The 117,118-nt window shown below is 40.1% G+C and overlaps 10 protein-coding genes, 2 long non-coding RNA genes and 1 pseudogene across 17 annotated transcripts; 6 read left to right on the forward strand and 7 right to left on the reverse strand.

Moving 5' to 3' along the window:
• Positions 1 to 2,252: 2,252 nt before the first annotated feature.
• Positions 2,253 to 6,027, reverse strand: LOC125314449 (ATP synthase subunit delta', mitochondrial-like). Its single transcript, XM_048276766.1, has 2 exons — positions 5,623 to 6,027; positions 2,253 to 2,774 (listed from the first exon to the last, which is right to left on the reverse strand). The coding sequence occupies exons 1-2, from the start codon at positions 5,893 to 5,895 to the stop codon at positions 2,430 to 2,432; spliced, it is 618 nt and encodes a 205-aa protein (XP_048132723.1). The 5' UTR covers positions 5,896 to 6,027; the 3' UTR covers positions 2,253 to 2,429.
• LOC125314455 lies at positions 5,030 to 5,616 on the reverse strand. The gene is made up of 2 exons (XR_007197939.1): positions 5,421 to 5,616; positions 5,030 to 5,287 (listed from the first exon to the last, which is right to left on the reverse strand). It is a non-coding gene; the product is annotated as an uncharacterized LOC125314455 (long non-coding RNA).
• An 841-nt stretch (positions 6,028 to 6,868) lies between the features above and the next one.
• LOC125314448 lies at positions 6,869 to 10,881 on the reverse strand (annotated as a pseudogene).
• Positions 10,882 to 24,924: 14,043 nt separating this feature from the next.
• On the reverse strand, positions 24,925 to 28,950 carry LOC115732211 (ATP synthase subunit delta', mitochondrial-like). The gene is made up of 2 exons (XM_048276763.1): positions 28,570 to 28,950; positions 24,925 to 25,485 (listed from the first exon to the last, which is right to left on the reverse strand). The coding sequence occupies exons 1-2, from the start codon at positions 28,846 to 28,848 to the stop codon at positions 25,141 to 25,143; spliced, it is 624 nt and encodes a 207-aa protein (XP_048132720.1). The 5' UTR covers positions 28,849 to 28,950; the 3' UTR covers positions 24,925 to 25,140.
• Positions 28,951 to 29,894: 944 nt separating this feature from the next.
• Positions 29,895 to 34,235, forward strand: LOC115732213 (probable dolichyl pyrophosphate Glc1Man9GlcNAc2 alpha-1,3-glucosyltransferase). 2 transcript variants are annotated; one of them, XM_030662870.2, is made up of 4 exons: positions 29,895 to 30,691; positions 31,923 to 32,129; positions 32,498 to 32,735; positions 33,720 to 34,235. In XM_030662870.2, the coding sequence occupies exons 1-4, from the start codon at positions 29,966 to 29,968 to the stop codon at positions 34,124 to 34,126; spliced, it is 1,578 nt and encodes a 525-aa protein (XP_030518730.2). In that variant the 5' UTR covers positions 29,895 to 29,965; the 3' UTR covers positions 34,127 to 34,235. The 2 variants fall into 2 exon arrangements, with proteins under 2 accessions (XP_030518730.2, XP_048132670.1); XM_048276713.1 differs by having other exon boundaries at positions 32,558 to 32,735.
• A 6,019-nt stretch (positions 34,236 to 40,254) lies between these two features.
• Positions 40,255 to 41,876, forward strand: LOC125314446 (E3 ubiquitin-protein ligase ATL4-like). Of its 3 annotated transcripts, none has more exons than XM_048276742.1 (2): positions 40,255 to 40,260; positions 40,587 to 41,876. In XM_048276742.1, exon 2 carries the CDS (start codon positions 40,593 to 40,595, stop codon positions 41,604 to 41,606), a length of 1,014 nt encoding a protein of 337 aa, XP_048132699.1. In that variant the 5' UTR covers positions 40,255 to 40,260; positions 40,587 to 40,592; the 3' UTR covers positions 41,607 to 41,876. The 3 variants fall into 3 exon arrangements, with proteins under 3 accessions (XP_048132699.1, XP_048132697.1, XP_048132698.1); XM_048276740.1 differs by lacking the exon at positions 40,255 to 40,260 and having other exon boundaries at positions 40,547 to 41,610; positions 41,693 to 41,876; XM_048276741.1 differs by lacking the exon at positions 40,255 to 40,260 and having other exon boundaries at positions 40,547 to 41,606; positions 41,689 to 41,876.
• Positions 41,877 to 43,552: 1,676 nt separating this feature from the next.
• LOC115728755 lies at positions 43,553 to 46,621 on the reverse strand. The gene is made up of 2 exons (XM_030659129.2): positions 46,299 to 46,621; positions 43,553 to 44,246 (listed from the first exon to the last, which is right to left on the reverse strand). Exons 1-2 carry the CDS (start codon positions 46,387 to 46,389, stop codon positions 43,663 to 43,665), a joined length of 675 nt encoding a protein of 224 aa, XP_030514989.2. The 5' UTR covers positions 46,390 to 46,621; the 3' UTR covers positions 43,553 to 43,662.
• A 372-nt stretch (positions 46,622 to 46,993) lies between these two features.
• Positions 46,994 to 52,011, forward strand: LOC125314454. Its single transcript, XR_007197938.1, has 3 exons — positions 46,994 to 47,008; positions 49,466 to 49,467; positions 51,873 to 52,011. It is a non-coding gene; the product is annotated as an uncharacterized LOC125314454 (long non-coding RNA).
• Positions 50,396 to 54,698, reverse strand: LOC125314451 (acyl carrier protein 1, mitochondrial-like). The gene is made up of 2 exons (XM_048276771.1): positions 54,425 to 54,698; positions 50,396 to 50,792 (listed from the first exon to the last, which is right to left on the reverse strand). The coding sequence occupies exons 1-2, from the start codon at positions 54,632 to 54,634 to the stop codon at positions 50,616 to 50,618; spliced, it is 387 nt and encodes a 128-aa protein (XP_048132728.1). The 5' UTR covers positions 54,635 to 54,698; the 3' UTR covers positions 50,396 to 50,615.
• A 2,188-nt stretch (positions 54,699 to 56,886) lies between these two features.
• Positions 56,887 to 61,910, forward strand: LOC125312538 (probable purine permease 11). 3 transcript variants are annotated; one of them, XM_048276733.1, is made up of 4 exons: positions 56,898 to 56,997; positions 59,262 to 59,342; positions 60,542 to 61,628; positions 61,677 to 61,910. In XM_048276733.1, exons 2-4 carry the CDS (start codon positions 59,267 to 59,269, stop codon positions 61,681 to 61,683), a joined length of 1,170 nt encoding a protein of 389 aa, XP_048132690.1. In that variant the 5' UTR covers positions 56,898 to 56,997; positions 59,262 to 59,266; the 3' UTR covers positions 61,684 to 61,910. The 3 variants fall into 3 exon arrangements, with proteins under 3 accessions (XP_048132692.1, XP_048132690.1, XP_048132691.1); XM_048276734.1 differs by lacking the exon at positions 56,898 to 56,997 and adding an exon at positions 58,968 to 59,033; XM_048276735.1 differs by lacking the exon at positions 59,262 to 59,342 and having other exon boundaries at positions 56,887 to 56,997.
• Positions 61,911 to 70,287: 8,377 nt separating this feature from the next.
• Positions 70,288 to 87,988, reverse strand: LOC125314445. The gene is made up of 3 exons (XM_048276739.1): positions 87,978 to 87,988; positions 76,291 to 76,295; positions 70,288 to 71,619 (listed from the first exon to the last, which is right to left on the reverse strand). Exon 3 carries the CDS (start codon positions 71,553 to 71,555, stop codon positions 70,530 to 70,532), a length of 1,026 nt encoding a protein of 341 aa, XP_048132696.1. The 5' UTR covers positions 71,556 to 71,619; positions 76,291 to 76,295; positions 87,978 to 87,988; the 3' UTR covers positions 70,288 to 70,529.
• LOC115753572 (T-complex protein 1 subunit alpha) lies at positions 77,792 to 85,722 on the forward strand. The gene is made up of 17 exons (XM_030692232.2): positions 77,792 to 78,022; positions 78,129 to 78,193; positions 78,688 to 78,777; positions 78,865 to 78,951; positions 79,064 to 79,123; positions 79,307 to 79,357; positions 79,644 to 79,739; positions 80,170 to 80,235; positions 80,451 to 80,668; positions 81,663 to 81,759; positions 82,099 to 82,185; positions 83,011 to 83,145; positions 83,408 to 83,512; positions 84,201 to 84,329; positions 84,460 to 84,563; positions 85,266 to 85,356; positions 85,471 to 85,722. Exons 1-17 carry the CDS (start codon positions 77,950 to 77,952, stop codon positions 85,555 to 85,557), a joined length of 1,641 nt encoding a protein of 546 aa, XP_030548092.2. The 5' UTR covers positions 77,792 to 77,949; the 3' UTR covers positions 85,558 to 85,722.
• A 2,023-nt stretch (positions 87,989 to 90,011) lies between the features above and the next one.
• Positions 90,012 to 92,424, forward strand: LOC115753547 (RNA-binding protein 48-like). Its single transcript, XM_030692193.2, has 8 exons — positions 90,012 to 90,199; positions 90,373 to 90,456; positions 90,633 to 90,713; positions 90,845 to 90,984; positions 91,092 to 91,206; positions 91,296 to 91,356; positions 92,043 to 92,105; positions 92,181 to 92,424. Exons 1-8 carry the CDS (start codon positions 90,138 to 90,140, stop codon positions 92,256 to 92,258), a joined length of 684 nt encoding a protein of 227 aa, XP_030548053.1. The 5' UTR covers positions 90,012 to 90,137; the 3' UTR covers positions 92,259 to 92,424.
• The last annotated feature ends 24,694 nt before the right edge of the window (positions 92,425 to 117,118 follow it).

Consider the following 117,118-nt stretch of genomic DNA (forward strand, 5'->3'; position numbering starts at 1 on the left):
AAAAAAATAAAATAAAATAAAAAGAAACATGATGAAAAGGTGTTGCAAATCCTTCCCCTCTCGTGGATGAAATTACAAAATTCCTTACATAGACGGGGCAATTTGAGTACATTGATGTATTTATATACGATTTCTAAATCAATAATTCGAGAAGACAAGACAATGGAAAGGTGGAAAAGAAGCAATGTATTGTTATGTTCAGTGAAAATTAAGAGCTCTAAACACCTTGTTATTGAAACAAAGAATCTAGCTCCTTTGCGTAAATATATGGTATTCAAGTACATGAGATTTTGTGTCGAAACCTTAATTATGCCTTCTATCTTTTATTAAAATAAGTGACTATTTGAAACGACTCAAATTTTCAAAGCATATAAATGTCTGCGTATAAATTGACCGGTAATTTTCATGATTTGGAGCTATTAAAAAAATTAATAAAAATTCAAGTCAAATTTCAAAAGTTTATGAACTTTTTGAATCAATGCTTTTGGAGAGAAGCCATAAGTTGGAAGGGACATAGGCTCCCAAATTTATGTTACATTTGAATTATTCATCAACACAAAAAAGAAAGTATAGGAGAATTAAGTAATTTTGTAATTCTGATATTTATATTTTTCATATCCTTCTTCTGTTATGTTTGCCCAAGAAAATCATAAAGGCGAACCTTCAAGTCACAAGGTCTCTCTCTCTCTCTCTCTCTCTCTCTCTCTCTCTCTCTCTATATATATATATATATATATATATATATATATATATATATATATATATATATATATATATATATATATATATATATATATATATATATATATATATCGACCATTTCAAAGTAAACGGTCAACAACAACAACAACAATGTAATGATGTAAATCAGTAAAATAACCTGTTTAATTTTAGTAAGGTTTCAAGTTAATCACAATTTCACTTGCTTACTTTTTAGTGGATTACATGATCTATCATTCAAATTTGGGACAACTTCGAATTAATTGAACTTTCGTAACTTTCTAATCATTAAGCACAATTTGAAGTGGGAACGTTAACATTTCAATATCTCATACTAACAGTTATGGAATGTTTATATCTTGGGAGCAAATTACCCGCAAAAAGCACCAAGTCTCCCTATAGAAGAAGGGCTGATTACAAATAAGACCACTTATTTTGAGTTCTCAATTCGACCTTAAGTGTTAATTGCACATGAAATGAGGGATAAACATGAACAAGCCTTAGACCCAACGGCGCAAATAGAATTGCTTACCTAACATCTAACTTCTTCGAGGAAGGAAGAAGTCCCGATCTCTACCTCCATCTAGACTCGATGTAGATGGCTACTCTACTATAAACAAAGGCAAGTAATAGACAAAGGCAAGTAATAGATCGAGCAATTCAACCTCTTGATATTATCCGGATATAAAATCTATTAGAAAATCTGATTACATCCCTTTCCATTCCATTTTCAGTCCAAAGGAAGATCCGTCTTTCTTAGGTTAGGAGAGTCGTCATGCAAGGACACACATACATTGAAAAACATTGGCATATTCTAATGATAACATAAATTCGAGATTTTGGATCTTATGTTATAAAGGTTACACGTTTGGATCTTATGGTGCACCGAGATTGAAAGTAGAAATTAAACCCTTCACTTCTGGCCACTTTATATTTTCATGGCTTTTCTTCAAGGGTACAACGATGTTAGGCGAGAATTCATCCGTTGATTTGAGTTCATGCATCAATTCGCCACAATCTATTACTGACTAGATTTCTTTTTGTGGTCGGAGAGTTACTGAAGACTTTGATTTGAACTGTCGCAACCCACGAGAGGTCCGCTTGAACTCTCTTCGTTCAAGTTTCCGCTTGGAGTTGTAAGTTCCGAGACAACAAAGAAGAGCTTGGTATTCATGAACTTGGATAATCTACTCGCTCAATTCACGGATTTGCATGGTGAATTCAAGCCCTAGAGTCGGGTACAACATGAAACGAAGACGACAAAAACAACAGAACCTTACCATACTACTGCTGAAACGGCAAAGGAAAGAGTATCCTCTTACAGCATTTGAGCGTCTGTCTTTATATTCACCATTTCCTAGTTGACATGCTTCAACCATCAGCAACCCATAATAGCCTCACCTCTCATTTATAATGGTGACAGTTCAATTGATAGTCTACATCATTTCCGCGAAACATCCGTGGCGATGTGCGCATGCACACGTCCATAAGTGTGAGAGCCTCAGAAATGCCCTTTTTTAAACTGTGAAAGCTAAAAAAACAATATACTTGAGGATTATTTCATCAAGGAAATTTTCATGCAGGATTAAACAGTCCAAAATGTCAGAAACATCTCTCCTCAAGCCAGATCTAGATGTCAATCAAGCACATAAAACAAAAGGATAAATGCTGAAAATGACCAACCGAGAGCGGCCCTAAGGTTTGAAGCCTTAACCGGTTAGAGCGAAGTTCAGAGCACTATGCACATCCACTCCAATTTGTGCTTCAGCCTTTTCCAAGTCGGTGGAGGCTGAGTTCAACTTCTGGGTGAACTCGGCAAGCCCCTTCTGGACCAGGCTCGCATCAATTCGATCAATCGGCACAGCCTCAACAGCGATAATATCTGCATATGAGTTAGCATGGATGAAAGCAAAGCCACTGCTGACAAAGTACTTTGTCACATCATTTCCATCATGAACCAACATTAGTCCAGGTTTCAGTTCTGCAATAGTTGGCACATGTCCAGGAAGAACACCAAGTTGTCCTGTTGTTGCTGGTACTATGACCATGTCCACCTGAAACAAACAGGCAAGGAAGCTTATTCACAACCACATCCCTGTTAGGAGCGTTTATGCACGTGGAAGTAACAGAAGCTTTGTTGAGTCAACTATTGCTTTGATTTGGCACTTCAAAAATGTATCAACAGCTTGCAGCAGCGCAATATGATGTGTCCAACATTCAACGTTAGTTAAATTTGTCATCCTAGAACCTCACAATAGGAGCTATCCCTCCCCTTTGATACTCCCTACTTGGATTGCCACTCCAAGCTTCACATCTTTATTTTCCTCAGTAAGGTGTCATGGGATTGAACAGGTTAAATGACTATGACCATGACCTCTCAAAGAATGGGCAACAGAGAAGATGGTCCATCTTTGCAGATCATGTTTAGTAGCAGGTGTCATGTAGTCAGTACAAGACAAACAATGGGAAAAAGAATATCAATATCACAGAAAATAAGTTGTTCAAAGGATCCAGACTGACCAAAATAAAAACGGAATCAACTAATGACAGAAACCCATGGAGTCCCTATAACTTTGAAAAATAAGTGCCAATGGCTTGTCCTCAGCCTATAAGTTCGGGGATTATTCAACTTAAGATGAGCAAATAGAATCCAGAGAAGATATATACATAACAGTGCATATGGTGGATTTAATTAGGCAGGAAGAGAGGATATTAAAAGTGATTGGGATTTGATGCAGTGAGCAACATATTCTCATGTAGTTTCTTAAATCCCTCCAACTCCATCCATAAATGGAGGGATTGGGATGGATATAGTGGATAAACAGAACTTTTCTTCTTCTCGCTTATACCCTCATATAATCTCTATTCCTAAATACATACAAGGACATTTAGGTCACGACGAATTTGTTTCTATTCTTTTCCCTTACTAGCCTCCAAACAAATTAATACTTAAATCCATCCATCTCCCCGCTGTACTTTTCTCTAGTAATTATTTCTAATCATCTCTACCAAATACAAGTAAATAAAGAAATAATTCATTGATTGTTCAGGGATAAGTGATAAAGTAAGGGTGAAAATACAGTAGAAGCAGTTTCTAAGCTTCTAGGCAAGGAAGCAGCGCATCTATAAACTGACCTACCACAATGTACTCGCTGAGAAACAATGGAAAGAGTGACATGCAAACAACTCCTGAATTATAAGGCTGAGTTAGAAACCACCAAAGAAGCAACGGCATAGAAAAAGATGGGGGGCAAAGAAGCTATTTCCTCACCACCACCACTAGTTGTGTTGTTTGTGTATTCATATTTATGTTCACAACCTTGTCTCTCACTCACTGGTTTCATTACTTATTTTCATTGGATCATTATAAGCTATTTGAGAATCAATTGATTGGAAAAGGAGATGACATACTTCTACAGAAATGGAGTAAATTAAGGGTTTGTTTTCACAGTGAATTACTTCTGCACAGCTCGATGTTTATTGTCTAATCATGACGCTCACTCACTTCACCCGTGAACTACCTATATTACAAAATTGAAAAACAAAATGCAGCTTACCAGTCACAAAAGCCAAAACTTAGGACAAATTGGACCATAACTATTAAATGTGACATCTAGCTGAATCCTTGGTTAGGGCTAGAGAAACAATTTCACTCTTATTTTCCCTAGAAGGCAATTCGGGAAAAGAAATTTTCCAGCGTAAGTTACTTTCATTGTTTCAAACTGTGTGGGACACATTCTCACTCTGAGCTCCTCCAAGGAAGGGGTAGATTTTTCGGGAAGTGGAGTTCATCGTACATGAAGAGGAAACTGCTACTCATCTCCTTCAATGTTGCCCTTGGATGTGCTGATTCTACAACAACACAAGATTCTGGAATTGATAGGGTCACAGAAGGTTAGGCAAAGCAAGAGAGTGAAATCAGTGTCCCCTCCACCAAAGAGAAAGTCTGTCTTGCTGGACCTTCGAGTATCGTCACCATGTTCAGAAGAAATGAACACATGGGCTTTTGAATGGAAAAGTGCTTCTACTAACATTTTCCAGAGACTTATAGTTTAAAACTTCAACGCTTTTGGTATACTTCAAAAAATTTCCAGGGATGTCAATGCTTTGACCGACATAGGAGATTCTCTCTCTAGTAGATGAGCTTGTTTTCTGGGCTTCATCTCTAGTTTTATATCGGTTACATTCCTTAGCACCTCCATAGTCAAGTTTCCTTTCACTTTGCTCTTAGTGAACAAGAAACAGAATGGAACAAGGATCAACATGGCGAACAGATGCACAAAAAAACAACTATAGAAGAAGAAATCACAACTACAACAAGAGAAAGCACCATTTATATTTATAGTCGTAAGCCAAACAATAGATATTCAATCTTGAAGTATAACTTCAATCTATGACCATATCTCGAGTATGTTTACCCTCGACCACAATGGGAAGTCCTTGAGGAGGGGGGAAAAATTTAACTCGATTACTTACACTAAATCACTCTAATACAAGCTCTCGACATGTAACTCTATGCGTGCCGAATCATGCACTTCTAATTCACAAACCATCCAATCCTATCGCACTGAAAGCAAAGTGAAAGATACAAAAACCTTCCAAAAGCACATGTAAATTGGGGCGGCAATTCAATTCGCCAAACACGAATGCAATAACCCTTAAATCGCCTCAATATACTACAATCAACACAAAGAACGCACTGTAAAAGTATGACCATGGGCATCCTATTCCACTACATAACAAACACCGCCGTAGAACTAACACCAGAAACTCTACTCATCTACAATCCCGCGATCATCCGCACACAACTAATCCACAATCAACCGAGAAAGAGAGCGCGACAAACAGAAATGACAACGGATTCAGCTAAAACGAGCTCCAGAATCGATCGGGAGACGGTACCTCCTTTTGGGACAACTCCGAGGCATATGGGAGGACGAAATTGACCGTGAGCTTGGACGGGATGGAAGACGGAGTGGCAGGCCTTGGTAGCATGAAGGAGAGGGGGGTTTTGGGCGGGTCGATGTTGGGAACCAGCTTCTTCCACGCCTCCACGAACGCAGCGTCCGCCGTCTGCTCCGCCGGGAGATCGGCAGAGAAAGGGCGGGAGGAGGCCCTCATCGCGGAAGGGGTCAGGATGGGCCGGTGGAGGAGCTTCGCGGCCTGCCGGAACATGGCGGAGGAAGGTCGGAGTTCGCTCGGCTCTCGCAAGGTCGGAGAAGCTGAAGCGGAAGCAGCAGAAGACGACGAAGGAGGTGCGATTTGCTAGGGGGAGAGAGACAGGGAGAGCGTGAAAGGTCACAGTGATTTTCTTTTGGGTACAAACATGGATAAATAGTCCTCGTACTCTTGTCAATATTCAATTATGCCCTTAATCTTTTCATTTTGTTCAATTTCATCCTCGTACTCTTTTCAGTGGACACGATTTGGTCCTTCCACTAATCTGATCGATTGGGTTTATGCCGCCACGTCAGCAATTACCCGCTAAGAAAGGTCAGATCGCGCTTGCTTATATGTGCATAATGACGAAATTAATAAAAGTTTAAGGACGAAATGGATCACCAGCAAAAAATTATCTCCTTTGTTTTCCCTATTTCGTCCTGTTTGGGTCATTTTAGTGGTCTCATTTCTGTGCTTTGAATTATCGTAGACACGTTACTAATTAAGTGGCTATTTATCGAGAAACTTGAGGTCATTACACTAACGCAATGGTAGGAAATTAGGAAATGCAAAGATCTCTCCCCAAAGATTAGTGCGATGAGCAAGGTGCAAATGGAGTCATCTCGCATTAAACTAGTCTTGACGAAAGGCTAATAGGCAACAATGACATGGTGCTTAGCTATCCCCATATTCTAAGTAGTGCCGATTGCATGCCAAAGACTTTCCTTTACCGCCGTGGTAGTTGGCAGTCGATCTGTAGCGAAACGGATGTGCCGATTACATTGCGCATTTGAGGTAGCATCATGACGGCATCCTTTGATCTGCCCGGGGTGGCAATTGCTGTCGGAGTACTTGAGGATTATTCTATCCAAGAAAATTCCATGCAACATCAACCAGTACGGAAATGTCACCGACATCTCACCTTAAGTTGGATCAAGATTCGAGCTAATATGTTAAGAACCTAGGACGGCTCTTGAGGACTGAAGCCTTAACCGGTTCGAGCTGAATCGAGAGCACTATGCACATCCACTCCAATCTGTGCATCAGCTTTTTCCAAGACAGTGGAGGCCGAGCTTGGCTTCTGGGTGAACTCGGCAAAGCCCCTTCAGGACCAGGCTTGAATCAATTCGATCGCGGTACAGCCTCAACAGCGACACCATCTGCATATTGAGTTCGCATGAACGAATGCAAAGCCACTGCTAACGAATTACTTTGTCATGTCGTTTCCAACGTGAACCGACAGAACTCCAGGTCCTAGTTCTGCAATAGTCGCCACATGTCCGGGAAGAACACCAAGTTGTCCTGTTGTTGCCCGTACTATGACCAGGTCCACCTGAAAAAAAAGGGGAATGGAGTATTATTATATTACAACAGCTAATGAGACATTGGAGCCTTCACGCGTGCAGCAGCAACAGAAGCTTTCAAAGCAGTCTTTCTGTGATATTGTGTTTCAAACATGCAGTAACAGCTTGCAGCGAGACATTATTAAGCTTGTAGCAATTCAAGATCGGTCAAATTTTTCATCCTAGAACCTATCATACTCCTTCGACAAACCCCCTACTTGGATTGCCACTCCACGCTTCACATCTTTATTTTCCTCATTATGATGTCATGGGATCCAAAGCAGATTAGGTGACCTTGACCTCTCAAAGAATCGGACAGCAGAGAACAGAAGCGGGTTTAAAGGAGTCACTACAATACAAACAATGGGCAAAAACATATTGATATTCACCAGAAAACACATTCTTCTAAAGGATCACCCCTGACCAAAGTAAATATGGAACCAACTATCAAGTTTGTCACAACCATGAGAGAAACCCACGAAGTAGCAGGAACTCAAATATAAAACTGCCAATTGCTTGTCCTAGGACTATAAGTTTGGGCATCATTCCACATAAGGTGAACAAACAGTATGCAGAGGACATAGAATCACATTTCTTTCATACCTCTCTGTGGATCAAGTTGCACGGAGTTCCAGCTAGTAAGTGAAGAAAGAGTCACTGATTTTTAAAAGTGACGCAGTAAACTGTTAAGGTGAAAATACAGTGGAAGCAGGTATCAGCTTCTAGACAAGGCAGCATCCATCCATAAACTGACCTACAGCAATATACCCTGTGACAAACATTTGAATGTGTGACTTGCAAATGAGTGTGGAATTGCAAGTCTAAGTTCAAAACCAACAAAGATCATAAATATGCAACAAATATATGCATCCCCTTAGAAGAAAGAAAAACTAAATTGGAGCTATTTTCCTGACTCCACAACTAGCTGACTCTCTAGTGAACTCTAGGGCCCGTATGGTAACAGTCCCTAGAAAGTGTTTCTGTTTCGAAAGTATTCCCGAAACACTTTCGGAATAGAAACGCATATGGTTGAAAAATGTTCCAAAAGTGTTTCGAGAAACACTTTTGAAACCAAAAAAAAGAAACAAAAAAACTTGTTTTCGAGTTTTGGAACACTTTTTAAAAACAACTCGAGGGCGAGCTCGTGCAAGCTACCACCGCAGACCATCGTTGCCGAGGAGCTGAAGCGGCCGGCGGCGGCCGCTGCCTGTCGCAGGCCCCGCTACCGCCGCCGCCGGCCACCGATTGCGGATCCTTCCTTTTGATGAAAAAAAAAATATATATATATATATTTTTTGTACTTTTACAAACGCGTTTTTGTTCCCAAAAATCGTAGCCGGGAACAGAAACACAAAACAATGTTTTTGTTCCAAATTTGTTTCCAGGAACGGAAACGTTACCATACACAGCCCTAACTTCTGTTCAAAAACTAATCTCTCACTCGCCTTTTCGATCACTTACACAACCACCTTCCAAGTTGCAGCTTTCTGAACTCGCATCTCTTACACAAGCATGCTTGTATCAGCAACACCGGCAGTTAATGGAATCCAAATGAAAATTCTGATAAGAGTTACTTTCGTTTCTCATTTCAAGAAGGGTGAGTGAAACGGGGAAGGTAAAGTTGCGGGGACCCAACTTAACAATATCTCGTGATCCACTTTGAAAGCAATAGGTATTTATGCTACAATTCTGAGAAATCTGACCTTTTAAATTACTTGCTAAGCATTTTACTTGGATTTTTCTTTGGCAATAAAAAAGTGAGTGCCTTCAATGAATTTCAGACAAATCACATAGGTGAAAGATGGTGGCAGCTAAATTCGACTCAGGAGTTGGATGTATCTCAAAAAAAAAAAAAAAAAGAAGATGCCTCATGACCAGGGGGCTTGGAGATGGATTAGAGAAGGCCGAAATGACTTCCCCAATTAAAAATGACACTTAAGTTGTGGGAACGGTTTAAGAAATCAATTCCCTGATTTATTCTGTACAAAAATAAAAATAAAAAGGAGAAGCTTTTTTAGCCGTAATATAACAGCATGTGAGAGTAGGATGTTTTGCTCCATTTATTTTTCCAGACAAGCCATGATCAGGAATTAGAACCACTGACCTATCACTAGACCTTCTCTAAGCTATATGAGAATCAATTAATTGGAAAAGGATGCAACGAACTCCTATCAAAATGGAGTAAATCAAGGTGTTTTCACAGTGAATTACTTTTGTGGAACCTTGATATTCAATGTTGAATCATATGACCCTCACTCACTTCATGCGTGAACTACTTATATTCAAAAAGACAGTACTTAAGGACAATAATATCTAAGTGGATCATCTGTCTGGCCAAAGAAGGAATGTCGCTCGCATTTTCCCTAGAAGCCAACTCGGGGTAGGATGTGCTAATTCTACAAAATTTTCAGATTCTATGCAGATCAGTTGGGTCATAAAAGTTTAGGTAGAGTAAGAGAATTGTAAGAGTGTCCTCTTCAGTTTAAAGGTCTGTAGTTGCTGGACTTCTCTCCGTATTATTGCTAGTTTCAGAAGAAAAGAGTAACAGCCTTTCCACGGGAAAAAATGATTCCATTAGTACCATTGTTTGAAACTTAAAAACTTCGGCATACCCGAAAATTTTTCTGCGTGAAAAGCACTTTTATTAATATATCTAGAAATGGGTTATCTCTGGGCTTGATTTCTACTTGTATGTGTGTTTGCATTCCCTACCACTTTTGGAGAGAAGTTTCCTTTCTCTTTGCTCTTAGTGAACGACCGAGAGAACAAGGATCGGCATGCGGAGACGGCACAAACTCAAACATGAAAGGGAAAACTAGAACTACGAAAAAGCATCACCTATAGCCAAAGCTCATCCAGACAATAGATGTTCAATTTAGAAGTGGAACTCCAATAGTCGAGTCTTTAGCCGAATGATAGAAGTTCAATTCTGAAGTGAACCGTCAATGCAACACTATATATCCAATAAATCGCTTATCCTAGACCAGAACAGCAAGTACTTCAACAGGGAAAAACAATTTCAAGTCGATTACTTGCACAAAATCAGTCTGAAAAACTCTCGGATTTGTGCTACTTGTGCGGGCGAGCACGCATTTCTTATCTTTCTACACTAACAATGCATCGAAAAAGCATAACCACCGTAGAACTAACAGTGGAAACTCAACTCATCTACAACCCCACAATCATCCGCACACAACTAATCTACGATCAACAAGCAAGCAAAGTGCAGCAAACAGAAATGATCAAGAATTCAGCTGATCGAGCTCTATAATCGATGGAGAGACAAACCTCCTTGTGGGACAACTCCGAGGCGCAAGGAAGGACGAAATTAACGGTGAGCTTGGATGGGATCGAGGACGGCGTGGGAGGATTTGTTTGCAGAACTGGGTTTTGGGAGGGTCGATGTTGGGGACCACCTTCTTCCATGCCTCCACGAACGCTGCTGCGCCTGCCGTCTGCGCCACCGGAGATCCGCAGAGAATGGCCGGAACGAGGCCCTGGCGGTGGCGGCGGCGGCTGAGGAGGACGTCAGGATGGACCGGGAGCAGCTTCGTCGTTCGCCGGAGCATGGTGGAGCAAGATCGGAGTTCGCTCGGCTCTCGCTAGGATGGCGGAGAAGAAATGGTATTTAGCGGAGAGAGAGAGAGCCCGAGCGAATCGAAGTTTTGTCTTTGGCCGTCGATATGTTTGTACATTCAACTTTAGAAGATATCATTTATTTATTTATTCGCGAAAAATAAATAATTATTGAAAAACAATTACATTTTGAAAAAATTTTAAATAAAAATCTAAAATCAACCTTATTTCAAATAAAAACTTAAAATGCATTATTCTTCTAAAAAAAACCTAATCGATGGGCATTTTCATCATTTCCTTTTTTATTTTTTTTCTTTCTCTTTTTCTCTCCCCTCGTTTGGCCATCGCCGACCTTCGGCGAGGGCCGCCTCCTCTTGCTTTAAGTGACCCTTGCTAGCATTGAGCAAGGGTGGCCCCAACCTCACTTGGGCTAGGTAGATGAGAGGCGCCCTTGTCGGATCCGGTGAGGATAGCTCTTGCTTGAGTCCGGCAACCTCCGCCGGTGGTCCGAGGAGGGAAGACGGAAAAAAATAAAAATAAAAAATAAAACAAAAAGAAAGAAAGAAATCAAAAAAGTAAATGAGAAGAATGCCCTTGATCGGATCTTTCTTTGAAACAAATTTACACATGTGATAAATTTATCCTAAATTATTTTTTTATCGTAAAAAATCTCGAACTAGTACACTTATAACAAATTTACCCCAAAGTAATATACATATGACAAATTTACCCTCAATTAGTTTTTATTAAATTTTATTATCAAATTGATGAGTTTGATGACGCGTGATAATTAACGAGTGTACCAACTTGGGATTTTTACCATCCATTTGTCACATGTACATCAGTTTGAGTTTTTTCGTGGTGTTAACCCAATTTAACGAAAACTAACATAGAGTTAATTTGTCACAAGTGTACTAGTTTGGGGTAAATTTATCGCATATATATAAGTTTGGGATTTTTTATAGTAAAAAATGCTTTTGGTAAATTTATCACATGTGTATCAATTTGAGATTTTTTGTAGTAAAAAAATAGTTTTTGGTAAATTTGTCACAAGTGCACCCGATTGGGATTTATCGTCATATCATCCTTTGAAATAATGAGAACACTTCGAGCCCTTATTTGAAATAAATTTCACTTTAAGTCTTTATTTGAGAAAATGATGGTACTTCAAGTCCTTATTTGAAATTTTCTCTTATATTTTTTAAAAGAAGGTCGTTGTATTGTTTAAAATAATAAATCAACAAAAAATATTATTAATAAAAATAATTTATACTAACTAATTATTTCAAGCGATATAAATTATTATTTTTAAAAGTATATATTATTTAAATAATTTATTTTTTACGAAATAAATAGAGCTTTTATTTGGTTAGACATGAATGTCTACATGGTTAGATCATATAATATTAAGAAAAGCTGAAGGGAGCTTGAAAGAGACGAAAAGACCATAAAGAACGACACGGGGAAGGGGAGAGATGTAAGCACGGCGGATCTTTAACGGCATCATGATACAAAAATTTGACAAGGTCACATTTGATTGCCGACTGAAAATTGATGCTTTCTTTAGGAGACAAAAGGAAATTCGGGCCATAATTTGGACCCAACCTAAAATTAGTGCCTTTTAAGGAAATTGGACCCATAAAAATAGAAAGCTCTCTTCCATTTTATATAAGTGAATCCCTGTTTATAACTAGATGGAACTTATATTTGCTAGATAGCAAAAAAAATCGTTGCATCCGAATTCTTTAATTTCCGTCGGTCGATTAGTTCCAAACCATTGTTAATTATAACTGACATGATCAGAAAAAATTAAATAGTGTCACATGGTGACTCCAATGACTAATGAGCAACATGTTGTGGGCAACAAAGTACAACTCATTGATTGTATTTATTACTCTAACATAAAACTGAAATTTGAAATTTAAATTGCATGTAGAATATATTCTATGAAGCGAGCAAAGTAGAAGTAACTTTGCCAAGCAAGCACAATATACTCTACAAACAATAATTTTCATGAAAAAAATACTAGCATAGGTACATAACAAGAAATTTTTGAAAAAGACATGCTTTGGAAAAATTCGAAATAGACCATAAAGTGAACATTATTTCAAATAAGGATCTACAGTGCTCTCCTTCTTTCAAAGAAGAGCCTATCTGAGAGCATTTTCTCCATTTGCTTTTTATTTTTATTTTTTTCCTTTTTTACCAAGGGCATATCAAATATTAGGGGAAATTTCCAAAAAAGTGCCCCGAAATCCTTTCATTTTCTCAAATAAGGGTCCCAAATGAACATTGTTTCAAATAAGAGCTTGAAGTGGCATAATATATATTCAAATAACGGCTTGAAATGGCCATAGAGCTTCAAAAAAGGGCCTAACCTAAAGGGCATTTTCATCATTTCTCATTTTGATTATTTATTTATTTTTTCTCTATTTTTTCCTTTCTTCTAGTTTTTAAAAATGAAAAAAAAAAAAATCCACATCGGCGGGAGGGGTGCCCCTCCCGCCTATGGCAGCCGGCCCACCTCCGGTGGTGGGTCAACGGCAACGGCAAAGGCCGACAGGGTTGCCGACTCTTGCTCGAGGAGCGACGACCCCGCCAACCAAAGGCGAGGGCCAGCCTAGCCCTCTCCGGATCCGGGCAAGGGCTAGCGACCCCCACCCAAGTCCGGGTGGGGATCAACGCCCACCGCCCGGGATGGGGTAGAGGTCGATCGCCCTAGCCTTGACCGAGGCGGGCGCTCCTCCCCTTGTCCGAGCGGCGGCGGGCGACCCCGCCGGCGTTCGCCCTCCACCCTCCCCCCGAGTAGTGGGGCCACGACCGAGAGGCTCTGCACTTTTTTTTTATTTATTTTTTGTTAAATTTTAAAGAAACAGAAAAAGAAAAATTTAATAAAAAAGAAAAAAAATCAAATAGAAAGAAAAAGACCGAAATGCCCTTGAAATCAAGCCCTTTTTTGAAATTTCATGGCCGCTTCAGGCTTTTATTTGAAATAACGTTCAATTCAGATCATTATTTGAAAAAATAAGGACACTTTCAGCTCTTATTTGAAATAAAGTTTATTTAGAGTCATTATTTGAGAAAATAAGATAACTTCATGCCATTTTTTGGAATTTTCCCCAAATATTAGCCATGATTTTTATTAAGGTAATATCAATGTAGTTGGATTTCATATTAAAACATTAATTTCTAAGATTAATATATTGGTAGGAAACTGTGCACATTTCTACAAAGAAAACAAGAGAGTGTAGTATTAAAAAGTCTTGTCTTGTCTAATTTTAATTGAAAAAGAAGTTTAAATGTATTGAAAAATCTGAAATTAACATCTTAGCAGGGAGCTCTCTTCATATTGTCCAAAAGATTAGTTTGTTTCTCACAATTAGATTGAAGTTAGGTGAGCAAAATAGAGAAAAAAGCATTGCATTGAATATTTCACTAGCACAACAAATCAAATTTGAGGAATACTATTATGGCATCATGTGCTTAAATAATAAAAATATTTTGCGTTACAAATATAAACGACTCATAAATATTTCATTGCTCTTTAATATAAATAGAATGATTTTGTATCGATCATTTTAAAACTAATGCATTTCAAAGTAAATTAAAATTACTGGATCTTCTTGTTACGGGTAATATTTAATAGTGAAAACAATATTTTCCATTCATATAAGAGTCACATATTTTCTTTGAAAGGTAGTCGTTTAATATGCAAAACGTAATTTTCACGTGCATAATGAGTTTAAACATTGTTGGACATCTTTTCGATCAATGGTAAATGCAAATCTTTCCAATCTATGGTAAATGCAACTACAATATTAACATAGTATATAACTTGTAGCATTTGAATAGTAGATTATCTAATTACTTTAAGATTTGGGAAAACTATCCAAAAAGTCTTAAGGTTATTGTTATTATGCCAATTTAGTCCTAAAACCTTTTTTTTTGCCAACTCAATCCTAAACTATTTCTTTTGTGCCAATTGAGCCCATTTGTCTTGCCAGCACTAACGTAGCGCTGCCGACGCTGACATAACCAATTTTTAAAAAGATTTTAATATTTTTTTACTTTGTTTCTTTTTCTTTTTCTTTTTCTTTTTCTTTTACCTTTTTTCGTTTATTTTTCTTTCTTTCTTTCTTTCTTTTTCTTCCTCCTTCCTCCAACCGGCCAACAAGCCCGACGAGGGTGAGGTGCGACCTTGTGAAATTGCCACTGATGTTCCCATCCATCACAACGAGGTCTAGATTTGAGTTTTCTCAAATAGTTAAGTAGATCATGAGGGGGTGTACATGGTCGCACTTCTAGAGAAAACCAATTTTAACAAAACTTGCCATGGATGATATTCTCTTTGTATGTGAATGTATTAAATGCAAATTATGCGAGTCTATCCACAATAATAATGAGCATGCCTAAGTATTTACCTATTTATAGAGCCTTTCATCTTTGCTGTTCCTCGCCTTAGCCGACGGGATTTCTTCTTTCTTGCTAGTCCTTGTGCTTCAAAGCAAGGCCCTAGTGATGCCTACGAAACACAGCATCAAGCATCATATCTCACTCACGTCTTGGAAAAGCTCTTTTGACGTGCATCCAATGATCATGTCTCGCATATTCAGATCTCGCATGTAAATAAGTTTCGGATCAATGATTTACCAGAAGGAATGCTTCATCCTTGGTAAGATCTCTCTCTCTCTCTCTCTCTCTCAAATGATGATTCTGACATTAGGCATTTCTCTTTATTAAATGACAGCGTGAGGCATTGAGATGGCGGGGGATTGGCAGAGAACTCTTGCAGAAGCGAAATCTGCAACCGCAATGGAAGAGAGTGTGGGAACAATCTAAATGGCTGATAGGTTCAACGATCCATTATCCTATGAAAAATTGCATGAGAGCCAGGTATTTTGGATATTGTGTGTCAGAGGGAGATGTCTCGAGCCCTATCTTAGGTTCCATGGAATACCTTGTCTCATGGTGGCAAGCTACCGTTCTCCCTCCGGAGACAATCACAAGGGAAGAGAACATGGGAACAAGTTAAATGGTCAATAGGTTCGACGATTCATGTATATTATGTAAAACTGTACGAGAGCAGCTCACTTTGAATAGTGTCTTGTGTGGAAGCTTTCCTCGATATTATGCAAAAAGTTAATCTTCAAAAAGACAAGCAATTGTAATTCCAATTAGAGTGACTTCAGTGATATGCAACTCTATCTTCAGCAACTCTAATGAAGTAATTTGAAAAAAAATTCTGACATGATGATGCCTTTACACAAGTTATTTCAACCAAAGACCGCCCAAATTCAAATGATGGTAAACTTTCTCTTAGTTCGACAACTAATCAAAGTTTTGCAATGATCGATGTGATTATATTCGTGTATGAATTCATTTTGATTTCAAACCTTTGGCTCTATGGTACTTAATTTCGTTCCTTCGAATGCAACCTCACGTAAGAAAATATAGGCAGATGCTTGCCATACTTGTAGTTTCTACAGCCACGGTTAGAGCCTCAGGTAGAAAATGCTCTCAATACTCATTATGAATAATGACAATATTCCATTTAAATTTTGAAGACAATGGTTTTCTGTGGTTTCTTATTTTTTTCTACTCTCAAAATTTGGGTGGGTTAACATATCAAACACTCCGTTACAAAATAATGGAAAAGGGGTAAATACAATCTATGCACTGATATGGAGTTACTCTAAGTACATACAATTCTGGTAGACAGAATAAAATATATGAGAAGTAGAACAGATACAACATAATTGATATAATTGTATTTTCTTGTTAAGGGAAATATTTATTTGCGAAACGGTATGTCCATTCATATAGGAGTCGTATCTTTTCTTTAAAAGGCAGTCGTTACATATGCAACACATAATTTTCACGCACGTGCATAATGAGTTTAACCGTTGTTGGAGATCTTTCCGATTAATGGTAAATGCAACTAACGATATTAACGAACTATAACTTCTGGCAATATATAACGGATTGTCCATGTAATTTAAGATTTTATCACACACATGCCATAGGTACTTTCGATACTGTGAAAATTGCCATTGATGTTCCCATCCATTTCAACGATCAACAATCTCATGATCTAGATTTGAGTTTTCTCAAAGAGATAAGTAATCACAAGGGATGCACCTGGTTGCGCTTCTAAAGTAAGTCAATTCTAACAAAACCTATAGGAGAATTGTCAAAAAAGTCCTAAACATTTTACACTTTTGTCAATTTAGTCTTAAGCTTTTTAAGTTTATCGATTTGGTCCTAAACATTTTCACATTTTGTCAATTCAATCCTATTGTCTGGAAATCGCAAACGTCCTAACATGGACAATTTATAATAATATTTTAGTGTTGTACTCTTTCTGAATATTTTTATCTTTTTTTATTTTTTTTTCCTTCTCTCTTTTTTCTATTTTCGTTTTCCTTTTCTTTCCTTTTTTCTTTTCCTTTTTTCCCTCCAGCCTGACCTTCAACTATGTTAGGCGATGATCACCCTCGCCTTTGGCCGGTCACCGGACCTCGATGATTGGCTAGAGGAAGAAAAAAAAGGTAAGAGAAAGAAAAAAATTAAAAAATAAATAAAAATATATTATAAATATTACAAATATCATAAAAATTATCTACGTTAGTACCGGTCGTGCCACGCCAGCAATTTCTAGCCAATTTTGATTGAATGTACTGAATTGATACAAATGCAAAAGGTTTTATATTGAATTGACATAAATGCAAATTTTAATACCGAATTGGTATAATTGTAATAGGTTTAAGACTTTTTCGGTAATTCTTCCTAAGGGAACATGTTAAATGCAAATTGTGCCAGTCTATCCATGACAATAATGAGGATACCTAAGTATTTACCTATTTATAGAGCCCTTCATCTTTGGTGCTCCTCGCCTGAGCCCCATAAATTTCTTCTTCTTTCTTACTAGCCCTTGTTGTGCTTCAAAGCGATACCTCGTGATGCTTACGAAACACAACATCAAGCATCAAAGGCTCACTCGCGTCTTCGAAAAATTCTTTTGATATGCATCCAATGATCATGTCTTACATACTCCGATCTTGCATGTAAATAAGTGTCGGATCAATGATTTACCAAAAAGAATGCTTCATCCTTGGTAAGATCTCTCTCTCTCTCTCTCTCTCTCTCTCTCTCTCTCTCTCTCTCTCTCTCTCTCTCATGATGATTCTAACATCCTAAAATGCATTTTTAAAATAACAGCGTGAGGCACTAAGATGGCGAGGCGATGGCAGAGAACTCTTGCAGAAGCAAAGTCTCCATCAATAAGAAGCGCTGCTTTGTTGCTGGACGATGCAGCAGAGTCTCATCCAGACCCACGTAGTCGCTATACCCACCATCCTCTGCAGCCAACCGCATATGAAGTCGAGGGAGATGTCCTGAGCCCTATCTTAAGTTTCCGTGCTATCGTTTGCACGGAATACCTTGTCTCATGTTTGCAAGCTGTTGATCTCCCTCCTCAGAAAATCACAAAGGAAGAGAGCATGGGAACAATTAAAATGGTCGATAGGTTGAACGTTTTATGTATCTTATGTGAATTGTATGAGAGTCGGTTATTTTGAATATTGTGTGTCTGAGGGAGATGTCTCGAGCTCTGTCCTAGGTTTCCATGCTATTGTCCACTTGGAATACCTTGTCTCATGGTGGCAAGCTACTGTTCTCCCTCCCGTGACAATCGAAAGGGAAGAGAACATGGGAACAAGTTAAATGATCGATAGGTTCGACATTGTACGAGAGCCTCTCACTTTGATTAGTGAGTCACTCTAATTGAAATTACAATTGCTTGTCCTTTTGAAGATTAACTTGTTGCATTTTGTCAAGGAAAGCTTTCACACAAGACACTATTCAAAGTGAGCGGCCCTCGAACAATTTTACAAAAGATACGCAATAAAGTAATTCCAAAAAAAATTCTAACATGATGATGCTTTTACGTAAGTTATTTCGACCAAAGAACACCCAAATTCAAATGACGGTAAATTTTCTCTCAGTTCGACAAGTAAACAAAGTTTTGCAATGATCAATGTGATCTCATATTCGTGTATGTGTTCATTTCAATTTTAACCCTTTGGCTCTACACTAGTTATTTCGTTCCTTCAAGTTCAACCTCAAATAGGAAAATATAAGCAGATGCTTGCCATCCTCGTAGTTCCTACAGCCACGGTTAGAGCCTCAGGCAGAAAATGCTCTCAATATTCCTTGTGAATAGTGTTTATATTCCATTTAATTTTGAAGACAATAATCTTCTGTGGATTCTTACTTATTCGTACTCCCAAAATTTTGGGGGATTAATATATCAAAAACTCCGTTACAAAATCATGGAAAAGAAGTAAGTACAGTCCATGCACTGATGTGGAGTTACTCTCAGTACATAAGAAGTAGAACAGAGATGACATAATTAATCTAATTGTATTATCCTGTTAAGGAAATTATTTAATAGCGAAACCGTATATCCATTCATATAAGAGTCGCATATTTTCTCGAAAAGGCATTCGTTACGTTTGCAAAACGTAATTTTCACGTGCATAATGAGTTTAACCGTTGTTGGAGATCTTTTCGATTAATGATAAATGCAACTAACGATATCAACGAACTATAATCTTTGGCAATAATATAATGAAAAGTCTACATACTTCAAGATCACACTCATGTCGTAAGTACTCTTGATACTGTGCAATTGCCATCACGAGGGGATGTACATGGTTGAGCTTCTAGAGTAAGTCAATTCTAACAAAACCTGCGACAGATGCTATTTCTTTTTGTGGGATGTGTTAAATGTAAATTGTGCGAGTCTATCCATAATAATAATGAGCATGCGTAAGTATTTACCTATATATCGAGCCCTTCATTTATGGTGTGCTCCAAGCCTTAGCCAACGGCAATTCTTCTTCTTTCTAATTAGTCCTTCTTGTGCTTCAAAGCCAGACCCTAATCCCTAGGAAACACAGCATCAAGCACCATATCTCACTCGCATCTTGAACTCTTTTGACATGCATCCATGACCAGGTCTCACATACTCCAAAGATGAGCAATAGCAGTTCCACTTAGAGTGCCTTTAACGATATGCAACTCTATTTTCAACTCTAATGAAGTAATTCACAAAACTTCGTGACATGATGATGCTTTTTCCATAAGTTATTTCAACAAAAGAACACCCAAATTCAAAGGATGGTTGAAAATGGGATAAACATCCAGAAGAGACTATTCGTGCATGTTTTCATTTCGATTTCAAACCTTTGTTCCTTCAAATTCAACTTCATATGTGAAAATATAGGATGCAAAGTTCACGCGATTCGCCAATCGTCTCTGAATTAGTTTATGATTATTTGGTTTAACATGACCCTCTACATGGTTAGACTCATAACACTAAATTATAATATTATTGCAAGATCAATGAGTTTGATGGGTGTTGCAAGCGCGTCTAATTCATTAAGTTGGTCTCATTTATATAATCGAAAAAGGGAATGTGAGTTTAGCGATAACTAAGCGTTTGTGATTTTGGCTGGATGAAGCAACCTTTAGGTGAAGCATGCGCTTTTTAGGCATGATTTCGGTACGTATAATAGATCATTTCGAATACCGTCGAATTTCCACATCCACAGTGATTTCTCGAAATCTTTAGGTTGGTAGTCAAATTTCCTTAAAACCTCAATAATTAATTAATGAATTAATGTGCAACCCTGTTTTTGGACTGAACAATTCTGGCCAGACCTACCATTTGTGATATCTGCTAGTATGGTAATGTGTATTGAATGTAGATATGCAATTGTATCCACAGTAATAATGAGGGGGGCCAACACATTGCCTATTTATACAATCCTTCATCTTTTTATGCACCATGCTTCTTCTTTTTTACTATTGTAATTTATTATATTTACAGTCTCATGAGTAAATTTGGAAAACCCAAAATAAGGACCAAAAAAACAAAAAAAGAGCTTATTATTTCTGCTGTAAAATTCAATCAACACAAAAGTATGTCAGCCACTCAGCTTGAGATGAGAAATCCTTTCACAAACTTTGCCATTGTGAAGGAGTGATCCAATGTTTCATTCATTGTCTCTCCGTATTCGCATATTCTCTTATTCCTTACCCCATTCGATTGGCGGAAAAGGTCGATTTCATCTCCGTTGAAGCTGTGGACTCGGTCGACTAGAGAGTTCTGTAGGCCACTCTAGCCAATCACAATGCCGGGTCGGCGTCACAATTTTGTTCGGCCCCGTCTCTCACCACCCGCTTTCCTGTCGAGCAGACGGTAAGAAAGTGCATCACGAGGGTCGCCACACAAGAACATAACCAGAGCGACGACGATCAATCGAGAGTGAAAGGTTGCAAAATAAGGAAGCAATGTTGCAGGTGACAGATACACCGTGTAAAGAAATGCTGTTCAATACACAGTGATGCATACGCATACGCTTCAAGACTTCAGAATTCTTCAACACATTGGCACTTGCGAACAACTCGAACTCCATTCGATCTCGCGAAATCAGACCGACAAGTCGAGACACTAGTGGGAAAATGATCTAGAAATATCAACATAAAAAGTTTCGTTGATTCCTGTCTCATCCTCGAACTATGCCAGATCAAATTTTCAAATCGGTTTTGTTTTTGAGTTGGCTGCCATCTTTATTGTTGTTTTCCTTCAAAAGCAAGGTTTGACCCTAATGCTTTTATCTATCTGCTGGGACTAGGACCACTTCACCAGCCTCGAGTGCAAAACTAAAATCCTGACGATATATAGAACAGGTGATATTTGCTTTTAGGTTAATTCCTTCTTTTGGCTTAAGAATTTGATCTTTCCTGATACTGATTATACTGATTTTTCCCTTTATGCGTATCGAAATTAAATCAACAATAGAGCACGAGATCGTCGGACAAAGTCTAAGTCCATATAAGTAAATGAACTTGTCCTGTGGCTCTACGCAACTTAATTTCCATAATTCGGATTAGACGTAAGATGCTGAATCGATCGATCGCGATGCAAATAAGGAAAACATCGGGAAAAAAGAAGAAGAAAAAACTTCATTGTAACCTTAAAACCAGTCTGAAAATATTTTGTAGCCCAGAATGGAAAGATTCTGGCTAGAGCTCGCTTTGATCATCTCTCCTCTGTTTCTGTGACTAACCAGTGCCTGTTCATCGCTGCACATTCTCCCTCTCATCTCTCTCAGCCGATTTTCTGTCGTTTTCTTCTCTCTCTCTTAAAGTCTCTGTCTTCTTCCCCCCCCCTCCCCCCTTGCCTAAGGAACGTCCTCCATTCACAGGGATTAAAAAAGAAGTCTTTCTCTCTGTTTTTCACCCTCTTCAAGGTTCTTGCTGTTTGTCATGGCTCCTCAGTTTCCTGTAGCATCAAGAAGCAGAGCTCGAACGAAGAAAGGAGATCCCTATGCCAGATATTTCTCCAAGGCGGAACCTGGAAGAAGGAAAGGCAGTTCAGGAACGGACATCGGTGGCAGCAGAGCTCGGCCAAGAGCCTCCTCTGTTTCGGGTGGCTTGGGAGCCGGAGGCGTGGCTGGGGATGACGGCCATGAGGTCATCATCATTACCGACAATGAAGACGGAAGTGACGAAGCTATTTCGGTGAGTGGGAGTGTTGAGGAGGAAGAAGAGCCCTGCAATTACAGACTTCAGACAGTGCGCAGGTTCGAGCCTAACCAGATTTCACTAAAAGGTAAGGACATTGTTGTTGTTGATGACGTTGGTGGTGATTCTGATAAAGAGGAGAGCACAGACTTTCAGTCTGATGATGACTTGATATGCTGCGGTGAAGGGAGAAGTGTTGGCGAACAGGGTGAGGGAAATGGCAAAAGTTTCGGATCCGAGGGTGACCATTATGCGCAGAATCTGTCCTGGAAGAACACTCCATCAGTGACCAAAGATCCTGAGGCTGTTCTTAGCTCAGGTCATTTGACCTCTTCAACCGAGAGCTCAACTGCAGCTGATGATAGCAGTGATGAGGATTACGTTGCGTACATGTCAGAAAGATTGAGCACAGACGGAGAAACTTCCTTGAGCTCAGAAGAGTATAGCGAGCGTGAGGAAAATATGAAGAGAAGGAAAAAAAGAAAACGTAAGGACAAAGGCGAATCAAGCCGTTTATACAGTGCAAGGAAGAATAATAAGAAGGTTGCTATTGACTGCGTAGATGATCCGATAATTGACGATGTGGGAAGAAAAGAGAATGCGGAACATAGAGTTTCGTGGGTCAATGAATGGTTGCTGGATGATGAGGAGGAGAAAAAAAAGGAAGAAACGATTAATATCAATCGATTGAATGCAGAAATCGACTGTCCTTACAATAACGACAATGGAAAGACTGAGTGGATGGAGGAAGGAGGAAGCTCTAGGGTGTCGGAGCGCAGAAGAGGATCGAGGGAAACAGAAGAAACAGGACGCAGGGGTGAAGATGATGATGAACTGTTGCAGGGGGAAGGCAAAGCAGCAATTGAGTTGGATGGAGTGAATGCTGAAACAGATGTCTCTTTCAGTAATGAGAACGAAAAGACGGGGAAGATGGAAGAAAGAGGAAACTTTAGAGCGCTGGAGGAGGAACAACTGAAGCAGAGCCGAGAGAAGTCAACTTCCCGTAGTAAGGTCTCTGGCATTGACAGAAGAATGGAGGAGAAAAGATGCAGAAAGCATGTACAGTCAGGCTCTGCTCCTGTCATTCGAAATTCGACTTCATCGAAAGTAGAAGGTCGGAAGGAGAGGGATTCAGGCATGTCCTGTAGCAGCCAACATCTGCAAAAGAAGAGGAAGCATGAGGATTGCAGCAGAGAGAAAGCGTCTGCAAATGGAGTTGCCAAGAATGATTGTAGGGCCAATTGGAAATCTAGAACTAGGAGGGAGAGAGCTAGGGAACCATGGTTAAATAAGTTCTTCGTACTCGCCGATTGCCTATGGGGCAAGGATGATCTTCAAGATGATAAAGAGAAAGAAAATGCGGATGAAGACAAACAGTGTGCTGGTGACAGTACCGTGAAGGCGGAGAGAAGAGAAAGCATGGAGTGTGGAATCTTGACTAAGCCGGAAGAGGGTGTTGGGGCGAATCAAGCGGAAGCAAGCAAAGATAGTAGGAGCACCCGAGACTATGGAATCCGCCGGGAGAGATCCAGCAAATCGAAAGAATTCAAATATTTCAAACGTCCTGCTGAGAAGTTCAGCAGCAATTAGGATGATGCTGGTCCAAAGGAAGTTGTACAGGACATAGCCAGTAGGACAGAGCCATGGGCGGATGCGTCTCCGTTTCCTGTGAAGGTCTCCGCTTCCTGTGAAGTTCTCCTGAATAGATGAGGAACCGGAACCGACAGATGGACAAGAAGTGGGGCGACACGGAATTTTATCTTAGGGCTGGTGAAAATTGGATGAACACAAAATGAGGTTGTATCAGGAATTACACACAGTGAATCAAATGTCTATAGTAAGTTGTATCAGGAAGCTGAGTTGTAGTAAAAGTGTACATGGCAACGTACAGAATGAGGTTGAGTAGCATTGTGTTCGAAGAAGTCAATTCACATCAACGGTCCATGATCATGTCAAGTGCATGGCATAAAACTAATCCGGTGAAACCACCAAGATGAATAGTTTAGTGATAAATGATCTTCTATTTTTCACGAGATCACGAGTTCAATTCACTTCTTGGTTCTTCAAGTTGAAGATGTTGCAAGTAACATAACTCGTAGCTTTTATCCGCGGAATGTGACATTCGCGATCATTTAAGCAAAACCAAATGATTCAGAAAAAGGTCAAACAAAGATCTAGGTCCTTTTATTTGTCACTTTAAGGAAAAAGATCAAGGTTACATATCATGTAATCCAGGAAAAAATAATATACTTGAATATAGATCACCCCCAACTCTCATTCACTTGCTTTTCCCTGTTCGCTGACCGCTAAAACGGTGAAACAAGATTATCCTCTTACTAAAATTGGATTACCAATGGTGTATAGAGGTTCTGTTCCATGTCCTAGTTGACATCCTTCAATCATAAGAAACCAGCATCTCCCTTGCTACTGTTTACATCATTCAAGATAAAGTACCCTTCCACTTGCGTGTGTGAGAGAGATATAGAGAGACACAGCCACATAGAGAGAGAGAGAGAGAGAGAGAGAGAGAGAGCTTCAAAGATGTCCATTTTCCCATTCAGAAAGCCAAAAGAATTTCACTTGAGGATTATTTTATCGAAGAAATTACCGTGCAGGATCGACCAGCACAGAATGTCGGAGAAATCTCTTTTCCCGTCAGTTCCAGATGTCAGTCAAGCACATTAAAGGGGGAAAAAAGACGGGTGATGCTGAAAATGACCAACCAAGAACAGGCCCAGGGTTTGAAGACTTAGCCGGTTAGAGCTGAGTTGAGAGCACTATGCACATCCACTCCGATTTGTGCTTCGGCTTTTTCCAAGTCCGTGGAGGCTGAGTTCAGCTTCTGGGTAAAATCAGCAAGCCCCTTCTGGACCAGGCTTGCATCAATTCGATCAAGCGGTACAGCCTCAACAGCAATAATATCCGCATATGAGTTTGCATGGACGAACGCAAAGCCGCTGCTAACAAAGTACTTTGTCACTTCATTTCCATCGTGCACCAACATAATTCCAGGTTTTAGTTCTGCAATTGTGGACACATGCCCAGGAAGAACACCAAGTTGTCCTGTTGTAGCTGGTACTATGACCATGTCCACCTGAAAGAGAGGAAAGGGAGATTATCCACAACAGCAAATGTAAGGATAGCATGATATTCATCCCGCAGCAGCAACAGAAGCTTTATTGATCCAAGCAGTGCTTTAATTTTGTGCTCAAGAAATGCATTAAAAGCTTGTAACGTCATAATACGATATATGTAGCATCAAAAGACCAATTTGTTCCTCCTAGTACTCCAAAATAATAGTAGCTATCACACTCCTTCGATAAATCCCTACTTGTATTGCCACTCCAAGCTTCCAATCTCCATTCTCCTCAGTAGCATTAATATGTCGTGGGAGTGAATCAGATTAAATGAGCATGACCAATCAAACAATGAGACAGGAGAGAATATAAGGTCTATCAGAGCATGAACAATATCAGGTTTAAAGTAGTAACTACTATCAATCAGGAGAAAAATACCAATATCCCAGGGAAAAAAAAAACCATCTTCTAAGGGATTCTACCTGACCAGAGCAAATCTGGAATCAACTACCAAGTCTGCCACAACAGTAAGAAACCCATGAGGTCACTAGAATTCTAGACAACAGAACTGCTAATAGCCCATAGACTTGGGCCATAACTTCAGGGATTATTCTATTCTAGAAAAACAGATCATATAGAGAGGAGATAGAGTTATCTTCTTTTAATAGCTCTCCGTGGACCAAGTTGTACTGAGGTCAAGATACTAATGGAATAAGGGAGGAATTGTATAGCTATTTTGTTGGAATAGAGTAGGAGTGGAATAGTAACTCCAGGACTATTACTTCTTTGGTTCATTAGAATTGCCCGAGATCAAAAAATTAGAGAATCACATCAGAATACCAAAAATTCACTCTAGCCAGTTTTAATCCATAAAAAACTAAAGCCTAATAACCTATAATACTGTTGCAATTTCTTTTGATCACCAATAGCAGCAATCTTTTCTTTCGTAAAGATATTTCTGTCCAAAAGTTAATCTCCCTTTCACCTTTTTCATCACTTATATTTGCACCTTCAAAGCAGCAGTTTCTTGAATTTGCATCTCTTATACAAACATGCTCATATCACCATTACCAGCAATTGATAGAACCGAAATGAAATAGGATATTTTTTATGAGTGACTGGATCAAATCAAACAATACAAATTATATTCCAAAATCTACGCAACACTAAAACTGACTTCTTTTACAGCTTGCAAAGCACTTGACATGGACAACTTCTTTTGCTTTAATAATTTAAATGCTTCCAATGAAATTCATGCAAATCACTTTGGTTACAAGTGGTGGCAGCTAAATTCGGCTCAGGAGTTGGATGCACCCCAAAAATGGAAAGATGTCTAACAACCAGGGGCTTGGAGATGGAAAGAGAAGGCTGGAAGGACTTCCACATTTCCATGGCATGTAAGATGGGGGGAAAGTGGAATGTATTTATATTCCAAGATGGGTGTGGTATTGCACCTCTAAGAAAACAATCCTGATTTATTCGTTTCTACCAAATTACAAGAAGCTTTCCCAAGATAAACCATGCTTGGTAATTATAAACATTAGCTTTTTCCTAAACCTTAAGCTATATCAGAATCATTCAACTGGAAAAAAAAAAAACAACGTATTTCAATGGAAATGCTGTAAATCAAGGGTGTTCACAGTGAAAACTTTTGTTGACCATTGATATTATTGTCTAATCACGATTCTCACTCACTTTGTCCGTGAACTACTTAGATTGGGAAACATAAAAACCAAACATGGTATGCGAGCCACAAAAGCCAAAGTTAACTGTTAAATATGATATCAAATGTATTCCTTGGTTTGGGTCGACGAAGCAATGCCACTCATAGTTCCCAAGAAGACAACTTGGGAAAGGAACTTTCCAGCATAATTTTCTTTCACTGTTTGGAAAAGTGCAGGGCAGATTCTCACCCCCGACTCCTTCAAAAAAGGAGTAGAGTTTCAGAAAGAGGATCTTTCTTACATGGAGACAAAAATGCCTCTATCTAGTTTTACACTACCCTTGAAAGTGCTGATTCTACAACATTTTTAAGATTCTGTGGGGATTAATTGGCTCATGGAATATTGGAAGAGTATTAAAGAGTTAAATCAGTGTACCCTTTGGTTTCGAGCAAGTCTGAATTTGCTGGATTTCTGTTGGCATTATGCTAGTTGAAGAAAAGAGTAGAAAGGCTTTTGACAGGAACAGCGCTTCTATCAATCTTCCCACAGATGGATTATCAGTGCTTTGATGGCCTTTCATATTCTCTCTCTGGTTAATGGTCTCTTTCCAGGGCTTGATCTCTACTTATATATGGGTTTGCATTCCTTAGCACCTCCACAGTGAAGTTTTCTTTCACTTAGTTCTTGATGAACAACAAGCAGACTGAATAAGGATCAGCATGTCAAAGAGATGGCACAAAGGCAAACCTAGAAAATGAAACAGGAACTACAAAAAGCACCACTTATAGTTGAGTCTACAGTCAAACAAATAGGTGTTTAATCTTGAATTGAAACTTCAATGTAGCACTACCTCCCCAGTAGTAAACTATCCTAGAACAGATTAGCAAGTTCTTGAACAGGGGAAAAATAAATTCGCCATTACTTACACTAAATCACTCTACAAACCCTCAGAATTGCGCAACTTGCATGCTTGTCAATGCTTGTCCTTCTAATTCACACACTATCCAATCATATCCCTCCACCATCACCCCTTCCCCACGCCGAGAGCAAAGCACAACACTAGAGAACTATCTGAAACACACGAATAACTAAATAATTGATCTCTTAGACATTGGTCAAGGTGGCAGCTTTCAAGGTATGAGAATTTACACAAAACAGCTATGCCCAAGCCGGCATTAGATCCATGCAACTAGCCCTTAAAACGCCTCAATACCCTACATTCAACACAAAAAACGCATTGCAAAAGCCCGACCTTGGACATCGGAAACACTACATAACCAACTCCACCCTAGAACAAACACCAGAAAACTCAACTCATCCGCCATCCCGCAATCATCCATACACAGCCAATCCAAAATCAACCAAAAAAAAAAAAAAGAAAAGCAATGCATCCAAACAGAAATGACTGATTCAGCCAATCGAGCTCCAGAAACGAACCTCTTTTTGGGACAGCTCCGACGCATAAGGAAGGACGAAATTGACGGTGAGCTTGGAGGGGATCGACGACAGCGTGGGAGGCCTCGGCTGCATGAAGGAGAGAGGGGTTTGGGGAGGGTCGATGTTGGGGATCACCTTCTTCCACCCCTCCACGAAAGCCGCGTCGGCCGTCTGCGCTGCCGTTACATCCGCAGAGAAGGGACGGGAGGGGGCCCACCTCGCAGCGGCGGAGGTCAGGATGGACCGGTGGAGCAGCTTCTTCGTGGCTTGCCGGAACATGGCGGATCGAGGTGGGCAGTTCGCTCGGCTGTCGCGGGGTCGGAGAAGATGAAGAAAAGAGATTTGAGAGAGAGAGAGAGAGAGAGAGAGGTCGCAGTGATTTTGCCTCTCTCACCGGAGATTGACCTTCTTTGACTCAGTATTTACTTTTTTAATCGAGATTATCTTCTAGTAAATGTTTTCGTACGTCGTATATAAATAATTTGTAAAGATTCAAATTTGTTCAAATCAAATGTCAAAAAATTACAATACACAAATTATACATCACATGACATGGTCAAAACGAATTATGTAAGTTACTCACAGAGCACGTAAATTGAGTACGGCAAATTGATTATCCATTTCCCGAACGATTCTAACACCAATACGATGATGGACCCAATATCACTAGTTCCTTATTAATATCTACCGTATTGTACAACGTAAAGATATATAAGCTCGATTGGGCCGATAAACTTCTTTAGTTGTATATTAACGAGTTGGAACTTGACTTGACAAGATATTCAAATAATATCGAACTTAAATTGGATTAGAAATCGAGCGAGTTAGCATGTGATCATCAAGGTAAGCCCGAGTAATTTAATTCGAGTGATCATCGAGCCAAGCCCGAGTTATTTGCGAGTAACTTTGCTCAGCTTTACCCTTACTTTTTTGGTACAAAATAAGTGTCCGTTGGGAATGCCTCCTTCGTTTGCGCAAGGGTTTAATCCTTCTTTTGCATGTTGAATTAAAATTATTATCAACACATATTAAGTATTCAATGGATTTTCGAATTATTAATTGTGCATATAACGAGTACAGTCAGTGCGCTGGAAATTATAATATTTCCTCATTTGATCATGGCAACATTTTTTATAAATTTTTTTTGTCTGATTCTATTATGAAAGTCACATTATGTGCGCTAAGTGTCGTGTCTAGATTGCGAAACCTGTTCCCTCCTCATGCATCCTCATTATATAACTTATAATCTAAAACAAAATCCAATATTATATATATTTTTTTATAAAATTCCAAGTTTTCTTTTGGCCATTTTCCATCTACCTCTCCATGAGCTGCTTCTTCTGTACACCGGACTCGACCTAGACTGTCGCCGGCGATCCACTAGCTCAACACCCCCATGACGAATACCCCGCCGCCGCCCGTCTCGGAGCTCCGGTGGCACGTAGCCGTCGCCACCTGCCTCAAGCTCCTCTTGATCCCCTCCTACCGCAGCACCGACTTCGAGGTCCACCGCCACTGGCTCGCCCTCACCCACTCCCTCCCCCTCTCCCGCTGGTACACCGACGAGACCAGCCCCTGGACCCTCGATTACCCTCCCTTCTTCGCCTTCTTCGAGCTCCTCCTCTCTTACGCCGCCCGCGCCGTCGACCCGGTCATCGTCCACCTCCATCGTGGCCTCAACTGCCGTTCCGACTCCGTCGTCCTCTTCCAGAGGATCACCGTGATCGCCGCCGATTCGTGCCTCTTTTACGCGGTGTACCGCCTGACTAGGAAATGCGAGCCGCGTAAGGGGAGATTGATCTGGGCCTTGGTGATCTGGTCGCCGATGCTGCTGATCGTGGACCACGTGCATTTTCAGTATAATGGGTTCTTGCTGGGGATTTTGCTGCTGTCAATTTCGTACTTGAGCGAAGGGAAGGACTTGGCGGGTGGGTGTTTGTTCGCGATATTGTTGTGCTTTAAGCACTTGTTTGCTGTGGCTGCGCCGGTTTACTTTGTATACCTGTTGAGGCGGTGCTTCCGAGGCACGTTTGTGAGAGGCTTTGGTCGGCTTTCGGCTCTAGGGGTGGCGGTCATTGCGATTTTTGCGGCAGCTTATGGTCCATTCATTTACCATGGCCAGGTTAGTGCCTGCCCTGATTTCCAAAATGCTGAAGTAGTTGTGCAATGCTGCTTTATTTCTGTTTTTTATTTGGGGGCAACTTCTCGTGCAATGTGGAATCACAGAGATCACTAGTTAATTATGTGAACTGTCAGATGGTTTCTTCATTTTATTGGAATGGTACAATTGGTGTAAGATTATAATTTAGAGGTGATGGCTTTTAGGTGATCTTGCTGCTGTGGGCTATTCATTTAGTGGGAAGGACAGGTCCTCTGAGGATTTTTCGGATGAAGGCCATTTTATTTCCGTTTTGAGTGTTATATTGGCTTTTACTTGGTGTTCTGGTCATGAAAGTTCATAATTTCGCCTTTTCTGGCAGTGGAACATGGAGTTCTCTTGAGTTTGAGCGTGAATATTGATGTAGGAAAATGGAGAACTTATCCAGAAAGTCGGGACTATGTTTCGTAGCAACTGCTGTTTTATCTAGAAAAAGGAATACAGGAATGCGGCAATGTTGGGTTCTGAGGGTCATTTGAGCCTGATTGTAGAGCACCTATCATTCTTTTAAGTTTTAACATGTCTATGGGGCTTGAGTTTGGTACTTACTCTTTTTACTTAACTTCCTAGAAGTTACGGTGACAAGATCTACTTGTGTGTTAGGATTTGTAATACACCTTAAAGCGGAACCTTTTCTCTTCCACCTGTGGTTACAGCCATATCTGGTTGCCGATGCAACTATGTTTTCCAGTTCATGATGTTACAAGCACAGTTGCTCCCAAGATTCCATATGGAAAAGCTTGGAAGCTTACTTATGCATAGCTTGCTTATGGTTTAGATTATAGTAAATTATATTGCGGACACTGTGCTGACTAAAGCTTGCTTATGCAGACTTAAAGCTTACTTTTATGTCTGGTAAATATGTTCTTAGAATAGTCAGGATAGAATCATTTATCCATTCAATGTAGGAGCCTCCTCTTTTGTATCAACTTTAACTCCACGGATGATCTCTTGAGCAGACGCTACATGCATTTGGCCTGTGTAATCTGCTTTAAGACAGGCCTGCTATCACATCTTCCTAAAACTTATTTTGTATCATTCGATCCTTCTTGGAGAATCTAGATAGCTTTTATTGACTATATGTGCTTTTCACCATAAGATTTTATGGGTGCCACTCATATTTGACAGCTGATTTTGTGCTTGTGTTTGTTAATGCAGTTGATTAGTGCATAAGTATTGAACTCTATCTGTGCAGATGCAACAAGTCATTCGCCGTATGTTTCCATTTGGCAGGGGGCTTTGTCATGCTTACTGGGCACCAAATATGTGGGTTTTCTACATCGTAATGGACAAGGTGCTGTCTTTTGTGCTAAGAAGATTGGGGTTTGACATTCAAATGCCTGCAGCGTCATTCACTGGTGGGCTCGTGGGAAATTCATCGCCTTTTGCTGTACTTCCACAGGTAATTTCATTAAATTTGCAATTAATCTGGCCTTAAGGCTCTGCCAATCTGATGACTCATGTATAGTCAAGGAGGAGTTGATTAAGTCGCTTTGTTGATTTGTATTTTCCTGGTAATGTTCTTAGCAGTTCAGCTGATTTCTTATTTTCTCCGAAGAAACATATTATGGCAGAGGGTTGCCCAAATTTCATATTCTTAATTCCATGTCTCCCACATTTTTACACTTGGGAAATGCAATTTTTGACAAAAAAAATATGCATTTAGCACACATTGTGGGGACCAGAGTCATTGATCTTTTGAGTTTTCAGATGACCAGTAATTTCCCTGTAGCATTGCCATCTGATGTTGCATATATATTTTAACTACAGATCACCCCCTTGACAACCTTTATCATGGTTCTGCTAGCCCTATCTCCTTGTCTTATCAAGGCCTGGAGAAACCCCCAACCAAAGGACGCTGCAAGATGGATAGCATATGCCTACACAAGCGGATTCCTGTTTGGGTGGCATGTTCATGAAAAAGCATCTCTCCACTTTGTCATCCCCCTAGCACTCACTGCTGTACAAAGTCTGGGAGACGCAAAGCATTATTTCTGGCTATCAATAGGTATGCTCTTCAGCATACTTTTGGCATTGCCTAATCAAGTTATTCAGCTTACATTCAATCTTGTTTATTCTCTTTTGCTACTACGCTCATCGTATAGTGTGCTTGTTGCTCGTTGCTATAATAGCCTTATTTGGTTTGATGAGTTAAATTTCAGCTTTCAATGTGTGTGTGTGTGTGCGAGGAAGGAAGGAAGGAAAATTCCAGATTTTGTCAAAATCCCCTCTTTGGTTGTCTTATTGCCTAAAGGCATGGTGTGAATCAAGTTCTGAGTCAACTACAGATTATGGAGCCAAGTGTGTCTGGTGTGCTATTCCACATTCTGGCCATTTAATTTCTTATTCTCTTGAAGAAGAAGAGGAAAGGCAGTGGAATAATAAAAGGAAAAATTAAATTGAGGGGCATTGAGAGACTTTCCTGGCTAGTGTTCATATGGTCTCTTTAATATTCTTAGATTATGCATAATATCTACATACATTTCTACATACATATACGTACTTTTTCATGTGCATATTTGATCCCCGACCAAACAAAATGTGCATATTTTGATGATTCAGAGCTGGATCATATCATCCCAAGAAAGTTTGTTAGAACACTAACCAGATTGTTGGACAGTAAATCCGTGCACTGTGATACATGTTTCTACTTATTTCCAGTTTAACCTAAATGGGTCAATACTGTTATTATGTCAATTTCGCTTTAATCATGCTCATGCAGTGTTAGTGTTGCCTTCCATTGAATAATTTCTATTAGTCATGACATGTACTATCTGTTTTTTTTTTTGGTCAGATGTACTATCCGGTTGAGTTGTTCTATTGTCTTTGAGTTTGCAAGCCCTTACATATTCGTTTTCTTGATTCTGCATCACTTGTGAATAATCAAATACTTTTTGATGTCGACAAGGGGTAGACGTATCTAATGTCTTTTATGAATTAGCCAAACCTCTCAAATGCCTTGTTCTAACAGTCTTGTGTCTTTGCCATGCAGTATCCTGCTATTCGCTCTTCCCGCTTCTCTATGAAGCCCAAGAGTATCCCATAAAAGTGTTGCTGCTGCTACTGCATTGCATGGCGATGTTCCTTGGCTTCTCTGCGCTATTCAATGAGAGTGCAAGAGCAAAAGCAACTGCTCCTGAGTCTAGAAAAGGAGATCAATCTGGAGAGAAGAGAAGCTCGAGTCTGGCCAAGGGAGGAGGGTTTACCATTGGTTGGATCACAAGGTGTTATTTGTTCGGTATTTTACTCGTCGAGTTATGGGGTCAGTTCTTGCATCCTTACATTCTCGGCAATAAGCTTCCTTTTGTGCCCCTGATGATGATATCCGTATATTGTGCATTCGGCATCATGTACTCATGGATTTGGCAACTGAGATCGATTGTGAGATGTTCTAGTTGATAGCACTAATTCTTCCAAATTTGGTGTTTCTCTATCTTGAGGAACTCTCTGTTGTATTGATCTAATAGTTTGACTCCCAATTGAATGAGAATGGAAAAGCTGTTTTGCCACATCCTTAATGCATTTGACTGGATTAAAAGCTTGGTAGTCCTTCAAGGGATGAATCAGCAAACAAAACCACCACCTTGATTTGTGGTTTCATTGTCTGTTAGAAAGTCAGTAACTTCTCTATGAAGTTGCTTGTGAATGGTGAACATGACATGATGTTATTCTGTTCTAAGAAAATTATTCAAGAAATTGGCTAATCAAAAGAGTGCTGTTTTTTTTTTTTTCATTTGTCTTGTTTCTTCACATTAGTTATAGGAGAAATCCATTAGTCGTAAGTTCGACGATAAATATAAGCAAGTAAGACATCATTATTGGTGATTATGCGGTTGAATAATTGGTAAAATATGTCTTAAGGACAGGCTCCGGAAAACATTGGAATCTTGATGAGCACGACCTGGCGCAATTAACTTGGATTCTCCAATTTGGGACTGTGCATTAACCATTCAACTTGCGAAAAAGATCCGGATCATCTCTTCGCAGATTTCTTCCTTTGCAGAGAAGAGCTTAAGTTTGGAGTGAAGCAGAAGCATGATCAGACCAAATGCTAGCTGCATAGAGTGTGATTCAAATCTCCTCTTTTGAGTCCATTTAAAGACAAACAACCCTAATGGCTGGATTAACTTAATCCGAACTTAACAGAAAAATTTGTGAAAGTTTCTGAAACAGGAGACATGGCCCTGTTTCTGTTCCTTTCTGAGAGAGAGAGGACATGATAGAACTCCAACTCGATCAAAGGAAGAAATGTCAAAAAGCTGATGCACGCTCCAACCCAAGAACACATGTACTTTATCAAGTGACATAAAACATACACGTTCACCAACAAAGAACAGAAACAGAGGTCGTGCATTGCAGGAGCACGCCAAGAGTAAAAAGAAAGGAAGAGAGGACTCTGTGAGAGAGAGACTGCACCGGCCATTCCACCTTGCTATCACCTGATGCCATCTCTCTCCCTCTCTCTCTCTCTCTCTCTGTGGGTGAGTCATTCATGACATTTTGTGCAAGACAGTCTCAGTGTCTGCAAATGTTGTCTTCCTTGGACAGAGAAAGCAATTATGCTTCACCTGTTCCTTGGTACACTGTATTTAATCCCCAAAGGCCCTCTCTGACTCCTTCAAAAGGTTTACAGTTAGCATTTTCTAATTTTTAATTTTCTTTTCTTTTTTGTATTTTCTGAGTATGAACTTCATTTGTTCTTGGTAACCTTTCCAATATCAATTTGCTAGAGCTCTCTGGATGACCCACATAACATGGAGATGAAACTCTCGAGGACCACCGAAGCGATGATATCGAGAACGATTTTCTTCTATTGTCGTGTTTTTGTACGAGTGAAAGAAGTTTTTGTGAATTGATTTTTTCGGACTTTTGCGCGTTTTGTTTGTTGAAAATGATGAGCCGTCGGAAAATCATTTATGATCAAAGAAAATATACATGCTTAAAAATTTTTTAAAAATGAATTACTTAATCTAAAAAAGGGAAAATCATTTTCTCGAAGAATTATTTCTCACAAAGTATTTTCCTTTATCATGCACTTTTCTCCAAAACAAACACATCTTGATTGTACCTTTCCTTCTCGATGATCAACATGTCGACAGGTATTTATTAAATGCATCATCAGAAAAAGTTAGTATCCGGAAAATCGAAAGTTTTTCTTTTTTTGATTTATGAACAAGTGCTCCAAGAATACCCATTAATAAAATCCTTAAATCTTATTTACCCTCGTCTCATCACTTAAAGACAAACACATCACAATTCAAAGTATCTTTCCACAATATATCGTAACGAGTCATTTACACATTATCACGTTCTATCAAAATACTTTTTTAATACCAATTACGACAATCCTGAAACTCCTATTCACCCTTATCCAACCAAATGAAGACAACACATCAAAATTCGATATATCTCGTCGAAATACATCTTCTTCTTTGTGTTATGATCTCTTCGATAACAAGTGCAAACCCCGAGATGCCAAAGTCAAAGCAGCGTTTGGGGTCAACGCAATAATATAGTACCTCGAGCATAGGGCGTGCTCCATATCTGCATGCGATTTGCAACCCTAGAGCTGGAAATCATGTGGGCATGCGATAATAACGCAAATTAAGATTTGTAAAGTAGAGATAATGAGGTTGTCGTGCATATTCCATCTTTATTTTTAAAAAAAATTGCGATTTATCTTTGTGGCTTCGGGAAGATATTATGGTACTTATGTGGGACAAAAATCATTCTCTTTGATCATAAAGAAAGCATAACATTATCCTCATCATTCAGCAAGTACAGCTATGTATCTTTTAAATAAATAAATAAATAAAAGTTTGACTTTTGGAAGCTTTAGGAGGTGGGTTTGACCGTCTTATTCCCTCATATTTGTTTTTGCGCATGTCTGTAACTCTTAAGTAGCCTGGCATTATAAAACTATGCATTATAACCCAATCCTGGACTTCAATTATTCGTTGCATAATTACATGAACATCCAATTCATATTGGGGCACTTTCCTTTTACTAAGTGTATTTTTTTTTCTTTTTTAAATTTTATTCTTGATAGGAGGGTCCATCTGATTGTTTCAAAATCTCTAAAGTTCTAGGTGAAAAATAATAGATTCAAATGATAGAAGCCTGAAATTTGTTGAATCCAATACATCTTTGGTCATATGTAGGAAAGAAGAGTATAGGAGAGGACTTGTGTTTTCTAACTTGAATATTATGTTACAATCTATGTGCGATCCGTTACTTAAAAAAAAATCGGTTGTTAGAGAAGTTGTTGTTGTTGTTAATATGGTGTATCGGAATCCTTCTTTGTAAGAATCGATGAGTTCTTATTGGTATTTTATATGTATAGAGCACTTTGATTCTCGTCTAAAAACCTATATTATCGTCTAAAAATCAGTTGTTAGAGAAGTTGTTGTTGTCGTTGTCATGACCATTCAACGTTTTACCATTGTTGCCTTTGACAAAGGGCAGGAGATGCTACTCAACCTCAGCGACCGCAAGTGTTCTAGAGGGTACGGCGGCAAGTGGCGGCAGCGACAACGAGGTGTTGGTGTGGTTGCTCATGATTTTCTGGGCTAATTCTCTAGAAAAACACCAACTTTAGATTTGATGACGATTCTGGCCAGAACTAATTTTTGTTTCAGAAAAATCAACTTTAACTCAAGTCCTAAATCTAACCCCCTTAATTTGGATAAAATAGTTGTCCAACGTGGCAATTCTAAATTGTCAATAAATCCACGTAACTTGTTGACATGGATTTAAGGCACTATTCATTCTTCTTAGCACGGAATCCCAAGTTGTTCGTCCCTTTCACCTCAGTCACAACTTGAAGGACGATAGTTAAGGATAGGAGGTAATACGCACCCCTTTGGATTTCAGTGAGACAGCGAATCTGCCAAGCTCACGACTAGAGCCTTTATTTATTTATTTATTTATTTATTTTGAACAACCCCCACCCCCCGAAGCTTCGAAATAGTAAGGCAAGGTTTTTTTCAAAGATATTATTTTGAGGAAATTGTTGCTAAGCACCGATGATGATGTGGCCACATCGATGATGAACAGTGACGGAAGTGAAAAAAAAAAAGACAAGGAGAAAACTTGGCTTATTATTTCGAAACTTTAGGGGAGGGCTTGGGCTTGCATCAAAAGAACAAGAAAAAAAAAATTCTAGTCGTGACCTTGGTGGATCTTGTCCTAGCATCTCTCCATGGGTGGTAGTACACAACTTCAAATTCGGAAGACAGCGAAGGCTTGCGGTGACATGAAGGAGACGATGAATAGCTTAACCGCCCGTCCATCAAGCTGTGACCGAGGTAAAGTGAATAAACAACTTTGGATTTCATGCGAAGAAGATGATGAATAGTTGCTTAAACCCACGTCAGCATGCCGCATGAAAAGTTCATATCAGTGAATGAAGGTGGTTAATTTTTATTTTTATTTTTTGTTTTTTGGTCGAAAAAGGGTGGTTGAAAACTTGAAATCTCCATCACGGCAAAAAAGCAAGTGATTGAAAGAAAGAGCAACGAAGGTATTGGAAAAGGAGCTCTCTTTTTTCTTTTTTTTTGACATATTAAATTCCAAAGACAACATAAGAACCCGATATAGTCGAGTATAAGTATAACATATCATTTCTACATGCCATTAAATTGGAATTTCGTCCATTGGCGGCACGATGACAATTCACAAGATAATTCGGTTGATTATCTTTTATAGTCTGGAGAATTTTATAATCGGATAAAGGCGCCGACAATTCTCGAATTTTTTCAATTTTTTCAATCTAATCTTTGAGAGAGAGAGAGAGAACTTTTTTTGTCCGATTCGATCTTGAGTTATGCGATTATTAATTGCAAATTCTTACCTTTGTAAATGTTGTCCCCACCTTCATGGCACACGGAGGGAGAGAAGAGAGACAGTCTGGCCAAAGGTCGGCAAGGATCATTGGACACCGACGAGACCCTTACCGGTGGTTGGGTGGAAAACAACACGGCCCGTAGCCTTTGCCTTCACTTTCCGTCCCCCCCCATCTTGCCGTTCCCTCTCGGAATTTTAATCTTTTTTCTTAGGATTTTCAAACTGATTATTTTCTTAACATCCGCATCAACAATGAGTTAAGCGAGCACGCCGACGACGTCGTATTAACATGATCCATCGCGTCAATACCTTCGTTCTTACATCGAAACCTAAATATAAATTTAAAAAAAAAAAAGGGGGGGATCAATATTTCGAAAAAAAATAAATGATTTTACTCGTTTTATTTATGTCCTAAAAAGATTCAAGTCAAGTCAAGGATACCTCTATCGATCTTCAATTGGTCGTTGTAGGACGGTTCGAAATAATACAACACCTAACCGTCGCAAAAGTAGGGACCCTGCTTTATGTCTTGGAGTTAACAGGACTAAACGTAGGGCACGATTTGAGGCTGGGCAGCATCATTATGCGCAGCTCAAATTACGACATCAGCTAAAAAATAAAATAAAAAAACAGCCGATGTCCTAAGATCAAAAGGAGGAGCTGAAGTTTCACCATCCTAGCACACCGACAGATAGGCCGAATTGGGGTGGAAAGTTTCGGATATAGGTCCCGAGGTGGAGCCGTTTTCTCAAGACTGCACATAATTCCCCGAATGTTTACATCGATGGTTTAGAAAATTCATTATCCAATCGGAGTTTCAGGCGCCGGCATGCCTGTAACTTTATTTATTTTGGCAACTCTACTATATTCCGTCGGTAGTAGACGAGAGTTTCTATTTGAGGATCGTAGGCGTCAAAACTATTTCACACCAAAAGCGTGGGCATAATGTCCTGTCAAAATGACTTCTGACAAGAGAACGTTCCTGCAGAATAGGGGGCGTCGATCAAAATCATTTCGATCGACTCTAGCTAACAGCAAAAGCGCGTGAAGAAAAGTACAGCATCGGAGGCGAGTTACGCTAACGAGTCGGAGCTCGCTCGATTAGAAATCCCGCCTCGGTCTCCAAATCAATCGGTCCCGTGCATCGCCGGGATCATTGATTTCCCGGGGGGAGGGGGGGTGTGTGAATTTTAGTGCCGATTTCCAGTTCGAGAGTTTCGCGGACAAATTGAATCGAAGTGAAGATGTAACGAACTCGAGCGTTCGGAATTTCCTTTTTATGCAATTTTTTTTTCCTTCCTTTTTTTTTTTTGGGGGGCGGGGGAATGTCGATTTTATGAGATGTGATGTGTTGCCTGTTGGTTCGACAACGAGAACAAACTTTTACCTCGTCTGGACTCAAGTCATGAAAGAAACATGTCTGTCGCACCATCTCGCGGTCGCGAAGGGAAAAAAGAAAAAAGAGCATGCACGGACGATCCCTTGTTTTGTCTCCTTCTCTCTCTCTCTCTCTCTCTTTCTCGGCGACGCGGGGACGAGGAGAGAAGGTTGTGGTGCCACGTGCGCCACTCAGCGCACGTTAGCCAGCCCGTCCCCGCCTTCATTCATTTTTCCATCTCCCTCTCTCCCTGTGCAATTCACAGGCGCTTCGAATTTGCTTAGCTGCATTTACTCTCCCTCTCTCTCTCGTTCAACTCGCAACCACAGAGCCATTTATTAGAGCTCTCTCGGAATTCTCTCCTTCGACATCTCATCGTCACCGGGAATTATTGCGCCGCCGCCTCCTCCTCCTCCTCCTCCGCCATAACCTCCGCCGCGCGGGGGCGCTCTCGGCGACAGCTCTCCGTCCTCTCTCCTACGCTCCGTCGCGTGCCACTCACGTGATCCTCCCCCTCCTCTCCTCTCCTCTCTTTCCCATTGCTGTCGTCGTCGTCGTTGTGTGTTCATATATATCTCTCTCTCACTCTCGTACAACTGACCTCCTCTCCCTCCCTCTGTATCTCTCCCCCTCTAGAATAAGATGTCCACAGGGCCGCCGTTTTTCCTCAGCGACGAGACGCGCTCGCCTTCGCCGCCATCTCCTCCTTCGCTGGCCAACCTGAGCCCGAGCATCATCATCACGCTCATGGTCCTCTCCGTCACCATCATCGTCACCACCTGCGTCTGCCTCCTCTTCCGTCACCTTCATCGCCTCCCCCTCCCTCCCTGCCTCCTCCACCGCCACCGCCACCCCTCCCCCTCCGCTCCTCCTCTCCCCACCTCCGCTCCTCCTCCTCCTCCTCTTCATCCGGACACCGCCCATAGCGACTCCTTCATCGACTCGCTCCCTCTCTTCTCATTCTCCTCGGTGACGCGCCGCTCCTCCGGGGCCGCCGACGGCGACTGCGCTGTCTGCCTCTGCAAGTTCAAGCAGCACGACCTGCTCCGGTTGCTTCCCCTGTGCTGCCACGCCTTCCACGCTGAGTGCATCGACACGTGGCTCCAGGCGAACCGCACGTGCCCCCTCTGCCGATCCAACGTCCACGCCTGCGAGGCCGACCTCGAGGCCCTGCTCCAAGCGTCGGCGAGGATCAACGCCGGCGATGGCGGAGGATCAGGGAGCTTCAGGCTCGAGATCGGCTCCGTGAGCCGTGGCCGATCCTCCGTCGACGGCGGCGGAGTCGAGTCGCGGCGGTCCTACTCCATCGGCTCCTTCGACTACGTCGTGGAAGCGGACTCAGAGGTCGCGGTCGCCGGCGATCGGCGGCACCGGAGGAGCGTCTCGGACAAGGAGGACGGCGCGGCCCAGCCGGCCTTCGGTGTGGACGCGAGCCTCGCCGCGGACGTCGCCGCAGGGAGGAGCTGGCTCGGAGAGTACATGGATCGGCTCTCGGCGACGCTCTCTTCGCGGACCGCATCCTTCCGGAGCTCGAGGAGGTTCTTCACGGGCAGCAGCCGCCGGAGCGAGGTCTCGGGCGTCGGCGAGTGGGACCTGGAGGCGAGCCGTGTGGGCGAAGAAATCAGCGAGCTCTTCCGATGGGTCTCAGGAGTATAATCGGTAAGACGGGATTAACACACGCAGACAAATCGCACTTGCTACGTCCCACTCACTTTGGCTGACGTCACTCCCACCTCACTCGGAGCTCATGTAGCGAAACCGGGAGCGGCGATAGCAGAAAGAGAGCCAGAGGGGCTCGTGAATCACGAGCTCCGCCCCTATCGCCGGGGGACCAATTAATTCTTTTTTTAAATATTTTTTCTTGTCAATATGACTCTCCTTTTTTTTCCCTCTATAAAAAAATTTCCTACGAAGGGCCGAGATCCACTCCCTGTAGAGTTCGGACGGCCGAGATCAGATATAGAAGACATGACGTGGCACTACTTACTGTCGCTGGAATTTGCTAGAGGTAAATGAAGGACAACAGCGGTGACCATTAATGGATATGATGGGCGCGCGCAACGGGATAGGTCACCAACCACTTAATAACAAGAAGGGTGCAAAATTGATTGACAATACCAAAAACCGCACGGCCCCAATTTAATTCCGTAATTAAGATTCTGTCCTGTTTCTTTAACACTTTTTTTTTTTTTTTGGGCAATTGGGTCCCTGCCCTCTATGTTATCTTCTATTTTCGGGCTAATCTGGTGAATATAGAAGGAATTGAAATTGGAATTGGAATTGAAATTGCTAGATGCCGTCATGAGGAGAGGGAGAGGGAGATGGGGTTGTTTAATTAGGATTTTTCTCGATTTGTTCAACAAAACGAAACCGAATTGGCACGAATTTAGGTCACCACGTCTGCTTCGAGGGTGATCCGGACACCTGTACTCTCACTTGCTCGAGGCTTGTTAGTTATGATTCTATCTACTGAATCTAAAATGCTGCATCAAAAACGGCAAACGGAAGTCTAACTAAAAAGAAAAATAAATCCCTTTTACTTGTGACGCGAAACATCGGCGCGAAACGCGGGCCCAAACGTTGCGGATCGATTCGTTCTTACGTGCAAATTGTCTTATCGTGCCGTGTCGTCTTTGTGGTTTCAGTCTATACTGGGATTGAAGGGGAGGAGGAAGAAGACGCCTCCTTGCATAAAGTCTTTCTAACTCTTGTGCGGTTTTCCGTCATACGATCGAAACTCCGAGCGACTCACGGATTCACCCCCGTGAATTGTTTGCTTCGGATCCTCCTCTGCTTTCCGCTTTTTAATAACCGAAAGAAGGTTCCGACCGACAAAAAGGGAAAAATAACCGAAAGAAGGAAACGAGGAAAGAAAGAGAGGAAAAAACGCGCGAGCTTGCTTGTGATGCCTCTCGACGAGATCTCGTCATGCTATTGGTTCCGAGTTTGAATCCAAGGTCGACGGGCAGTCCAAAAAAAATAGGCTGTCCAAACTTGCGGATGAACAGTTCAATTAGTCGCGGACCGGGGATCGGAGAAGTTCTCGTTTTATTGTCGATTCGAAGTGCCTCGGTGCATCCGGCCAATGTCTTCCCCGTTCAATGGATTCACCATCGGTCGAATGGCGTTACGGTCCTTGGTTCTTAGCACAGGAAGTGGAACGCGGGCACAGGTCCCTCTGTCTTTTTTTGCCCAAGGATTTCACGTATTGTGCTCGGGTCCGGCTGGTGTGCCGATATCTTTTTTGGCATGCCGGGTTCGACCCAAGAATGCGTATGGAGGGAGGGCCGAGGTTTCGCAGGCTTCCTTCCTTCCTCACAAAGGAAAGCCTTGTGTTTGGTCGGTCCCGGACTGGTGATGTGGGGCGCTAATGCAGGAGTGCTTCTCATAGGTCCGCCCGGGACCATGCGAAGACACAGCTTTTGTTCTCGACTTCGAGTTCTTCTGAAACAGTTAGGACGAAGATGATGCCTCTATAATTAGACAAGAAGTCTCGAACCCTAAATTAGACAGTGGCTCAATCATCAGCTAGCTGCAAATTCTCAAGGGTAAGATCTGGAGTTTGTCGCTTGTCCCTTTTATCTGTCCAGCTCAACATCAGGTAACATTGAAGTGCAAAATCTATTCTGTCCCTTTGATAACAAAATTCGTGCATTCTCTTCTCGGGCGCTCCACATTGCTGTCTGTAAGTAGAGAATACAAGGCATTAGCATTACAAATGCAACAAAAGAATGCACAAACAGTAGAGCGTCGTCATTAAAGTGTTCTTCAGCATTGCGGTTCTCTTCAGACCGCCGCTGCAAGGATTGCTACTCCCGCTGAAGCAGCCCTTCTTTTGTTTGATCCCGACACCTTGATCTTCGAGAACAAACGTGGAATTCGCACGGTCACTGCTGAACAAGACGCACCAGAAGAAGGGGCCCTTGTGAGCCCCGACTAAGCCGACTCCGACCTCTGTGTGCGACTTGTTTCTCAGGAGAGAGAGGCTCGTCTTGTCTTTCACAAGAACCTGTGAGAAGGCCAGCGACGGCTCGAGGTACTTGGAATGACAACCCACGATTTGGCCGGTTAGGGTACCGAAAGTCGGTAGCTCGACGCCGCAATTCGGAGCAAATATCTCGGTGAAGTCGTCTTCTGGTACTTTGCAGTGCGGAATGTTGTTAGTGCAGTTTCCCTTGCATAGCTCGATGTATTGCAAGGCCATGCACCCTATACCCGGGCTGTCATTCAGCACTGGAAGCTTGAGGGCCGTCCTGTTCTTGTTGATCATGTCCACAAGATCATTCGCTGGGTTTCCTGCCAGATCTCCACCGTTAGAAAACTGAGAAAGACATGTGCCTGTGCCCTAACGGCACAAGCTCGATAATATAAAGTTCTTTGTCTATCTTCCAGTGTAGTCGTTCATTTTGCTAGAGCAACATATGGACATTCGGTATCACCTGCACAATCACCCAACTTCAAACCTTATGTAGCTTTTGTTTTTTGTTTGGCAAAATCCTGAACAAAATCAATACGTTGAATAGCTCTTTCCCTTCGTCTTATACTTCTTCAAAGTACACGACATCATCTGAGTCAATCAATAGTTGTATATCGTCCATACTAAACCACTCACAGATTTTCAGTAATAATGCATGTGTGTGCTTTCATGAGATCATTGGAACAACATGTGCTTACATACGTGTAATGAAGCAGATAGAAGGAAGTCTTGACTACTTACAGAAGTTCCCATATAAGAAGAGATGCTTTCAAACTGGGTCATGCATTTAGACTGATGCAGAGATATAAAATTCAGTTTTTACTTTTCTAAGAGCTAAACATGTTAGAGATGAGCAATTCTAACCATCCTGCAAATTAATTCTATCTAATAACTAATCTAGAAATGAGCACACGATCTAATCTATGTCCATCTGAAACACTACAGATGCTGCTTTAGCAATGCTCTGGTCGCCGTGATCGGCCATCAAAGATTTATTCTGTCACCAATCCCCAATCGTTGTTCAGGTACTTATGCCCTGACCTACTCACCAAGTTCATAAACCTCAGTAGCTTCCGGTCAAATATCAGATTCCTCTACTTAATCCTTCGCCAAATGGCAAATGTCGAGAAAATAACAGAAAGCAAATAGCAAATTGTCTCAATGTCCAAGTGCTTAGGGGGAAAAAAGATGCAGGAGGTTTCACTTTTTGAAAATGGAGGCAAGCCTCAAGAGTCGCCTGTGGACGACAACTAAAATCCTTATCGACTTGAGTAGCCTAACATTTGAGGGCCAGCGGACGACAACTAAAATCCTTGTCGACTTGAGTAGCCTAACATTTGAGGATCATGTTCTCTTATCTTAAAACAGAGAAGATGAACAATTAATCGACATGCTAAATAATCACGGCTTGTTTGCTTTTGGGATGAATAGAGATTAAATGATCCCTAAAGCCACTTTCAACTGATCTCGGAAGCTGCATCTGATGCAACTTGGGATAGAGATCAGATATAGAGCTATAAAGCTTGTCCATCCATGGTGGTGAACTACATAGGTCATTGTTTATGAGAATGAATCTCTCGACCAGTGAAGAAAAGTAAGTGTAGACAATATGTAATACAACTCCGTCTCTTCAGACATGGCATATTCATCTACGCAACACCAAAACGCCAAGGACAATTGACTCGGGTATGTTCACCCTCCCCGTTCATGCTACATTCTTTCCACCTGTTTCCGTAAGATTAACTTCTTGAAAGGTCGTTGGCAGTCCCAGAAGAGGCCCTGACTTACAACCAGCAACTCCGAAAAGCGAAGCTGCTCTCCGCTGTCCACAATAGTTAAATAGATAGTGCCCGCAGAAGGCTACTTGCCAAAGCATCCTCACTGTTTATTCTCGGTTGTGAGTATTTCCATTTTTTCCACGACGAAAAGCACATTTTTACTCTTTATTTGCATATTGGGCACCAGTGGACATACTAGTGCTGTGTCTCCTGTCTCCTCAGACGGCGAAAATGAAGAAATCAAACTTTCCATAGCAATTGACAAAACAGGTTCACACTTTTTTACTGGAAAGACCAATTACTTTGGTTATGCCGCCAAGATAACACTATCAGGATACTACCCTTTTACTTCCTCCCAAGAACGACTTCCGTTGCCGACCCCAATCACATTGGAGTATAACTGAGCGTATGCACTTTTATAACCCATCGTATTCCTGCGCACAATCTACTCACATCATCTTCACAATCACGCCAGTACAAAGCAACGGAGGCAATTCAACGGAGCATCAAGCCCAATTGGCCGATAGGCAAAGTCGAAAGAACGCCACGACAGAATCCATTAAACGTGCGATGGTAACAAAGGGGGAAGCTCACCGTGATTCTTGGAGCAGACCAGAGCCGCGGCGAGCAGCGAATGACAAAGCACAGCCCACACGCCCGCACCGCGACTCGGCTTCATCGCCATCTTCCGCCCCCCAAAAAAAAAAGCTCGTCCGGATCAACAAAAAGGGCGGGAGTGAAGTGGAGATGATGCAGGGGGAAAAAAGGCGAAGAAAGAGGAAACCCTAGAGCTTGAGAGAGAAAATGTAAAAGGGGGTTCGATCCCAACTCATATTCTTCAAAGAAACAGAGCGAAAGGTGAGGATTTGATTAGGGTTTGTTTACATTGTTGGATTGCATTACAGGACATGATTGAATGATTGAGCTTCTTTGTTGCAGAGGTCCGGAAAGTGGAGGAGGGAAAGGTGGTCCCTACTAGCCGTTAAGAGGGGAAGGAAGAAATTGTGGGACGCTTTTCCGACCTCCTTTTTGTCCGAAAGTAAAGGAAAATTGGAGCGAATTCCGAGGTTTGAAAAATTGCCGGGTGGGGCCCACGGCAGGACCCGACATTCATTTGACTGCCCAAAATAATCCAATGTTGGAGGGCGAAGCCATGTCCTTGTTGGCACTATTTTGGAAAGGATAATTGATTCTCGGATTTTCAAGTTTCTATATGGTCTCTAAACTATGGTTCAAAGTTTCATATTTAATATCGTTCTTGAAAGTTTTAATTTTTTTAATATGATCCTGAACTTTTGATATATGTTCAATTTAGTCGCTAAGCCGTATGAAAATATTGAAGAAAAAATATATTGTCCCTAAACTTGAATTAGTGAAAGGAACGGTTCGGGGATAAAATTAAATATATACCCAAAATTTGAGAATCACATTGAATAATTTTAAAGTTCAAGAGACTTATTGCACATTAGGTTAAAGTTTATGGATCATTTGTATTCTTATCCTTTTTTGAAAATTGAATATCTTCTTATTAAGAATATTAAATAATCGGTTCGAATGCTCGTTTATTGGAAACACTTTTACCGCCACGGCGTGCACAATCAATGTTTTGGAAATGGAATATTTTCTTATTGACATGTCAAATAAGTGTCTTGGATACTTCTTATCAAGAACATTTTTGTATCGCGGGGTCTTATGTGAACTCCCTACTACCGAATTGTCGAGGTGGCATCCCGAACCCGGACGAATAGACGATGTAGCTTGCGCGCATTTAGCTTTGTATCTACCTTTCATCAACAGGATTATTTGATTCTTGGAGTACAGACGATTTCGACGTAAAAACTCGGTTTTTCCTCGGGGATAAATGAAAATCACAAGTTATAACCGTGGGCTTTTCAGGCTGTCAATATCCACTATATTGGGAATGATCTATTTGGTGTTGTTTGGGAACTAGGATTTGACGAGAATACTGGAAATTCGGGTATAAAATAATGGGAATTCTAAAATCTTTGTGAGTATAGAAATGACAGAAAATCTAAAAATTACTGGAAAACCATGTTGCACGCGTACAAGTCGTGCGTATTCACAGGTGTAGAATTCGATGTGAAACAATGAGAAGCAATACGGTGTTCGGGGATTGAATGGACATGTAAAATTTGACATGGGCTGATGCATATTGGAAACACGACACTCTATGCATTCATACTTGCAACAGGAGAATCAAGTTGTTCTTCGCATCTTGTTGAGCTTCTATTTGGTGTGACACTTGAAGCCATCATCAAGGGTCGTTTCGGTTTGGTACTTCACACGTCCGATTTGGGTTGAGATTCCTTCTAACAAAATTCCATTGATGGATAGAATGAATGTCGCAAACACTGGCCTCAACCATCTATAACTGGTGTACTCACGACAGTCGAACGGTCCTCCAATGCCCTCGAATGCCTCAACTCATCTCTCTCTCTCTCTTCAAGCTTAAGGGAAAAACATAAAAAGAAGAAACTCAGCTACATAAGCGCGCATTAGTGATGTCAAATGGGTGGATTGGGTCGGATTTGGGTCGGGTCGAATATGGTCCGACCCATATTTACCCATATAACCTGTTTTAACCCATTTCTATACAATACAAATTTTATGACCCATACCCGACCCATACCCAACCCCGTATTTCTTAAGCGTTTCCTTTTTTATTTTTTCCTCCTTCCTTCTCCCTCCTCCCCCTCTACAACTCCTCCTCCCTCCTTTGTCTGAGGCCAACGACCTCACGAACACTCGAACAAGCGGCTAACACATTCACCATCGTGACCACCCGATTCAAGTTTAACTTGGACAAGAACATCCGCTCGAACACCGTCAAGACATTATCAAACCTCCTAACCTTCATGTATGCAGTGATGAGGACAGTCCACGACACGACGTCTCTTTGGGGCATTTCGTCGAACATCCGGCGGCAAAGTGTCATGTCACCGCCTCCGAACGCGTAAAGATTGAACAACGAATTCTGGACAAGCTAGACACTTGCGGGTGGGCGTCGCGGCGGAAGTAGTCTCCGTCGAGTGATCTTCCTCTGTGTTCGTTACTCTCGGACTCGGTGAAGAAGAAGGAAACAGAGATGAAGACTCCAATGGCTTCCAAAGCGTGGGGTTCGCCTTTTTCCGAGTGACGTAGAGTTGAAAAATGGGTTAAAATATGGGTCAAAAAGATAACCCATATTTTAACCTGTTTTTTGGACTTTAGTTTTTTCAATCCATTTTATCCCATTTTAGAAAAAAAGTGAGTTACCCATATAGAGTGGGGTCTTCTCAAAATGAGTCAGAAAATGGGCATATGACCCATATTGCCGGCTCTAGCGCGCATATATAGACAAACACACACAAAACAAGGTCGAAAAACTAGCCAAACGGGAACATATTACAAAAAGACTAGCAAACTTCAGAGTGACTTGTCCAAGTGGAAAGGTAAAAAGTAGTCCATGTCTCATCGTTCCCCGCCTCTACCGCCAAAGTGGGTTCCTCTTGCATTTCGTACCACCAAGGAAGTGATTACTTTTTGTCTAACTGAAGGTGAGGGTGTACCTGTCCAGTCGCCCTTTGGTGCTTGAGAGTAAGATGAAGACGAAACTCTAATGCTAACAGTCAAACAAATGTTGAATTGAGTACCATAATGCATCCTTGGTTTTCGGATACTAAATCCAGAAGCGAAAAAACCGAAAACTTCTCGAAATGGTTTCTTCAGCCCAAGGAAAAAAAAAGAGCTAAATCAACGAGCAGTGAGTCATCCTAAGATTTTAAACACAAAGGAGTGAACATTTCAATAGAACTCAAGATGTTGATTCGCTATCATGGTAATAGCGGATGCAGAAGGCCTGAGTTTTGACACGGCTCATCTCATGAGACATGATGGGCAGCTTCAAAACTCGAACCTTAAGCAGCATCATACACAAGATTCCGGAGTCTCCTTCACCACATCCTTTAAAGTGGTTTAAGATGGTGGTTCCTTATAACTTCACAAGCACACAACCCACTTTATGAAAGGACATGACAATGCAGCGCTTGGGCAAAATATAAAACGGAAGCACAACTAGTAAAACACATTTACGAACGAAAAGAGATCCGAAACAATAAAACACATGCAAAGCCATTTTGATGTCGTGTTTTTAGCTTCCTATCCCTCCCATTTTGCTCAATTAGTTTTGCAGCCAGCTCAAAGAATCCAAGAATAGACACAGAAACGATAATGCAGTGCAAAATGGGCTCTGCATTAGGTTGTGTTAACCACACCAATCCAGCAGTCACCCTCAACTGATGGGAAATCTATGCAAATAAAGAAAAAGACCTACACACTCACAAATAGATGGCACGAGGAAGAATTTGATTACAAAAATCAACTCCAAACACATACGATATCCATTCAATCATTCATGTCAACTTTTTATCTTCCTATCCCTCCAATTTCGCTCAATTAGTTTTGCAGCCAGCTCAAAGAATCCAGGAATCGACACAGAAACGATAACGCAGTGCAAAATGGGCTCTGCATTAGGTTGTGCTAACCATACCAATCCAGCAGTTACCCTCAAATGATGGGAAAGCTATGCAAATAAAGAAAAAGATCTAACATTTGCTTTTATCATGCAAGTACATTCACATGCAAGCTAAAAGGACAGTATAAGCCAATCTAAAATTGCAAGTGCAGACAAATGATTAAGTTATTCATCATCATCAATTTCCTGTGAAAGATTGATAGTTTGCACAAAGGCAAAAAGAGGATTTTAGTTCCTAGGTGGCTAATCTTTTATCACAAAAGTTGAGATTATTTTCCATCCAGTACTTCACCTTCAAAAACAAAGCAAGCAAGGAGGAAGCTGAGCAGCTCATTGTCTACACGATACAGGATAGTCAAAAGATGCATCAGCTCGAATTAACCAGCCATAGGATGATTGTAGATGTACTCAATAGCAAGACGACAGGAGTCAATTTTATCAGCTTCCAAATCTGGGATTTCGAGTTTAAACTCTTCTTCCAGTGCCATTACAATCTCTACGTTGTCCAAGCTATCTAGACCCAAATCATTCTGGAAATGAACATCAGGAGACACCTGCAAAGACAGAGAGAATCCTGTCTTATGAAATCCTTGCCAATTTGCAATGTCACTCTTTAATTAATCATCACACGAGATTGGCAGAGCTAAATGTTCTACATACAGCCAACACTTCTATTTTTGTACAGGATTTTCCAGTTGTGCTTTGGCACCCTTTTGGTGCACCAAAACAACAGTTTGTATGGAGAAGAGGAAGATAGTAATCAAGCACAAAACCTCCTTAATAAGAGGATACAAACAAGTAACTTCACCTCAATAGTGTGCTCGAGCTCCACCATCAATTTATATTAGGAAGTAAATATAGTGATAATACAGAAATTGAAAGCACTCAAGGAAATGAGAAACGTGAACATAAAGAAATAAAAAGGAGGGGAAAAGAAAGAGATAGATAACGAATACATATCATCAGCAGCAATACACGAGTATTGAAAGATGAAAATCAACTAACATTCACCAAAAATAGAGTTGTGACAAAAGAAATTAGAAAGCCAATTGCAATGGAATCAATCAGAGGCTCTTGAATTCCATGTGTAAATCCTTTTCAGAAATCAGCCGGACATATTTCAGAAGCTGATAGCAAAAAGCTGATCTTTGCATTTTCAGTGGAACTCCAACATCTTTCAAATAGCAAATCATACACATATTTGAGGATTGTAACTTTCCATGAATTTTCCATTTCTCACTCAACGACGGCTCGTGCAAGTAGGAAACAGAAAATATCTATTCTAGTTCTACCCCTTGGAAATACAAATGATTATCCATTAGAACTGGTCTTATTCAAAATTCCCGGAAGCACCAATCTGTACTAATGTAGTTTAAGGGACATCCAGTCCAACATTCTATACATTTGAAATTTAGGCTCTTTCCTCTTCCTCATTTTAGTTCTTCCTGTGGTTTCTCTTGTATCCAGTGTGTAAGTATGAAAATTTTTACTTTTTCTGACAGATCTTGCATCAAGAAAGAGGGAAATTTCTAACAAACGGGCATCTCCAAGGAACAGGAAAAACAGGTGATTTTTTCAATTGCTGGACAGTTGATATAATTAAGGCTGAGTCATTAATGTCCAGCGCGACGGAGACCTCTGGGACTTTGATAAAAACATAAAAAAAATAAAGAAGCAAGTCATGCTGCTGGTCTTTAACGCAGAGATTCTTGACACTAATGTTATCATGGGTGAGAAAAACAGCACCATAAGAAAGGAGGAAACTAGCTGTACAAGTATTGGAAGGGGAAACACTCAGCCCCTCTTTAGTTTGAACACGCAGATACAGAGGAAAACTAACTTCAGATCACAAATAGAAGCCAGAAGGACCGAGTATGCTTAAGATGAGATTTAAGATTCTATAAAGATAATCATGACAGATCTGTCCGTTTCTGCTTGTTTGCCATAATTGCAATAAACTTCATCACTGAAGCAATCGCCAAGAAAGCTTATCATGGGCCAAAAGAATTGCTTGGTTGGGTTTGCATTGGGACAAGCACAGTCTTTGAAGAAGTGAAGCAAGATGACCGTATGTACCAGGTTTAATGGTCAACATATTTGGGGGTTGCCATAGTTGCAAGAGCTTACACTATGCGGGAAAACGTTTGACTGTTCCTACAAATAATTTTAGGTGCCTGCAAATTAATATCTTTTGGTTAGGATTTCAACTTGAGCATTCTCCCGCCAAAAGTGAACCAGAGAACATGTTAAACTGAAAACAATGATTCCCTCATCAGCTCCTTGCAGGAGCTTGAATTTCACTAGCAAGAAGGATGAAAGATCCTAAGGACATTAATGACGGAATGCACTTGAGATGTATGTGGAAAAAATGTCTCATCGACATGCAAAAGATACCAAGAACTCATCATTCCCTCCTTATTGTATTATAAGAGTTAATCCTCTAGAAGCAAAAGGCATATTGACCATTATAAAAGCACAAAAAAAGAGCACATAAAGACTCTACGGCAATGGACACACATGAAGAATATCCTCTTTATTAAACTTATAAAACCTGCAATGCCAATCCATTCCAAAACAGCAAAAAAATTGACAGATGTTAATGCATTGCAACTAGCCATCGCTTCTCACAGAGCACAATACCCTGCTACTGTCTCATCAGCCTTCTTGCAATCAAGATGCATGAAAAGGAAAGTTTCTAATGCAAGTTTCTGAGATGGGGCTCAGATATTTTGGGGGAAACATGAAATTTTTAGGCTGATTGCATAAACTCACTATCTTATGGCCCCCTTTTCTTTTTAAGGTTGTCTGAGATAAGGAGCCTTATCATGTTGATCCCCAGAAAAGCAAAACAACCTAAGGAATGAATCAATTGAGAATATCTTCAAAGAAAGAGGATTTAAGTCAATAGATTTCACAAGCATAAAACATTGCCACCAAGTCTTAAGTATTTCATTTGTCTGATTTGTCTGACCTAGAATAATTAATCAGTAGCAATGGAAAGGCTTCACTTTCGATCAATCTATCACCGACCATGTCCTCCATGACCTCTCTTTATCTAGCTAGAGGAAACAGACAACAATTGGGTCTGAAAGGAGCATTGCAACACCTCAATTCATGCCAATGAAGTGGCATTGCATTCTCCTAGATGACGTCGCAATGTATAACAGAAGTTATAAAACAATCTGCAGCCTCTGTTCAGACAATACCACCCCTCCTTCCATTGTCCCTCCTCCTATACGCACCCAAGAGAAGAAAGAGCATTGACAATTCCCCTGGAAGCTCTCTGCTGCATGATGCAACTGTTCTGAATATCATTTCAAACGCTACCCCTCTCTTTCCAAAGAGCCAAAGAGAACGAAATAATCCTAGTTTGCGGAAAAAAAATTCCACATTTGTTATGCAATTATTTCAGCGACCGTACCCAGACTTTGTCACCACAAGGCTACGTTCTAGAGTAGCTTTCCCTAGGAAGTATCAAGCGGGATCAGAACAAAGGGCTGCCTACCAACTGACTCCCAAAATGCTACAGAGGAAAAAAAAACTACACTTGCAGGACTTTGGAGACAAGATCAATAATCCAGCTTCAGCAAAAAAGCTACCTGTAGAGGCTGTTCAAACAATCATCACATGAGGGAAGTTTGTCAACAAAAACCTATTCTTTTCTCCAAAATTGCTTTCATGGGAAATTACTTCTTGAGATTTCTGGTGAAAAATTTATTTCTTCCTGAGTAGTACATCTCAAAAGTAATTTGAAGGAACGAAATGACGTCCTCACCTATAATTCACACAAAAAGCAAAACAAAAACACCAAAGACACGGCAGATTTTTCAAATTCGCCATGAAAATAGTAAACTTTCGAACCCCCCCAAAATTCAATAACATTCTACTTATCTACCGAGATGGCAATGATAATGAAAAATGCAGCTCCTCCGAGCTAAGAATTGAATCGCAGCCTCACCGAGATTGAGAGAACCAAAAAAGAATTACACCACAGTATTCGCCTGCAGCATCTTAGGCATCAGAAGGCAATGCGAATTAGCCAACCTCTAAATATAACCCAGGTCAAATAGCTCCATTCACTCGAAGAGTGACAGAAAGCTGACGAAACAATCGAACGTGACCTCAACCCAATCGCTGCAGGAGAAATCAAGCTATCGCGAAAGCTCAGGCTAGAACGAGAGCTGACCGTGGCGGGATCGACTTTGGGGAAGCTCTTGACGACGGCGAGGACTCTCTCGACGACCTCCTCCTTGGTGAGATGGTCGTCGCCGTGCGACGACATGGACCGGGACGCGGAGCTTCCGGGGAGACTCCATTCCCGCGATCTCGGGCCGGCTAGGGTTTGGGCTCGCGCGGGGAGGCGGATGTGGCGGAGAATCGCAGCTCTCATTGCCATCTCTCTCTCTCTCTCTCTCTCTCTCTCTCTCTGTGACGGCAGAGGATGGAGGAGGCAAGCGTAGTAGGATGCTGCAGCAGGAGAAAAAAAAAATAATTTCGAAGATAATTTATTTTTCTTTATAAGAATTACTGGAGACGATCCTACAAAAAAAAAAAATCATAAACATATTTTACCGATACCAATTCAGCCTTAAATCTTTCAATCGTATCAACTGAACCTTAAATATTTTCGTATTGATACTAATTGAATCCCCAATCAATTTAGGCCGGAAATTAGGATATTAACGGTCTTATGTGGCACGGACGACGTTAACGTAAACATTCTTTTTATAATTTTTTATTTTTTTGGTTAAAAATTTTTCCCCACCAAAAAATCAAACGAATCAAATAACTTTTCCTCTTCGACCCAAAAAAAAAAAATAATAATAATAACTTTTCCTCATCAACCCAAAAAAAAAATAATAATAATAACTCGTCCTCACTTGGGTGAATTTTTAACTCGATTAAATATTTTAAATCAGAAATAGTGAAATTTATCAAGCACATTAAAAATTGAAACTTAAGCATTTTAATAGAAGTTACCGATGTTAGGTCTGCTTTCAGTATAATTTTTTTCTAACATTTATGATTGAATGATTGTCATATTTGTTTGGAGCTAGCTTCGTAATCGAATTCTCCCGCGTGCCATTTATTTGAGAGTGGGTAAATAATTTCTTACACGTGCAGTGGACCTAGTAAAAATTATTAATTAAATTTAATAAATTCGAATAATAATAGCTGATTTTTGGTTAAAAGACTCGATTAAGAGCTTGCTTTTTTTAAGCAAAAGAAAAAGAACGTAATTTCTCCATTTCTTGCCAAAATATAAATTATTATTCATATTTCCAAAAATTATAACCTATGTAAATCTCCGGATTGGCATTTAAATCTTGCGAAAGTTTCGTGTGTCGCGAATTTAGAAAAAAAAGTCAAGTTGCATGAATTGCAATTTTTTTATTAAATAAAATGTAATAAGTAAGGAACGATTTATTGTCTAATCAGCTACTTTGTGTGTCTTTTAACCAAATATATATATATGCGCCTGTCTGAAATTTTCTGATTAAGCAAAAAGTAAATACTCATAATTTGTTCCTTACAAAAAAAAAAAAAATACTCATAATTTGTTCCGGAAGGGAGGGGCTACCAATTTATCTAATACATTATTTGGTCCGCACTTTGCACGGTTAATAACTACAACATAAAGATTGAAGCATATGAAAATAGATTTGACTAATTGAATTAGCTTAATACAGTTAAAATATAAACCTTTGATAAATAGGAGGGCAGAAAGACACTCTATTTCAATAAGTTGGGGAAGAATAAAGGGACAACATTGTTGCATATTGACCTAAATTATTTAGAAAAATAATGGTTTTGATTTGCTCATAGATACCGTTAAAACCTTCATTTCTAAACATAGAGCAATCGACTGTGACTCGCCAATTATTTTCTACTTTGATTATTAATTTCTCCCAAGACTGAAGCAACACGATTTATAAGTCACAAATTCTCGCATGGAATTGTAAATTAATTTATTTTGTTATATTCTTTGTTAGATAGCTTGAAGGAAAACAAGCTTCTCAAGTGAAATTCAAAAACAAGAAATCGAATGTATAAAACGATGGAGAAATTATCTCTAAAAAATCTACGTTTATTTAATTCAATTCCATTGTGAATTCACATCAATCTAAATAACTATTCATAATGAATTTATTAAGTGAATTTATTTCAATAATAACTATCGGTATAATCACTTAGACTACTGGTCGGTTGCATTCAAAATAACCTCCGTTGTTTAAAATTTTGTAGCAAGAAGTTTTTTTTTTCTTTTTTAAGTAACAAGGTGATCCGGCAAGTTTTCGCGCTCGTCGACTAGTTTACCTTTTCAAGAGGGTGTCGCGTGGCAGTTGTGCATGCCAAAATATGATGTAAAGTTTCACTTGATAAGCATAACCATTTAAAATTTTCTTAATTTTGGTTTTAGCTATTTGCAGTAGATTATTGACAAATCATTCCGGATGTCGTCAAGCCACTTTTAAACATCTTAAATTAGTGGAAAGCAAATCAAAAAGTCCAAAGCTCAGGGGCATTCAGGGCAATTATCCCAAAGTCGAAGGACACGGATTGCAATTTTCCGGGAAACCTGTGAAGGACAATAAGGGCGAGTAGGAAGATCGCGAGGTTCCCGCTAAAGGTAACCAGACGCTTCACCTGACGTCACCCAGGGGTCGAGCTTCTGCCGTGGTCGACCTATGCTATAACGACCGAGCTCGACGCCGCCGCCGCCAGCCTCTGTGTTCATCGCCCTCGCTCCTGCGGGAGGTAAGAGCATCATCTTCATTTACCTGCGTTTCTCTGCTTTTTGCTTCCACTACGTAGAGAATGAACGGTCGCGACGCTTCTGGGGTTTGTTTAGGCGCGATCAACGAGAACGCACCTTCCATTTAGTGGGGTTTTGGAATCCTGTGGGCCGATTTCGATCTGGGTTTTCATTTGTCTGATGAAAATTTGTTTCTCGTGGACGAAATTGGTGCATAGGATCGTCTTCGGAGCGAGAATGGACCTTAGTTACGTTGCTGTCGCCGGTTGAACGGGAGAGTTTTGGACGAGTAACGGGCTTTTTCTTAGTTTACACGTAGACGGAGCTGTTACAAGGGATTGCGTTGGTTTATACGAACGCCCGTTGTTTCTTCTGATAGTGGCTGAACGTACTTTTAAGAAGACATTGTTTCAAGCCCATGATGTGGAGATTTGCTCTTCCCTATCACCAGTTGCTGATACTTGTTGTGAATTGTGACTAGTCATGGCTTTTCTCTGAAACACGATATACGCAGAAGACCATGGTCTAATATTCGACAATGTCGACTCATTCTTGTTGCACATCCATGATTTAGTCCCGGTCAGTTAACTAGGCTTTTGGTTTTCTTATCAAATTTTGAACATGCAGCAAAAAGTATCTGCACAGCTTCCTAAATTGTACGCTGAGTCTAATTCTCGATCAATGTGGAGGGAAATTTGTCTCAGCCAGAGCCAGTTAATTAGGTTTCTGGTTTATTTTGTCAAATGTCGCACATGCAGCCAAAAGTTTCTGCATGGCTTCCTAAATAGTAAGTTTAAGTTTAGTATATGATCCAAATCACTGTTGAGAGGCGTTCCTCTCGTCTTGGAACTACTGCTTTGCCTGCTTTTTTCTGGGAGAAAAGGAATCTTCTGCTAGTGTTGTATTCATAAGTAATTGGGGACTAAGGAAGTGAGCTAAAGCAATGTGGTTTTTGAGATTTTTGCGATTATGATGACATCTTTGAACAAGTCTCAATCGAGACTGTGGAATTTGGGTCGTAAATTTGTAGTTGCTTTTCTCTGTGAAGCTCATACTTTTCTCCTTCAAGCGATGTAGAGCCCTCCTGTCCCCTCAAACTAAAAAAGAGGTGATGTAGAGCCAAAGTCTCATCCTAAAATTGTAATGAAGCCTTTCAAATATGATGGGGCATGGTCCTGAATTATTCAGGCTATGGGCTTGCTGCAAGGATGGATGACGAATTAACTGTCGAGAGCTATCGTGCGTTGAAACTTGCAACAAATTCTTGCTGGTCTAAACATTTAGAACCGAGGAAGTTGGTGTCTGCTAAGGTTTGATGTGAGAGGCAGAGTTGGGTTGTATTTTGTGGTCATGGTTTCAAAGTGGGGTCAGGTTAAACTTATTATGATGGAAGGATCTGTGTTCAGCACTGTGTATGTTGAAGACAGTGCTGAGGATCCACTTTAATTGCATTTTTGAAGGAAAAAATCAAATAATGATCCGGAAATTAAATGTCCTGTGGGATTTGGTCCTAGGCCCTTTCATGAGGATTACTGAAGGGAATTGATAAGTGAAAGCAGGGCAATATATTGTTAATCGTTCGTTGTTCTCATGAGGTTATGGTCCCCTAGTATATTACCAGATTGGAGAGCAAGATTACTTTTTGTAAACAATGCAGTTTCTTTGAAGCTAGTTTGTGTGAATTTTTTGAGCCAAATTTTACAGCCTTCTCGTTTTGGAGTGTTATAAGGGGTGGAAGAACTCATCCTGAAAAGCAAGCTTGCCAAGACCCAATCCATTTTAAGCCCCATAATATCTCCTTAGTTGCCCAATGTGGGACTTTTTCCCGCATCATCCTCCCCCTCTTCAGGATTCTGTGACCGCACAGAATGGCCCTGAGGACATAGCCTCGAGCCCCCACCAGGAGACTGCAGCCCGAGGATAAACTGCCGGAAGGTGGGCGTCCAAGGAGTGGGTTTGATACCATGTTGATGCGTTACAAGGGGTGGAAGAACTCATCCCAAAAAGCTAAGTTGTCAAGAGAGGGAATCCAACTTTTGTAAGCTGCAGAATATCTCCTTAGTTGCTCGATGTGAGACCTTTGCCGGCATCACCTTTAGTGTATTTGCCTGTGATTATGTGACTTGTTTTAACAACTATGCATATGTTTGACTTTTGGTCATAAATCTAAAGACTGAGAAAAGTAGAAGTACCTAAAACAAAAAGCATATTGAATTTTTAAAATTTAGTATTATAGACCTTTTCTTTTTTCTTATTTTCCTTTCAGATTCCATGGAATTTTCTACAAGTATTCAAAAAGCATTTTCAACAGCGGAAGTCACTGGCGGAGAATATTCAGAAGTTAGAGGTACCAAGTGCCAAAATAGTGAAGTCCTCTTAAGGAAATTAGTTCAAGTTTACCATGGAAAACACAGTGTGAAGGCATGCCGTCACTTACTATCCCATATCCTCTTTAGATCTCTTATCTATTCTAATAGACAGAAAAAGTTCGTGTACATGTGAATTACGGTATTACAGGGCATGGAAGTTCTTTTTGTGACGCAGATGTAGATTAGCTCATGCATGTCCAATGACCAGTTTCCAAAAAATATGAAGGGAAAATCAATTCTGGGAACTGGAAATCAGTGTTTTCTGTGCTCTTCATGGATATCGTGATTTCTAAAAGTGTTGCAAAGTTTCATTTTTGTAGAAAGTTTAAGGGAATATGTATGAGTGCATGAATATTTTTAAAAACTGATTTTTCCTTTTAAGATAATCTATTGGGCTCAAATTTACGTTGACTATAATGATTTGCCGACATTTCTGTGGACATCTTCGTAGTCTTCACAACACTTTCGGACGTTATTAATTTCCCTAGGTCATTTATACATTTTAGTGGAGAATCTTTTATCCCCATGTACAAGCTCCATAATCTGTTAGTTTATATGCCAATCCTGAACTTACCATTAACAAGTCTATCTAATCATCAATACTATCGGAAACTTCTGTCAACATGATACAGCTATACGAAATGGTATTGGGGGATTGGCTTCTATATTCAAGACTTATAAACTATGGGCAGTCATTTCCTTCAGTGGATTCAATTTAAGGAACCAATTTCAAGAATACAGATTCATCTAGTTGCTTGGATTTTCCTCTCGAAAGTTCTCTGGGCTTCTGGGTGTTTTCATTAAGTCGGTCCCCAAGTATTGTTGATTGACTTCCTTTTGGAATTTTTGTAAACTTGACATTCTGTGGACTATCTAGCTTACATTATCATAGGCTGCTGCAAAAACTGAACCGTGTCTTTCAATTTTCACAGATTTCCATTTGTGCACAATCTTTTCACTTGGGGATTATGTGATTCTAAATTTTGTATTCTATATAACTAGTGGGATATATTGTACTTCAGATGGTAGTGATGGGATCTACATCTAGATCTCCTGTATTTTCAATCTTAATTTCTGTGGAGAAGCCAAACAATATTTTTATGTTACGAATAGTGCGTCAAGTAAGACGTTCGTGTCATTTGTTTGCTGTTTAATACATGTTATTGTTCGTTGTCAGATCGCGAGGAACCAATCATGAGTGATGATGGACCACTCACTAATGAACTACATTTATCAAAGCTTGGACGCTCGCAGTGGTGGATTTTAGTCCTCGTCAATATTTTCTTCCTCATCGCAGGACAAGCTGCTGCTGTTCTTCTCGGAAGATTTTACTATGATCAGGGTGGAAATAGTAAATGGTTGGCGACACTTGTTCAGACCGCTGCTTTTCCAATCCTTTTCATCCCATTATACCTTATACCATCATCACAGAAGGCTTCAGCTTCTCCTAGTGCACCTTCTTTCAGAATTCTTGCCTCGGTCTACTTCTTCCTAGGAGTGCTCCTAGCTGGGGATAACATGTTATACTCCACAGGCCTATTATACCTCTCTGCCTCTACATACTCCCTTATCTGTGCTACCCAGTTGGCATTTAATGCAATTTTCTCGTATTTCTTGAACTCTCAGAAGTTTACTGCGCTCATTCTGAACTCTGTGGTTGTTCTTTCTTTATCTGCGGCCCTCATTGGTGTCAATGATCATTCCGAGGGACCATCTGGAGTTTCTAAGTGGAAGTATACCATTGGCTTCTCATGCACCCTTGGAGCTTCTGCAATCTACTCTCTTTTGCTTTCCCTCATGCAACTCTCTTTCCAGAAGGTCCTTAAGAAGGAAACGTTCTCAGTAGTTTTGGAGATGCAGATATGGACATCCCTGGTTGCTACCTGTGTTTCTGTTTTGGCTCTATTTGCGAGTGGGGAATGGAAGACCCTGCATGGAGAGATGGAGAGTTTTGGAGAGGGAAGAGCTTCGTATGTGCTGACTCTGGTTTTCACAGCCGTGTGTTGGCAGGTCTGTTCAGTGGGTGTTGTGGGATTGATATTCATCGTGTCTTCTCTGTTTTCCAATGTCATCAGTACTGTTGGTTTGGCCGTTACTCCGGTTGCTTCAGTGATAGTTTTTCACGACAAGATGAACGGTGTCAAGGTGATTGCCATGCTTCTGGCTCTTTGGGGTTTCGCATCCTACATATATCAAAACTACCTCGATGATTCTAAAGCAAGGAGAATGCAGCGCAACGTGGATGGAACTCGTAATGATTCTGTCCGCAACGTGGACGAAACTCGTAATGATTCTGTGTGCTGATTGTCTTCCTGTTGATTGATCTTGTAAATAACTCTTCAAGTACTGGGATGGTTCCTCATTTCTGCTAGTGAATTGTGGTTGGCAACATTATTGGATTCAAGCATTTTTGTTTCATTCTGTAATTCTGCTATTTTCTGCACCTCACAGTGGGCTCTCATTCCTCTTGGCAAGATTGCCCAGTTGTATTATCTTTAGGGACCTTATGAGTTATGTAAACAATTGGATGGGACGGTTGATATTAAGGGACACGAAGAGCTGGCGATTCACGGTTCAAGAGAACCTTTTGTGCAAACGATATATCTACACTCAGTTGATCTCAAGCAGCTTTTGTTTCTCCAATCGTGTAGGCAAGTAATAGGGGCATATAGAACGTTTTTATATGGTTTAAGTGCTAATTTAAACACGTTCAAAAGTTTAGGGATCACATTGAATAAATTAAAATTTCGGGGGTCACGTTGAACAAATTAAAACTTCAGAGATCACATTGCACAGTGGGTTAAAATTCAGGTGTTATTTGTATCATTATCCCTTTTTAGTCTAATTGCCATTCTTGTGCAAATTGATGGTTGGAGGACTGAAGATCGTGCATCGATATAGCAATCCAAGATGGGCAAAGCGTCTGCTTATCCGCAGATCGCCTACGTTCGGTTCTTACTTCATATATTTTGGCTTCTGCGGAAAATTTTTATGTGGGCTCTTGATGTGAAAGTGAAATTTCGGGCGGAGTAATGTTCCTGTGGCGCTTTAAGAGTACCTAAAAGTTTTCTAGCTATTCATTGCATCGGAAAAATTATTTAAAAAGTCACAAGCCCGTTATACGGATACTAATTCAGTCATAAATTTTTCAATTTGACCAATGTCCTAAACTTTTTGATAATTTATCAATTTAAACCTTATGGGGAAATTGATCGGAATTCGCTGAAGTGGACGGCAATCGTTTTATGTGGCATGGCCGGCATAACTAGTTGGGTCAAGTCACATCAAACTTTTAATGTGGGAGTTAGGACGAAGCCAAGACTCATGGAAAGATTACAGAACAATTAATGAAGGGAGGATATGGAGCTTAGAAAATCTGTGCGGCCTAACAATTCGATTTATTTATACTCACGATAAACAATTGGGTCAAGTTACAAGAAAATAATTCCTTCAGAATTATATAATACAAATTATGGCTGTCAAAAATACCTAAATCAGACCCAACCGAAACGAAAATTTCGTATCTTTTATAGTAGGGTTCCTTCTGATTCAGATAATGGTTAAAAAGAAAGGTGCAAAAGCAATTCCGATCGTGACCGAACTGAATCTAAGCATTTTAAACCATACATTATTCTTCCTCCCGGAGAGCACCCTCCAAAAAAGTCTCGTTCACCGTCACTTTTTGCGCATTGACCCAAACCGACCCGACCCGAGCCGTGTTTTGGGCTTGGGCTCTAGACCATTCAAATCTCAAGCACCGCATGTTCGGGTCGGTTCGGATGCCGTGGGAGTCGGAACTGTCGACACCCCTGGTCACTAACGCAGATCGCTTGCCTTCGATTGGAATAGCGCAATAAAGCTGGGCTATGGTTTTCGACCTTAGTGTCAGATAGAATTCTCCAGCAAATTCCTTATGTGTAGTTATGTTTGTCGTTGGATTGCTTCAATCATTGGTTGAAGGGACTCGGGTAGTAATTAATGATTGCAGTGCCAGCTACTTGAATTAATGTTGTATTTAAGGTGGTTTTTGGGTCCAATATTCAAGCATCAGAGACTAATTAGGTGTCGCTAGTTCAGTCGTGTGGGAATGTGACGTCCATCTTTGGTTCAAGGAGGTCATGGCTGTCTTGATCAGGTTTGAAATCTACATGCAATGCGGCATTACAATCTTTCAGTGGTTATCGAGAAGTTCCCATGTAGAATTTTGATCCAGTCGATTATGTCGATCCGGCCTCAAGAAACATTGCATAAATTACTAGTATTGGTATCAATTTAATCATAAATTTTTTACATTGGCACCGATTCGGTCTATCCGACCAAATTGGATGAAAACCACTGACGTGGACTCCGTGCATCTTATGTGGTATGGCCCAAGAATGACATTGACATTTTCTAAATAATACTTCAATGATTCTTTTGTTTTTCTTTTTTATTATTAATTTATTTTGCTTTGTTCTTTTTTTTGCCCTTTTCATTTGGCTAGTGAGGGCCAACAACCCCTCACCCAGGGCCTTCGCGGTCCTGCTGACCACAGGCGTGGTGCCCCTCGCCCAGGTTTGAAGAGGGCCATCACAACTCCATCGGCCACGAGAGAGATGGCCCTTGCTGAGTAGGTGGCGACCCTCACCGGTCAAAATGAGAGGGAAATAAAAAGAAATAAAAAATAAAGAAAATAAAAAAGGAAGTCTAAAAAAAAATATTAGATTTTATTTAAAAATATCCACATCAGAACCGATCATGCCAAATAGAATTCCCAATGTCTACCGCAACGATTACGAGCAAAATTGGTACATATGCAATAGGTTGAAGGTCGAAAAATTGTGAAAAAAAGTCCTAAATCTATTACACTTCTGCTAATTCAATTCTAAATTTTTTACATTCCCGCCAATTCAGTCCTAAATATATTTTTTTTTGTCAATTCATTCCATTCGACCAACTTTGGCTAGTTGACGTTGAAGTAGACACTAGAGTTTACGTAGACAATTTTTAATAATATTTTATGATATTTTTCTTTCTTTTCTTTCTCTTTTCTTTTTCTTTCTTCTACCTCCAATCGGAGAGATCAACCAACTTTTAGCGTCATACCGGCCAAAATTGGTTAGATGGACTGAAATGGCAAAACAAAAATTTAGGAATGAATTAGTTTAAACGTAAAAGGTTTAAGGCTGAGGAACAAGGACATTGAGATCCAACATGAACCTGTTCGAGTCGGGAGCAGTTGATCATTTTGATGCATACAAGTATTTTTATTGGAACGTTGACACATAATTAATAGAATACTTAAAGTATCTCCATTGCCCAATAAAATGATCTTGTCAGTATTGGTATAAGTGATATTTTCCTTCAACAAACTTAAAAGATTTAAGACTTTTTAGACAATTTTTTTCGGTTTAGAGCTTTTTTCGAAACTTTTTCCTCAGTTTGAATTTCATCAAAATACGCCACTAACACAGTAGTGGACCACGATCTACTCCGTCCACCACGCCATCCGTCGAACGAATCCATCTAAGTGTCTTTTTTCGGACATTGCTTCCTCGTGTCGCGAATCGGGCAATAGTCCAATCCACTAACACATGTTCGATCCCGCACATGGGCAAAAGGAAGAGTATCCAGTCATGACACACACCTCAACTTCCGTTTCAAGCGTTCGAGGATTCATCCCATCCTTTGTTTTCCCCATTTAAAATCATTGCGAGCGTGCTCGGGAGTCGGTAGTGAAAGGTAAATGAAAAGACGGTGAACCAGTCATGACAACCCAAAGTCAAACTTTTCGTTCGTTCACCTTCCGAACGAAGGCTAATTTGGATATTTCCAACTTTTAATTCGTTCGACGTGGTACGTATGGACGCAATTCTTTTCGTTTGATCGAACAGGGGAGGAAGTCGACCGCAAGCCCTCGAGCTATTGCGAGATATGCAATTTAGTCCCTGAAATTTCAGTTTATTCAATCCAGTCTTTAAGTTTTTCGTAACAAAGTCGGATCTCGATTTTCTTTTTGGATACATAGCGAGAGGAAGCCGGGCATGGTGCACTAAAACCGCACACCTACCCACTTAAATCTGTACATGAATATGGTGGATGCTGTCTCACTGCCTCATTTTATTTCTTGCATTAGATCTACCCACCACAAGAAGAACAAAAAAAAAAAATAAACAAAAGTTCGGTACCCCTGCATTAAAACTCCTTACTCTTAACGACCCACCAACCTTTTGAATTGTGTGGGTGAGGGGTGGTGGCAGAGAGGCCGCCATTTGCTCCGCCACTTCCAGCGAATCTGCCGCCACCAGGACGTGGCGGCGCCGGGACGCGCCACCGACAGGGGAGGGGGGAAAAGAATAATTCAACAGCCCATTAAATGAGGCCATGTGATGATGGTGAATGTCGCTCTTAGTTTGAAGACTTTCACACAAAAGAATGAGGTCCTCTCTTTCTCGACGTATTATGCGAGATCTATTCATGTTTACGGCAAGGAAAGCCATCCAATCGGTCTTAAACTTATTGTACGACGACGTAGATTGTTTGCTCTTAATTTAGAATCATTTCCATGCTGGAGCATGGCGAAGTTTTCAGCCCTAGTTTTCCTATCTCGTTAAAGCGTTGTTGCTACTCCCCGTTAAAAGATTTTTAGCCCATTAGCCCATGTACGACAGTTTAACAGCTTAGCCGATGCCGCCTCTTCCCATTCGAGTATCACTACTGATTTTAGTGCGCTGAAAAAGAAGTGGTTTGATTCAACACTGGCATCATAGCAAATTGAGTTTGTTTGGCTTTTTATCGATGGTCAATCTCCTAATTGCTACTATGAATCACAGGGTCAAAGTTTGAACTCGCGATGTCAATTTGTTTCTAAATTTATCGATTTTTGCTAATTCAGTCATAAACCTTCACGCGAAAACCCAATGTAGTCCTTCCAGTCAGTTTTCACAAAAATCACAGCGTGGCACTTTGTCACATAGGACGGCCGGCGATGATTAGGTCGCCACGTAAGCAATTTATAACGGAAATTAGCCGAAATGACTTCCTTGGAACTTCGCACAAAGGCTTAGGACTAAATTGGCAAAAATCGAAAAGTTCAAGACCAAATTGGTATCCGTACAATAGGTCCATGACCGATTGGGTGATTTTCCCCATAAGCAACTCACGGTGAAACAATTGTCGAAAATTCTAAAAGATGTCGTAGCCTCGAAACTTTACATGGGATCGTCGACAGCCGTCCGAAATTTCAAGCTATCAAAAGAAAGTGCAGCTTAATATGTAAAAAACTCTAAAAAAAAATAGCAAAGGGGCGCAATCATAATTAAGCAAGAGGGTTGGTTGTCTGTCTAATTAGACTCCACAATTAACACTATATGCTAAGAGAGCGTGTGCAGTTGACCTTAATCATTTCGAAATCACAAGACATTTTGTTTTAGTAAAGGTCCAACAACTATGCATGTAACATATGTTTAGAAACTTCAATATTCCGCCTTAATTGCAGCATTACTTAGTACGACATTTATACTCTTCCATACCTCATCATTTAAAATAAAATACGCCCTTCATTTGTATTTTTATATCAATAGAAATTCACACTGGTGAAGAGAAATCTCAAACCGGGCGAAGTTGACCTTGAGGGGGTACGATGATGATGATGATGATGATGATGATGATGATGATGATGATGATGGTAAGCTCGTGTTCTTTAACAATACGTTTCCAGCATTCGACACGACCACACTGTGACATGAAGGAACGAGAGAATCCATGCTGCAAAATGGAGGATTAGAAGAAAGATTAGAAGAAAGGAGAGAGAGAGAGATAGAGAGAGGGCAATCGATTTGAGAAGAAATGACAAAACAATTTGCACAAAATCGAAGCTTATGCTATCAGAAACAGCTTTGTCCATCTTTAATTGTTTTATTTTTTTTTGTCAGGTTCTATACTATCCTATTTTATTTTACAAGTCACACTGCATGCGTCATGTGCTGTGTGCAAGTTACGAAATCCTTCTTCCTCACTTAGGCATCCCCACTCCTAACCCCCTGAGAAGGTGGGGAATCGAACCCTCCACCCCCTTCTTAAATGGAAAAACCAACCTTAATTAGATGATTACAATTGTCCGCTTTCTTGAATCAACGGTGTATGATTGAGAAGGTAGGAAATCGAACCCTCTACCCCTTCTTAAATGGAAAGACCAACCTTAATTAGATGATTATAATTGTCCGCTTTCTTAAACCAACGGTGTATGAGATCGCTCGCGTAGGAACAATTTCCCACCGGCCATATTCAGAATACTTTCGAGTTCGTAAACGGGGATGTCTCCTAGACGTTACATCATAGTTGGGAGGTGTGATGAAGTCAAAAAAATTTAGTTAAATCTGACAACCAACTTCACATGGGGCCACCTTAGCCATCTTTGGCAATTGCGAGGGTTGCAAGAGAACTTTGGAGAGAGGAATTCTCATTCTCTCTGTCTCTCTCCATTTCGCCCTCGATGATCCTTTGGTTCGAGCAAGGCTCGATCACCCTTTGCCAGAGCTCCGACAAGTTTGTGCCGACCCCGACTGAAGATTGGGCAGCGTGGCAGCTCCAATGCCCGATAAAAGCGAGATGACCAAATTGCAAAAACGCCATGAGCGAGGAGGATTACAGCTAAATCCGATACCTATATAGACATTTTCAAAAATCCAGTGACGCGGGCAGATGCATATGTAAACGACCCTATGTGAGACCTGGGAATGCCATCAGACGGCAATAACTTCTTCGACATACTAAATCCGTTCTCAAGATATATAAGTCCCTATGATTTTCATAGCCTCGAGAATAATATCTTAGAGTTTCAGTTGTGGATGCTCTCGGAACAATCCCGTTAAAGATTCGAAACACATTGAGAATGATTAGCGTATCGAGAATTGCCAATCGATTACCAAACTAACCTATCGGGGACCATAAAAGGAACCACGGTGAGGATCCTTAATTTTTCCAAATCGAGCGCATCGAGGAACCTTGAAAAAGGCTCTCGGTCAAAGCGGACAACGATGGAGGGAGGAGGGGGGGAAAAAGACGCAGCAAAATCGACGCCCGAGGCTTGAAATCTAATCCAATCCCCATTATCTTGGGGAAAACATGAAACCCCCCCTCTCTCAAGAACTGTTCCCACGACATCTATTTTCCTAATCTCCTAGACCAGTCTTTTTCTAAACATCGTTCTCCCCGAAAAAAAAAAAAACAAGGCTGCAAGAAAAACAAAACGGAAAATTCAAAATTCAAAAGAGCAAGAGGGCATCTCTCGTGGAAGACAACTTTACAGCAAACCCCACATGGTTAACGGTCGAGACAAGTCTAATTCATGCAGTCTGATTCATGCAAAATCAAGTCCAAACGAGTCTCACCCGTGGAATAGGCACGGCTAAATATGGGAATGAGCATGATTCTAAAGTAAAATTGAGAGAATCAGAGAATCGAACTGGTGAAAACATGATATGTTTCAAATTTCAAGATATGCAAAGCATGTTTCAGGTTTCAAAAATTAGAAAATAGATTTTAAAGGACATGTTTCAGGTTCCATCTCCTGAAACGTGAAAACGAACTTGAAATCTGGAACAAGTATTTGTATTTTTCTTGTTCTATATTTTCACGCTATCCCATGGTATTCTATGGCTTTTGATGATGAATGTGTAATTTGGAACCATTAGTCCGAACTTCCATTTTCGGCTATATGCATGACCGATGCTTTTACTTTGTCGATATTTCATATTCTTCATGTGTCTAAACATGATTTATGATCAATGAATTGTAAAAATGAGGTGATAATTCACTACAATCGTTCAATTAAGAATACGAGTGAAATCTGAATAAACCCTGAAGCAAATCTTAAAACCTACGTTAGAGTAAATTTTAGGTTCTAGAGTACCTTGGAAAAAAATCGATTTCTATGGGTGCTTGAAACTCAAAACCGCTCAGCCCCAATTAATCGGCACAAACCTACGACATCCACGGGGGGCCCCAGCCCGTGAGCGAAGCGTGACGTGCGCGCTGCGCAGCGGGACTCGGCACGGCGACAATAAATGGTGAAAGCCTCAAGTCCTCCGGCCATCATTATGACTCAAGTCCCTCACTGGTGACCGTTAGAAGGGCAAACCCAAAAAGGACGACGATCCATGAAAAAACAGAAAAGAAAAAAGAAAGCAATTCAACGCGATGGGAGCGCATCGACTACTCCCCACCCAAGCTGCAGAGCCTACCTTAAATTCGTGGGCCCCTCCCCTTCCTCCTCCCTCCATTGACGACAATAAATGGACGGCTCCGATGCTGCCCACCCTCACCGACCCCGAACCCCACCACCACAACTCCGATCAAAAGGCCTTCCAACCACCGTCGCCCACCCTCCTTTAAAGTGGCGAGCAGCATCATCCGGACGTTGCTTCCCCCATAAGATGTGTCGCTCTTCCCACCACCAATTTCGGAAAAAAAAAAAGACCACCGAAATTCATACCCCCATAGTCTTCGTTTCTTCAATCATAAAAAAGCACGAGAGCGGAAATTATCGAACGAAAGGAAAAAAAAAATTATGGTTTTAGCAAATGGCTTTCGATTTTTTTTTTTTTTTGGGGTCAGAAATTGAATCATCCCTCTATGTAATTTAACGAGTGGGGAATTGTTATTCGGAAACTGAATTGCGTGATCACCTGACACGTGTCCGCCTCCAATTTTTGCCAAGTGTCCCTCGACGTCTTTTCGATGATATTCTGAACGACAGCAACAATGTCAACAGGATGCAGAATTGACGCGACCACCACGTTCCGACAGTAAAATTCACCAGGACTAGAGTCTAGAGCAAGAACATCCGTGTGTACGGAAAAACTTAAATACACAGGAGAAAAGAAAAATGGGTGAAATCTATTAGTTTTTGTATACCTCGTACATGTCATATCGTAAAGGAAGCAAGAAAAAAAGAAGAGGGCAAAATAGAGAAATCATCACGCCAAGGAGAGGTGTAGCTAGCCGGTAATGGAACGATCACTGTACATGAGGTAAGGGCAAATCCCAAAGTATTGCCGTTGTGTGAAAACTGAGCATTTATGCAAGACGGTGGTAAAGGGTAAAAGATTCTCAATCCAACCGGTGTTGAAAACGCAGTAGAAACTCGGGGTCAGAAATCACCGCCGCTGTCGGAGGGGTCAACGTCAACGCCGCGGCCGGACGACGCGTCCTAACGCTTGGGGTTGACCCTCCCGAAGTCCGCTAGCTTCCGGGACCGGTTGCCGCGGTACGACGCCGCCGTCGACAGGTGCGGGTGCGCCGGGCCCCTGATTTCGCCGGAGTACCCCGTCTCCGGCTGGAACCCGCACTTCTGGTGGTTCCACTGCCGCGCGGGGCTCGGCCTCACCAGCGGGCTCAGGCAGAAGCTCAGCCCGGAGACGTTCCTCGAGTGCAGCCCCGTCCGCGCCCGAAGCGGCGGCCCGGCGGGCGGGGGTTCTCCGCGGCCCGCGAGACGACTCCGACGCGTATCCGCTCCCTAGCGGCGATCGGTTCTCGCGGTCCTCGTCGTCGGACTCCTCTCCTCGCTCCGGCGACATCCCGCGGTTCGATACCGGGCGAGGCCGCCGGGATTCGAAGGCGGAGACGCTGTCTTCCGCGGAGAATCCTCGAGGCTGGCTCTTCCCGCGGCGGTGGAGGAACGAGAACCACGACGACGAGGCCGGCGTCGCCCGGCACGAATCCCGATGGCCTCTGTGGCCAGGATCCGAATCCAAAGAGAATCGGGGACCCAATTCGGAATCGAACTTCTCCGATCTGGACTTGCTGAAAAGGATGGCGAGCAAGGAGAACTTGCCTCGCTTCTTCTTGCGCGGCTCGCTCGGGACGAAGCCTCCCACGGCGTCGCTGTACCTGTAAGCCGGCCCTACTTGCGGAGTGCTGTAGAAGCGGTGGTGGCCGCCTCCGCCGCCGCCGCGAGCGCACACGGCGGCATCGGACTTCCGGTGGCTGATGTAGGGGGAGACGGAGTGGGGGAACGCCTGATGCGGCGGGGGCTGCGGGTCGGGTTCCAGGCGATCGTCGGCGGCGCAAGGGCGGGCGCGGGGGCGGGCGTGGGTCAGGGCCTCGGCTTGGGCCTGGGCGGCGATGAGGGCGAAGAGGCGCTCCCGGAGGCAGGTGGCGCAGACGCCGACGGCGCTGCTCAGGTCGACGGGGTGCTTCTTACACTTCATTCCTCGCTCGATCCCCACGCTGACATGCGGTCGCTTCTAGAAGCTTCTGCGTTTCGCCATCGCCTGTGCAAAACCACCGCGAGCTTCGTCCTCCGAAACGAAAACGAAGGTTTGAGAGCGAGCGAGAGAGAAAGAGATACTTTATGGACTTTGTGCTGTCTCTGCCTGTTGGGGGTGGTACTGGTGGCACCTTCTTGATTTAATTGTAGAGAGAGAGAGAGAGAGAGATTTTTTTTTTTTTTGGAGCAAGAAAGATTAGTCGCATCATGGTTATTTTTGCTTTATAAATTATTTAATACATTTCGACATATGCTCTAATTCAAAACTCATTCCCGTTATTCAATTTGGCGATACCCATCGAATTCGATCGGTTTGAGATCCTTCCTCGCATTCGAGTGGTGAATTCGATTCGGAACTGCACTCTCTCGTAAGCTGTCAATTGTCTTAGTCAATATGTCTTGAAAAAAAACAAAAAAAAAAAAGATGTATTTCGAGTTCACTAACAAGTTGGTGGCTAGCCCCTTTTCCCGAATTTAGGTTTGGTTGAATTTTCGCGAGCATTCGTCGAGTTAGCTTAGTAACTTCCGTTTTGCTTGGCGAGTGAAATTTGAATTTGAAAGCTAAATATGGAAGCATTTAGCAAATGGGTCTACTTTATTTACTTTGAAAATTAATTGAATGATGTCGATCCTAGGTTGAACGATGATTTTTGTTATTTATTTGTTTGTTTTTTTTCTTTTGGTGGCAAGTTGACGATGTGACTTTTGTGCGTTGACTTTCTCTTTCGGTTTAGTGGAGTTTGAGGATGATTGCATGACCCCAGCAATAAACAAAGATAAGATTTCTTACCTAAAACAAGCCTTGCTTTCATCAGGTTTTCCTGCCTTTGCCTTCCCTTCTCATTTTTTTTTGTTTTTGCCCAATCGGGGGCTCTCACTTTTAGTTATTTACAACTAAGGACGTCGTCGAAACGCCTTGGCGACTCTCAAAACCAGAACGAAATCTATAACGTTTATGAAGATTAAAGCGACTCTAATAAATGGGATCGCATCTAAAAAAAATTTCGTATGTCCGATACTAAATCTACGCCGACGCTAAATACTAAAAGCATAAGGGAAAAGTAAAAAAAAAAAAAAAGTTGCTTCATAATTTTATGGATGGATTACTTGCAGCATAAAATATCTATCGATTCTTGAAATCGGGACGTGATTTTCTTATGCTCGTCCACTCAATTTGCTAGAATTTGTACGTAAATACCATTTCGAAGCCAAAATGGAGTAATAAGCAGCTTAGAGTTAAAAATGGAAAATTATATTCTCAAATGGGCACGAGTACCACCCTCATTATATTGTATAATGAGGGTTGGAGAGGTTTTCACTTTTCACAGATATCTTTTGAATTATTACGACGATTAGACCTCGGGACCAATAAAGTGCCATACTAATCTCATGGCCTAAGATGAGAAAAGTAATTTTTTTTTTCTAATCGGTGATGGTGGGGAGAATAGAATTACTTTCGTACATTTGATGCTTGGCATGGAAGATGGTTCTTTGGCCACTTTAATTATGCATGCATTAGGTTATGTCATTTTCTCTGTTGCGTGGAGTTGGAAAGTTTATTGCCGTGCTTATTAGCAAGGTTGTTGAAATGCATAAATTTTCAGTTCAGTTTGATTTCATTTTTCAATTCGATTTTGATACCCCCTACTTATTAGTATTGTCGGACCAAACTTAAACCTAGATATAGGGCGACTTGAAAATAAAAAAATAAAGGGCATTTATAAATTAGTGATTCTATTGGGATAACCGGATCAAATCGTCGCGGAGCGCAGCCATATCTTTCAACCGTCGATCAATTAAGCAAACGAATGCTATCGAAGGCATTGTGTTAGTAAGAAAATCAAATAGGTAATGTTTTGAAACCGGGCTCTAACTAGTCGCCCATGGTGGATGGACCGATCGGATTGAAGTTGAAATGCCTAAGCACGATCTCACCATGAGGTCGCAAGTCGAATGAGTTGACGCATTGGATGTGAGTTGCAAAAGAAAGAAAAGAAAAATTACATCCATTATGTTATCTCAAGATAAGAACCCCGACAAGGGTTTCCTATATAGACATTCTTCGTGAATTTTTTTTAGGCTTATGAACAGAAAAAGCGGTTTTTGGTAGTTTTTATCGAAGAAAATCATCGTCTCTTCCACTCTCAAATGCCTACGTATGGTGATCAAGCACAATCTAATTAACTCTTCTTTTTTTTCAATGATATTTGAAATAAACAGGTAAGGAGTTTTTCCGCACCCGAAAACCCTATTTATAGAAAAATAATGTACTAATCATTACGTACATCGTTTGTTTATTTTCAGATTGTACATTAGTATAACAAAAGCATTTGATTTTTGACTTTCACTTTGGATTTCTTATTTTTCGCAAATCTCGCGATGCACATACTTTGCTTAAATCCCAATTTTTTTTTTGACAATATTTAAATGTTAACTTGCACATTTGACCGTAATTATTTCATACATTTTTACAATTTGAGCGTTGTTTTATATTTTAGTGGGGAAGTGAGAAAATTACTTTGTCACTTCGACCAACCTCTTCTGAGGGCTTATTGAACACCTTAACAGAGAAATTTTATTGTTTTCAACTCATTGTCAATTTAGATTTTTGGTGCGAGTATCTTCAGAACACTTGTTAATCATATTTAACGAATAAATCATATTTTTATTGGTAATGTACTTGTAATACTAGATGGATTAATGAATGACTATTTTTATTGTTAATGTGCCTTGAAAATGGAAAATTTTTAATTTTTTTGGGTATTTAACAACCCCAATAAAATCCATAATTACAAAATAATAGTCTCGTTCTAAAATCCGAAGTGAGAAAGTAAAATCCTAAACCCCAACATACCATCTCTATTTTAACCTGGCCCTTAGCCTGTCTCTCCGTCTCTCTTCTCTCCTTTAGCTCGCTGGCAAAGTCGGCAACCCTCAGACTACATCAACTCTCAAAACTCCGCGCCATCGAGATGATTCAATCATATATAAGAATTTCGCGTCCGGACCTCGAGATGATTTGGTCAAATATAATGACTCTTGATTCTTATAGCCTTCGAGATGATTCGATCGTTTATTGACTCTCGAGTCGTAAGACCTCATTAGGTCAATTGGGATCAAACACCCACGGCGCAATGCATTTTCCATACTATTAATTATTAACAAGTGAATATTACAAACACAAGCAAGCTCATCTCAAAGCAAGCAAGTCATCGCCAAATCAAGGCATTCGATTCAATCAATTTCGGGCTTAACAATTCAAACGATTAATTAGCCATTAAGGACATATTAACGGCCAAAAAGGACTTCTCAAGCATTCGATTCTCAAGGCCAATTAAGGCGACTTATCTCAGCAATTTCATCAACGACATCCAAACGTGCGTGCGAGTCGCCACGGTCCTTAATCAAGCCCATTCAAGCTAGCAATGCCTAATCGTTGTTACGACAACCCAAGTTCATTAATTTACAACCTTGAACTAACATGGATTAAGCATAAAAACATTATTTTCAAGCAAGAACAAATCATCAAGCACTTAATCTCAACACGGACAAATTCGGGTCTCTCGGTGTTTCTCATAAAATCAACCATGCATTCATTCAATATCAAACTCAAAATCGGTCCTTTAATAACCTAACATCCTAGGGAAGGTTTAGGATCAACTTACCAAGTCAACCAAGCAAGCAAACTCCTCCAAAAGCAGCAACTAGGTCACGATTTTTCCCGAACAATGCTAATCGATTTTGATTAGTCAAGAACGGCAAGTAATCAGCTCATAAATCCTACTAAAACTCATATTAAACCTCATAAACATGTTGCTAAACATCCTAACTAAGTTCGAGAGGTATTTTATCAAAAGATTGGGGTGAAACAAGCTCGAAAATCCAAATTAGAGCTTCTCAGGTTGGCAATTAAATAGGTTAGTGACCTTCGCTACTTCAAACGACTCTACGGGACAAACAGCTGGGCGGATTTGGGCTATGAGTACGCTATGGAACGGTAAGAGAAAGAGCTTTCCAATGGTGGGTGGCTCGCTTGATTCTGACCACGGACAGCAATGGAAATCGCCGAAAAATGAATTGCGATGGGACTATTTCGGGCAATTGAGCGAGAAATAGAGAGTTTCGAGAGAGAGTGTGTGTTCGATTTTGGAGGAATGAGGAAGAGTGAGGTGGTTCAAGGGTTTTATCTAAGAAGAAGAGTGAGCTAGAGGCGTGGTTGGAGGTATTTTTCCATTCATTGACATGGATGTGGCTCTTGAATGACTAGGTTTGATGGAGTGACAGCTTGGGTGACTACATGGATGGGTTGGTGAAGTGAATAGTTGAGGAATAGTGAGAGTTGTTTAAGGAGATTTGACTTTGGTCTTCTCTTATCTTTTGTCCATAAATTAAGAGCACTTGGACTAACATACCCTTCACAATTTCAACTAACATAGGATCAAACTGAAGACCATCTTGCCCTTGTTCTAAACTAGAGGAATGAGCATTCACTGGGGAGGAAGGTAGCTTGACACTTCCGGTCCGAAATTCGATTTTTCGACTCCCAAGGGACGATCCACAAACTTAATTGATCTCGACGAGGCGACGTCCAAAATTTGATTGTTGGAATCCTCGAATATCTAACATCCAATTTCAAAGTCCAATTCATGCTCAAAATTCATGAATGGTGATTTCAAGTGTACTTCAACCGACGGGCAGCTCTTAGGAGTTACCCTTTTTGACCCGTGATTAATGTCACGTTTAAGAGTTATTCAAGCCATGGCAACCTTGATTGTCATGCAATTGCGTGGGTTAATCGCTAGCTCTAAAGGACGAGATCGTTAGGAATCGATTTATGTTAATTTGCAAATCATACGATGGCCAAACGAAATCACCCGTGAACTATTGGTATAACGCTAGCAAATTGTTCTAAGACCAATCTTAAATCGGCCTTTGCTGGCCCAAAATATTCTCTTAGCAATCCTCCTCGTTAAAGTGTTAGTCCATGGTCGAGTTCTTTAGTTCATGTACTTAAATCCAGATTAGCCTTTTCCTTTTGGTTAGTTACTTCAAGAGCGATCAAGTCTGAGCGAGATTTAATCGAAATACATCAATAGACATTTCATTTATTCATAAGCTTTAAAAAGGGTCGAAATCCAGAATGTCACACCTAAATCCTAAATCCTAAATCTTAAGCCCTAAATCCTAAGTCCCAAGCCCTAAGCCTTAAACCCTAAACCCCAAATCTCAAAACCCTAAATCCTAAATCCGAAATTGCTAAACCCTAAAACCTCTAAGCCCTAAACCCCAAAATGCCTAAACCTCAAAACCCCAAACCCCTAAATCCCAAAACCCCAAATCCTAAAATCCTAGAGAAATATTAATTGCACTTTGAGTGAAGTCGGAGACTAAGACGAAAAAAATTTGTGTATTTAGGTCTTTTTCGTCCAATTGTGTAATTTTTCCAAACATGAGGACTGAATGAGATGCAGGGTATCAAAGTCTCATGTCATAACTTTAAAAGTAAAAAATTTTGGCTAAAATGATTTAAAATGAAATTTTTTAGTTAATCTAAAATTATGTTCAATGAAGAGGTATGTGGTCCCAAATTGAATTTTTAAAAATTTAAGAGATCAAAATGAAAAGGGAATTAAAATAAAAATATAGACTATTTTTGCACATTTTTCTGACCACCAATACTATTTTTCCTGATTTTCGGCTATTTTATAATTAAAATAAATCCGAAAAAGTTAAAAATTACAAAAAATATTTTTTTGTTCAAAATTATTTCTTAAGACAAGGCTAAAGTTTTTAAGGTTGATTTTGTAATTTTATGAATTATTTTGATATTTTTAATTAACTTTTTAAAACAAAATGATAAAAAAAATCAAGTGTCAATATCATGCAAGAATAAAAGGGGAGAGAGTGTGTTCAAAAATAAAATTGTTCTCAATTATTTTTAAAGATGTTGCAAATATGTTTCTAGAAAATATTTTAGAAATATAGTAGTAAGTTTTTTTATTTATTTTTTTTAAAGTATTTTTATTTTCTAAAAGTATTTTCGAAATACTTGAGAATACTTTTTAGCCATGCACGTTTTTGTTCTCAAGTCTTTCGAGAACACTTTGGAATAGAAACACTTTTTCGGAGCGTTACCGTACGCGAGCTTAGTGGGCGGTTCTCTTTCACGAGGATTTCCCCCTCTTCGCGACTCCGTCACCACCGCAGGGTTTCTCACTCTTCGCGACTCTCAGCCACGACCGCCACCACCGCCTGATCCGATTCACTCTTTTCTCGCAGCTTTTTACTCGTCTTCACGCGCATCGACCCTTGTTTTCTATTTCTCTGCTGAAACCATGGCCATTCTAGCCCAGACGCCCGACATTTTAGGTGAACGCCAGTCCGGCCAAGACGTCCGCACTCAAAACGGTACTCCTCCTTTTCTTTTTTCCCCCTTTTCGATCGATCCACTTTTTGTTTTGGCACTTCAATCGGCGAGATTTGTGAATGTTGGGTTGTCTGGAAATTTGAACAGTGGTGGCTTGTCAAGCTGTTGCCAACATTGTGAAGTCCTCGCTCGGTCCTGTTGGCCTTGACAAGGTAAGTTTTGTGGTGATGCGTATTTACTTGTTTGCTTTCATTTTCAGCTTAGGAGCAGTTGGGTTTGGCTGACCTAAGTCTTGTTCAATTAGGTCTGAGATTGTTTTTGGTCTTATTAGTTTGTTGAGATTGATGCCATTGTACATGTTTCAGCTTTGTCAATGTTCTCACAGCTACTGATTTGATTTGACGCAAAAAAGCAAGCAAACATTTGTTATATTAAGTGGTTATCTTTGTTATTTTACACTTGCTGTTGGTTGTACGAGAAGCAAATCTATAATCTATTAGATGAGATTAGTCACCAGAAGTGTTAATGATTCTATCTCTATGCTTTACTCATTTGAACTTTAACTTTAGGGTCAATCTGGTATGGAATGATAATAACCGTTAAGCATTACTGTTGACTGTTGCATTCGGAGTTTATGTAATTTCATCTTTTCCTATGTAGAGACTGGAAATCTAACTCCCCTCTGTTGTCTTGTTCAACGAGTCAGATGTTGGTTGATGACATTGGTGACGTAACAATTACTAACGATGGTGCTACAATACTCAAGATGTTAGAAGTGGAGCACCCAGCTGCTAAGGTGGGTGGATAGCCACCTCGTGTTATGTGACTAGACTCTGAAGCTTGGAGATTTAGGCCCTCATGCTTGCTTCACTTGGGTATACAGGTATTAGTGGAGTTGGCTGAGCTTCAGGACAAAGAGGTCGGAGATGGTACAACTTCAGTGGTCATTGTAGCTGCGGAGTTGCTTAAGGTAATGGTAGCTATTTGAGGTTGGACGCAACTTAGTTTGTGGGTTTTCCCGGTAATTTGTTACTTTAAAGTGATGTGTTGTCTCATCAGTGACTTGATCATTGCTTTTGCAGAGGGCAAATGATCTAGTGAGGAATAAGATTCATCCAACATCGATAATTAGTGGTTTCAGAGTGAGTACTTTTTTTCCCCTTTTTCTATTTATATTTTCATTTTCCCTAGAATATGATGGTAGTTGACAGACGAGCAGTCAGAGCATGCATGCAGTCAGAGCATGCATGCACAGTAAGATAATCTTATTTCTTATGTTTCTCTAGCAAATTTCTCTCATGTTTTATGTGTTTCCCATTATGCAGCTTGCTATGAGGGAAGCTTGTAAATATGTTGATGAAAAATTGGCAGTTAAGGTATGACTTTGTGAGCAAGTATAATTCGGAAAGTTCAAAATTTGATTAGTATTTTTATTTATGGCTAAAGAACAGTTTATGCTTAAGTGCAACTTGAAAAGTGCATTAATCATTTCATTGATATAGGAATGACACAATTACAACAATGTTTCTGTGCTTTATCATGATGTACAATCATTTCTAAGGAAATGATTTGAGCCATTTTATTTTTCCACTTGTTGGTGATAAACTTGTTTGGCTATGATCTATATCTTCATTGAACATTATGCTTTCTGATTTTTCATAGGTTGACAAGCTCGGAAAAGATTCCCTTGTGAACTGTGCCAAAACAAGCATGTCATCAAAGTTTATTGCTGCTGACAGTGACTTTTTTGCAAACTTGGTATGTTGACAGTCGCTAATAGTGGAACTTTTAACCTCTTGATTATGGGTGTGGTTAAAGTGGGGAGGCATCTTGTTTGAGAGGAGAGGTAGGAGCCATGGTGCATGTAACTTGGTATAAACACTGTTGCTTGTTATATTTTCTGGTGAGGCTGTGGATATGGTCGCTATGTATTTTCCATGAGTCAATCATACTGGTCTGTCATCAGCTTTATAAGTCGATCCTGTCCTCCTTAACCTAAAGGTTTCTTCTTGAGTAGAACTCCTGTTGTTATTGGTGCTGGATAAAACTACTTCAAGTTGCCTTAACATATACTTCATAATTGTGTTCAGCATATCCAGGATGATTAAAGCGATGCATCATTTATGGTGCATAAAGTAATTATGTTAATCTGCTAGTTTATTGTTGGCGCATAACAATTTGCTTCCAGGTTGTAGATGCAGTACAATCAGTGAAAATGACCAACGCCCGTGGGGAAGTTAAATATCCTATCAAGGTTAGTAGTTCATATTTACATCTTGTCGTTGTAATACTTTAGGAGGTGTTGACATGGAGCTCTTCTGCTTCTTTATCTTATTCAGTAGTTTAATTGTCAAAAAAGACAACCATGGCATGAGTCTGTTTGTTGTAAAGGCCTATGAGGCTGATTGCTTTACAAGCTTAAATTTTCCTGATCGTTGAGGAATAATAATACCGTTATTTCATGTCCAGGGGATCAATATTCTCAAAGCTCATGGGAAAAGTGCCAGAGAGAGCTACCTTTTGAATGGATATGCATTGAATACTGGTCGTGCTGCCCAAGGAATGCCTGTTAGAGTTTCGCCTGCAAAGATTGCATGCCTTGACTTCAATCTTCAGAAGACTAAAATGCAATTGGGTGTCCAAGTTGTCGTGACTGATCCAAGGGAGCTGGAGAAAATTCGTCAAAGGTAATCAGATGGTCGACTTCCTTTTATTCTGACAGGCTGGTAAATTAGTCTGTCATCTCTTGGTGATTGTATGACTCAAGTCATTTTCCTTAGAACGACGGATGTTTGCATTTCCACTAGAGTGAAGTTTTGTTTCTTTATGTCCTTTATGTGGCTGTAACTTTTTTGGGCGCCCAAAATTGTGCGTATATGTAACAATGGTTATTACTGTTACTACTATTTACTACTGCTGCTGCTGCTACTGCTACTACTACTACTACTATTATAAGGACATATAGATTATAGTTATCATTAGATGATTCTGATGAAAATGGTGTGACATTGATAGCCACAGCATTCTTGCAACAGCTTTTGTCAAAGGCACTAATCATTTGTTGCCATAGTATAGCAGCTTTAAAAGATCTGTTGCCACATGCATGTGCATTGGCACAACATAGCACACCACAACACAACTACAATATGGTTACAGCAAAGCTTCTACTGTACCAAGCACGCTCTAAGTCATCATTGTCAATGGGCATATCTTGCAATGTACTTGGTTTAGGATAGTGAAATTGCTGCAGCAACTGTTCAATACTAATTCTTCATGCAATATGCTCATATAACTTGGGAAGACTCTTTGTGTCTCTTGTTACCTGTTGACTGATTTACCTTCTGACCTTCATAGTTCTTTAGAAATAGTCTTTAAACACAACATAGTTACAGCAAAGCTTCCACTGACCAAGCACGCTCTAAGTCATCATTGTCAATGGGCATATCTTGCGATGTACTTGGTTTAGGAGAGTGAAATTGCTGCCGCAACTGTTCAATACTAACTCTTTCATGCAATATGCTCATATAACTTGGGGAGATTTTTGGTGTCTCTTGTTGCCTGTTGACTGATTTACCTTCTGACCTTCATAGTTCTTTAGACATAGAGTGTTTAAATAGTGGGCCACTCATGTTCCTTTTGTTTGCTGAATGCAGGCACTAATTAAATTTTGCATTTTTGTAGGGAAGCTGACATGACAAAAGAACGTATTGAGAAGATACTGAAGGCTGGGGCCAACGTTGTTCTGACCACCAAAGGGATTGATGACATGGCACTCAAGGCAATCTTCTGCATGATTTGCTTTTTTGTTGTTTTTAATCCTTGGAATAGTGTACCGGATGCTAAACAAGAGCATGCAGACATAAGTTTGAAATCGATGTTCTTTGGTTATTTCTATGAGTCATCTTTTGCTAATTTGTATTTATGTAGATGTTTGTTAAAACATCTCATGTATGAAGTGGTTATACTCGAGTATTCTGTCTTTACTTAAATTGGCTGCACTCAGATGATGTAATGCTATTTGATTTAATTGTCAATAAACAATGATCTAATATGTCATCTGTGTTTTTTGTTTGATTCAGAGTTCATAAATTGCTTCTGTACTTGTTTAATGTTCCAGTATTTTGTGGAGGCTGGTGCAATTGCTGTGAGACGTGTGCGGAAAGAGGATATGCGTCACATTGCCAAAGCAACGGGTGCAACCATGGCAAGTTCACTAATTGTTTCAACAATTTTTCCTCAATATTTGCTGGCATTTCATTCTTTGTTGAAACTTTGCTAATAAGAGCATTAGTAAGATGAGAACTCAAAAGTAATGTGATGCATATGTTGGTAATTTTATTTTAGCAATGACTTGAAATGTTGAAGAAAGATGCAGGATGGCATTTTCGATGGTTTCATACTAATCTTCATTGCTTGCTTTATATTCTGTCTTTTGAAGTCCCATTTAATTCTCTACTTGGTGTCTAATGTACTACATTTTATCATTTCATGTAAGAAGGAACTTATTTTCACCTAAGCAAAAAGCATTTTATTGGACGTTTTGGTACTTGACATGTGCTTTTCAAAACCTAAAACTATCGCACTGTTTTTATTTGCGAGTTATGAGCTTTTTTTTTTTTTATTGGGTTTTCAATGTCGGAATTTAGATAGCTTGACATGACTAAATCTCTTTGTAAAATGCCTGCAAACTGAACAGAAGTCTCATTGTATCAACTGATTAATTCTTCTTGGAGTGAGTAAGATGCCCTCTTCACTTTCCTTGACAATGAATGATTATTGGAATATTGAGTATGGAACGCCTGTATGTGGCTTCTTGTTCTTGTCATCCATCTCACCTGATGTTGCATATGTTGTTCGTTTTGCCTTATAGTGGAGGATTGAGTATACGAGAGGTTGAGCATGAGTCATAACTTTGCTTAGTTTTTGCTTCCAGTCGTCTTTCTTTTTCATGCTGGTACTGCGGGTTAGATTCCTGATTCCGTGGATTTTTCCTAATTCTGTACCTTGGTATTTCCCTGACTATATGCAGGTTTCAACATTTGCGGATATGGAAGGAGAAGAAACATATGATTCATCCTTTCTTGGATGTGCAGAAGAAGTTGTAGAAGAGCGTATTTCTGATGATGATGTGGTTTTGATTAAAGGGACAAAAACAACTAGTGCGGTGAGTTCATGCTCTTTCAGATCGGTCCAAGTCTGGAATTGGATAACTATATGGGATCATGTCCGCTAATCGTATTGGTATGACATAGACCTGGGGAAGTTCGTCATTGTTTCAGTGTTCGTATTATGTTTCATAAGAATTGCTGAGTTTAGTTATCAGAGGATTTCATTAAATCCTCTACTGTACCTGTGTGTTGTGGTGTTTTTTTTTTTTTGGGTGGTAGAAACTAGCTGTTTCATACAAGTTAAGTTGTTTGTTGTAGGTTTCTTTGATCCTTCGAGGTGCGAATGACTATATGCTTGATGAGATGGAGAGAGCTCTTCATGATGCTTTATCAATTGTCAAGAGGACTCTTGAATCCAACACGGTAGGTCTCTTGGCCTTGCTTTGTTTTCCTCAGATGAGCCTTTTGATGCTAGTCTGGATTATTCATTGAACCAACTATGATATGGATGACCTTCAGGATACTGTTCTCATAGCACTGATTACTTATGATACAGCCAGGGCCCAGGAAAATATGTTTTGATGCCTGAAGAATTTTGCGCAGTTTCCTTGGTTTATCTCTTGATATGGCGTTCTTGCTAGACCTGCCTGCCAGATAACGGATTCATGCTGTCTTTGAATTTTATTAAGTTAGACAGGTTTAAGGCACATACTACTTAAGAAGACACCACCTCTGGTGCTCGCCTTTCAGTGCTGAAGTTAGGGATTTTCTTATTCAACTTCTAGCGCAACCCTTTGTCATTTCAAGAAAAATGGAAACCAAAATGAAGTCACGTAAAAGAACCCAAAGAGACATCTCATCCATGATGTTGGGAGTGGCTAGATATTAAGTGATAATATCAGAGCATTTCTTTGTAGAACTGGACCGGCTACCTGTGAATTTGGCTGTACGTAGATTGCTCAATGTTAGCATTTTCCGCACATAATCTAGTGGCAATTCGGCCGTGACCTAACTAACATATGCACTTCTGCACTGTACTTATAAATGTGATTATGATTGCTTTGTTCTTCTTCCATTTTCCCCCCTTTTTATTGTTATGCTGGGATTACAGGTGGTAGCAGGTGGTGGTGCGGTTGAGGCTGCCTTATCTGTCTACTTGGAGTATCCGGCAACGACACTAGGATCCCGTGAACAGTTGGCTATTGCTGAATTTGCTGAGTCATTATTAATTATACCAAAGGTCTTGATTAACATGCATTGATGTTTTCTTTACTTTGATTTTTGTCTGGGCTTAATGGAGCACTGCATCCTATTTTGCAGTACTTTGGAAATTATCTTCCATGCTTTATTAAATTACTTTTCTGCTGAAGGTGCTTGCCGTCAATGCTGCAAAGGATGCAACTGAGTTAGTTGCAAAACTACGGGCTTACCACCACACTGCACAAACTAAGGCTGACAAGAAGCATTTGTCGAGGTAATTCCTTGTTGTGTATTTACAATGTCTTTTGTAGCTGGTCAGCGTTTAGGTAACTTAAGTTTGGCTCCATTGATCTTTGTTTTCAATCCTGCTTATTTTATTCCCTGCAAGGAGTGTATTTTTTGTATTCGAGATCACCTTCCCATACTCATATATAAACACGTGTGGTCATAAGATAGGCAATTTTTTATGGAACATCTAGAATAATCAGAACCCAACAGTTGTGTGACTCTCAGGAAAAGAAAATTTGATCAGCGAAATTACGTAATTTCACCTTAATATTTGTTGGATGTCCAAAAAGCCTGTTGATGTGCTTCCTTATTTCGCGAGAATTTATTCCCTCCGATGCTACTTCCTTAATGAAGTATCCGATTCCTGCGTGTCCTGCGGCACATGCAGTACCAGCTCTTGTTCTTGATGTGGCTCTTTCAGAAGTTGCGGAAGATAGTATAACTGTCTCAAGTTGAGTGTCATAGCAAAAAGCAATAACACCAAGGGATTCAGGAAACTGTTAAAATCTATATTATGTCAACTGGGAAGGGGTAGGTTGACTCAATCATCCGAGTTGGACCAGCATCAATGCAAGACCTTACTCACGAGACCGTTTACCATCTTTGTGTTGTACTCATTATAAGATTACCAAAGCTTTATTCCAATGACTCTTCTAATATAGATACTGTTGGTTTCATGTCAACGCAGCATGGGATTAGATCTATCTAAAGGAACTATCCGGAACAACTTAGAAGCTGGTGTCATCGAACCAGCAATGAGCAAAGTAAAGATAATACAGGTAAAGGAAGAAGCATGAAAATGTGCATTCACTAACTATTGTTGTTGTTCTTCTTCTTGTTCTTGTTATTATTTCATCTGCTATAATTTGTTTTTGGAACCTTTTGCTTCTCAGTTTGCAACTGAAGCAGCTATAACAATTCTTCGAATTGATGATATGATCAAGCTTGTCAAGGATGAAAGTCAGAATGGAGAGGATTAGGAATTTTGGTTTATTTAAATGGTACTGGAATGGCCCCCACCATGGGGTGGAGGAGATATCATCAAGCCTTGTCCTTAGCTTTTTTTGTGATAGGCTCTTTATCTGTGTATGTGGATGTTAGTAGTTGTATCTTAACCTGGGGAATTAACAGAGATGGTTGAGCATTGTTCGTCTTACTTTTCTGCAGCAGAGCGCTGTTTATCCCTTTTTTGGGTAAGCCTATTTTTCCAGGATGATGGACGAAATCCTAGGGTAGGAAGTTTGACTTTCATCCTCTGCTTTTCCAAATGAAACTATCATGCGAGTCATGATTGATTCGGTTTAAGATGTTACCTTTTCCTCTTAAAGTAATTTGAGCCTCTGCCACCCTTATTTCCCCATAAGCTTAACGGGAGGAAGACCTGCTGAAAGTTATTGCATATGGTCAACGTACTTAGATAAACGGCAGGAACCTCTCCTGGTGACGAGCTGCTTTTACAAAGGGATAAGTGCTATTGCAGTTTTAAAACTAATCAAAAAAATTCAATTGAGTTCTAAAATTTTCAAAAGAACAATTAGGTCCTGAAATTTATCAAAAAGTGTAATTGAGGTTTAAAATTTTCAAAAAGTGCAATCACGTCTTAAAACTTGTTAAATTGGTGAAATCAGGTTTTTTTGTTGATGGAATTTTTTTTTTAAGGTTTTAAGATTTTATTGCACTTTCGTAATAAATTTTATCACTCGATTGTAACTTTTGAAAATTTTATGGCTCAATTGTATTTTAATGATAAATTTTAGAATTTGATTGCACTTTTTGAAAATTTCAAGAGGACAGACCAAGCGAATTCCTTTTCTTCAACTTCCAAATTTCTGCCTTGATAAATTCAAAAGTAGGTAAGCATGTTGAAGAATACTGATTGGAGCCCTTCAAAACATAGAAAGCGAATTAATTTTGCCCCAATTCCTAAATTTAGGGTTAGGGTTTGAAAAACATTTTTGATTTATCTAATTTGGGGTAACAAATGCCAAAGCAACGTTGTTTCGCACTATTTTTGCTGACTTCATCTTGTCGGCGAGCCACATCAAACGGTTTAAATAAAAATATTGGCATATTAGATTTTTGGATTACACAAATCGCTTATTGGCAATGAAGTGATTGATAAAAACAATAGCACTCAATTGATCGTCGGAAAAGTTGTTGCACTAAATTTATTGGCATACAAAAGTTATGACATTGTCGGTGTGATTATAGCATATTAAGGATTGTTTTCCCTCTAGAAATGCAATTAATAATTTGTCCATAATTTTTTCTCGACCCTCCAATTTACACTGCTTTTTCTTTAACTTTATTTTGGTTCGGTAGTGGTCTCCCATTCCAATCATACCACATAACATCACTCTTTTTTATTAAAAAAGAAAATCCCAATTGCCAAGAGCGGATGTGGCGGGTAGCCCATTTTGCCTTGCGGGTTTAGGGCACATATGATAACACTTCTGCTTCGTAAATTAACTTCCGGCCAGTAGTTGATTTTTTTACTTTTGCTCCAGAAGTTGATTTCGGAGAAATTCCTTTGATAACGGTTGAAAATTTCTACTTCTGAAATATTACTAACTTAATTTTATAAAAAATTATTGTTGACAACCGAAAAAATTTTACTTCATTTTTAAAATTTTAAAATTTCTTTAAAAAAAATAATTTTTCATAAAATTATGTTAATCATTTTTCATAAGGGAAAAAAGCACCAAAAACCCGGAACTATGCCAACTGTGACACATTTACCCTAAACTTTTTTTTGTGACACCAAAAATCCCAAACTTTTACTCATGTGACACATTTACCCTAAACTTTTTCTTGTGACATTGAAAACCCTAAACTTATATCCATGTGACATATTTACCCCAAAATATTTTTTTGTGACATAAAAAATCCTAAACTTATATTCGTGTGACACATTTATCTCAAAAATTTGAGGTAAATGTGTCACACAAATATAAGTTTGGAGTTTTTAGTGTCAAAATAAAAAGTTTGGGGTAAATGTGTCACACGAGCACAAGTTTGGGGTAAATGTGTCACATGCATATAAGTTTAGGGTTTTTTGTGTCACAAAAAAAAGTTTAGGATAAATGTGTTACAGTGGACATAGTTTAAGGTTTTTGATGGCTTTTTCCCTTTTCATAAATTCTCGCACTTTTCCAAATAAATTGGCACTTAAATGATCCAAAAAAAGTTAGCGCTATATACAAATTTTGGTACTTCTGATGCCTTCCCGCCAAAAATAAAAAACTAGCATGTGTTGTCCTATTAGTGTCAATTACACCAAAAGGTGTTGTTTGTAGAATAAAAGGTGAGACAAAGGGGTGGACGAGCAGCTACACCCTTTCGCCGGCGAATCGCCCCTAGCTTAGGCTTGCCAACCACCAGGTTGCCATGCTCGCCAAACATGATGGCGAGGGCATGACCCTCACCTCTTATTTGACCCAATCTTTCTCTAATTGATTCTCCAAACTTTTCTCTTGTGACAATCGTTATAACTCGGGAGAAGGTAGCCATAGCATCGAGGGAGAAATTTCATTTTTTTTTTAAATTACTTTGGTCATACTTTTTGAACTTTCTTTGTACATGTTTCATTTTAAACGTGAACACAAGTTTTAAGAGATCAAGAGCCCAATAGGCCGCAAAAAAATTTAGGGATTTGAACGGTGGGGCCTTCTCTTACTAGTCATAGATGAACATAGATAATCTTGTGGAGAACAAATAATATTGACCCACGTAACAAATTACCCATAATACATGAGATTAAGTATCCAAAATAGTGTGCTGATATGAATGATATCCATTCGAACATGTTGACTATTGTGGGAAGAAACTCCCGTATCTTAAGCGTCCTCAAATTATTATGGATTAGTGATATTTATCTCGCTTCTTGGATCTTGTATAATTACTTGCGTAACTAAAAGGATTTATGCTCTAAAAGCATTTTTGAAGTAAAAATCTTTCTTCAGAAATGTTGTCATGCACGTCCTTCGTCGCTCCTTCTTGCCATCTCTTTTTTTCTTTTCTTTTCATTTTTTACTTCAAAATTTTCTTTACAAGAAATATACCAAAACTTGGATACGATACACCTTTGGAAAAATGCTCTCCCCCACACGCAGCCTAGAGGATGATGTCAACGGATCGTCCGTGACCCATCCGAGTAACGACCCGAATCCATCAGATCACGGGACCACAGCTCGCGCAGACTGCTCTGCTCTGTTCAGCTGTGTTTGCGCATGCTCCCTCCTTTCAATTTAACTTCTTCTTCTTCTTCTTCTTTAAGACGGTCACGACGTGAGTCCACGAACTCATCTCTATCGATTGCGATCCGCTCTCCGACACCACAATTTGATTACCGAGCGTTAGACCCGCGTTTCTTAGCTTTCGGTTGAGCTCGAAAGTCCGCAAGAATGGGCACTCGACAGTGTCGAGTTTGCAACGAAGCGCAGTCGAGCCCCTCTTGTCTCGTTCCTTAGTAAGTGGAAACAAACTCTCTACTCCTGCCCCTTTTCAGGTCCGATTTTGACAAGCCTGGTGACATCCGCCCTTGAACTGTTTTCTTGTTGCGATCGTTTGCTTTGGGCGCAGTTGTTCTTTGGCCTGTTTCAAGAGACAGAAAGGTATTGGGCTCTTTGATTTCTTTGCATATCTGCATTACCTCCATAGGCTGCATGACAAAGTTTTGAAATTGGGCAAGAATTGGCTGTTTGGTTAAACCCTGGAAGGATCTACCTTCGTGAGGTAGCCGTGTCTCGCTAAGTGAACTAATACACTTTCTATCAACTGGTTTCTGTTCCTTCCAGTTTTTGGGCCTGAGTTGTTTTGTTGCGCAACGTCCCGCAGATTGAATGAAAGACGTGTTGGGTGTCTTAGGGAACAGCAGATGTTCATGTATCCAACCATAGGGTTGTGACCAGAAAATTGCATGTTTAAACCTTGTTGATTGCACTCTTCAATGTCTTGAATGCAAAATACGAGTGCAGCGAAACGTGCTTTTTGCAAGACTGTCGATGAGATGATATTCCCCTTTGCTGCTTCGGTGAATTGATTTTCCTCTTTGCTCTTTTTTGGATTTCATGCCTTGAGCATTCTCTGTTTGGGCTCCTTCTTCAACTTTTGTACATAGGAGCTCAACCATCTAAACTGATGCCTCCTCGTAAGTTAAGATGATTTGGCTGCACATTGCTTGTTATCAAAACGTCTTAGGAGGAGCTTGGATACAACTACTGTGGTCGTCTTGGAATTTGAATGCATCATAGATTGGCTTAGAAGGCAAAATAATAGGTTTTACACAATAAACTTGCAAGAGATCATCAGAGAAAGAGAAGTCGTATCTCTTTTCGGGTCTACTGTTTATAAATGCAAGGTTTTGGAGGGCTCTCTTATCTTCCAAAAATAATGAGATGATGGAACTTCTTTATGGTTGCATAAGCGTTAAGCTGCTTCATTCAACGGGAGCTCTAATTGCCATCGACGACTCACTCCGGCCGTAATCATCAGGCTCCGGCAGCTCACACAAGTTGCCGGCGAAAATTTCTCGACTTGCGATTCCTGGGAAGCAGCACGCATGCCTCAGTACAAAGATGAGCCTCCAGCAGTTCGCGTGTACACGGTCTGTGATGAATCGAGGTTCGTGTTGATACCTCAAATCTTTTTTTATTGTTCTTCATCTGATAGGCCGTTGCAACAGACGAGTCTGATGCTATTCAGTTGATTCTTCCGACATGGTTGATTGGGTCGTTTGCTTTTTGTTAGGGCCGGGTTTGATTTGGTTCTTCTTTGTTTCCTTTGTGTTTCAACAGATACCTGGTCGTGAGGAATGTTCCTGCGTTAGGATGTGGAGATGAGCTGTTGGAGCTCTTCGCCACTTATGGCGACGTTGAAGAGTTAGTACTTTCTCTCTGTGTCCCCGGATTTTTTTTTTTTAAACATTTTTAGCAGATAGGAGTTTGAGTAAAGAGTTAGGAATGATTATCATAAACAGTTTGGTACTCTCTAATATCGAGTTTTATCGATATTCCCAGCGGAATTCTCTAGGTTTGATCTTTGGTTGCTTCTTCAGATGTAAACCAATGGATGAAGAAGACTGTGAGCCGTACACTGATGTTTATTGGATCAAGTTTTGTCTCGACTGCAATGCTAGGTAATTGGATTTTCTTCTTCTCGTGCGGAGTTCCAGTTGTCTTCACATGTATCGTGAAGTTTATTTATTCGGGATTTAGAATGGCTCCTAGCATCCTTAATTTGACACCCTTGTTCCACTTTCCTTGATAGGTTTGCAAAAAAAAAGTTGGATGAGTATGTCTTCTACGGGAATAGACTGCAAGTTTCGTATGCTCCCCATTTTGAGAGCCTCTCTGATACAAGGGAAAAGTTAGAAGCTAGGAGAAAGGAAGTTCTTGCTCGGTCGAACCGTAAGCTTCTACAATTGGGAGCACAATTCTAATGTTGTTCTAGGCACAGGTTTTCATATGATAATAAATTAATGGTCGTTTTATACGTGTTTGGTCTGCTCATGCAGCTGGAAGATTCAAGGGTACTGCCACCTCTAGCAGTGTCGGTCTGGTTAGGTCTTCAGCTAATGCAAGTTCCTCGCAGAGTAGTGTTGTTGGCCAACAGATCTTCAATCCCAATAGGTATGTCAACGAAGCCTTGAAATGCTGGTCTTCAAATGCTTTGAGCATGCATGATTAGCAGTCAACCTTACTTTCCTTTGTGGTGCCAGTGCATCGCAGCTCACTCCTCATGCTGATAATTCTTCATATGCAATGGTTTCCTCAGACCTGGTATGTTACTCTATCACACTGCTAAATATCAACATGGTCGCTCCAATTTAGTTCCACTTAGATCAATTGACGGAATAGTGATTTAAATTGACATTTGGAACTACTTGGAGTTTACCTGTTATACGACAGTTAAGATGATTGCTGAACTTGCTTCATTCATTTTTGGTCATATTAGCTTAAACTGGGTTATAATATGACAAATTTTTCTCCATGCATAATTGGTGATTCTTTTCTGATTTAAAGTATCATTTGCTTGTGTGCTAGCACTACGTGATGTCAGATATGCACATGTATTTAGAAGACAGTAGCCTAATTTGATCAAGAAGTCACTATTTAGAAAAATTATGTACTCAGTAGAATGTGCGTGCTCAACCTAATTAATATGTTTGCTGTTTTTTTAATCATGCTCTACAAGTATAGTTTCTAATATTCACATATTTGATGCAAAAGTTCCTCTGCTCCTTTACATTAGAACCAGTTCAATGAGAGGGCAATTCTTATCATTCCTTACCATTTACTTCAGGAGAAATTAGGTGCTCGCCTTCATCTTGCATTTGATTTTTGATGCATATAGCTTGATATTTTATAAAATCAAGCTCCAACATCCATATGCATACTCATAGTCTCCGATTGTCCTTATGTCCTGGGCCTAACCTGCAATTTTCTTTTATTATGGTGGATCTCAGGATTATTTTCAATCCCACTCGATGAATCAGACGGTGCAGTTGGTCAGAGACAAGCTCAATAAGGTGAAAAGCTAGGTCTTACAGGCTTGGGTTAAAGCAACATTTAATTCTGATCATTCCTCCCAATGCACGTTTTAGATTGAATCAAGTGGTGAGTGTCAGCAATCAGGACCTCCAGTGAAGAAAGCTCGCATCGACAACAGAAGGAGAATTTGACTTTTTGTCGGAACTAAGAATTGCCCTCTGTCAAAGTGTGTCAGCAATCACACACTGCTTTTATCTCACTGGTACGGACTCCCCTCAAGTTGACACTGTTCTTATCTACTCTATGTCGATCAAATCTGTAAGTTATATGTGGTTAAAATCATCTTCGCTCAGTTCTAGATGGCTTTTTCTAATAAATTATTGGATAGAAATCTTTGCCGCCGCCTTGCAAGCAAGGACGCAAAAGGGAAGACTTCAATTGAATTCCATTTGCTGATAAACAAATGTTCAGCTAGGTTAAATTACAACTTTTTGACATAATGCCGACAAATAAAGGTGGTCGCGGATGACATGCTATCTCTGGCGTCAACTTTGATCATTAAGATCTTCTGAGACAAGCTTTTTCCAAATGCAGGACACGACTCTATAATTTGGGCACGGGCTTAAACAACCATCCTCCATTTGAGCAAGTTTCAAGGCCCACAACTTTTGGGGCGGACACCTGTATCAACCCCCTATGAGGTTGATGAACGCATGAGCATCACCGATAAACCAGTATTAGCACGATCCCTGGCTAAGGAAAAGCATGGCGATATCGCGATCCATTTGAACAATGGTGACAGACTGCCTGGTGGGGAAAACTCAACCCTATATTATTTCTGGACTAATGTAGTGGGAGCAGAAAGTTGGAGTTGACTTTGGAGCTTTCTACATCTTGAACCAGATGTCTCGAGAGCCTAATCGAGGAGGTGATGTCCTGTGTATTTATGTTTCTGTTCGGGTAGCATGTTTATAAATATTCAAATGTTTTTACTAGGCTAGTTCATTTCGATTGTATCCGTAAAATTTGAGCAGATGTGCCAGAAGACCACTAAAGACACTAATCTTCAACTCATTAAGTAAGTGAAGGGGAAAAACGACGTCGGAGATTTCAATCTGGCTTGGAAAAGTTGAACCGAAATCTGGTAAAATCAAGGAGTTTTGAATCCAACTTTAGGAGGAACAACTTCACAATTATCTGAACTACTATCAAACAATATAATTATTTAATGGTTGGTACTGAGCAGTAAAAATTCATTTTAGACAACTGGTATGGTTGTAAAAACTTGAGGTTCGGGCGCTAAACTTTGTTTATCCTTACTGTTTTGTAAAAAGGAAAAACACTCAACTGAATCCGGTCTATAGTAGATGGGATCAATTATGAGTCCCAACCTTGTACAGCGGGGTATGGTCCTCAGGTTGCGTCATGTCTTTTAGACCGACTATTTTTCATAGCCCTTCTTTTCTTAAAGACATCAAGCAATTCCCTCGGAACAACAAATAAAGCACCTTTGTACACTACAAAGCTAGGCCGACAGCCATCTTATTTCGCCGCACAAGCGAAGCAATCGGTCCAAGAAATCGCACAACCCAACTCTCCAAGTTGTTAAATGCACCACAGTTACCCACGTGCCATTCCTTTAAGCCTATCTCATGCTAAGGGCCGAATCATCTAATGCGCTATAGCCTCAATTTCCAATTGCCAATCTTACATACCCACTACTCAAGGATGTTATCTAAACTAGATATGGTAATGTGCAACAAGAATCGGCAGTGTACACGCCGAAACTAACAATCCATGAGTTAAACGGATTAGTGGTTTACTTGCCTTATTTTCTTGCACGAAAACCACCCCAAAGCCGAGCTTGTCCGCGCCTCCTTGCACATGACCTAGAGCTCGAGAGATTTGGAGGAATTGAATGGCAGTTAGATACGGCCGAGAGGGAAAAGAGAGAGAGTTTGTGGGTTTCTTGCAACAATTGAGAGAGAAGAGAGGGAAAATGGCTTTTATAGTGAGTGGGTAGCTTCGTGCATACTTGCCAAGTGTCAAGCATGCGTGGCCCCACATGTATTTCGGCCACCATGTGTATTTCCCACCAATTTCTCAAATTTCCACGTAATTGAGCTCTATCGGGACCGAACTATACACAACCAGTCCTTATTTTTCGGACAATGACCTTCCGTGCCACTTATTAAAGTCTCTACGCTGCAATTGCTCAACAATTTCCGCCAAAATAATCTAATTTTGTGCACTAATTAGCTCAGCGATATTCGAGTTATACACGACTCTTTATGTGAGATTATTTGTGCGTTATAATTTAGAGGAGGGACTTGAACTCTATAAATTTGTGTATTATGATTTAGAGAAGAGACTTGAGCTCTATTTATAAAGTTTGTAACCTACTATCTCATTCCGGATAAAGTTTAACTCGGCCAACACTGTCTAGCCCCATATTAAATTAATTAGGAAACTGTATATATTTTATTTATTTGACCAATTAATGATTCTTACGCAACTTGCCAACAAAATTGTCAAGAAATAAATATCTCATATTCATTAATCTCAAAAAGTTAATAAAAAGATTTTTCTATTGACATATTTATTGAAAAGAATAAATAGTTGAAATAGGTAATAAGTGCACACCTGAAAAGAAGGGTCACACCTTACCATGAAATTTAAGATATTAGCCCGAAGTTCTTGGGGGCTAGACTGTATTGACGAGCGAACATAATTGGGTTCAAACCGCCTAACCGAATTGAACTCTCAATTGAGTTCGGTTTAGATTGTTGTTTTTCATAATTTTGGCTCGTAAAAGGTAGTTTGGTTCCTTTGATTTTGATCCAAATCAAACCATAATGTCAAATAGAATTACTTGTAGAGTCTCGACCAAAAAAAAAAAAACCAATTTACTTGTGGAGTCGGTGAGAAAAGTAAGAAGATAAGGGTAGAAGAATACCTCAAAAAAGAGACACGAATAGAATAGCTAAAAGGGAAAATGAAGAAAGAGAGAGGAGACCGATGTTTCTTTCTTATTGATGCTTATGAACGGTTATATACAATTATCCTGTGTTAAGTGCGTTCGCCTCACTCCATTCACGAAATGTTCCATGAACCGACGCTCCAAATACTCGACTTGGCTAACTCCTATCGACTAGAAAAAGCATCAAGCAAATAATCCCAACGAATCGAAGGGAGACCTAACCGGGCCAGTATCCTTGACCGTCAAATGTTCAATGTGATTTTGTTAGTATTTCTTATATATCGTTAGAAGTTTCAAGTCATGGACCATAATGCATGAAAGAACATGCGATTTTTAATTTGGGCAATCCAATTTAACTGTCACAATAACTAATGCGATGGGGCAAACTGAACTAGGAAATAACCTGTGGTTTTGTCAAGATCAATTGTGAGTATTTTAAAGCTCATCAGCAGGTAACTAATGCATGGCGAACCGCCGTGATGAATGTTTGGCGCCCCATCAAAATTGCACCATCAATGCGCCCCATCACACCCTACTTGACCATCATAAACATCAGATCCTCTTTTGACCGAACTCCTTCATTCTCACAACTTCTCCAACTCTCTCCCGCGGACCAAACCAACATCACCATCACTCAGGATCGATCATTGTTGCCCGGCTCGCAACGATCTCTGCAAATTCTTCGGATCCGTTAGGAGCTTCTCCATGATCGGTTAGGAGCTTCTCGATGGAGAAGTATACATTTAAAAACAAGTATCATTTTCAATTACAATTGAAACATTACTATAGATATCACATTGTGACAAAATATTTTAAAGATAATTCACTCAGTCAGTCTAACATCGATTTAGCTGAGAAATTATCTACTCTTTTTATTCCTTCATTTGCAATATTTTACTAAGAAACTAGAGTAGTGTATTTGACATCACTTCCATCTTATGGTATAATGCATTCCTTCCACTAGTAAGACATGTATATATTCGTTAAACATGTATATATTCGTTAATCTAATTCACAATAATTCATGTTGCTTCCCTAAGATTTGCTTATTATACCCGTTTCTTTGCTTAGAAATCTTTGGAAATCTGATACTATTTTGGGGTAAGTAGATAGCATGGTCTCTACACAATTGTAGGAATTACATTGTGGCCTGTGATTTCACAACTCTACTGATGAAGCCTCAGTTCTATGATTTCTTGACCAATAGCCTCAATCCCTTGTAGCACTACTGGCCCACCAGGGCCGACGACAAGTGCCGATCCCACAAATTAGCCATGGACCGGGGCGATAGCCACAAGAAAAAGGTTAATATTTTCTCTAGCAACTACAATTAAATCCCGCGATGAGCGTGTTGGCCTAACGTGCTCGATCCTCGATGATGTGTATGACCCCAGGCTTCACATGATAAATGAATATGCCAAGCTTCTTAAGTCCCAGAAGTGTTGAATTGTGTTTCGAGTTTAAAATTATTTACAGATAAGTACCGATTTGTTAAATCGGTTCATAAAGGAAAACAAATCCTCGCATGGCGTGCAATGAAGATCTTCTTCCTCCTCCAAAATTGTTATTGGCACTACAGGACAAGAAAATGAGGCTCATGACTTGGACTTTAATGTGCTGCAGATTATTTTTATTTTTGAATTAAATGAAAAGCGTACAAATATATTTACTAGTTTTATATATTTTTTTAGCCCTACAAAGTATAAGTTGAAAAGAAGACAAAAGCGTGGTTGTTTTAGTCTTCAACCTAGCTGCAGTCGCAAAAAGGAGGTAGAAGCTATGCGCAATAGACTCTACGAAAAGGACGACAAGAGAGAGAGAGAGAGAGAAAAAAAAAAAAGGGACAACACAATGAAGTTCTCTTGATCGCATAAAGGAGTCTGAACACAAAAAATTTGTGCATGAGTTTTGTATATCCTATCAAGCTATTTTATTTGGAACACTTTCGATTTGGATATAATCTAGATGCAAGAAACACGAGCGTATTGAGCGATTGTCACCGCGATTCTCCGATTATAGTGGATTATTTTTGTTGGCTATCCCGTGGATATAGGTATCGATATTCGAACCGAACCACGTAATCTCCGGTATCATTTATCATTCTTCGTTATTTCTCTGTGCTTACGCATTGACTTATTTGCAAGATCCCGATTAGTTTCTGTGCTTTATATTTCAACAATTGGTATCAGAGCCAGGTTCGGCTATGCTGGATCGCGATTTGAAGTTTTTTCTTATTTGATTATTATCTGGATATCCTGTGATTGCAATTATGTCCGGAGTGAAAGTTGAAATTGAAAAGTTTAACGGGGAGGAACAACTTTGGGTTATAGAGCCTTAAGATGGAGGCGTTATTGACAACTCAAGGTTTAGCAGAAGCAATGGAGGACAAGGCTGAGTTGCTCGAAATGATGACAGATGCTGAAAAGGATATGATAATGAGAAAAGCTAGAAGTTTAATCCCGTTGAATTTATCGGATGAAGTGTTAATAAAGGTAGTGAGGAAAAGGATACCGCAGCATTATGGGCAAAACTTCGGGCACACTATGTAACGAAGGGTTTGAACAATCGGTTATATATGTTGAAGAGGATGTTTCGGTTCAAATATACTGAAGGTACGTCTATCAGAACCCACCTAGATGAATTTAATAAACTCATGATGGATTTGAAGAATGTCGGTAAGACACTTGATGATGAAGAGTAAGGCATGATGTTGTTAGCTTCTTTACCAGAGTCATAGGAGCACTTTACTAATTCATTGTTGCGGGGACGTACTACGATTACCTCGGAAGAGGTAAAGTCCACCTTATTTTCTAAAGAGTGGGAGAGAAAGTTACGAGATGACAGTCTAGCGTAGGATATAGCGCGGGGACTAGTGATTCGAAGTAGAAAGTAATAGCGGGGGTCCAGTAATAGCAAAGGTAAAAGCAGATCTAAATCACGCCATACAAAATCCAAGGGACGTGTAAAATGCTTTGAGTGTCACGAAGAGGGGCACTTCAAGAGAAATTGTCCTAAATTAAGAAATAGAAGTGATAAGCAAAAAGCCACAAGTAGCGTGGCGAACGTTCTTGAGAAGAGCACTAGTGATGCAGAAGTTGTCTTGTGTGCGACTACGGGTTCGTCAAGAGACGAATGGATGCTAGATTCGGGATGTTCTTATCATATGACACCTCATAGGAATTGGTTTACTACTTTCTAGACTGCAGATGATGGTAGAGTTTTCTTGAGGAATAACGCAGCCTGTAAGGTTGTGAGGATAGGGACATTTCGGATTCGGATGCACGATGGTGTGGTGCGCACATTGACGGACGTGAGGCATGTATTGGAGCTCAAGAAGAACCTTATTTCTCTAGGGACACTCAATGATATCGGGTGTAAGTACACCATTGAAGGTGGAGTGCTGAAGATCTCTCGAGATACCATGATAGTAATGAAAGGGAAGAAAGTGTGTTCTCTCTATCATTTCTCGGGAAATACTGTGACAAAAGCAGCTGCAGTTTCATCGGGTGAGTCAGATTCTGATTTAACTCGTTTATGGCATATGCATTTGAGGCACATGAATGAGGAAAGTATGACAATACCGAGTGATAAAGGTTGTTAAAGGGTCAGAAGACAAGTAAGTGAGACTTATATGAGCACTGTATCATTAGGAAGCAGCGCATGATTTAGTTTACTACCGGTATTCATTCGACTAAGCAACCAGTTGAATATATTCATTCGGATGTCCGGGACATGTCTCCGGTTCCTTCGAAAGGAGGTACCCGTTATATGCTGACATTTATTGACGATTATTACAAGAAGGTATGGGTATACTTTCTGAAGCATAAATCTGATGTGATTGATCGGTTCAAGAAATTTAAGGTATTAATTGAGAAGCGATCAGACAAACAAATCAAGTACCCGAGAACGGATAACGACATGGAGTTCTGTGGTAAAGATTTTACCGAGTTTTGCGAAAGAGAAGGGATTGTGAGATATCGCATAGTATCTAGGACACCACAGTAGAATGGCTTGGTAGAACGGAAGAACAGAACTTTACTAGAGCGGGCTCGGAGCATGCTTTCGCATGCTAGAATAGGTAAGGAATTTTGGGCAAAAGCAGTAAACATGGCATGTTACCCGATTAATCGATCTCCATCATTTGCTATCTAGTGGAAGACTCCAAAGGAAGTGTGGTTGGGAAAACCTGTTGATTATTTCGGATTACGAGTATTCGAATGTCCTACGTATGCTCATGCAAATGATGGTGAGCTTGAGCCGAGGTCGAAGAAGTGCATATTTCTGGGTTATGCACATGGGGTGAAAGGCTACCGATTGTGGTGCACCAATCCCGGATTACTCGGATTTCTAATCAGTAGAAATGTGATCTTCGACAAGATTGCAATGCTTCGCCGGAGGAGTTCCGAGACACAACCAGCAGAGTAAACAAATTATGGTGTCAGTAGTGAGGTGGAGCTTTAGGTGGAGACTTTGGAGACCTCGGAGGTAAGAGATGTTGATACTACAGATGAGGCCGCAGTTCCTGAAGTTGGTGATAGTGAACAACCAGTATAGCCGTAGTATAGTATAGCCCCTGACAGACAGAGAAGGCAAATTAAACCACTGGTACGTTATGGTTATACAAATATTGCATATGCTTCGACCGTAGGTGATGAAGTGGAGACATATGAACGTTCGTCTTACTCCGAAGCGATGGCTAGTTTCGAGTCGTTGCGGTAGCTAGGAGCTATGAGTGAAGAGATAGAATCACTCCATCGAAATCATACATGGGAGCTAATTAAAATACCAAAGAGCTAGAAGGTTGTTAGAAGTAAATGGGTCTACAAACGGAAAGAGTGCATTCCCGGTGTTGAGGCAGCGAAGTATAATGCGAGACGTGTTGCAAAGTGGTATACTCAGTGGGAGAGCATTGACTACAACAAGGTGTTTTCTCATGTGGTAAGACATACTTCAATTCGTGTTTTACTTACCTTAGTTGCTGCACATGATCTCGAGTTAGAGCAGCTTGATGTAAAAATGGCGTTTCTTCACGGTGAGATGAAGGAGCAGATTTACATGAGGTAGCCAAACGGATTTGCTATTCTAAGTAAGGAAGATCACGTTTGCTTATTAAAGAAATCTTTATATGGGCTGAAACAGTCTCCTATGCAATGGTATAAGTGATTTGACGCTTTCATGGCTAATTAGGACTATTCGAAAAGTCACATGGATAGCTGTGTTTATTTTAGGAGATTGAAAGACGGGTCTTTGATATATTTGCTGTTATACATTGATGATATGTTGATAGCAGCGAAAAATGTGTCTGATATTGATGTGATGAAGAGGCGGTTGAGTGCTGAGTTTGAGATGAAAGATTTAGATGCTGCAAAGAAAATTTTGGATATGGAGATTTTGCATGACAGGACTGCAGGATTATTACATCTGTCTCAAAAGAAATATATTGAGAAAATTATCGCACGTTTTAATATGCAGTCAACGAAGTCTGTGAGTACACCATTAGCGAAGCACTTTAAACTTTCGGTTAAGTTATCACCGCAGACCGAGGAGGAGGAGGAATATATGTCTCGTGTTCCTTATTCTAATGCCGTGGGTAATATTATGTATGATATGGTATGCACTAGGATTAATATTTCACAAGTTATCAGTGTAGTTAGTCGTTATATGAAGCGTCCAAGTAAAACTCATTGGGAAGCTGTGAAATGGATCCTCGGATATTTGAAGGGAACATTAGACGTTGGTATAGTATACTAGAGGGACAAGAATGGCAATGAAACTACATGTTTTGTGGATTCTGATCATGCAGGTGACTTGGATGAGTGCGGGTCTTTAGCAAGGTACATATTTACGCTTGCAGGTGGCACAATTAGTTGGAAGGCATCCTTACAAGACCACGTAGCTTTGTCGTCGAGCGAGGCGGAGTACATAGCATTGACCTTTATAGCGAAGGAGGCAATATGGTTACGGGGTTTGCTCTTAGACTTTGGGTTGGATCGGAAAAGTGTTGATATGCACTGTGACAACCAATGTACAATTTATCTAGCATATAATCCATCTTATCACGAGTGGACGAAGCATATCAATATCGGGTACCACTTCATCCGAAATGTCTTAGCAAAGGGTAAAGTTGTTGTGAAAAAGATAGCGACAGCGGAGAACCCCGCGAACATAATGACTACGCCTATTCTTTTGGCAAAGCTCAAACTCTGCATGAACACTATTGGCGTATGTAGAGAGTGATCGCCCAAAAGAGTGATGGGAGAGCAGCATGGATGATAAGCATTATTAATTTGGTTTCAAACATCGAGTCAAGGTGAAGAATTGTTTAATTGTGTCTCGAGCTTAAAATTGTTTACGGATAAGTACCGATTTGTTAAATCGATTCATTAAAGGAAAACAAATCCTCGCATGGCGTGCAACGGAGATCTTCCTCCTCCAAAATTGTTATTGGCACTACAAAACAAGAAAAGGGGGCTCATGACTTGAACTTTAATGTGCTGCAGATTATTTTTGTTTTTGAATTAAATGAAAAGGGCACAAATATATTTACTAGTTTTATATATTTTATGGTCCCTACAAAGTCTAGGTTGAAAAGAAGACAAAAGCGTAGTTTGTTTTAGCCTTCAACCTAGCTGCAGTTACAAAAAGGAGGTAGAAGCCGTACGCAATAGACTCTGTGAGAAGGACGATACAAGAGAGAAAACAACAAAAGGTTGACGCAGTGAAGTTCTCTTGATCACGCCATGGAGTCCGAACACAAAAAATTTGTGCGTGAGTTTTATAAATCTGATCAAGTTGTTTTATTTGGAACACTTTAGGTTTGGGTATAATCTAGGTGCGGGAAACACAAGCATATTAAGCGATTGTAATTGCGATGCTTCGATTATAGTGGATTGTTCTTGGTAGCTCTCCCGTGGATGTAGATACCGATATTCGGACCGAACCACGTAATCTACGATGTCCTTTTATCGTTCTTCGGTATTTCTCTATGATTTCGCATTGACTTATTTGCAAAATCCTGATTAGTTTTCGAGCGTTATATTTCAACAAGATGGAGCAATGGAGGTCTGCTGTGAGCTCATAGCTTACCCCGCAAGTAGGGCGGAGTGGGAGTGCATGGTAGACTCTATTGAGAAAACTCTCCTTTGAATATTTTGATTCTGACAAAACTATCCTTATTCGGATAGAATCTATATAATGTTCATAAACTTTTATTGCGGGATGAACGAGTGAACAAAAGCTCATATTGATCCAAATCTATCATTCGGACTCAAGTAGTAGTTGTTATTTATTTGCTTCTGAAGTTGTTCATATGGAAGATGCTATTGTCTCCGAAGACTTGTTCTTCTGAAGATTTACGTAACATGTCGGCAATGACTTTATTGAAGCTCGTAGTCACTATTCAAAATCTATTCAGATTCATAAAGTCTCTACTTCTGAAGGCTGCTTTCGAATAACAATGTTGACACCTAAATTTTGATTTTTATTGTTTTAAAAAAAATCAGGAATTGTTTCTAGTTCCTACCAAAAATAATCTAGCATTCGTGTTCTTTTATTTTTTTTTAAGTCATGCATCACATTCTCTTTTATTTATCGGACCAATGGTGGGCGGACTTAATTGTGCGATTTCTAAGTTTAATAGAATAAGTTAAGACTTAGTGAATTAAGAATTGGTATCCACATTGAGTTTTTGCTCGTATGAACCTTAGTCCCCATTTTATCATAAAGGCCAAGAAAAGGTAATATGAGACAAATATATTCTTGGGCAAGACAAAAAGGAAACATGGGCATGAAGGAATTCAAATCACAAGGGAAATCGGCGCAATATTGAGCCAATATTATACGTCTTGCTGAAGAAGGAAGAGGGCTGAAAAAAAAAAGTAAAAAAAGAGAGAGAAGAGATATCATTACAAAAGGACAATATCCTGGTGTATATTCGGCTAAGTGCAGCTTGCAATAAAGAAGATATACATTTGCATGGTTGAATAATAGTGGAGAATCCACTTGTAATATTCATTGGGAGGAAAGATACGAAGGAGAGGATGGTTTGACTATTCAACCCTTTTTCTTATAACCCTAACTTCATCCTATAAAAGGGGACTCGCATCAGAATTGAAGGGGGGAGGATTCTCAGAAAATTAAGAGCGAGAAAAGGAGAGAGTGATCAAAGAGGTGCTCGACCAAGGAACACCCCATCCGACGACTTGCGCTACCATCCACGCATCACCGAAGCTCTATTCATTATCCACCGCCAAGCACCGCATTTCTTTGCCTCGGTTCACCATTCCGCCCGGCTGTGGAGTCCCGAAGCATGATTCGAATCGATCTCGAGGCATTATTGATACAACACTTTGTTGTCCAGCCCCTGTTCACACTCAAATCAGCCTTATTTGGGTGGTAAATAGCTCGTTCTTTTGTCGTTTTTTGAGATCTAACAAAGCTACGTCTGGTGGTGGAGTCTTGGCTATTTAGAAGCTTGATTTGCTGAAAATTTGAGCTAAAAAGCGGCTATTTTGGACGGATCACGCAGCGCAGATTTTTTTTAGCTTGGAAAAGGTAACATGTTGCAACTTTAGATTGTGGATTTATGCTTATTCAGCCGATAACTTGCACTTATACTATTGTATCTTGCTGAACGTGCATCAATTTATCATCAAAAGTTGATAGAGCAAACCCTTTTTGATCATAAAAGAATGAACTTTTAATTGACTGCCAAAAGACTTTTGAGACGTTGCTTCGATGCATCACCTTCAATCAACCTTGGCTTTTGCATTTTATGTCCTTATGCATATTTATTTATTCGTGTGATTGATTGTTTGTTAAAATTTGCACTTAAATAAACAATCTTGCCCATAACACATGCTCCCCAATTGTGCCTTGTCCCTCGGAAAACATACATCAAAGGCAACATATGACTTCGATCTCGAAATACGATTGTGCCCGTATGTGTGAATTAGATATCAAATCCTCGATCTCGAGGAGCGGATCGCTAATTCCTAAATAGAATTTCAAGCTTAGCCCTATGTATATAAGGATGACGGTAATTCTATAATATATTCACTTGCTAACCCTAATCTCGGGGGATGTTGTGAATATAAATCAGAATTTCGGATTTAAAGGTGTTTTATGGGCAATATTGTTTATTTTTGTTCAAATTTCACTGTTTTCATGGTTTAAATAATTTCCTAAAAAATCCCAAAAAAAATGTCACGTTTTCTGAAGCTTAATCACGTTTCTCTTTACTTCTTGCATGAAAATAATGTCTAATAAAATTAGGACTTTGAGAAATCAATTTCTTAAGTTAAATTAGATGTTACTTCACGTTAGGGTAGTTTTTACCTTTATTTTTTCATGAATCCGAAAATACACAAAAATATACCAAAAAATACCATCCACGTTGCATAGCATTATAGTTTAGTTTGCATTATTATATTTTCCTTGTCATGCATATTTGCCACGTCATTATGCCATGTCACGTATTTTTGCCATGTCATTACATCTCACATGTCATATAGGTAGATTGCATTAACATTGCATTTAATAAAAGAAAACCCCAAAAAAAATTAATTCAAATCATCAAACTAAGGATTTTTCATGAAAATCGGGTACCGAAAGGGCATTAATTGAAAAGTTAATGTAACCAAATCCTCGAATCCATTTAATCTTTGGTTCGTATGAAATAAAGTATTTTCTCTCGAATACTTTATTTAGGTTTCTAATCTACCAACCATAAAATATTAGTGGCGGCTCCAATTTAAAATATTGGCGTGTAATTGAACCTAAGTTGCGATTCGGTAGGACTTGGGAGAGTCTGAATTAGGTTAGTTAATCTAATTAACCTAATAATCCTTTAACCTGAAAAAATCAATTTTTAGGTCGCGACAAATAGTTTTTTTTTTTTTTCAAATTTTCTAAAAGACATGAACTGTCACCTCTTTTAAAAACCTCTATTTATATGCAACTCTCTTTCCTACACTTTTACGAGCCCTAAATCTTTCAATTCTCAGAACAATCCTTCCTTTCTCCAAAAACTTCTCAGTAGTCTCTTTCAAAGTTCGAAACTTTCTTGTCCAATGGCTCCAAAATCATCCTCCTCTGCAAGGAAATCTGCTGAGGAAAGTGGCAGGCGACGAAGGAAATTGTCTCTTCTGAGGAAAGGGTCCAGATCTCGCAATACCATACTAGTTGACATTTCGGGTTCAGAACACGAAGATGATAGAAATGTTGCTCAAAGGGAGTCAGGTTTGTCTAAGTCTGAGTTTGACGAAAGGGTTGCTTTGGCTTTTGTTGTTAAACCTTTATATGACTCTCTTAAGGCGATTAAAGCATAAACCTTTATATGACTCTCTCAAGGCGGTTGAAGTAAATGATAGTATTAAGTTGCTGATGAATATACATAAGTTTGCTAGCGAGAAAGATTTTCTTGAAATTCTAGGATTGTTTTTGCAAACTGTGACACCGCTTGCAGAAGAAATGCTCGAAACTGTGTCACGAAAGGGTAAGGAGAAAGTTGGAGTTTCAGGGTTACCCAAGCCAAAGAAGACACCTCCAAAAGGAATTGCCATTCAGGAACGTACTATAGAGGAAAGTGATGTCGAAATCAGGGGAAGATTTTATGACGATGACGATGTTATTGTGAGTGATTTTAAGAAAAGAAGAGGTTTTATCAGGGACAAGAGTTTCAAGAGCAAACTATTTTTGTCTCAAAAGCATTTAGAGAGGTACGAGTCTCTGAAGGAAGAGGAGTAATGCCTTACAGAGTATTTGATATAAAGTACTTTGATAGTGTTAGCATTCCTATTAGAAAACATCTCGAGGGGATGAAGTTGGGAGATTTTGTGATTGCTAGAAGATCCATATTTCCTGATATGGTGGCATATTTCTATTCATCCTTGTCCTTTCAAGACTTTAATTCTTTGTGTTACTCCATTGGAGATGATCGATATCACCTGCATGTTGCTAAATTGGCTAAGTTGATGGATATTGAAGTTAGAGATTTCAAGCCCATCGATACACAACCTGAAACTGCTTATAGCTTCTTGACTGGAAAAGAAAATTACTCCAGAGATTCAAAGGCTCACATTGCATACAATGACTTTTCCCTGAAGCACATTGTGATGCACAAGGTTGTGATTGAATGTCTGTGACCAAAGGCCTCCTCTAAGACAGATATTTCAAAATATGAGGCTAAGCTAATGTGGGGTTTGCTGACTGTGTATGAATTTTCTCTTGCTCATAATGTCCTTTTGCATTTGTATAGAACTGTGCAGAAATCGAAAGGACAGTTCCCTTATGTAGGGTTAATCTCTCGAATCTTGAGTTACCACAAAGTGCAGATACCGAATGAGTTGGCTCAAAATTAGAGTCAAATCATCGTTGCTGGAGAAACCATGATACAGAAGATGGGGTTCAAATTGACTGACAAAGGATGGGTGAACAAGAACAGAGAGTTAGTGCAGGTGGAACTCGAAGAAAAGGCTGAAGAGCCAAAAAGATCTGCTAAGAGAAGAAAGACAGTTGCAAGGAAAGGTAAAAGGAATGTTGAAGAGGAAGAAACCTTTGAAAAAGAAGAAGTTATTTCAGAGGACTCAGATTCTAAAGCCACTCCATCAGTCTCATATGTAGATCAAACAGATGATGCAAACATTTCTGATAATAGGGAAATAGATGTAGTTGGTGTTGCTGGAAGTTTACGTGAGCAAGAGGTTCCTAAAGACAAAAAAGAAGAAATTTCATAAGACTTATGAACAGGACAAAGTGGTTGGTGAGGAAGAGACTTTTGCTAAGAAAGCAGAAACAGACAGGAAATTGCCTGAAGAATAGTATATTGAGATGTGGCAAGATGATGCTGTAGATGGAGAGTCTGCAAGAAGAGAAGCAGATGTTTCTGCAAATGCTGGGAAAACTCTTTAGTAGAATGATCCTAATGACGAAGAAGAGGATCTTCATAAGATTCAAGGAGAAGACAAGGAGATAACTGAAGGAGCACTTTCTGAGCAAGAAATACAAGCAGACTATGATAGAGAATAATATGATGAGTTATGGGATGATCAGAGGAATGAACTTGAACATGTAACAACTATTGATGAGCCTCTCCCAAGTCCAAAACAGTCTGAAAATGATATGCATGATGATAAGGCAGATGAATCAGTAATTGTTAGCATGGAGATTGATGTGATGATTCCTATCAAATCAGCATAGATTCAAAGAGAGAAGAAAGATCAACCTGAATTCTCGACTCATGTTCAGAGACAAATTGAATCTGTTGCTCAGGTAGTTCAAGCCAATGTTCAGGGGGAGCAACCCTTACAGATAGAATCAAATATTGTTGCTGGTTCTGAAAATGCTGGAGAAGGTGTTTCGAAAGAGAAGAATGTAGTTATCAATGAGCCTGAAAGAGTATCTTCAAACGAAAACCCTACTCAGTTTCAGGAGCAGATTGATCTTTAGAAGGCTTTGGATAACTTTAACAAAGGCAAGGCACCAGCAGTTGACAAAGGTATGAGCACAACTCCTACAAGAAAACTGACTCCAGCTGAGACTCTGAATGCATTTATTGGTGAAGTTCTAGACACAAAGTCTTCTCAGAGTGCAGTTCAGAAAGACATGGAGAAACTTCAGAATGAAGTACTTCAGAGGATGGATGCATTGGAGAACCTGATTGAAAGGAGGTTGAATAGATTCGAGAAAATACTCGATCAATATTGTCATCTTTTCTGTTCAGAGATGGTAGGCCTGTAGACTTACACACTTATTCATGATGACAAGATCGTTCAGGACTTCCCTCACCTACAAGCCTTTCGAGATTATGCTCTCAAAGTTGCTAAGGACTATGAGAAAGAGTTTGCAGAAGGTGCCAAGGAGGGTGATAAAGAGCATACGGATGTTCCCTCTTCTTCAAAACCACCTCCGCCTTCATCTGTTTGACAATGAACTTCAAAAGCCTGTGTTTGAGTTTTTTTTGTTTTAGTTTGAACATCTTATGGTATGTTATAAATAACTCTATCATGTCCTTATTATGGGCTGATAGTCCTGTTTAAATTGAAGTTTGGCTTGCATACTATATTATTTGTTTATCTCTATTGCTGATGACAAAAAGGGGGAGAAGTGGTTAGTACTCATTACAGAATTTCAGGACCAAAATCATACGCAAAAGAATTACGCTCTAGCACATCGTGATATTTTTTCATTTTATCTTTGCACTTGCTAACATCGATATGTATTAGCTTATCTCATCCTTCTTGAAAAGATTCACTCATATTAAAAGTTTACACTCTTGTGAAATCTTTTCCGTGCTTACTTTGAAATTTCAAAAACTTATCTGCTTTTATCGAGGAAGTTTTGTCATCACCAAAAAGGGAGAGATTGTTGAGAAAACCCTCCTTCCGAATATTTTGATTTTGACAAAACTATCATTATTCAGATAGAATTTGTATAATGTTTATAAACTTTTATTGCGGGATGAACGAGTGAACAAAAGCTCATATTGATCCCAATCTGACATTCGGACTCAAATAGTAGTTGTCATGTATTTGCTTCTCAAGTCGTTCGGATGGAAAATGTTACCGCCTCCGAAGACTTGTTCTTTTGAAGATTTACGTGACATGTCAGCAAGGACTTTATTGAAGCTCAAAGTCACTATTTAAAGTCCGTTCGGCTTCAAAGAGTTTCCACTTCTAAATACTGTTTTTGAATAATGTTCGGATTATATAATATCTTTCACACTGATTCTCAAGACCCACATTTGGCGGGTTTCCGATATTGGCGGCATCTTTTAGTTGTATGGGCGATCGAATCCGAAAAGTTTAGACTCAACTCCAATGGCTACCATATCTTCCCAAATACGGTCTCGTTTAATCATAATTGATGACATACAATCTATGATTGAAGAGCGATCCTTTGAAGGCTTGTCCAACGAGTAGTTTGGAAGTAAAGGAGTATAAAGAAGATCCATGGTGACCAGCAGAGAGTGATCGGGACATATAATTTCAAAGTGCTTGAGTTATTCAGATTCACATACTTATTTTCGAGAGTTAAATATATTATCTCGGATAGGTTTTGTAAGAGCGATTGAGAGTGATAATCTCTTATAACCTCTATTATTTCATATAGTGGAATCCAACCATTCGGTTGTCATCGTGGGAGAGTGGACATAGGCCTAACAAGTTGAACCACTATAACATTGCATGCAATCTTCTCTTCCCCGAACTCATATTATTGTGTTTAAATCACTCGCACGCTTTCTTACTAATTCTATTCGGATTGTGTTTTGAAATTGTTTTTATTCCACATTAAGTTTCAAAATTGTTCAGAATCACATATTCACCCTCTTCTAGGTGATATTGCTAGATACAACAGACTCATTATCCATGAGCCCATCTGCTATAAGTCCATGCTCTACCCCCACCATATGAGCCCCAATTGGTTGAGGCCATGTGGAGGAGAAGTGCCAGTGCAATTAGGTGGGTGAAGTGAAGGGAAAATGGGAAGAAGTGTCAAAAAAAAGTTTTCAATCTATTGCATTTGTGTCAATTCAATCTTAAACCATTTTTTATGTCAATTCAATCGTAAATCTTTTTTTGATGTCAATTCATTCCTAAACCTTTTGCATTGATGCTAATTCAATCCTAAACCTTTTGTATTTGTACTAATTCGATTAGCTGGTTTAGGGCTAAATTGGTACCAATGAAAAAAGTTTAGGACCGAATCACGTAAAAAATGATTACTTAAGTGCCTCCGATGAAATATTCTCGCGGGAATGACATTTTAAAAAACATAAGTCCACGTGAACTTCTACACTTTAAAATAAATCAAATTTAAATTTAAAAATTAGCTAAAAAATAAATTTTAAATTACAAACTTTACTTAAAATAAAATTAAAAATAGGCCTAAAAATTTAATAGAAAAGTGTTAAGAAGGGTGGAGAATCATACCACGAGGCCTTGTGCTGCCACTCCACTAGCGCCGGCAATGGTCGGTGGTGGTAGAGCATGACCGGCGGGGTCGCCGAGCCAACGTCGGTTTGGTGCTGCGTTTACCCCTTTTTTTAGTTTTTAGCTTTTTTTTTTGTTAATTTTTAAGCTAAATTTTCAACTTATTTTAAATATAATTTTCATTTTAATTTTTTTTATAATTTTTCTTTTTTAAAATATAATTTAAATAAAACCTATATTACAAATTGAATTTGAACCAAACAGACGTCGTATTAACCACGTCATTGCCATGTAGAAGAGAGAAACTATTAGAAAACGTCATCATTTTTTTGAGTCACACAAAAATACTTGTTTGCACCAATTTGATAAAATTTAGAACTTGATTACATTTTTTTTAATTTTTAGGATTTAATTCCACTTTCTTGATAATTTTTAGGACCTATATTGAACATATCCTTTTTTTAAAAATTTTTACCTTTCTCAATTTTTTTAACTAATTAAGTTTGTATTTTTTTGTTTTTTCAAATTTTTAGCTTTTTTTATTTTGTAAACTAATTTATTTTTTATTTTTAATATTTTTTTCAATTTTTAGCTTTTTTTATTGCTAACTTGGCCTCTAGAAAGCCACGTCCGCTTCAAATATTAGTAAAATAATGTCACGTTGGAATTCCCGTAATACATATCGGAGTTGGCACTCAAACGATCATTTTTCAAAAAAATTGGCACTTAAATAATCCGAATGAAACTTTTGGCACCAAAGTGATCTTCGTACACAACTTTTGGCACTTATAGTGTTCTTTTCTCCAATTTGCTCACACTATGATAAGACAACCGAAAGGCTAGGAAGCAATAGAAATGGCTCGCATAAGTGCCATAGCTTCCGTGGATGCCGAAAAAGTTGAAGTGGTAGCCGAAAAATCTAACGTGGCACCGGCGAACCACTTTTTCGAACATATTAATGTACGAGTGTAATTTTTCATAATTTTCTTATTTTAATTTTTTTTTTTTTGGGTTCTTTCATGGTTTTTGCCCATTGGTCTGCGAGGGTCCCCGGCGACCCTCGTCGGCCACTACCGGCCGGCCCTAAGGCAAGGGCGGGCTTGCCCCGCCAAGGTGAGGCAGCGACGGCCGTGGGCAACGGCCGTCGCGACCTCGGTTGCCCGCGCGAGGGAGCGAAGGCCCTTGCCCGATTTGAGCGAGGGTCCTCATGGCCCTACCGGCCACCACCGGTCGGCACTAAGGCAAGCGCTAGCTCGCCCTACCTCAGCAAAACTGTAACCCGATGATTGAACCCCGAACCCACCTCCTCCCGTAGATCCAAGGAGCAAAAACCAAATCCCAACAACCCTAAAAATCAAGACTTTAGTTCAAGCACCGGCGAAACCGAGTCGATTTTCGCCGCAACCAGCCACAAAGGAACCCTAATTCATAGAATCAACACCAAAGAAGAGGATCGATTCCATGAACCGACACGTAATCCACCAAGGGTGCGACGGCCGCGCCGGGTTTAGGTCCGGGCCCCCTCGCCCGTGGCCGACGGGGCCGCGAGGACCCTCGCCCGGATCCGATGAAGGCATTTGCGCCCTCGCCCGTGGCCACAGATGCTTTGACGGCTGTCGCCTAGAGCGATCATAGCCTCGTCGACCCCGGGTGAGCCGGCCGATGCCCCTAGGCAGGTCGATCGTGGCCGGCGAAGGTCACCGAGGTCCCTAGCCGGCCAAGCCTATGGAAATGCCTCAAAAATATCAAATAGCGCAGGTGGCCCTCTAGAATGGAGTTAGGGCAGTGCTCTCACTTACGGGAAATGAGAGGGGCTCGCGGACTAACCACTTTGGCGGTTCACGGCGGAAAGAACCATTCAAAAATCTGGGATTGCGTGAATGCCGAGACCGGCATAACCTAAAGTAAAGGCTCTTCCCGAGTGTAAGAGTGAAGAGTTTACTAATAGTCTACGATTCACGAAATATCAATAAGAGAAGAAAAGTTCATTCACTATCTCGCAACTTGTTGGTTAGTAAGAAAGTCAACTCGGTTCAACCGTAAAGCAAACCGTTTCAGTTAATAGAATCATTGTTTTCATGATCGTTAATATAGGTTTGAAGTGAATCTCCGAACGAAAGGAAGTCAACGATGGAGACCGATTTCTGCCAATATGTGCAAAGGTGAGGTTTTATTTTAACAATCAATTGTTTGAACAATTGAGGAGCGGAAGCCACCACCCTTCCACATAGAGGGATACTCGACCCTCAATAAAGAGGTTTTGGTTCTATTCGATTGAAAGCGCGACCCACCATGGGAGCTTCGGATGACCATATAAAAAAAAAAGTCTCCGATCTAGCGAAACATTCACTAGTATACAATTCAACCCTACTTAGCCCTACCTAAGACGGAGCAAGCATTTCCCTAGTCCGTCCGGCGTACCCTTAGCCTGATGATGCTATGGTCTCGAGGCAAGGAGTCGATTGCCTTCCTTACGGGGTTGGGGAGGATGCCAGCATATAAATTCTTCTATTTGGTGTTTAACCTTTTCTTGCCTTACAACTAGGTAGTAAAATTCTCTTGCTTTGGAAAGAAAAAAAGTAAAATCAAGTATCTGCTGCAGTGAAAGTCCTTTTTTGAGATTGACTAGAAATATCATAAGAGAAGAAAGATCATAGTCCAAGTCTAAAACGAGAGTCTAGCCCCGGAGCTAGGGATTAAGGTAGGTTTGGGTATAGCAAGAGTTGAACCTGCACATCCAATTTCGGGATAAGGAAAAGCAAGAGCAAGAACCAGTCTACTTATAGATAATAGTAAGCTAATTAAGGAAAGTGGAGGCAGTCTCTGTCTATTAAGAATTCGAGATCTCGGGTTGAGGAAGTAGCAATAGTCGAAGTCACGGTGGAAAGATAACCTAATTCGAGTATTAGGCGAACTTTCACATGCACTTGCTCCGGCTTCTTAAGAAAGATTGAGACTTTTAGACAAGCTTTCAAGTGGCAAAAGCACCATGGGCAAGCACTAGTTCCGGAACTTAAACTCTCGTTTGAGCAAGCGAGTCGAGTCGAGAAATGATGGTGGTAAAAGGAATCGGAACTTCTTCGGTCTTCCTAGCCTTTTGCTTTCGGACTTCGACGCTGTAAATTAACTCCTCACCTTCTTGCCTTACTAACTATAGCGCTAGCTGCACCAACCGAACGAACCAATTGCTTTTAAAATGACTTTGCCGTTCATTATTAAAGGAATCCTAAGGTGACTCTGCAACCTTCACGGGGAGAACAGGAAGAGACCGCAGGCACATGAGTCCGAACGCTATGTTGAATATGCTATCAACACTACATTACGTAGATACCTATGTAGGTAAGGTGTCGGTCGGTCCTAGAAACGGAAAAAAAGAAAGACGAGATAGAAGGGAAAAAGAAAAGCGAAAAACTTTCCGGAGGGAGGAAAGACCTTACAGAGGAGACATGGTAGGCGATTGGGAAGCCGGTATTCTTACTCTAATTTCTAGTTCTAGACACCGAGAATGGAAGACCAACGACCAATAAAGCCGCTGGAGAAGTGTTTGAGGCAGAAGGTATCCATTGATGTACCTTTAGTTTAGCATCCACTTTTGTGCTCTGACGGCTCAACATGAAGATGCTTATGAGACGCTACTCGGAAAACATTAGCGACAAGCAGCCTACTATAGTAGGGCCCCGCTTAACCCATCGCAAACTTCGTTCACTGTGTGATAAAAATAGAAAGTATAGTTTTTACACGGGAACAGAATGAGCCGGAGCGAAGGAGGAATTGTACCACAACTTGCTTCGAGACCGAAAGGAAAAGTGATCATATTCCTCATTGCTCACGAAAGATAGGATTGGAGTTTTCTTACCTTTTCATCTCCGATCGGGTAAGAAAATTTTTACCTTTCTCGGCTTAACGACTCTTCGGCCTAAAGACTGCTCTTTAAAACTTCATCTGCGGCCTCTCTTAAAAAAGACGATATCCTTTATTCAAAGTACCAAAGCCCACCCAAAAGAAAGAACGAGTTGAAGCGGATTCTCGGAATGCCTTTAAGTCCATTCTTGGTCGCTTCGCCTATCTATTCTATGTTGGCCGGCTCGGAGACATCAGAGGAAGACCATCATCTCTATCCGGGTACGATCATAGCTTCATTCATTCGTTGAACCTTGGGGATAACCATTAACATTGAGGTCAATCAAAGGGGGGAAGGAAGAATGGAAAGGGGGATGGGCAAGGTCCGGAAAGCCCTCACTTTATTGATGGGACATTTTGAGCCGCTTTTCCTTTCACTCCCACCCCCCACCCATCCCCCCCTCGGTTCTGGTTCGGGAAAGGGTCAAGGCAATGATCTTACTTCGAAGCAATCTCTGGAGTTTTCCCTTATCCGAACGAGTCTTGCAAGAAAATAGGATTTCATATTGAGCTCCAAATATTCGCTATCGGGATAGGATGGCTCCTACCAGCTCTCCCCCCCTAAGAACCGCATGTGCGAGTTCCCCCGCATACGGCTCAAGTGGCGAAGGCCCTTTCCTTCGCTCTTGGTAAGCGCTTCGCTGGAGCCAAGCTTACTGCTAGCCTATCGGCTAGAGCCAAGCTTCGACCGCGATCGCTTGTCACTTTTGGCCACCTTATTCCGTCACCCGAGATCCAAGTCAGCACCGGCAAAGATCTCTTGATTCCTCGCGGCCGGGCCGCTTGATGAATGACTGCACCACTAGGAATAGAAGCCCGAAGCCGTCTAAAGGCGGTTCGTCTAAGGAGCGGGCCTCTTTCTTTTACTTTGAGTGCCGAGACAAAGATCTCTCTCCAAGATCGTATAAGACGAGAGCCCCTCCCCTTAGTTTGAGTTATAGCCCTTGCTCTTTTGTAGGCTTTTTTTGATTTATTGAACCTCTTAGACCATTCATGGGCGTGAACCTACCTTCAAAGGCGAAGAATTGGGCTCAACTTCAATCCAATAGTCTAAGACTGATTCGATCAAATGGTGAAGGCTCCGTCACCGGTCGGTGAATTGAGTGGTCTCCTCTTTTCTGATCGACCCGAACTCTTTGTCTTCCTCTGATCTAGTCCCGATCAAGGATCCCGAAACGCAAATTCCCAGTGTTCCTTATTTTATTTGTGAAAAAATGAACAAAGAGTTTTTCATCATAATGTAGTATAAGCAAATGGATAGGGCGATGAGTTAACCTCCTTCCATAAGCCTTGTGCCCCGTTTCATTTCATCTTTTATGAAATTCTTCTCAACAAAAGGGGATAGGGACTTCATTCAATTCAGCTAGAAAGAGGGCACTTATCGAACACTAACCCAATCTATAATGGATTGAAGGAAAAAAACGAAATGCATAAAAAAATTCCTTTTCGAAAGAGGGAAAGATTGCTCCTAAATGCGGCCATTCTAATTTCATGTCGTAGAGGTAAAAGATTTAGAAGAAGGTGAAGAAGATAAGTTAGATTTATACTACTATAAGTACTCATGCTTCTCAAATCCAAGGAGATTCGGGTAGGGGCTGCAGAGATCTTTCCTCAAATTCAAACATGAAAACCTTAACCACCTATGATTCCTTTCTTTTTTCAAATTATGCATATACTTTATTTTCCTTTCTTCTTAGACTTTATAGGACCAAGTAATCCCGAGACAGAACATAGCCATCCCTGGACTCAATAAAGTCTCAAGGGAACTCTTAGGTCCTTCTCTTGCCTTAGAATAATCAAGTACTCACTCTCTTCTAAAAAAAATAAGAAAAAATCCAGAAAAAATCCAGAAAAATATCAAAAAAATAAAAAATAAGAAAAATTCTAGAAAATATTTAAAAATTTTAAAAAATCCACGTGTCATTAAAAAATAAATAAATAAAAAGTTGAAGTAGGACGATTTGCCGAAATTGGCACTCAAGTGATCGACTTTCGTCGGAAGTAGCACTCAAGTAATTGATTTTTAAAAGTTATGGCACTCAAGGGAGCGAAAAAAATTATAGCACTCAAGTGAGCGCCGTACAAAAGTTGTGGCATTTGTGATGTACTTACCCCAAAATGGCTCATTGTGATTTAAGTAGTCTATGCTAATAGTTGCAAACAATCCAACCTCAAGAAATGTAGCACCTGGGAAAATGATTGATCTTTTTGCTTCCCTTGTTTCCAAGATGGCTAACGTCCTTATCCATAATTTGTTAAGTTGTCATACTCCCTATCGACATGAAGGTACATGGGTCCCGTTTCACACCGAACGAGCGAAGATCCGAAGGACCCGCGCCTGTGGGAGTCTCAAGAGGGCGGCGTTCCTTGGATATTAGAGGGCTTTTATAGTTTAAGCCTATAATTTTTCATAAGTAGTTTGAGCATGATACCATGAATATCTACGGTTATATATACTCTTTTTTGCTTGTAATTTAGTGATGTAAACGAGATGTGCGAAGCGCTAATTATAATGAAATCATCTGCTGGACGCAGCCTTGATTTAAGTGTGAACCAAGATAAAATCTTGTATCTTGATTTCTTTTTCTTGTTTTTACGATTTACTTCGTTGTGATTATGTGTTGAATGCTAACACTTATGCATACACATCATTAGGCCATTCCTTTCGAAACCCAAACTAGAATTTCAGTGTCACCCATCTAATGTCAGATGTGCACAACTCTTATGCTTCATGTCTTCCTAATGCAATAGGTTTATGATTTTTTTAATACTTTTCTCTCTAAAATTTGATCCACACGATCTTTAAAGCGTCCAAAGCCTCATCAAGATCAAATAGTCATGTCGTGAGTCTCATTCATGAATCTTTAAGATTTTCTTATTCAACATGAGTCAATGGAGAGGTTCTTTTTTTTTTTTTTAGAGAGAGGGGTTCCAAATAAGGTTCCCAAATGTCATCATTTTTTCAAATAAGGGCTTGAAGTTTGTATTATTTGAAATAATGACTTGAAGTGCCATTATTGTTTCAAATAAGGGCCTCCAATGGATATTATTTTGAATAAGGGTCTAAAGTGGCCATATCATTCTCAAAAAAGGACATCTCATTAGTTGGTTAGGGGCATTTTCACCATTTACTCTCTTTTTTCTTAGCTTTTTTTCCTCCTTTTCTTTTTAGAAATTTTAAAAAAAAAATCACAAGCGGGAGGCAATCCTCTCACCTATGGACACTGCCCCTCTGCGATAG

Source organism: Rhodamnia argentea, chromosome 3 (genome assembly GCF_020921035.1).
Source record: "Rhodamnia argentea isolate NSW1041297 chromosome 3, ASM2092103v1, whole genome shotgun sequence".
Lineage (NCBI taxonomy): Eukaryota > Viridiplantae > Streptophyta > Magnoliopsida > Myrtales > Myrtaceae > Rhodamnia > Rhodamnia argentea.

What these genes read in the sequence shown, in the direction of transcription:
- LOC125314451 (XM_048276771.1), bottom strand. Translation starts at nt 54,634, where the DNA reads ATGGCAATGAGAGCTGCGATTCTCCGCCACATCCGCCTCCCCGCGCGA. An exon ending in CCAAAGTCGATCCCGCCACG is followed by an intron (nt 50,793 to 54,424) that starts GTCAGCTCTCGT and finishes CTGTCTTTGCAG; the next exon opens with GTGTCTCCTGATGTTCATTT.
- LOC115753572 (XM_030692232.2), top strand. Translation starts at nt 77,950, where the DNA reads ATGGCCATTCTAGCCCAGACGCCCGACATTTTAGGTGAACGCCAGTCC. An exon ending in AGACGTCCGCACTCAAAACG is followed by an intron (nt 78,023 to 78,128) that starts GTACTCCTCCTT and finishes AAATTTGAACAG; the next exon opens with TGGTGGCTTGTCAAGCTGTT. An exon ending in TAGCTGCGGAGTTGCTTAAG is followed by an intron (nt 78,952 to 79,063) that starts GTAATGGTAGCT and finishes TTGCTTTTGCAG; the next exon opens with AGGGCAAATGATCTAGTGAG.
- LOC125314449 (XM_048276766.1), bottom strand. Translation starts at nt 5,895, where the DNA reads ATGTTCCGGCAGGCCGCGAAGCTCCTCCACCGGCCCATCCTGACCCCT. An exon ending in CGGAGTTGTCCCAAAAGGAG is followed by an intron (nt 2,775 to 5,622) that starts GTACCGTCTCCC and finishes TGTTTGTTTCAG; the next exon opens with GTGGACATGGTCATAGTACC.
- LOC115732211 (XM_048276763.1), bottom strand. Translation starts at nt 28,848, where the DNA reads ATGTTCCGGCAAGCCACGAAGAAGCTGCTCCACCGGTCCATCCTGACC. An exon ending in CGGAGCTGTCCCAAAAAGAG is followed by an intron (nt 25,486 to 28,569) that starts GTTCGTTTCTGG and finishes CCTCTCTTTCAG; the next exon opens with GTGGACATGGTCATAGTACC.
- LOC115753547 (XM_030692193.2), top strand. Translation starts at nt 90,138, where the DNA reads ATGCCTCAGTACAAAGATGAGCCTCCAGCAGTTCGCGTGTACACGGTC. An exon ending in AGTTCTTGCTCGGTCGAACC is followed by an intron (nt 90,985 to 91,091) that starts GTAAGCTTCTAC and finishes CTGCTCATGCAG; the next exon opens with CTGGAAGATTCAAGGGTACT. An exon ending in CAGATCTTCAATCCCAATAG is followed by an intron (nt 91,207 to 91,295) that starts GTATGTCAACGA and finishes TTGTGGTGCCAG; the next exon opens with TGCATCGCAGCTCACTCCTC.
- LOC115732213 (XM_030662870.2), top strand. Translation starts at nt 29,966, where the DNA reads ATGACGAATACCCCGCCGCCGCCCGTCTCGGAGCTCCGGTGGCACGTA. An exon ending in CTTTTGCTGTACTTCCACAG is followed by an intron (nt 32,130 to 32,497) that starts GTAATTTCATTA and finishes TTTTAACTACAG; the next exon opens with ATCACCCCCTTGACAACCTT. An exon ending in TTATTTCTGGCTATCAATAG is followed by an intron (nt 32,736 to 33,719) that starts GTATGCTCTTCA and finishes TTTGCCATGCAG; the next exon opens with TATCCTGCTATTCGCTCTTC.
- LOC125314445 (XM_048276739.1), bottom strand. Translation starts at nt 71,555, where the DNA reads ATGAAGTGTAAGAAGCACCCCGTCGACCTGAGCAGCGCCGTCGGCGTC.
- LOC125314446 (XM_048276742.1), top strand. Translation starts at nt 40,593, where the DNA reads ATGTCCACAGGGCCGCCGTTTTTCCTCAGCGACGAGACGCGCTCGCCT.
- LOC125312538 (XM_048276733.1), top strand. Translation starts at nt 59,267, where the DNA reads ATGGAATTTTCTACAAGTATTCAAAAAGCATTTTCAACAGCGGAAGTC. An exon ending in AGAATATTCAGAAGTTAGAG is followed by an intron (nt 59,343 to 60,541) that starts GTACCAAGTGCC and finishes GTTCGTTGTCAG; the next exon opens with ATCGCGAGGAACCAATCATG.
- LOC115728755 (XM_030659129.2), bottom strand. Translation starts at nt 46,389, where the DNA reads ATGGCGATGAAGCCGAGTCGCGGTGCGGGCGTGTGGGCTGTGCTTTGT. An exon ending in GGTCTGCTCCAAGAATCACG is followed by an intron (nt 44,247 to 46,298) that starts GTGAGCTTCCCC and finishes GAGATCTGGCAG; the next exon opens with GAAACCCAGCGAATGATCTT.